We start from the raw sequence: 144,179 nt of genomic DNA on the forward strand, positions 1-144,179 counted from the left end.
ATGAAAATCTTCTATACTGGCCCTGATGTAGTTTTTTAACTGCTTGAAATATTTGCATGTTAATACCATCGCTGAGATTCCGGCCTCCATGTGTGTTATGGTGCAGTAGATGGAAGTAGTTGTATGAAGAAGGCGGACTCTGATGTCACTATGACGGTGACATGCAAACAAGATATAATGATAACTCTCAGTGAGGCCACATTGACAAAGAGGTGATGGATAAATGTTTTTGTTCTAAACTAATGCTGTTTTAGAGAGTTGTATTCAGTACGGAGACGAGCAGGATGGACTTGCCATTTCCTGTCGACTACATGGAAATATTTACGACAACTCGGGATGTTACTTTTTAGCTGCGTTTTGAAGGAGGGCAAGGACGGCGGGTACAACAGATGGTAGGACTACGGACGAAAGATAATCAGGAGTTAGGCCGCTCTTAATTTTATAGAGTACAGTAGATTGTGGTTTTGTCTTCGACTCATCCAGATTCCCAAGGAACTTCTCTATATAGTTCATTGAGAGACATAAGTTTAGTTGCCCCAGAAATGAAGAGGTCTGATGAAAGATAAGCAAATCACTTCTAAAGATCTTCTATATATTTGAAACTTAAGTTTACGTATTGAATGTATTCTTTTCCAGGCCCGCTCTTTATTGGAGTTGGTATGAGAATGCAAGGAACAGTCATCAGAAAAATAGACGCCAAGATGTATGTGTACAGCTACTGAGGAAATTGGTTGATTCTGCTTAACATGTGGTCGATGTAAAAGTTTGAATAATTTACCTGAGAATGTCATAGTTTCTGATTTGGAAGGATAAAAGGTAACTAACCATGTATCGGCCCAATTTGATATGCTATCAGTGTCGGATTGGGTTATCACCGGGGGCCTCCGTGGCCGAATGGTTAAGTTCGTTGACTTCAAATCAAAAGGTATCATTATCAAAGAGATATGCATGCAAACCCAAGTCATCAACGATATCATTGATAAAAGAATAAAAGAGGGCCGAGAATAGATCCATGGGGAATGATACCAGAGTGACTGGGTACCCGGTAAAACAACAGAATGGCGTCTATAAGAGATATAGTTAGAAAACCATTTCAATAAACGTCCATCCGCTCTAGCATTTTTAACTTGAAGAGGAGATCTTTGTGCCACACTTTGTCAAAGTACTATATAAGAAATACAGTTTGTACTTAAAGCCAATCGTCAAGGGCCTTACCTATGGTATTGTACAAATATGTTACCTGATTCACTGTTGAGTCTCCTGGTGTTAGCCCAGATTGTAAAGAAGAAAGCAAGTTATAGTAAAGAAGAAAGTTGAAAGGATACTTAAAATGGTGCGTTCAAATACCTTTACTGTACAACAATGCAACCATATCGGTCGGTAGTTGTTTGGTAAAGACGGGTACCCTTTTTAAATATATCGCAAACATTAGCATCTTCCCAGGTTTGAGGTACTTTAGTGCATTGTGGTGAATAAATAAACAAAGGGCAAAGAGGAAATTTAAGCACAGGAACAATTTCGCACAGTATCCGGTTACCAGACTGCTTTGTTGATTTTTAGTGATTTCATAGCGTCTTCAACGTCTTGATGGGTAACAGTAATAGAGTCTAGTTTGTTTCTTGGTTCTTTATTAAGGTTGTCAATCGAACTCTGGCTACAAAAGAAGTCATTCAAAACATCAGGTTTAGAATTATAATAGAAGACAAGTGCATGGGTGGTAGGGTTTATAGGCGGAGGGACGGCTTGCTTGTCAGATGGAGAGACAAAATATTTTATAAGTTTCCACTGGAGGTTTATGCGAGTTTGTGACATGCAAACCTCACACTTGACCTAATTTGAACTTAATAGACGTAACAGTGTAAGTAAATAATTCCCCGCTGCGATAAGCTCTAACATAAGTGACAAAATACCCAGGTGTAGTAGATAACATAAAGAAGTAGGACCAAATCCGAGGTATAAGTACACCAATGTACTCAATAAATCATCTTAAGTCAAAACACCGAGTATTACTTTCAACGGCACGATTAGTCAAGTGGCATGACGAAAATCAACACACTTCGTCCGTTATGTATAGAATTTTGAACAAAAACACCACGGAGTCTGCACTTAAATAGTCATCGCATGGTGACTAAAACAACAGTACTGTAATCTACAAAAAGATAATTTGCACTCAAAATCTTATCATGTACACAATAAAAAACACAAACTTATTCCTTAAGAAACATAGAAACATTCCTTAGACTATTAACTGTATTACAATTACCGAAATCAACAACATATCAACAGAAAATAGATTTTACACCCATTGATTACAAATATCAGTGAAAAATAGTATGATGGACAATATCGAATCCCATTCAGCAATTTTAACGTTTTACGCCTATATAAAATTATTTCTGTATTCTGTTTAAAACATGTATTATGTTTATCATTCCTTTACATTATTTTGTAGTTGATATTTTATCAGTTTGATAGAAAACTAAGATAAATTCTTTCTATCCTGCATGAAAGGTTTTTTTTATATATACATTTGTATATCGTACTTGCTACATCCATAATTATGTTTGTTTACACGAGTACGCTTTTTATGACACTTTACAAAATGGCAGCGAAAACGTGCCATGTAACAAGTATATGATCTAGAATTTCAACCCATTAATATGGAACGCCACAGCTGTCTTATGTTGGGACATTCATCTTATCATGTCAGAGAGTGATGTAAACTTGTCAAAACAGGGTCTTATTATATTTAAAAGTTCTGTTATTATGTAAAAGTGTGGCGTTAACTTGTCGAAACTGTGTCTAATTATATTAACAAGCCATGTTATCGTGTCGATGCGTGGTGTTAACTTGTCGAAGCAGCGTTTTATTATGTTAAAAAGCTATGTTATCATGTCAAGTTGTGATGTTAACTTGTCCAGATAGTGTCTTATGTTAACTAGCCATGTTATCATGTCAAAGTATGATCTTCTGGAGGTTTTGCAAGTGTTATTATGTTAAAAAGTTATGTTATCATGTCAAAGTACCGTGTGATCTTGTCAACCGAGCGTTCTATTATGTTAGAAAGCTATGTTGTCAAAATGTTTTATTATGTTAACATGCTATGTTATCATGTCAAAAAGTGATGTTACCTTGTCCAAATAGTATCTTGTTATGTTAACTAGGTATGCTATCATGTCTAAGTGTGGTGTTAACTTGTCAAAACAGTGTCTTAATATGTCACAAAGCTATGTTATCTTGTTAAAGTATCACGTGATCTTGTCTAGCCTTTTTTAACATAATAACACGCTCTATAAACAAGAGCATACGGTACTTTGACATATTAATATAGCTTTTTGATATAATAAAACACTATTTGGACAAGTTAACATTTCACTTTGACATGATAACATAGCTTTTTATCATAATAAGACACTGTTTTGACAGGTTATAACCACACTTTGAGAAGATGACTTATCTAGTTAAGATAATAAGACACTGTTTTGACAAGCTTACACCATACTTTGACATGATAACATCACATTTCCCAATATAAAACAGCTGCGGCGTTCCATACATTTACTTCTGTAGTGTCCTGTAGTACCCGTATCTATTTGACAGTAGATATATATTAGATATACGATGTACTCAATAGATAAAACAGATACAGTTTATTACAATAAATTGCTATGTAACCGGGTAAGGACGCTGTTTTAAGCCATGTCGTGAGTAGATTTATTTACATGCCTGTAGTCACCCATTTCACGATGTTTCTTTATTATTATTAATGCACCATTGTGATACAATTTTATTTATCAATAGTGTAGTGTAAACTTATTGGATAGATTGCAGATAAGTTTGACTATTTACCAAGAAGCCATTCAGTAAGTGTTTTATTACATAAGGCCTACATTTTCATGTCTTTTCTTCAAGTTCTGATTTAGCGAGTTGAACAGTTACTGTAGACCGGTCCAATTATGGACTGGTGATTTATATGAGGAGTTGTGTAGTGATACGGACTATTTACATGGTTCAGTTTTATTGTTAAAGTAAAATTCTAATTTCTTTGATACTAACATAATATAAAAGGCTAATTCAGTACTGCGTCAAAAGAATTTGAATTCATTTACCGCAGTGACCGTGTTCAACGGATAACGCCCATTTACCGTAATAACGCGTAGTATGCAGTAAAATAAGCGCTAAATAGCAGTAAATCAAATCCGGGTATCTGCACGGAATGAAAGTACCGGAAGAAATCCTTCCGACATCGCAGATATAACCTACGTGCAATGCTTACAAATTCCTTTCTATCTGCAGACAAGTAAATCATACAAAATCTTTCACTCTGAAATAGTTTTAAACAGTAACAAATTTCCATTGTTTACATCTTTGGTAAGATGTGACAAAGCAAAACCTTTACTATTTATTATATACTTATCCATATTAACTAACCTACACCAACTTGAAAACCACTGTTTATGCCCAAGCAGTTACTCTTTCATTACGCAAGGTAATGGTAATACCACGATACGGCAACAGGTCCCTATGGTAACAAGTGGAATTTTTAGGAATAGTTTTAATCATGGTTTTATTCCAAATTAGGTGACTGTTGACAGACTAGCGTGCGATGCAACATCGACATATAAGCCGAAATTCTCAGTCTCATTGGTGTGAATATAATTATACTCTAGGTAGGCAAGAAAAGTGCATAAAAGAGGAAAGTCAAAATAACGATTCATAGCGATCACTTTAAAATTTGGTTAGAGCCGCTTATTTTGAACCATTAGCTTGACACTTTATCTTGTAATGATATATTATCAACAGATAATTTCCATGTAAATACATGTGTGTTAAGTAACGTTAAGTAACGTTATCTTTGACTAACTATTTGTATGTACAAAACTCGGTTTATTTGATAAACAAAATAAATAAGGACAAAATTATTAAATAACCAACCTATATAACTATTGCTTTCATTTACTGAATCATTTACTGAATCAGGCCATTCTTCAACTATAGGCTGAAATTGTTTTCTGTATATGGATGAAGTAAACCTTGTTCTTCTTAGGTATTTGTTCATAAAATATAATCCCAGCTTTATCAAAGTCATGCAACGTCTTTCAATATTGACATTTTGCTTTCCATATCTCTCAGAGTTATGTCTATGGGAACAGGAAAGTCCCTATACATTTAAGGTTCAAAATTAAGCTGTTCCATCTTTTTTGTCACCATTCATAATGAATTCAGGACATTCAGCCGTTCAGGCGGAATATATTTTTGACAGAAGAACGAACAAAAGAATGTCGTAATACTGTCGGTCTTTGAGTTTCTGTTGAAATGGATCAGAGCCAACCTGTCTAAAGGCTCTATTGGCCACAACAAAACACTAAATACTTCTTCATCGAAGAAATTACTAAATATTTCATTCAAAGTATCAGGATCTACTAAATCTTCCACAAATATTTTGACAAATGTCAAGTTTGTACAATCAAAATAACTGCATTTACCTTTTAATTTGGGATTTGTTTGCTTTATTACTCCCAGCAAGTACATGAACATAAACTACTGCTGCTCCTGGTAGGTTATGGGACAGAGTCAAGGCTTTCATCTCTTATTGGACCTTTCTGAAAGCCCGTTGTCCATGAAGCATATACTAGTAACTGTATTCTGCAATCATAGGTTACAAAACGTTACCTATATAAAAACTTTATAAAACTTCATTCTTCATTATGGGAACAAATTTTACCATTTCAAATGACTTTATTGTAAACATTTTATATCTGAAATGCCCGTCTTACCAGTTATATATCAATGTCATTGTAATCAAAGCTGTTTATGCCTTTCCAAAAATATAACGTTACAAGTTACGTTACTGAGCTACGTAGATTTGCAAACGCACATAAACCCCTCTCGACATTTGTTTATAGTGGGCATTATTTTTTCACCATTCATTTCTTTGTGAAATATTTCCATATACAGGTAATGCACCCAACCTTTGCTAATAAAAATCAAGTCTGAAAAATCGTAAGTAAGGCTCATAAACTACTACTAAATGCTTCCACAAATTTTTACTTCAGATCGTCCGAATTTTTAAAGAAATAAAGCACAAACCTTAAAAAAGCATCTAAAGCTTGGGCATACTATGGGGATGTAGTTTATAAACTTCGGAAAATTAAACATATGATGATTATTTTAATCAAATATTTATCAAGTGTGTAAAAAAGTTTATCAAAAGAGGATACAATGCGAAAATCCTTAAGCACAGTGCATGTTTATTGATTGACCCTTTATAGTTAATCGCTACGCTTTCCTATTGGATGGTGCGATGACTAATAAAGTGTAAGACTCCGTGATGCTTTTCTCCTAAATCCTACCAAAAAAAGACGGAGGGAGTGTAATTTTGCCTTGTAGCTTGCTTAGTCGTGCCCTTAAAAGTTAGGTTTTTGGTGCTCTGACATCAGACAAGTTGTCTCAGCGGGGAGTTATTTAATTTACACTGCCTTGTCTACCTTGTTGAAAATAGGGTAAGTGCGAGGCTGGCTTTCCCTGAACGCCTTTAAACCCTCAGTTACCTTTATATACTAGTAGGTTACTGACCTTCCGAGCGGTTCCCCTATTTTCAACTATTTGTCCGTTTCATATTTCATGTTACGTATATTGTCTTCTTTCTTTTTTCTTTTCTCTCCTCTCCACCCACTCCTACCCCATCGCCCCTTGCATTTACGCCCCTTTCTTTTACTATGAGTGGGGTCAGGTACCCATCATAATTTTAGCCACCGACCGTCCATGGGCTGTGCTCCACTGTGTTGTTTTTCCTGCTTGTCTGCTTGTCTGTTTGTTTGCCGTGTGCGTGCGTGTGTGAGTGCTGTTGTTTGCAGTGTAGCGAAACCGCGGTTTTGGAGCATGACTTTCTATGTTGAATATTTATCTTTGCTTTTTTCCACTTTCCCCAACACCCCCACCCTTTCATCTTCCCCTTACCCTTGTTTGTATTTTGCATATAATTAAAATGTACTTGTTGTTAGATTTTTGAGGCAACCCGGATGCTATATTTTTCCGTTACAGTTTCTTTTTGTTGTGGGCCTACTATGTGATGCATGCTTCTCTTGATGCGTTAGGGGTGCTCTGTGCTTCCGGGAAATCTACCCTGACCTTTTACTTTTTTTCGGCGAACGCCGTCTAAGAACGAATTCGTTACCTATGCCACGTGACTTCAGTTTGCAAATCAAACTACTTGATAACGCATTATAGATAATTTATCAAAATGGAAGATTTATGCAACACTCTGCCTGATTGGACGAGAGTGTCAATTTCTTTCACTCTGTTGATTGTGCTACGCTGAGTGAAATGTAGACAAAGCGTTTATCCTAAACGACGCTGTTCATAGTTTTAAAGCTAACTTTGGCTCAGTATATTTAGCAAGAATATTGATATATCTCAAAATGATAAGTAAGTTTAATAAATATGATAAAAACCTGTTCAAATACCAACATATATCAAATTAAAGAAAGTGCTGAATACGGTCTGCGTATCACATGAATAAGGGTGTGATAAGAGTCTTTTATGTAGAGAAGTGCCTTTTAAAAGATTTTCCTTGTTACAATTGTCGTCTGTATATGAAAAGGTGTCTTGCTTTTGTGACTTATTCAGATTGCATATTAAAATGAGTACTTGTTTGCTTTGATATATTTGTTATAAATTATTTAACTGATTTATTATATATGAATATTTTTCTTTTTTCTTTAGTATGGTATGCAAATATTGAACTCAGTTGAAATCTGTCTTATTATGTATATATGCTATATAAAGACTGAATATCATTACACTGAAATGAAGGTACGCTGCATACAGTTTATCTATGTGATATGACTACGGTCAAACTTTGCTTATGAAACAGACATATTGAAATAATTACAATTGTACGTTTTGCTTGACCTTCACTTTTTTATAGGTGTGACGTCATTGTCCAAAGATTCATGAATAGCGAATATGCATTTGTTAAAGCGGGATCAGTTGGCCTATTTTAGAAATAAATAAAAAAAAATCCTTTAATTGATTTTTTCTCATGTATTCTAATCAGACTTGATTTGTAGCATCTTTATTAGGCCCGCAGCCAACTTTGTTCAGCTGGGACATTTGACCCCTTTTAGGGGCTGCTAGAGCTAAAACTAGAAATGCCTTTATACAGCGTCTCATGAACAGCTTGGTGGATCTTTGTCATACTTGGTCTGGAGCATCATTATAAGGTCCTCTTCCAAATTTATTTATAGCTAAAAGTAGATATGCCTTTCTTCGCATTAACCACTAAAATGTAATGGATTTTTATCAAACTCGATGTGTAACAATATCGTAAGGTCTCCTGCTATTTTGTTACAGATGGGGATAGGGACCAATTTAGCTAAAAATATAAACACGTTTAATGACCTCTTCTCATGAACCGCTTCATGAATCTTCATCAAACTACTGCTGTAATTATTCGTCTAAGGATAAACGAAACAAAATTGCAACCCTACGAAACCTTTGCGAAAAATTAAAAGAGAACCATTTAAATTGTTAAAGTGCGGTGTTTAGTTTTGCAATTTGAAAAATGTTAGATGGAAGATGAATGTTAGATGAAAAATTCATAAACTTCTTTCCTTATTACAATTCGCCGACCATCATTTTTAAAGATATTTCTTGTTATTCTGTTAATCCGTATTAACGGACTCGGATAAACCGGGACTGCTATTGTGGCCGTGCTTGTAAAGGATCTTATTATAAATTTCATGATTATTCTGTAAAATTTTCAGCTTCAAGAAATATTTTGCAGCAGCAACAACATCAGCATTGTTGCATTTTCAAACTTTGATCAGTTTAATTCAGTCCTTGCTTTCAAGTTGCGTTGTCTAATTAGTCAAATATACATCAGTCGTTTATAAGCTTTGCTTTGTGTTGCATGACGGACATTTAAATGAACTTCTGTATAGCAACAGCAACATCAACTTATGCTATTTAACCTTTAGCTTGTTGGTGGCAAGTGATTCTGCCTTTGCGACCAGTGCAGACCAGGATCAACCTGGGCAGATTGATCATGGTCTGCACTGTTCGCTATTCGGTCAGTAAATCAGTGAACACCCCTTCGCCCAAATTGAATGATGGACCAATCCATAGGGTAAAGGTTAAGGGCATCGTAACTGAGAAACTTTCTGTATTATTTAAAAATTATTGATTACCTTCCCTGTGGGTGTTCTAAGTCTCTTACTAAACCCTTAACTTTGACAACGAAAGGGCTTGACTTTGTTGCTAATTGCTGCTAATAAGGTGATCAAAAGTTCAAAACTAAATAATAGAGAGTTTGAGATTTCAAACTTCGCCTTCCCCTTCAACGTCTCTCATATATATTTTGGGTAAAACGTCACCGATATGCGTGTATTTTATTTATATCACACGTTGCTACTAAAGTTTTCCATGTAATATCACGTAAGCCTAAGACTTCTCTTTATTACTATGTGAAATAAAAAGCTTAGTTTCAGGATTTCTGCTTATTAAGTTATTAGATTATCCATATACAGTCGAACTTCGATGGCTCGAACTCGGATCTTTCGAACACCCGGGATCGCTCGAACTCTTAGCCCGGTCCCGAATTTATTCCTTCTTTATTCTATATAGTTCTACCTCGGATCGCTTGAACTTCGAAAATTCGAACTCTCGAACTCATTTGGTGGTCCACTCGGCTTAATTACAGTGATAATTACACCTATTCAGTCGAACAGACAATTTGTCGCCGGAATGGATTGTGTTTACAAAGTTGTTCACACCTCTGCCTGACATTTGCCAAGCTTCCCCTTTAACCGGCGCGTACGTAATTTTCACACGCTTATGTAATTAGCGTCGGTATACGACAAACAAATTAAATAAAGTGACTTTCGTTCACTGCAATGCTTCAATTGGCTTTGATTTATACGAATAGAATTATTTAAAATAATTGAGCAATGACTGTCTTTATTTTTTCTGCATAAGAACGGGAGATCCGATGTCAACTTTCATACTGCTTTAGCATGGCTGAACAATTTAGTAAAGGACCCGGAAACGGGGGAATATCTAAGTCGGCTACTTGAAAGCAATATATTTGATAATATTTGTACTGGACTATGATTCATAAAGGTTTGCTATTCATTTGATGTTGTCTTCACCAAATTCTTATAATCATATCAGTGTTTTATCTGTGTGTTTTTTTTTCGTATCTATGTCATGTTTGAAGATAAATAATTAAATCATATTTCAGCGTTCGTTTTTTATTTATCATCGTATCATACACACATTTAGGTACAATATGACAATATATTACGATGTAAGGTTTGTAACACATCATGCCCTCGAATTCCCAAATTCAAAATGGCCGCCATTTGGATGGCTCGAACAACGGAAAACTCGAACTTATTTCCACGGGACCCTCGAGTTCGAGCCATCGAAGTTCGACTGTATATAATTAGACTAAATTTGATGCGAAACACTATCAATAGGTTTAAGAATAATGAAGTTTTGTATGGCTAATGATTTTAACTAAATACATTGAATTAAACCTGGAAGTATGAAGTTATCAACTGATTTTGAGAAACTTTGAGATTTTGTTCAAACTTTAACTTCTACGGCATATTTGTGTCCCCAGGCGGTATCGATTATACCAGATAGGCCTTTTTGTCGTATAAAGTGAAGTTTTGAACGTCCGAAGGTGTGATATCACGAAAGTCGAAACTTCATTCTTTTTACATCTACTCTGTCCACATACTCGGCATCAAAGACTGAAATCTGGATGGAGGCACATGGCATGACAGTCATTTTACTTGAAAAATAAATAATTACGCGCGATTATCATTTGGTGGAACATTTTATTTTCACATCCAAATAAAATCTGTTTCTGTCGGACACTTAATACGACAATTGCGTTTTAATCATAAACATAAAATGGTCCTAGTAAGACGGAAATTCTTTTAATGTATCGGACAATTTCAGATCTATGATATTATGATGCGAGAAGTTTCCTGTAAGCCATATGGGATAACTCCATTCTTTAAATGCACGAAACCATAGCCTGGCAGAGGGACATTGTGGGTTAATTCCACCTTTGTTTCTTACATTTTACAAAGAAAGTCGGTCTTGAAACTCGGTGTGACTCTACCCTACCCTAATCCCCCCCCCCCCCCCCATTAAATTGGGTGACCCCCTCTTTAATGTTGGTTCCCTCTAACCAAAATTCCTGGATCCGCAGATGCTTTACTTATAAAATAGTATATTAAAATCATATTGTGCTGTCTGAGAGTTTGGCATTATACAGAGTCATACAAAGTGTCATTATCACTTAGATACGATCATTATAGGTTATTAACTTTGTATGTGGATCGATCATTATAGGTTATTAACTTTGTATGTGGATATATGCACGAGTTCTGCAGCGGTAATATTGCGCGACTTTAGGAGCGCAATATTGTCTGCGAAAGAACGAGTGCATATATCCACATACAAAGTTGATAACCTTTTTATTACATATCCACTATCAAATGATTAATTTATATTTAAATTATCGTTCTGTCACGAAAGACAGGAAAAAATACGGAAAAAATTCTCCGAAAACGCAATTAACAAATCAAACTGACGCGCATTAATATTTTCCGCGAAAATGACGTCAACTTGTTGTCGCAACGTGCGCGTGGACGCCATGGACATCACACGATTCTTTTCATTACAACGTTAAGAAACCATTCCACGTCCTATATTAGTCCAACTCATGACGTAATTATAACTTTCATTTCATTTCAGTCTGATAAATTACTACATGCTAGTATCTAATAGGTCAGATTAATCAAAGTGTAAAAGTAAACAAAATGTTGCATAAATTACAAATTAAACAAACACACAATAGCAACAAAAAATCTAAAGAAACGAGATCCGCAATGGACGCACGGGTTGGGACTAGTCCGATATGAAAGCGTTCAACGTCATGATATGGAAAAATATTGCACGATCGCGGTCCATTGAAACCCAATGGAAAATAATTTTAGGTATGTAATAATCATTTTTATTTCCTCTCATGTATGATTTACAATCGTGCATTGTATACTGACTATACTAACATAATTTTATATAAAACCTAAATGTTTGGAGCAACACTAACGATTTTGTACATTGTTCACATTGTTTTATCGTCTGATTTTTTTTTTTTTTTTTGGTAATCGCTTTAATATCCATGATTATATTAATTGAAATGTTTTTTATTTAATTTTCATTTTTTCATTTCTAAAGCCGCTTGTAAAATTCCTGCCCTTTCGGATAATTGGTATCAAAATGCACGAAAAAAACGATCATAATTACGGACAAATTGAATGGGCGGATTAAAAGAAGTAAGGTTCATTCTAATGCTTGAAATCTCAAGGAATTTTAATCGAACTTCAACTTTATACGTTAACTTCGCAAGAGACGTTGAAGGGGAAGGCGAAGGTTGAAATCTCAAACTCTCTAATTTCTAAGCTACAACGTAACTCCTACTTCAAAGAAACTATATTGTATATTCTGTAGTAACATATAAAATGGCTGGTACGACCAAAATTGGCAGAAAATAAGAATATGCTTCACGGACAATGGGCCTCGGTGGGGGTGAGGCGGGGAGGAGGTGTTAGTGGTGTCCTATAAGCTAGGGATAGTTAAGTATATGTTAGTTAAGAAGTTGTTCAATGCACTGAAACAAATATACTCGTGATGGCCCCGAAAGGTGAACCCACCGAGACAGGTGAGGAGATAATTTTTATCAGATATTAGATAATTGAGCTAATACGTGATATACTTCTTGTCTTGTTTACATCGGTGAAGATACCTGATTGATAACTGAATATAGTTAACTAAATCTTAATCCCAGATATTTGAAAGCATAGAATGTACCAAGCAAAACAACAGCAGATTCCGTTTATGAGATTTGATGAAAAGTGTAACATGCTTCACGCTCCCAGCTTTATTTGTATAACAGAACATACAATGGACTCATTGATCCGAAATAATAATTTCACTGAGTATATTAAAAGCTTTAGCCATAAGGGCATACCTATATTCTTCTTTGTTTCTGGTGTGAATAATTTTATATTTACACGTTTCGTACTGGTAGCATATCTCTACTGTATTCAGACAGAACACTGACTTGTTGTTTTTTAACTTTCGTAATGTCAAATTTTGTGTAATGAGCCCATTTTATGTAAAATAAACTCCATTAATACAACTGATCGACCAGTGCATCGATAGTACAAAACACAGATATTTCAAGAAGATTTGTTGTAAAATACGGATCCCAGCTGTGTAAATAGACAAAAGAATCGAACTCAGTTGGTGTTTTAATAGCCTAGCATATATCATATCTAGAAGTTTTTAAAGAAATATTTCAATAACTTGGCTCATTCCACAAGGGTCCATTCTATCTAAAGTAACTAAAAGCAGACATGTCTGACTGGCCAACGATTTGTATTGTATGTATAACTATTGTATAGATAATCCAAATTTTAGGATGTACTATTCGTCATACAGTTATCACTCTTTGGAAATGGCCGTAGCGTGTGATTTATTTTCAGATGTTACATGGGTATGATAATAACAAATTACAGGGGTAATATAATACATTATAGGATATTGCTCCGTCAGCTTGCGTCTTCAGATAACACAGATACGAGTTATAAGGGTATAGTTTATAGACAGCATTATGATGCATATTATGATTTACTTGACCCTGTCAAAATGCATGCATGATTCTGCAATTGCTTAAAATAACATATATAAATGTTTGATCATTATGAAACATAAAATGTTCCTATTTTCCAGTGACCGTCAAGACTTCCTTAGAAAATATTGTGTCTGTTTTCTGTGACCGTCAAGACATTCCGAGAAAATTATGTTCCTATTTCAGTGACCGTCAAGACATCTCGAGAAAATTATGTTCCTATCTCTAGTGACGGTCAAGACATTCCAACAAAATAATGTTGCTATTTCAAGTGACCGTCAAGACATATCGATAAAATAATGTTCCTATTTTAAGTGACCATCAAGACATCCCGCGAAAATAATGTTCCTATTTCTAGTGACCGTCAAGACATTCCGAGAAAATAATGTTCCTATTTTCAGTGACTATCAAGACATTCCGAGAAAATAAAATGTTTCTATATTCAGTGACATATAAAACTACTTGGGGATATGATGTTTCTATTTTCAGTGACCGTGAAAGACTGCTCGGGGGTAGTATCTCTCAGGAGTCTTTGGGGAAGGACGCGGAGGAAAAACAGTGTAGTGGTGTAAACAAATATGTGGACGAGAAAACTCCTCTAACAGAAGGTAAATCATTCAGTTTACAACATGATATATAATGTTATGGTCCTTAATAGCTTCATTGTATGTCGTATTAACCCGTGCAGGGATCTGTTACAAGGCAAATGTGAAACTTTAATGTTTATTCATCATTCATTTCTTTAATATAATAGTCATTTCAAATGTATTCATTATTATCTACACATTTTCTTTCTTTCTTTTCTAATCATGATGTTAGAAGACTCGCTGTAGTCAATATGTTAAACGCGTTAAATAAAGTAATTATTATTATCATTATCATTTATTATTATTAGTAGTAGTAGTAGTACTGATGTGTCTGGCGGCGTCGTAAGAAAGTATTAGACCGGGCAATACCAGTGAAATTAGGGTTATTCTCGTATTGCCCAGTCATTGCAAAGCTGTCAAATCATATACATGCTGATAAAATAATGAATGGACTGGAATGACCGAATTATAGTGTATCTACTGTAATTGTATAATAATCAGCACTTATCTGGCCAGCCTGATAAATTATTGAACAAACCAAAACCTTACATGTCTGTCTGTAATAGGGGTACAGCTATTAAGCTTGCACTTTGCGCAGTTATGCAGCTACTTCACCAACGATCTGCCGCATGTCCGATATTTGTAGTTTTTTTCCCGAATCCCAAACATCATGTAATAAATAGCATTTTTTCCCAAATCTCCGATTTATCATGTAATAAAGTGTGGTTTTGTTTTCAGAAATACAGATGTATTATGTAAAAAAATGAGAAAATCCAAAATATCATGTAATAAAACTAGTTTGTATATGTATTTATTGGTTACAGGAAAATCACAGACATTTGTGTGCTGGTACGTCTACGTCAGTCACTTTTTATCAGCATGGGTGAGTACACTAAGCAGTTCCACACCTTTCTGACAATCACACCTTTCCATAAAATAACTACATGTAGAAAGAATCTTTTTATTGTTCCACATTTCTATTGTTTATATATTTGCCTTTATAAACGTTGTTTATATCTTTAAAGTTTTAAGTTTTAACACAATTATTTATGAAGACTGAAAACCTTTAATATGGTAAGTCTGACTTCGTGCGCGTTTTGGGGTGGAGCTATGCATTTTGAATTACACTTATATTTCAGGGAGACCGGATGTGGCAGTTTGGTGTAGGCTTGTTCCTCGTCATCATCAGCCCAGATTCCCTCTTCCTGACAGCTGTGTACGGGTTCGCTATGGGAGCGGCCATATTGTTCTTTGGTCCACTGGTAGGAGACTGGGTAGACAGAACTCCGAGGCTCTCAGGTACCATTTTCCGTGCATGAAACTGTTGATAAAACGACATGATTGTGAAATCAGTCACCCCACTGCTTCATTACGATGTTTAGGCTACAGTTAACCTGAAGTGAAGCGTTGTTTTAAAAGCATCAAAGAAAAATGCCAAATATTGTTCTAAGGGGTTATCAACACCATATTACTTCTGAAATTTTGAGCGATCTTGTTAAGCTTAAAACAAAAATGTATTTTAGAATAAAAGAAGATCCTAAGCTTCAGTATCGTCTTTACGCCTGCTTGTAAGCAAAAGACGAAAGTGGAAGTGAAAGAACGAGAACTATACTGAATGAAAGAGATAACCCGTCATTTGCTGTTTTGCAAATAATTTAGAAATCACTGAAAGTACATTTCTTAAATTAAGGGGACAGTCAGACCGATTTATTAAGAGTAACATATCAAAATTTCAATATTATTGACTTATGCAAAAATGTAATTTTAGCCCGTTTTTAAAGTCTCAAAAATACAAATGAAAGATACGTTTTTAAAAAATGAATATATACAGTTTATTGAAATACGGAAGTGTAGATTCTGATTTTTTTACCAGGAAATTTTTACATTTCACACACATATTAAATGCTCTTAAACGACAGCATAACAACGTCATTATTCTGTTTTTGTTGTAATTTTCTTTCATCATAAGGTTTTTCGCTAGTTTGTAAATTATTGGTTGTTTCAGTGTATTTTTGTGACTTTTCAAACATAGGTTGAAGTCGTAAAATGCGCGAATTTATATGACAACATAATTTGAATTTGCTGAAATTGTAAAAACTTATCAACAACATACTGAATTTCAAAATTGTATGTTCAGTAATTTTAAATTACTGGCAAAAGAACTTATAGCGAGTTTGCTGTTTTGCTCAGTGTATGTATAAGATATAAACGATAATAAAAGAGGCGTCTTTAACGTTTTATTTCAGCCGCGAGGATATCTTTAATAGTCCAGAATCTGAGTATAGCCATATGTGCTGCAGTTGTGTACTTCGTGATCGTGTACAAGTCGGAGATAGAGACACAATGGCCGGACTACGGACTGCAGACTCTGTGCTATGGTGTTATTATCCTAATTGCAGTAATAGCCCAGCTGGGTAGCACAGGGAATACCATAGCCGTGGAGAAAGACTGGATAGCAGAAATCTGCGGATCCGACACGGATCTACTCGCAAGTATGTTTGTATTTTCCATGCCTTTAGTTTATACTTATTTATTTTGGCTCGATTGCGATCAAAGCTTCGAGCTTGTTGGAACTTCCTCTCGAGACCGCTTCCTGGAAAACTCAGTACTGGTGTCAAATGAGAAGATGTGGTCTCGACATCATTGGGACTCGAACCCACGACCCACGGGTTGAGCAACCGACACCTTAAACTAGACCATCGCTCCCGTCACCTTTTTCTAGCGGTATGAAAAATAAAATGAGAAAATAGGATTAATATAATAATACTTAGCGACAACAGTTTTGTGCGCATTTAGACACAAAAGTATACATGTATGAATTAGATGACGGCGTAACTAGGGAAAGGTAGTGTATCATCTGTTTTTGTAGAAAAACATATCGAAGGCTCAGCGCAAAACTACTGTAACTGGATATGAATAAAGTACAAGATACAATATTTTGGCGTTTAGCCCACGGCATACAATAATTTTGATTGTTTTTGTTGTCAATCAATGAGAGGCGATTACTTTGGAAGAATGATTTCTATGGACTTCTGTAGTGATCGCATGATCATACCCATATGGTATGTTCCCTTTCTGTTTTTATATTTACAGCGACCAGTGCAATTCTGAAAAGCATCGACTTAATTACGAATATTGTGGCGCCAATCGCTACTGGACAGATTATGGCGTATGCCTCTACCGAGATCGGAGCTATTTTTATAGGAGGGTGGAATGTAGTGTCGGTTTTCGTTGAATACTATCTACTTTGGAAAGTCTACAATGTCGTCCCGGCACTCAGAGCAAAGAAGGACAAATGTATCGTTGATAAAGGTATAGTATAGAACGGCAGACAAGGTTAACTTTAAGAATACTAGATTGCGTCTCGCTTTGCTCTTTGTGCGAGATGAAAGTTAGAAATAGAAGCCACATTATTCCTTTCCGCTGTACTAAATACTTTTTTCTTCGTTGTTTCCTTCCGCGCAATTGAACACTTTTTGTTCATTTATGATGGTGGCGGATTATGGAGAAAATCCCTTTGAAAGACGCGTTTCTACTGGTCAATTTTCAAAACGTCAGTGGCCTTTTATGTTTCATTGTGTATGATTGGCAGCTTCATAAGTGTAATGGAAGAAGAAGCCGGAAAGCATGTATACCCTGGTTTTAGAAATGTTTGGAACTTTAGCTTGTTTTCATAGTAAAATCTTATCGTAATAACGTCTCGCCAAGGAGAGCCGGCTTTAATCCTATTGCTGCATCAAATGATGGACCAATCAAAAATGCTCGTTTGGCATGTAGGGGTAAATTTAATATGTTATAGTATTACATGTAGACCTGTAACAAAATAAGCAATCGGTCTTTTATCTTTCGGATTTTGTTTTACTTAGGGAACCGTCTTTCGTGATATACTTAGGGTTTGTTACGATTAATGTATTACTGAACATATTTCTTATTATTTGGTAACAGTTGAACGAGATCCGGAGTCTGGGAAGTGTGTTTCATGTATGGCGGGTTTACTGGGAAGCTTCGTCACACTGGCCCGCGGATGGAAGACATTCATGAAGTATGAGGTAGCATTTGCCGGACTTGGTCTTGCTAGCTTATACATGACAGTGTTGGGCTTTGACAACATTACTGTTGGTAAATTACCATTTTCCCGTTGATTCGGGACATGTTTTACAAATTAAAACTTTAAGTCATTTCTTAATACATCATAATACATTGCACTTAAGGTGTATTTTGTTTTTGTTTTAGGTCTAGTAGCTATGATGTAATCCATTCGAAAAATAATGTGAATATCAAATTGTACAAGTACAAAAATAAATTTAGCTTTCTATCAGGGAATAGTTATTTTTGTAATATTTCTATTTTGATTTAAATTTCAGGTTACGCTTATACGCAAGGAATAAATGAATCCATTATGGGTGCTTTAATGGCAGGTGGTGCACTTGTTGGAATCCTAGGGACCATTATTTATCCACGCATGCGCAAATGCATTGGTCAGCAACGAACCGGTCTCTTTGGCCTTACTTTTCAACTTTCATTTCTAACACTGTGTGTTGCATCAGTTTGGACTCAAGGTTCGCCGTTTGACCTTGATTACGCTAGCAAGCAAAACAATGATGAAGTAATAACTGACGCAAATTCAACAGCATTCCCTCCTCTATTCAACACCACAACCATACCACCGCTCTTTAACACCACAACACCGGAGCCGTCTAATTTTACATCAGATCCAGAAGACAAGACGTGGGAAGATTACATTTCTGTTGGACTTCTTATGACAGGAATTATCGGAGCCAGATGCGGTAAGAGGATTTTCTGCTATAGAGAAAACCATCAAGAGGAGTGCTTATGAATTAATCAAAAGAAGTAGGATTCTTTCTTAAAATATTTAAAACATCATTTACTCAAATGCTGTCATCGGCAGATTTGACTTATTCAGTGATGATTCGAAAATCTTTCGCCGTTATAAGATTTGTTTGTTTGGTTCGCCTTTCCCAGGGTGGTTCTCGCGGCCTCTCTTTCCATCAAGTTGATGTGTGGTCTTACAAATGAACTGACCGGACGAACACTTTTAGAGGAATGGATAAAACTTTCTTTTATACAATACACTTTAATATTTTCTACAATTAAACACGCATTAAATTTGCCGATTTATATATTGCAGGTCTGTGGATGGCAGATTTGACGATCACGCAACTGTTTCTGGAGGTTGTCATTGAACAAGAAAGAGGAATTGTTTTCGGTGTTCAAAATTCATTAAATCAACTAATGGACATGTTGAAATTTATCATGGTGATTGTTGCGCCACAACCGGAAGTGTTCGGATTACTTGTGCTGATATCATTTGGATTTGTATCGATGGGTTATGTTTTGTATGTAAAATATGTCTGTAGTGTCCGTGGAAAGTTGTCCCAGGTGTTTGATAAGTCGGTAATGGTCGCTGATATTGAAAATACTGAAAAACAAGTTTTAATTACAGACGATAGTGTAAAGTATAGTAAAGTATAGTAAAGATGCAAAAAAAACTTTATATAGCAAAACCAGTATATTAGGTAGCCCAATGCTATCACTTTATGGCGTTTCAAAAGAGCTGATACTTTTATTTATACTGTGTCCGTCAGGACCTGCTAGGAAGCCGTTGCGTAAAAATGATTATATAAAAAGATATATTTCAAATGTCCTGACAATTCCAATTACCAGAGCGGAACAAAATGTTATATTTATTTATATCAAAACTTAGAATTAAGCTATCAAAATGCGCTACAAAATCCTTACAGCACGGTTTCTCTATTGTGATATGATTTAAAATTCAGCTCAATATTAACCTAAAACGTAGGGGCTCCGGTTGATAATCAAATACTAACCCGATTAATATGCGTGCGACTTACAAACACAGTGCATGGCAATATTATTTGTTAGCAGCAATTACTCTGAACTTGAGTAATTTACATGTTAATATACTGCAAAAATGAACAAGTTACAGGGAATATTGAACGAATAAACATTTTTGGAAATTATGAACTTTTATATTCACTTTTTGTGTTTTCAATATATGCCACATTAATGCTATATTTTCATCCTCCCCCACGTCCGTCGTTAGTCCCAAACAAATCCCAACTGAAAACCCCACCCAAATATACTGTGAATTTACTTATGTTCTGTTTTCTTATGTTTATGAGTTTAGCCACGTTGATTTGAAGTTTATACGTTATTTTGTGACCTAACCGATTGTGCAACAAGACTACGAACACAAATTTGCCATGTTTACTACACGAGGGAAATATTTTTCTTGGCCATGAAACATGTGAAACCGACCCCTCTACGTTATTGAAAGGAAATGCTATCAGATTTGTTAAAGTTTTCACTTTTTATTTGTATGTAATGGACGAAAAATAACACATGTCTATAAAAATCGTCAATGTCCCATGAAAAATTCAACTTCATGCCATTACTGTGCTTTGCATATCTGGGATCTCCCAACCGGTGTATGTATACAAAAGATAATAGGTAAAACAATGGAAACGTACAAACTTTTCAACAGCTTAAAATAACTATTGAATTCACCTTGTTTACTTTGTTTCGGTAATTTAACAACGCGAAATTCTCTATAACGCAGAAATTCAAACTTGGCAAAAGAATTTGATCATCTTCATAAAGAATGAGAAACAGTTTCATTTTTTGAAAGGTAACAACATGGTTTAGATCTGGGTTGATATTCTGTAATAAGGCATTTATGAAGATGGTACCTACACAACAAGATTTAAGGGGAACAACTCTGAATTGACCGATAGTGAAACCGATCAAAAGGGAAGAAGCCTTTTTCAAACAACAGATCAGTCAGATAAACTACAATTCTTTAAAACTCTTTGTCATCATAAGGAACAAGCACCGCTTTTCTCATGGCTTTCGCCTATATTATTCATTCGTCTGATTTTAGTGAAAAATTTACGAGGTAGTTTCATCCCTCGATTATGTAGGTCCACTTTTTTCTTGAAAACTTTTAAAGCTATTGCATTAAAACTTTCCACACTTGTTTCTCATCATTAGATGGGTAAGTAGGTCAAGAATCACTTGTCAGAATCATGGCCCTTTTTATACTTAGAAAATTTGAATTATTTGGTTGAATTGTTCAAGTCCATTTTTCTTATACTATATATAGGAGCAATAGCTTTTAAACTTTGCAGGCTTATTTATTGTCATTAGTTTAGTAAGGAGGCCAAGAATCATAACGATCAATTCACAGTAAAGAGCATATGATTCTCTTTCACTCAAAATTTTTTATTAGTTTTAGACTCTGTGCTAGTCTCGACTTTTGATAATTTCAATAAAGGTTATTTTAAAGTCTTGAAATCAGACTAAGCTATATTCCACACAATTCATTAACCTGTTGAGGCTTTTCGATATAGACTATAACTGGTAAAATCCCAATATCAATGAACAAGTGTTAATACAGGAGTTATCCATTTTTTCTAAGGATATTTTAGACGGTCAGTTCTAATTATTAAATATTTTGATTAGAGAAGTATACATATTTAGTAAATTGGTGCACAAAGCTATGATTTCACATTAAAAAGAAATCATGAAAAGTCGACTATGATTTTAGGTACTATCTCTATACCCAGTATGCATCGTTGCACAAGCTTGGCCCTGTGCACAGCGTAAATACCTCGCCCTTTTGCGGCTCATTTTTTCACGCATTGTATGGATCCAGGTGGTAGGGCCATGCATACCTAGACTACGGTCGGTATTTTGTGATGCTATATGTATTACTTTGTTTAAGAGTCACACTGACACATCTTTGACGAAGAAGGAACACCAGATACCCTCCGATTGTTTTAGTTAAATAAATATGTGGCCTTTACGCCTTCGGAGATAAGGTGCATCGAGTTATTAAACAGCAAAATCCTAAATCGAGGGAGAAATTATCAATTTTTATTGATTTGAAAACTTACAGCGGAACCTGTCTATCTGTCCAGTTTTCTGTCGAATTACGTAATGTAATAATAGACATAAATTTAGCCAAAGTCCTGTAAATCATTGTATTTTTATGATTTCCGCACATGTTTTTTTTTAAAATAGATGTATGATTTCTTACTTTGACACTTTGATGTTTAGATTACTGAGTGGAAAAAATGTCATATGTTTTCACGACTTCACATGTAGTCATATGGCGACTACAATTCATTTCAATCCAATTTCAATTCAAGAGTTTATCTGGAAAAAAATGCATATAGATTCTACAATGTTTAATGCCAGTACGAAATCTATATGGTAGTATTAAACAATTACAAAGCAATGACATGAATATATATAGAAATAAGTGCAACAGGTATGAATAACGTTACAAGTACACCATTGCAATCAACCTCTTTTAGCAAATGCTTGATAAATATACTTAGCTACTTATTAAAATACTACTGTGAATATTGCTTAGCAAATTTATGTTTGACAGACAGATATTTCGTTAATCTCTGACAAAATGGCCACACTATCAGACAGTTGTATTCATTTTCAACACGTTGTATATAATATAAGGTTCCTGTCTCTACTTCTATGTTTTCTTTCTTCTACAACAGCAAGACTTAATTCGTCAAAACAACATCTGTCTGTTTCATTTAACCAATTTTGTGATACAGAATAAACAAATCAAGTATCTATATCCCGAGTATCCCTTTTAAGGTGAAATATATATAAAGCCGGTGAACAGCTTAGCAGGTATTTGGTGGTATAATTTCAATCACAATCCAATGCTGTAGCTAAGTATATATAAGACTACGCGCGATCAATGCCAAAGTGTGGAACTGAATTTATTTGTGAACGCACGCGATCACTGCGAAATGGTGGAGGTGAGCTCCATGTGTCAAAGTGACCACAAATGATTTTAGTTGACTATATGTTGGAGGCATGATATCACTACCATATACGGAATATGTGACCAATATGTGACCAAGTGAGGTAACTAAATACGTGCGTACGTGCAATATCTCGACAACAGAAGCAGAGCGTGATACCGCATAAAGTATTACTTATTAAAACGGTAATTTAAATATATAAGGTAATGATGTCTTTATTACAAGTATATAAACAGTAGAACATAACAATTTATTTTGTAAATATCAATATTCAAGTAGTATAGGATACTATGTCGTGAGTACATTAACATATTTTGGAGGTTTGTAGACTGCTTTTGTAGAATTTTAGAATCGGTTAAGTAAGTGTAAGGTAGTTAAACGTTCGCGTTATGTAAAGGTCGTCTTAGTTTATAAAACGGATTATTTACATTGAAATGTCTCTTAAACAACAAAGAAAACACTAATATACTCGCGTACACAATATTCTTTCTGACTCAAAATGAGCTGTGTTTTAAGGAATGGCAATTATCTATTTAAGTGCTATACAGTAACAGATCAGCTTTGCTTAGAAGCTTCATATCATATTTCTTATTCAAGTAGAATAAAACCAAGAAAGCTCAGTTTACCGTTTTCATATTTCCTTTTTTTATGTATTTTTCCATAAATTGATTAATATTATTTTTTGTTCTTTTTCTATTTTCAAAACGCATTATTATAGATCATATATATTTTAAAATATTACGTCTTAAAATACAGGCGAAATAGAAAACAGGGATGCTGATTTCAAATACATAAATTCTAAAATGTTCGTGTTCAGAGAAGATACAGATAAAGATGAAGGTAAAGGGCATGATTTGTTTTCTCCGAGAGATGGTAAAGAGGATCAATGTGATGCTGATGGAACAAACCACGATACCACCCCTTTGATCGAAGGTTTAGTATACATCTATCCTTATCGGGAACTTTCTTATGATTCCAACACATACATGTCTTTAAAAAAATCCATTTGTTCACGGATTCATATAAACTTTTAGAGTAAGGGAGTAAGGGTATTTAAAGTAATTTCCACCTAGCAAGTACCATGAAATAAAATCCACACAGGTCATAACATGTTTTCAAAATTAAAAACTTTTGACCTTTCAAGACGATTTGTTTATATTTACTCAAATTTCACATTCAATATACCCTACATGTAGATTTACATTTGCATTGTTGCAGGTAATAAGTTTGTTACTTATTTCACATGGGTTCGACAAAAATTTTGAATAAGATTATCTGATCTGACAAACCTTATATTTCCGTTCTTACATAAAACACATAATTTCTGCGGAAACGCAATCATAATGCTCTAAATATCTTAATTCTTCAGGAAAGTCATCGATGTTTGTTTGCCGGTATGTGTACGTCAGCCATTTTTTGTCGGCATGGGTAAGTTGACTACACACATATCTGTTGTAGCGGTTTAGTATATACATATAATGCAAAGGACAATCTAAATAATTTCTCTTTGAATTTCTTTTTTTTTATCTTGTAATTTTAAAAGCAAAAACAAAAACAACAACCGAGAACCGCAGGTGTAAATTACCTTATGCTGTATCTTTTGTTCAGAATTACACGTATTTATTCGTATGTATCTATCTATATATACTGCATCATGCCTCTTTTCGAGTGTAACGTGCAGCTGCGCGCCTGTACAAGAAATTTAAAAGTAGAATGGACAGGAGAATAAAAGTAATACACGATATGTATTGCAAGCATGAATACAGTTGATAGTGTTAAAAAAACAAAAAGGATTTACAGATAAAAGCAGTTTAAAAACAGGTCTATCATGTTAAGTATTGTGTGCAAGTTTGGTCACACTCTGCTTAAACTGGTTCAAGGTGGGGGCTTGCACAAGTTATGCTGGAAGGGAATTCCAAAGCACTATGGTGGCTGGAAAAAAAGAGTACTTATAGTAATTATATGGAGTGAGGATCTGGGTATAGGAGTGAGGATGCATATGTGAAACAGGCAACATGCTATTAGTTAAATTATACACCTAATTAAACCATCACGTTATTTACCCACTCCGCCTTTTGAAAGGGTGCTCGCATGTGGCAGTTCGGCGCTGGTCTATTTCTTGTCATCATCAACCCTGATTCCCTGCTGTTGACAGCTGTCTATGGATTTGTTATGGGAGCTTCAATGTTGCTATTTGGTCCATTGGTTGGGGACTGGGTAGATAGAACACCAAGACTTTCAGGTACTGTCAAATAATAAAGCAATTATGCCTGTGAATGTTGTATATAAACAAAAATCAGACAGAATGAATCTCTAAAAGGCTAATATATGTCAGTCTGAACCGTGCATCAGCCTACATTTTTGCTATATATTTTGTTAACATCATGATCAAACTTCCTAATGAAAAAAGAGGTTCGTTATCAATTTAATATCTTGTTGAGTGCATACGTGAGATGTTACACAAGAGTTTGAAATATATGAAGGATATTCGTATACGAAGGAGATGACACAGTTCGTAAATATTTCGTCCGAAAATCCCCTATTTTCGGTTATTGAAAACTATAATGATTTAACACATTAGGGAAATATTTCACAATTTTACTTTCTACCAAAAAGAAAAATGTATATTTTTCTCATTTTGAAAATGGGATTTTTTTTCATAAAAAAACTTGATAAAACTCAATTAATTATAAAATTAAAAGAAGCATATCAATTTCGATAAAGTTAACGATGGCGTCCCGAAAAATATTGAACACGCCAGAAATGGGGAATACCCTATTGCCTTTTTAAAAAAAGTCATTTGGCATTATATAACTAATGGATCAGAATTCTATGTATAAAAATAATTCGACAAATTAAATTCATATTCGTTCGAAAAGTGATAAAATGATTAAGTTCACATGCTTTTTAATCATTTAAGATATGTAGAATTCTAATTAACATTAGAAATATAGTGTTTTATCTTTCTTTCCTTTCTTTCAGCTAGCTCTTGTACTTTTGTTTTATTCATTTTTATTTATTTAGCTGCACGATCTTCCCTGGTTATACAGAATCTAAGTATAGCATTGTGCTCGCTTGTTGTATATTTTGTGATTCAATACCGATCCGAAATAGAGACAGAATGGCCAAACAATGCACTCCTAACATTGTGCTATGGCATAATCATTCTCATATCCACTATTGCCCAGTTAGCCAGCTCAGGAAACACAATAGCAGTCGAAAAAGACTGGATCGTGGAGATATGTGGCTCGGACACTGATCTTCTTGCATGTACGTGTTTTTTTTTCTTATTCGAAACGATGACGTTATTTCTTGTTTGTATTTTTAACTTTTGTTTGTTTGTTTTGGGTTTTACGCTGACTTTCAACAGTATTTCATTTATATGTAACGGCGGGCAGTTAACCTAACCAGTGTTCCAGGATTCTGTACCAGTACAAATCTGTTTTCCGCAAGTAACAGCCAACTTCCCTACATTAATAAGGGGTGGACGACTAATGATTTCAGACAGACCCATCAAATCGTCACAGAGAACATATGCCCCACCCGAAGATCGAATTCACGACCCCGAAATTCGTTCTTAACTTGTAGGCATTTATTACTGTCATTGGTTTTTAAAACTGTTAACTAAATGTATCGTTACCTCAATCTTAATGATATATAAATTTACAACTGGTTACAATTATCTATTTGTAGTAAAGCTTTTTGCAAGAAATATATACGTGCTATAACTGATATTTTAATTGCATAAAATAATGATTGATCACAATTTATGTTTCATTAAAAATAATATTAAACATTATTTTAAACTCTCATCAAATTATCCAATTTCTCATAGTATATAGGTTAGACTAGCTCCTAGACTATATCTTTTTACATTATTATGATTGAATGTAGTGAACTGAGCCAGCCTATGTCCTATGTCCAATATCATAAAAATTAATTTAACTTCCGATATTTTATTTTTGCTATAAATTCGTGAATTATATGATCTTTTGACCAGCTACCAGCGCCATTCTAAAGAGTATAGATCTTATCACGAACATTGTTGCACCTATTGTGACCGGACAGATTATGGGTTTTGCTTCCACGGAAGTCGGAGCCCTCTTTATCGGAGGATGGAACATAGTTTCAGTATTCGTTGAATATTACCTACTGTGGAAGGTATACAATGTTGTTCCTGCACTTAGAGCCAAGAAAGAGCAATGCAGAGTTGATAAAGGTATCTGTCTCTAATGTTATCTACCTTCTGAAATTTACATTGTGTAATTTTCAGTAATTCAAGGATAATCCATTTTAAAGATTCAGCTCATGATTTGAAACAGATGTTGTTATATAACCCAACATTTATTTAATGAATGCGTTGAGTGAGTGAAAAGAGTTTTTATTTTCAGGTGATTTTACTCAAAAGATTTAAAATATAGCGAATATGTATGTTTGAAATGAAACTAGCGGTATTTAGAGCCATCTAACGCCTGTTGGTAGTTGAATTTTATTATAGGCTTGACTGTATATTGTCAAAATGTTCTACATTTTTATTGGTAGAAAGATGAATGTTATACAGAATAAAGCATTCAATACCCACTTGTTTATCTATTTTGTTATAATGTTTACTTAGATTTCACTATCAAAATCCATTTCGTTTTCTGTAGAAAGAGACCAGTCATCTGGTTCATGTACTTCCTGTATGAAAGGAATGTTGGGAAGTTTCGTCACACTGGCTCGTGGATGGAAAACTTTTATGAGCTATGACGTAGCCTTTGCTGGGTTAGGCCTTGCCTTCTTGTTCATGACAGTTTTGGGATTCGACAACATCACTGTAGGTATGACGTTAATCAGGTTTTTTTATATGCAACAATGAAAAGGTGAACGAATGTTTGATTTCCATATGTAAGTAAATGAAATTCGCTACTTTCATTAGCACATAGAATTATACAAACTTTTATTTTCCTTCAGTCTAATTTCATTTTCAGTTTATTTAAGTAATTTAATCATTTTTCCAACAGGTTTTGCATACACACAAGGTGTAAATGAATCAGTAATGGGGGCTTTGATGGCAGCTGGAGCTGTAGTGGGAATTCTTGGAACTATAATATATCCACGCATGCGCAAACTTGTTGGTCAACAGCGGACGGGCCTTTACGGTCTTCTCTTTCAAACGCTTTTTCTTACGTTGTGCGTTGCTTCTGTGTGGGCTCCCGGATCACCATTTGATCTTTCTTATGCTGAGAAGGAATCCGGAACACTAGCAGAATTGAATTCAACCGAAGAGCAATTTTCATTCAACATGACGATACATGAAAGCAAAATGTTATCAAATTCTACACTAACTCCAGTAGAGAAGACTTGGAAAGACTATGTCTCCATTGGCCTACTCATGACTGGAATAATTGGAGCTCGATGTGGTAAATAAAATTGATAAATATTTTACTGTCTGTTAGAATACAAAACGATACAATGTTATACATATTTATTTTGAAGGAATTAATTGCATTAATATCTAATGTTAAAATTCCTTCGCAATATCTGATACATTTTTCAGTTCAATAAAATTGAATTGAAGGAAATAAAGCGTTTAGAAATGAAATATACTAAACAGTTGAAATACATGTTTTGAATTCCAGGCTACTCAGTAAATAAAGCACAACACTAGAACATAAGCTCGATCCATGGGCACGTGAAAGTTTGACTTATCTAAAAGCTTCCTTAATCAATCTATTATTATTAAGTATGTTTATTACTCGCGATAAAGAGTTTAGTGCATTCTGTAAGAGGTGGGAATCCCAGAATACTGACTGCCGTAACATAACTGGAAGTACAGTTCGAAATACAAAGTTTGTACCACTTTTTTATTGTTCCAGGTTTATGGATGGCAGATTTGACCATCACTCAACTATTTCTGGAGACTGTCATTGAAAAAGAACGAGGAATTGTTTTCGGTGTTCAAAATTCATTGAATCAACTCATGGACATGTTGAAATTTATTATGGTGATGGTAGCACCACAGCCAGAAGTTTTCGGAGTGCTTGTGTTGATTTCGTTTGCATTTGTCTTAATTGGATGCTTGCTGTACGCCAAATATTCCCACAGTGTCAGGGGTCATTTGTTTCACGCTTTTGACAAGTTAAATGCTTTGAAGCATAATAGATCAAAAATACATTGCTCTCCGACAATTATGTTACGTACCACAAAGGCTATTCAGACTTGGCATAATAAACAATAGTGGCGTGCTTTCTGGAATCAATAGAAAATATAGAAAAATAATTACTGCCTGTATTGTATGAATTGTCTGTTTTCACAATGTCTGCTTGTAGTATAGATGGACAATACATATACCTTTCATCCGGATATGAATACCATTTTCTATGGTACATTTATACACGAACAATGTAGCATTTATCATTATATAAACACAAAGGTAAACAAAACTGGTTGCTAATTCAAATACATAATAATAGGACCGCTTGTTCTGTAATACGAATAACTTAATGTATTCCTTTTCATGTTTATAGAATTTCTTCATTGTTTCACAAATGATGTCATTCTTGTACTGTTTGGAAAACCTTGGCATACTTTGAATTTACTTCATTTTCGTAGAGATTACTGAGACACCTATTTTTCACGAAACGCAAAATGCGAAGATCAAACGCATATTTTAAATTTTCGCAGAACCTGACCACCACAAAAATAGCATTGCCACTTGACAAAATAGTCTATAAAGTTACAAAAGGGAGTACACGTGTTTTAAACTGATGACAAAACAAACCTTTATCTCATTTAGCCGAGGAGGTTCGGCCTGCTTGTATGTCTTGCTGACAGGCTCGTAGTTTATAGACGAAGGCAAAGGTACTAGTCTTCAAAATTACTCATTTTTATGATTAATGAACGGTATATACATTTCAAGATATCGTCCATATATCATTTGCATATCAACATTGACAATTCACACAATACAACAATGAATAAAGAAGTGGGGTAAGTGGGCATTCGAGTCGTGTTACAAGTTTGATTCACGCCGCGGCTTCGCTGAATACTGCTGCATACAGGTTCCAACTCCCGAGAAGGGTCTTCGCGACTGCCGCCCTGAATTTTGTGCATTTTTCACAATGACCTATCTGGTACTTACTTACTTACGCGGTCATCAAAGTAAATTTCCTCAGTAAAAATATCTTGACGTTTTTCGGGAACAGACAGTTATCTTTCAATTTCCTACAACAGTGAAAAAGTTACAGCTGAAACAATTTTTGAAACACCAACGTATATTTTACATGAAAGATTCGACAATCAAATTCTTGACGCATGAAGCGTACTTGTAGATGAGAAATATGCTGTTTTTTTCTTTTTTCTTTTTTTAAACTGACATGTATATTTATACTTGAGTAGCTGTGGCATTTTTTTGTCTGTTAATCATGTGGTCACTGCCCAACAGAAATACTACAAATGGAGGGATGGAACTCTAAAAACCGAACTCCTCGATTTAACTGAAACATACATAGCAAGACTGGCATATTGCTGCTAGATATTTTGAAAGTTCACGTATGTGTAACGTTACAATGCAGCATTTTCTTAATCAAATAACATCATCATTCCATCACAAACGTATTACGCAAAGAATGTAAGGAATCTTGTGGTGAAATTGAATGAGATATTTATTACATTTAAATGCAAAACAGTTATAAAAATATTGTTATCATACTACCGCTAAAGACCATAATAATAGAGATGGTATTGTTTGTTTCGGCGAGAGATGAGATCTATTTGATTGCCGTAGTGTGCAATCTTTTCATGGATACCAGTGTAAATATAATGTGTGGTGCTTGCGAGATTTTCGATAACGGTTTTCTGAGTGAAAGAGTCACTGAGTAGTTTTGAACCTTGTGCGTAATCCCAAATGTAAATAAATTTACTGAAAGGTTGTATGTCTTTTTAATGCAATTATGATTGCCAATTTACGAAATGGATATATTCGTTGTATTCCGGAAAAGGACTGCATGAAGGGGCCACTGTTCCGGACAGTTTAAGAACTCGCCATCTTCAAAAAAACAACAACAAAAAACCTGTAACATTCCCCATTTTGATTCATTTGCAATAATACTCAGTATCCCGATAATTGGGTTTAACATCATTTTCAGATACTTTGAAAATACATTTACTTCTTAACAAAAGGGTTTTCAAAGAACCCGGACAACTTTTTAAATATATTTTAAGTATTCAGCGGTATGGAACAGTACGGTGAAACATGTATTGCGCGGGTATCTTGTTGGCAAAAATGGCGGACTACTAAAAATGAACGAAAAACTTACTTATTATTCAATTTTATGCCTCGGACATTATTGCAAATGCATTAACATGTACACATTTTACAATCCTAAAAATAAACATTAAAAACTTTGAATTATCCTAATTGTGACCCCTTCCTGGAATCATTTCCGGATTCTAAAGCATTTGTTAATAAAACTATAACCGTCAGTTTATTTTTCAAATAAAACAACGCTTTCTTATATGACTTAGTTCTGAACTGAATATAAACCTTAAAGATTGAATAATATTACTGTCTTTACTTCCGCGTGAGAGCACTGCAAGATTTGTATTCTTTCATAAATTTCATGTTAGTGAAAGTACTATGTCAGCTAACATTTGCGGTTCGTACAGAACGTTGTACAAGTAATCTATAATTCATAAGAAAGTCAGTTATACTGAAACGTAACAGTTGGTTTGCCCATTTATCGTTTGTTATATATTTTTCATAGAGATTATGGAATACAGGTTGAACAGCCTGATCTGTCTAACACTAAATATCTTTATATATGCATGAATTAAATATACAACCGGTTTTACTGGTTATACTAAAGGCTAATAAAGCTACGTGTAAGTTAATCAAAATTTCCAATTATGAACTATTTTTGCCTATCCATTCTGTCGCGTGGTTCAATTATTGCGCTTATTAAATTAAGACAGTTCAATGGGTTTTCCCGATACCGCTTATAAAATTGATATATACATTCTATTCTTCATGCCCTTCCATGCTTATTTGAACGCTTAAGGAGTTTATGAATTCGTATTGGTTTTATTAAGATAAATATAATATGTTATATATCTCCGCCATGATGTGGATCTAATATCAATAGATATTTCAAACGTAAAATGCGCTTAATATTGAGGAAAATTTCACATGGATATTTTCTTTCAACATTTATGGAAACTTGATATGAATATTAAAACATCGAGAAAATTGATCTACACTGGCAGCATTCTGCTGGAGTAACCTACTATTGTTGCACGAAGGAAACTATTGTTACATTCAGGATTATAATACAGGTAGGGTTTTATGTTTCTTATTTATTTATGTAAGAGAACTAAAGCTTCTCTGTTATTTAGATGTATTTCTAGCTACAGGATATAATGCACGCCAACATATTTGCCGGTCACAGAGCAATCATTTAAAATCTGACCCCAATTTCACGAAAAAAACTTTAGTAATTGCTTAGATATGTCTTTTATTTCAAATGCTTGTTTTTGCCCTTTATGCGTCTTCGATGTTGACCATTCTTAATTTTGCAGAAAATAAAGTATAGAAATAAGAAATATTCTTAAGCAAATACTTACGCTTAAATAGAAAAACCGTATTTGCTCGACTGAACTAAGTACTGTAGACAAAGATTCAAGATCCAAGGTTTATTTCTTGTAACGTATACATGAAGTGTTTTGTTACAAACAGATGTATTACCAAACACAACGTGACACATTCAAATAACGCGCACACACGCACACACGCATATACACAAGCATACACATAGTTACACTCGCACACAAAAACATAAAAATACATATAAATGTTATTGATTATTGCATAGAGAAACAAAGCCTGTAATATCTTAAATAAAGAGGATGAGCTAACGAACTGCATTGAAATAACTTTTGCACTGGCTCTAAACTGGCATTACTGTACTATTAATGAAGCATACATTGTCATTAATTATATAATCTCATATGATTTGAAACGGCACGAACTGAGTTCAGTGAAATGCAATTAAGAGTTACATTACAGTATTTAAACTCCTTTAAGATGAAAAATAATCGTAGCCTGCAGATACGGGCAAAAGGATGTGGTAAATCTGCATTGAAATACAACGTATAAACTAGTGTACAATATTGCAGTGTCAATAGGGTAAACTACACATATGATAATTTGAACTTGCAATACTCCCTTAAGCATATAGATATGACTTGTGATATGTAGGTATAGTTCTACAGACAAATAATATATCATAGATACAAACAATTAAGCTGCTTATTTCTTTATGCATAACACTATGCATACGGAACTTCGCTACGCGATGCATTAAAGCGTATAACAACACACTAGCCACATCACAAGCCTTACCGTACGTTAAGCAAGGCTTAAGGTACATACATAGACTACTAACTATACTGTAGGCCTCTGTGACAGCAAACCTTGCCGAAGCGAAATACAAGGTTTGCTGGATCACACTGGCCATAGCTTTCGCAGAAGCGGCGGCTCCAACGCGAAAGCTATGACCAGTGTGATACAGCAAACCTTGTGTTTCGTTTCGGCAAGGTTTGCTGTCACAGAGGCCTACAGTATAGTAAGTAGTCTATGTATCTACCTTAAGCCTTGCTTAACGTACGGTAGGGCTTATGACGTGGCTAGTGTGTTGTTATACGCTTTAATGCAAATACTATCAACCATGGTATAATTTAGCTATAAATACATTGTTATAGAAAAAAATCAACATTAAATAACAGTAACCTATGCAAATAACCTTTGCAATAACACGATTTTAAAATAACAGACTTTACTAAGTAATTACTTAAGATTTCTTCGTGAAATTGGGGGCCTGATCTTTTTTGCTGTAACACAATAATTATCAGACCAGTCTGATACGTAGTCGGAAGAGGGTCATTTACCTATTAATACGGTATTTGTAATACAAGAGATAATGGGGGTAAATTACGTTATCATTTTGCTGGTTATCTGCTCAACTAGTTTTTCAATATATTTAATTTGCACACACTAAGTATGTAATAAAACGCCTATCTAATGTTAAAAGTATGTTATAAATGTGTAATTATGCAATTCTCCACGGCAGCTATATCATATTACCCCATATATTTGTCAATATAATTTTAGTTACGAGCAAATAGTAAAATATTAGGTTATTTAATGGCATGTTGGACAAGCCGATAGACGACTAGTCCAGATATATCTTGCAATTATACCAAATAAACCTCTAGGTGCACGAAACGACTTTTAAATAAATTAATAATTTCATACGGATGGTTGCCTTTATAAAAATTTGCGCCATATATTGAACCGTCCATTTATTGTATCCAGTACGGTAATAGATCGTGTAAAAATGAAGAAAAATATAATAAATTAAGATAATTTATGCAGTCACGTTTATGTTTAAGTTTACTCAAACAAAATGTATACATGCCTGCAAAATAAAAATCAGACCCAGATATGAACTACGGTGTAGTAAACAAGCTTGACCAATGGAGAAAATTCAAAACTTTTTAAAGAAAAACGTGCGAATAATATTGGATAAATTTCAACGAACAAAATATTTCTAAACCTAAAAACAAGGATACAGACATAAAACAAATAAGGAAGCGGACATAAAAGAGAAGTATGGTTGATAGGGACAATAATGTCCCAATGACTGATAAGATACAAATAATACCCTTTTTATTTGTATATTGTATTTGTAGAAAAAATCATTTTATTTTGATAATAGGAATATTCTTGGACTTCTTTTCAGAAATATTCACGAGTTCTACTTCTGGAGCGTGATGTAACTCCGAGAAAGGACGCGAATAACATCGGCCATTACTTACTCTTTTTTCATGTTTTGATATCGGATGTGTTACATCATTTTACTGTGCACCATATCTTCTTAGAAACAAATGTATTTCATTCACATAAATAGCATTATCCCTGTATGTCATAGATTATTACGCTTTAAACTATTTTGTTTGTTGCGCAGATTGATATTGTGCCTCTCAAGTTACGCAATATCTCCACTGATATATCGATATAAAGTTACTAGTAATCACCTGTAAATACCTGACAATATTGTTTTGCAGCAAGACCTTTTATACAAGAATTGAACACAAATCAGCATGCCTTTGTATCATAGTATGGCACAGTATGGCGGTTTTATGTCTATATTTTAAAAAATCCTTACGATTGTTTATGCCAGGAAAGAATTATCTGTTGGCAAATTTCAACATCTACCCAGACTAATAAAGTAAACTTTATAGAGATACAGTTACAATCGCTTCCTAGTAACAGTGGTAAAATAAAACATTTAAATAAATGCTTGTTGAAATACAAATGCAGGCCTATACAGATAAGCAGCAAGGAAGTTTATGTTGAATGTGTAGAAATATATTTTATTTCTTGTGTACAGTAACGCTGTCTAGTTAGGCAAAAAGTCAATACGGAATTATCGAAATACATGTGAGTAAATTTGAAAATAGACATAGATATATTTAGGATAGTTAATTAACTGGCAACATGGTCATCAGTACAAGTGACCAAAACGTAGTGTAATGAAATAATGTGGCTAATTTTTGTCAGCGTTAATGATGTTCGCTGAAAAAAAAAACCGAAGGAAGTGGCCCCTTACAGGTGAAGCACTATGGAAAAGCAATGATAATCCCGCTTTTCTACGTCGTCCCTTAGCCGCCGTGATTCTTTTCCGGCAACTATGACTATCAATATTAATTACTTGTATATTTGTTCACACTTGGTAAATGGATATGTTCGGCACAGGATGCTTATTTCGGCCCAGTATGCTATGTTTGGCACAGCAACATGCTATGGTCGACTCATAATGGTATGTTTGGCGCAACAGGATGATTTGTCTGACACAGGATGCTTTGTTCAACACAGGGTGCTATGTTCGGAGCAGAAGGATGCTATATTCGACGCAAGATGCTATGTTCGGTACAGGATGCTATAAAGGAGCACGTTGCTATGTTCGGCAATGCAGAATGGTATGTCCGGCACAAGAAGCCGACGTAGCAGTATGCTATGATCAGCGAAGCAGGATGCTATGGTTTACACAGGATGTTACGTTTAGCGTAACAGGATGCTATATCGGCACTCGATGCTATGTTCGACGACCCAGTATGCTATGTTCGGCGTAGCAGAGAGCTATGTTCGACGAAGCAGAATGCTATGTTCGGCGTAGCAAAATGCTATGTTTGACGAAGCAGTGTGCTATGTTCGGCGAAGCAGTGTGCTATGTTCGACGCAGCAATATGCTATGTTCGGCGTAGCAGTATGCTATGTTCGGCGAACCAGAATGCTATGTTCGGCGTAGCAGAATGCTATGTTCGGCGTAGCAGTATGCTATGTTCGACGAACCAGTATGCTATGTTCGGTGAAGCAGTGTGCTATGTTCGACGAACCAGAAAGCTATGTCCGACGAACCAGTAGGCTATGTTCAGTGTAGCAGCAGGCTATGTTTGGCGTAGCAGGATGCTATGTTTGGTGTAGCAGGATCCTACGTTCGGCGTAGCAGGATGCTATGTTCGGCATAGCAGGATGCTATGTTCGGCACAGGACGCCTTGTTTGGCGTAACAGGATGCTATGTTCGACGTAGCAGGATGCTATGTTAGGCGTAGCAGAATGCTTTATCCAGCAACAAAAGAAACAGACAACAAATAAAGTTTGATGAAATTTATTTTTAGATAGTGGCATATATTGGCCATGGCTGTGAATACATAATTTTGAATAACTTTATGAATAAATGCAATGATGATAATCTATAAGTCTTTGTACCTAAAATTCTGCTCCGGAAACGGTAGCAGAGCGGATTTTTATGCGTTAAAAACGCCAACAAATGTCATAAATCTTGCAGCTAATGTTCTTATGTTAATGCACTAGATTCTATTACACTTTGCTTCTCATTATATTACGTCATCATATTAAAAATCAATTAACTAATAATTCTTTTGTGCTAGATAAACAGTTTAATCTTTAGCGATTAAACTCAATAATGTTCGACGTAACAGGATGCTGTGTTCGGCACAGGACGCTTTGTTTGGCGTAACAGGATGCTATGTTCGGCGTAGCAGGATGCCATGTTCGGCGTAGCAGGATGCCATGTTTGGCGTAGCAGGATGCTATGTTCGACGTAGCAGGATGTTATATTCGACACAGGATCCTATGCTCAGCATAACAGGATGCTATATTCGGTGTAGCAGGATGCTTTGTTCGGCAAAGGATGACACGCTTAGCTTAACAGGATGATATGTTCGGCGTAGCAGTATGCTATGTTCGGCACAGGATGCTATGCTCAGCATAACACGATGTTATATTCGGTGTAGCAGGATGCTTTGTTCGGCAAAGGATGACATGCTTAGCTTAACAGGATGCTATGTTCGGCGTAGCAAGATATTATGTTTGGCGTAGCAGGATGCTATATTTGGCGGAGAATATATATATCAATTTAAGGTTTCTCCTTGGACTGGGTCTGTTCAAGCAAATGAGCAGGTTATTGTAAAAGTCATCAGATAGAGTGCAATTCCCATTTTACACTGTAAAACATTCTTTCTAAATAATTAATAGATGTTGCTGTATGAATTTAAAGCACTAGTTTATCGTTCAATAAAACGAATGTCTGGAAGTTAGAAGTGTATGAATTATATCAAAAGTACGTAGAACGACTGTTAAATGGTAAGCATCTGAACGACAATGATTTTATTCAGCGAAAATGTCACTGTTTATGCATATGCACTTTGAACGCTGGTGAAGGGGAGCGGTGGTCTAGTGGTTATGGTGTTATTGGCTGCTCAACCAGGAGGTCGTTAGTTCGAGCCCGGCTGGGGTCACGACCACGCCTTCTCATATGACACCACTACTGTTTTTTTCAGGGTGCGGACTCACTCGAGAGTGGTTACGTAATTACGTTATCGTGGCCGGGCAACCAGGATAGGAAAAAAAATATAATTTTAAAAATAGTTCCAGTGAAAATTCAGCCTGTATTAAGAACTCAATGAACATACATAAGTGTAAATGATCAGTTGTTTTAAGGTTTGAACAAATCCATTCGTTGACCAAAATCTGATTAACCACCTTTAATGATACAAGTTGTACTGTACTATTAGTTTTTTTATACTGACAGGTTGTCATTTTTGTGTCTTTCGCATAAATTATGTATTATTTCTTTGTACATTTTAGCTGTATGATGAGATGAAAGAGTGCAAGCTTTCTTTTTAATATATAACTACATTTTGTCGTTACCAAAACTGATTTAACGTTGCCGGATCAGAGTATACCTTTTAAACTATAACTTTTCTTTAAAGATGTTAACATTGATTTTGAAACATATTTACAGACAAAGATAAACATTTTCCCTAAATACTTTATGTCTCGCATAAATAAAGAATGAAGATGTATGAAGAAACAGTCGTAAAGTCCTTTACAAAAAATGGTTATTGTACTACTAGTATACATTTTTATCTGACCACGTGTAATGACTTGCTCCCGAAAATCTTTGTCATCATGCGCCAAACAACGCTACTGTTTGTGTACATGATCCATTTTAAACTTTAAAATATCCAATATAGCAGCATCTTAGGTAGATGCGCCAAACATAGCTATATTTTGGTGTCGATATTTTTTTATTTCTGAATCCCATACCCCGAAAGTCGAAATCACGAAACTACGATGATGAGAGTCGAAATCACGATAGTGAAAACTAAAAACTACAATGACGAAAGTCCAAATCACGAAAACATGATGATCAAAACGCGATGTTATTTCGCATTTTCACCATCGTGGTTTCGTGTTTTCATCATCATGCTTTCGACTTTCGTCATCGTAGTTTAGACTTTCAACATCGGTCTCGACTTTTATAATCGTTGTTTCGACTTTCACCATCAAAGTTTCGTGATTTCGACATCCGAGGTATGGGGTTCAGGAATAAAAATCTCGATGGTCCAAACGGAACACCATACTATATCCATTTCAAACTTTAAGATTTACAAATTTAATTTATCTACCCTGCGCCTAACACAGTATCTCGAGGTTATCTGTTGTGATAATTTAAATCCCATTTATCGACAATAAAACGTGCGACTGATACAACTACAACAAATGAATTGTAAATTCGCTACTTTATATGAAAATGATATTCTGTTAAACGACATAAATTCACAGACACGAGTGCATAATTGTACGACAGGTTGTTTCAGAAAGAAATGTGTACTGTATTATATTTAATACTAGTATTCGCGACTGCTATATATATACTAGAATATACGGCAATTTACCCAACACAATATGTCATTCATTTAATGTAATTGTTTCATTTTCTGTTTTAGCTGACTCACGATGACAAGCAAGCTTACAGTTGCTTCATATTTCGCTCTGTCATTCATTCTCCTCGGAATGGGAGCCCATATTCTGGGCTTCGTTACTGACTTTTGGTGTACTGGATCACGTGATAAACCGATACCTGATGCAGTCGACAGAACATGGGATGTTCGCGAAAATATGACAGGTATAATAATAATAATAATGATGATGATAATAATAATTATAATAATAATAATAATAGCAACTATATTTATGGAAGATAGCACATGAAGATATAGATCAGTACAAAGTACAAACAATACATCTTAATTTTAAATGTGACCTTCTGAACAACAACAACAACAACCAAATACAATTTAATTTACACTATCACATAACCTAATTAATATCACATTCATTCTTGGAAAAATATCTTTTAAAAGAGATTACTAGTATACAATTTCCATTTAGGCAATCAATTAGTGACATAATATTTACATGCATAATTATATTATAATGGCATAATTATTATTCAGCTGATATAATCAAAGAGATTCTTTAAGCAGTCAACTGTAAGATATACTTTTTATACTTATTTTTAAAAGATGTTAGAGAACATGTGGAGCAAATTTCATTTGGTATTGAATTCCAAACATGCATATTTTGATTCCGTGTTGTTTAAATGTTCTAGTCCTTTGGGATCCTGGAGTCCATTCTATATATATCTGTATACCAGAGTCCCGCTGAAGCCTGTACTATCGGGTTTGTTTTGTGCTGAACTTTTTATCTCCTGTCGTCAACCCGCGACTGCTTTTATTGTGTTAAGTTTACTTCCAATGTATTGCAGTCTTTAAGTGTAGTGTGGTGACTCGCTACTTTGTTCCATTTGAAATAGATATATATATGTTTAAAAAATCTTGGGAATATACTCCCAGTTTCTGCAAACAGCTTAAAAAGGAGCTTTATACACACAGACTCCGTTATTATTCAAACATGTCTGACACAGTTTTCTATATTTGATGGCTTATATGTGCAGTAAGTAGAATAAAGAAAGCAAAACCACATAAATACCTAGCATATCCTGACGCTGTATTGATTACCACTATGTTTTTACAAGAAAGAAAAACGCCATGATAATTATTTATGTCACATCCATGCTCTCTTAATAATTGTTCTACTGTTAACAGAAACAATACTAAATAAGAACCTTTCCCCGGAGTCTTTAGATATATAGACTCAAAGTAAATTAATTCTGCCTCATATTTCAAAGACTCCAATTTCCAGCCGTTAAAGTTACATTTAGTATTAGGAATAAATTAGAGAAACGATATATACGAGTATATTTATGTGTTGCCATATTAAAGGAGGCCATCTTGATCGAGAGACGTCGTTCCATCTTGTTCAGCGCTGATCTCCGTGTGCATAAATCACGTTTAAAGCTCAGTAACCCGCCCCCAGCTTGAATGTATTTTTTTAACATGTTCAGTTCCACCAAGTTTGGCATAGAATGTAGATCTATATATGACACTGAAAAGAAAATGATAGAGTGGTGAAAAGTTCCATATTGGTGATGTAAATTTTCTGCATTATTTCAGAAGTGTTGCAACGGTTTATTCTTTTCTGCACAATATTTTTTGGTTTGATAATGATTATTATCTTGCAAAAATCTTATGTCAATAAGTTACCACTAGGCACTTCCAGAGTACATGTATTCACTTTTTATGGTATGTTACGATGGAATCATAACACGGCATGTTTTCGTTATGAAGTTTGTTCTTCTCTCACAGATGCTATAATAAAAAGGACGTGTCACTTTTTACCGCTTAATGATGTGACTTCTGTACTATTAAGAGCTTATCAACAGTCTTAAACTTATTTTTGATTCACCTTTTCTGTACTGTTTTCCTCATTTGTAGCATTAGAAAATGTTACTAACTTACTATTATACTAATATGTAACATTATATTGCGGGAAAAAGAATCACCGATATGTGTCCATGCACCAACATGCATAAACATCACGTGAGGGGTGTCATACATTTCATTACTTCTGAACAGACTCAATCAAAGCGAGTCTGTTCTTTTACTGGCTCAAACGTATCTTCTTATAGATTTATTACAATGATTTTTGTTTCAGATTCGAATGTACTGCATGTAAACATGGGACTCTTCAGTCAAAAAGTAGAGTATGAAGACGGAACACTCATTGAAGAAGGTAACAGATATATAATTATACACCGAATCAGATGCAGGTACTTCTTATTTGGTGATAAGTAGCTAAACTTTATTTCAATGATGTACAAAATGTTCCCAGTTAAGCTTATTTATTATGAAGGGATGATATGAGCGATATTTAATATTTAGTTATTTTGCTCCTAATATGGGGGAGGGGTTTGTCTGCCTGTCCGAGAGGCGCAAAATAGTTTCTGGCACTGTCTGCATATATCCTTCTCACTTGCTTATTGCATTTTGGTAGAATTTCACAATATTGATTATGCGCATATCATCGCAATCTTCCAGTTCGATTGCCCGTTATGAACCTAATACTAAACCGCAGGTCGGATTTGATAAAACTTCAAAGTAATGTTATGTATTAAGTGTAACTCTGTGTTTCCTCGTCAATGCCATGTTTGATGATTTCCTATATAATGGAGTTGTTACCATTCAGAAATTGTTTTAGTTAGTACGTCTCCTCCTCAGGCGGATAATTGGTATGGTTTTGGTGAAACTTAATATAGAGATGAAAGTAGGGCACGCTCGTCACTATGCAACATTTCGATAATTTTTCAAAGAATTATTGTTCTTTGGTCATTTTTAAAGATGAAACCTTTCAGCGTATGTTCTCCTAAACTGTTTGTCCGATATGGAGGTAGCATCAAACTGCAGTCGGACTTGTAATAAAACAGTATCTCATTCATATGTTAACCTCCTAAACTCCACTCCCAACCGCCAAACCGCATTCATGAATTTCAGTATGGTTTTCTCTGTATATTATGACATGTGCTTACTAATTCAATTTCATTTAATAGACCTTTTCTGTTCAGATTAAATGCATGCGATCTCTTTTTCTCTCATGAACACATTTTTGTGCATGAAAGACCGCATTCTGCTACACTGAATAAATATTAAACGATTAAGATGATTTCAGTATAATGCATTCCTTAGTCCGTAATCCGTGTTAAGTAAAGGATTTACGTTAACAAGCTTACTTAAGTACCACAAGCTTACAAAAAATAAACACATGTCGGCCACAACCGTAGATCGATATACTATGAAAGGATGAAAGAAATAAACGTATCAATCAACACCTTAATGAAATATTTCTGTAATTCGCACAACACTGATACAAAGTCTACAACTGAATGAAAGGTTATATGCCATTAATATGTCATGTGTATTTCTTACTTATGTTTAATTGTCCATTGCTGGTCTGTCAATTAGCTAGACGTCTATTCACAAAAGATGCTGACATAGGAAGATCGATTCACCCAAAGAACTTTAATCCCTGGTCCGGGGATGACAACTGAAGCAAAAAAAAACAAAACAGTTTAATGTTGGCGTTCAGAGTTACTGTTTAGTTTTGATCTGGTGACCCTTAAATCAACAAGGATGATTTCAACCCATTTTCATGCTAAGAGCACATTGACATTGACCTTTATTAATATACCGTTCCTCAAATAGGGGTCACCTGCTTAGTCAGCAATGCTAAGAAGACTAATAACTGTGTTGATCAGAAATTGTTATCAATGTCAAGGTCATTTTGACATTGTCCTTTGGCGTATTGACCCCCGGAGATCTGCCTTTCATTATAGTCATCATCACACGAGGAGTATACCTTATCTGGTCACATTCAGGAAAACCATTTAGACTAGCGACCGACAGACTAAGCTAAACATACCCTCTTCTGTAGGTCGCAGGCGTATGAATGTAAATTTAATACGTTACAACGCTACAAAAACATATTTATTAGCAGTTTTAACGATTTTCCAATGAAAGTGGCGATGCAGTTAACATCTTTATAATTGTGTTTTAGCATGGTCGACGGTAAACCTGTTTATGCACGTAAACTCCCAAACATCGCCTTTCCGAATTTTGCGACAAGAAGTAACACTAAACGTTTTAAAAGAAAGCATTCATTACTGTTCTAGATAGATTTGTCACGTTTTTTTAATGTCATTTGGGACGTAACAACATTTCACACAAACAAGTTCTGTTTGTCACGGCAATCTGATGTTGCTTGTTTTAAACTATAGTAAAACTCATTCCCTGTAAAAGGAAGCACTTTTGACAGAAATTTGACGGTATTTATGATATCTCTTTTCAGCTTCCTCTTTAAAATTAAGAGAAGAACAGATATTGGTGCTGTCCATTGCGGGAGCTAATACGTTACTATGTCTGATATTGTATATCCGAGCTATACATATTTTTGTTGGTGTAACGTCTTTCATTATCATGTCACTTATGCTTCTGTGTAAGTGTGTTGTATTGTTTTATAATCAACTCCTGTAATGTTAATAATCGTTCGCTGTATTGCAAACAAGGTTTCAAAAGTATTACGAAAGCCTATTAGTAAAAAAGTAAACGTTTTTATTAGATAATCATTATAAACCAGTCTTCAAAACATCTTCACTGCTGGAAATTATATAGTTGAAGTAAGGGTTTTATTATAACCAGCATACTAAGGGCATTCGTCATTGGTGAATGCGCTTTTGCCAACGTTTTTTTCCAGAATGAACGGGTGTGGGCAACATGGCCGAGCTACTCTGAAATAAAAGACACACCTCTCCATCCCACTCCACTGTAAACATGAAACTGAATTGAAATACTCTCGAGTGCACTAACAAGCTTTGAACTTGCTTTGAACGAGAAAACAGTTAAATGTTAACCAGAAGTATATATATTTATAATATGTACACTTAACAGACATTTTTATTGTTTCCATTAATATTTGCTTGTTAATAAATTTCTTTTGATTTTTAGCTGCGTTTTATACGTTCGATCATACAGACAGCAGTCTTCAAAACTTGCAGGAATACCATTCAATGTGGCCAACCATGGTGCTCTCTTGGTCATTTATTTGTGTATTTGCTGGACTTATAGTGAATATTATTTCAACGGCAGCATTTCTCACTATATTGCTCATAAAGGGAGAACGTAAAGCAGCTAACTCTTCTAAAGGGCTGGGTCCCGCACACGTTGTTGACACGGATGACAAAACGCCTATTGTGAGCGTAATTGCCGGGGATCAGTCATACGAAAATGTGGCTTATACAAATGAATATCGGAATAATTCGAATGTTGAGACACCTAGCTCTGCAAATGCAACTTCAAGTTATCCGGCGTCAGAACCCGTTTACACCGTAAAAGATGTTGATATTATCTTAGAAGACAAAAATAAAGACGACAAATCTGTAGAACGTACAAACACAAACTCAGTTGACAAGTCATATACTTTTCTGGGAAAGCGTGTCCCAGATGAACCAACTACAGATTTGGACGCTGTCGAATCCGACATCGAAGAAAGTGATAATACAATGAACCTCGGAGAAAGCATAAATACAATATCAGAGAGCATACGGTTGTGAGATTTTGAGTTATGAGATATATTGTATATGCACTTGAAACTTTAAACCAATTCAGTTTGATCGCTCACCGTCCGGCGTCCGTCCGTCGTCCGGCGTCCGTCATCCGTCATCCGTCCGTCCTCACTTTCCTTTAAACAACATCTCCTCCTAAACCGCCGAGCCAATTTCGATGAAACTTCACAGGAATGTTCCTTAGATAGCCTTCTTTGAACGTTGTTCAAAGAATTGAATTCCATACAGAACTCTGTTTGCCATGGAAAATACATTAAAACTATTCTTGTCCTAAACCACAGGTCATAGGGCTTTGATATTTGGTATGTAGCATCATCTAGTGGACCTTTACCAAGATTGCTCAAATTATCCCCCTAGGGTCAAGACTTATATAGGTAAAAGTTTGAAAATCTTCTTGTCCAAAACCACAGAGCCTAGGGCTTTGATATTGGGTACGTAGTATCATCTGAAAGTCCTCTACCAAGACTGTTCAAATTATCCCCCTCGGGTCAAATATGGCCCCGACCTGGGAGTCACATGGTTTATATAGACTTGTATAGGGAAAATCTTCTTGTCCAAAACCATTTGATATTTTGTATGTAGCATAATCTAGTGGTCCTCTACCAAGATTATTCAAATTATCCCCCTAGGGTCAAATATGGCCCGCCCTTTGGGTCTTCTGATTTATATAGACTTACATACGAAAAAAAAAACACATGGCCTAGAGCTTTAATATTTGGTATGTAGCATTTAGTAGTAGTCCTTTTCCAAGAATGCTCAAATTATCCCCCTAGGGCCAAATATAGCCCGCCCTTGGGGTCACCTGATTTATATAGACTTACATAAGAAAAACTTTGAAAATATTCTTGTACAAAACCACATGGCCTGGGGCTTTGATATTTGGTATGTAGCCTTTTCCAAGATTGCTCAAATTACCCCCGTCTCACCCAGGAGGTGGGGGCATATGTTTTAATTAGCCTTGTTTAGGGAAAAACTTTTTAAAAAGTTCTTGTTTCAAACCATTAGGCCCAGAGCTTAGATATTCAGTATGTGGCATGCTCTAGTGGTTCTCTGCCAAAATTATTCAAATCATAATCATGTGGTCAATATATGCCACGCCCGAGGGGTCCCTAGTTTTACACTGAATTATATAGGAAAAGTTTATTATCAACATGTGAAGTTGTGTACCCACACCCGGTCACCCCCACCGCCCTGGTCAACACCCCCTCCCCCATCCCATATTTTTTTCCCTTTTTTCCTTTTTTAACCGTAAAAACCTTCCATGAATATTTATCAACATGAAATGTATCCCCCCACTCTCACCTCGCTCCAAGCGATTTTGATTTCCATTTTTTATTTTCCTTCGATTTTTATTATCAACATGTGAAGGTTTGTACCCCCCCCCCCCCCCCACACACACACCTCCCAAAAGAAAATCACACACATTACCTGCCTGTATTCATTTAGTAGAAACTTTTAATTGTTCAAGCAAGCAACTAAACTCATGTGAGCGATATTGGACAACATCATCCCTCTTGTTGAAATAGGAGTGGCGTGCACACTTACATATTTCTACATATCAGAGTAGATATATATGTTCAAAATTCAAGGAACAAAGGTGAATGACCTTTTATAGTTGTAACATTATTTCTTGATAGATTGAATATATGATATACTGAAAGGACATCATTTTATATGCAACGTGATATTTTATAAGTTTATATGTGATTTCTATCTTAAACGATAAACATTATAGTATTAGACAAGTTTACAAGCTGAATATTTACACGTACAGAGAAATAGAGAGAGAGAGAGAGAGAGAGAGAGCGGCTACTGTTTCGATATTAAGTTATCAGTCTCGGAAGATTTCGATAAACCTCACAATAATAGGCGTTTGTCTTTTGATATCAGCTTTGTTAGGTCAGCCTAGTGAAATTCAAGTTAAACATCGTTTTCAGCAATCTTGAACATTGTTTCATTTTATTTCTTTATAAATGACATTTCGTTTTAAATGTGAATATTGTAATTATCCAGTAGTACTGAACAATACGAGACAGGTCGGTAAAAAATGTATTGCACGGGTAGATTGTTGCCTACTTGGTTTGCTTCTTAATATCAGTTAAAATGCAAATATTTGAAATGAAAGTCACTGCTTTCATGACGAAACGGCCAAATTCACTGCTAAATCAGCTTGCTTGTTAACACCGTCACGACCACAAATCAAGAATAAATTAGCAAAGTTTAAGTTCTCTGTAAAGTTAAATTCTATCTACATCGCCTACCATTCCCCGATTTTTGATATTTGATACAATGCTTGTAAAAATGCAAAAAATATGATGACAGTCACCTTTGTTGACGCTCTTTTATCGCGACATGCACTACCTCGGAAGTTGCGACAGAGCGATTTAGCGTATACCTCTGAAAGAGGTAGCTCTGTTGTTTACCAGGCGTGTGTTATTAAATCTGAATTCTAAATACAAGCTCACATCAAGATAATCTAAGTCACGAACTAAATGAGAATAAGCATTGATTCAGCTGTGCTAACGCATAATGAAATAAATAGCGACCACTGAAAGATTACTCTACTTGGAATGTGAAAAAAAACATGTTTGAGTTATTTCCCTTGATTCAATTTGACACTATTTTAATGCCAAGAAACATATATAAAATAGAAAAAAAGGAGAAATTTAAAAGACCAAAGAGGACCGGGTGAGAAAAAAAAAGCGCCTTAGATTGAAATACAAATGAAATATTGTACATAAAAGGTGGTGGTTTCTTTGAGAAAGATATCAAGTGAAATTTAAAACGTAACTCAATTTTAGAATCTGTGTTTCTACAGATTGGTGCTGACAAACACTGCAAAATGGCTCCACATTTTATTAAATCTATCTATTCTAAATAATTTTACTGCGTTGAATCTCTCAGTTTGAAACAGTGATGTAATTTCTTTCTTTAGAACAGTCAATCCAGGAACACAAGCATTCAATTTGCAATGATAAATATACAATTTGGTTGTTATAACAACACTATTTAAAATGGTTGATTAGATATGTTACCTAACAAAACGTCGCTTTTAGTAAACAGAACCGTGTTTTCTCCACAGTATCTATTTATCCATGGCTGCACATTCAACCAAAAAAACATGTATAATGTCACAACCCCAAAATAAGTGTACTAATGTTTCTGCTTCTTGAGCACAGAAAGAACATAAATTGCTATTAACCATACCCATTTTTTGGTAATAAATAGTTTGTACCTAAAATTCTGTGATTTATCGTAAACTGAAACCACTGCAGTTTTGAGGCCTTTGTGCACTTAAAAAGCAATTTATAAATATTTTTCCAGATTGGGTTTGTTAGATTTAATTCTTGTGTCCAACTGTGTTGAGAAGAAGGCTGGCTTGTTTTGCTATTTAAAGAGTCATAAATTTTTCTACAGCCTTTAACTCCAAAGTTTATTAATGCTATAGACAGGGGTTGCAGAGGAATTTTTTGGTTAGTGCCCTGATGCGGAATACGAAGGCTATCTAGATATGAGCGGATTGAGAAAATTATTTCATTATAATCCAGAAAATTAGTCCTTGTATTGTATACTTCTTGAAATTCTTCAAAAGAGTATAAGTTTCCATTACTTTCATAAAACCGTTAACCAAGAAGGCCCCTTTGTCCAATATATGCTGCTTTTCAAGAGTTTTACCCCCTAATTTGAATTTTGTATTATTCCATACTGGTTCAGATAAAAACTCATACCATGTATTAATCTGTTTCTTTTCAATAAGTGTTAATACCCCCTTCCATACATCCCTCCAGAACTCATTTTGGTAATCTGCTAAACTTTGAAATTGAGTATGTCATGAACTAACCAGTTTTTGGCCTCCGGGACCACTGCTTTTTCTTCCTCCTGTAACCAAAAATCAGAAAGAAAATAACACTCGTTCTGTTCTTTCGTGGAGTGAAAAATTGGACGATGAAACCTGGCATCATCTTTACTATATACATGTATATTGGTGACCATTTTTATCATGTAAGTACGTATCCGAATAAGCATTCTTACATTATTGATAGAACACTGCTCATTTTTCCAACAATAGAGATAAAAGTCACTGAACTTAGGTTTGTCATCTTGAACAGATGTATCTCTGAACAATACCCGACGTCCCATGTCTTAATGCATATATGCCATAGCAAATAAAGTTATGGGTAATATTCAATTTCTGGCAAACACAGATTTTTGCGCTCTCCACACATGCTTGTAACATATATCTGCGTTTTTGACAGAAGAAGAATGTGATAGTTAGTTACGAATTGAATGAACTGAAATCCTGGCAGCAATTGAACTCCTATTTAAAAGACATCTTTTCATGTGGTTTCCGACAAGTTGTCTGGTACTGGCACCGAACACCTATCCAAGGGCAGCTACGAATTCATTTTTTAAATAATAGTAATAATAATAATAACAACAACAAGCAAATTCAGTGAAATGGGATAAATGTTTCTCCATTGAAAAAAGCTTTCTCTGCCTACAAAAACATTTTTAAAACGGATGCCAGTTTGGTCCCATTGTCTTATTCCTTATTTAGCTGAAACAGTTTACTAAATTTTAGTAAAAATACCCCGTTTCTTACAGAAGTTATAAAGTAAGTCACATTTTATATTATAAGTACATGTGTAACAATAACATATTCCAAGCAAGCAAAATATAACTGAACATTGGTCTCTGTGCTAGATAGATAAGTACCAAGTTTAGTGTAAAGTCTCATTCCTAACTGAAGTTAGTAACTAAAAAAATAGTTCTGTTTTAGTAACACTGTTCTAGACATTGGTCAATGAAGCCCAAAATGCATCTGAATTCTGGTATCCTTGGAAAATAGATATTATATATAGGCGGTAGATGTATCAAATACAAAGACGTAAGATATATCAAATACAATGACGGTAGAGATAGATCAAATATAAACACCATAGAAATATCAAATACAATGCCGGTAGATATACCAAATACAAAAATGGTAGATATATGAAAATACTCTAGATAAATAGATACATTTTATTATTGCAACAGAATATTGTATTAAAACTTTGGTTTTCGTAAATGCAGTAATGTTTATTTCCCAACTATAGCAGAACTCGAATAATCTTGATTTAGAAGAAAACCAGAAAATGTGCTGTAATAAGAACCATGCAGAGACTGATCTGTGTCAACGTTCCTGATGGCGACATCCTCCCCTTGCTTCAGTTGAAGAACTGCTGTCATACTTGAACTTGCGTATGGCGATTCTAAACCACGGACATAAATATTGGCCACAGTTGTGCCGTTTTGAACAAGATTGTAATGTGTGGTATGTGTTGAATAGGCCATTAGCGTGACGGAAAACACGTAAGTTCCGGCAACAGGTGCTCTGAAGTCCCCTGCGTGGTTGTTGTAAGCATTGCCCAAGTTGGTTATGACACGGTCGAATACGACATTTTGACTGGCACCGAGATGATGTAGATGGTTACCCAGAGCAGAGAAGAAAGCAACATTCAATTCATTTTCTCGTCGGTATATGTGCCTCACACTTTGCCTAGAACTACGTTCTGAAACAGAGAACAAGAAAGGGACCGTATAGTGTCTATATCTCCGCGAGGCAACTGGTTAGATTCTGAGGAAGAAGACTTTAATTGCAAAGGACGAGATACGATAAGATATGAGAAAGGCCCCCTAAATAATAATTGTCTATAACCAGTGTCCATAAAAGTGAGGCTATGTTCAATAATCTTAAGGTTAGGATGATAAACTGAGTAGTTTGCGAGTTAGATACTGATGATAACTTTCCGCAGAATATCCGTACCAGCAAAATATCTCTGTGTGGAAGATACATGTATGTACTATTACATTATTTGCAATTAACATTTAATGGATAGGCAATAGGTGCAGCAGACTATTTGAATAAACAAAAAAAAATTTTATGTACAAGTTTCAAACAACATTATGAACCTGTAATCTGTTTTTCCAGTTGTTTGATGTCATCTTTGTTATCATCCTTTTGAATCGCAGGTCCATCTTTCCTTGTAAGCTGTGTGGTATAAGTGAGGAGTTCTTTTATTTCGTTACTGCGTTCCTGGTCACGTGCAACCAATACTTTCACTTGCTTTTGGAGATCGTCTATTTCGTTCTCATGTGCTTGGTCGCGTGCCTGAAGAACATTGATCTGGTTTTTAAGTTGTTGGTTCTCCTCTTGAACGTCTGTCACAGTCTTTCGTAGATCGGCATTATTGTATGCTTGCTGCCGGAGCTTTGATTCTAGGTTGTCCAAGCGTTTGGAAATACTCTGTAGAAGGTCTGCGCTTGTTCCATAATCACTGGCGACGAGAAAACGAAAAGAAAGAATGATACAAAACGTTTTTAGCATATTTCCAGTAGAAATTATGACACAATACAACGTGTCTTCAAAACTACTATTAGATGGTGATTATTAATAGAGAGATAAGAACGCATTCATTAAATAGTCTTATCGTATAAGGCTATGTCTTATCGTATAAGGTCAATTGGAAACACTGCAGGCAAACGACATTATTTATTACATTTACCACATCGTGCAGAACCACTGCGCCCGCCTTTCTCCACACCTCTCTCTCCTCCTGCCCCATGTTTATAGATTAGAATCATAAATCATGTTTAATTATACGAACTTATACATGTCAGCTCATATTTTGACGCAACTTATTCCCTCTGCATTTTTGAGATTTGACTTCAGGAAGATAGATCGACTGTGTGTCTGTAGCGAGAAAACTAAATGCTAGAGATCCTTCAGCAAATCTATGGAAAACAAAAATAAAGGCATTAATAATGAATTTTGGGACAGATGACTTAGCATTTCATTGAAAAGCTATCTAAGATCATATATAACGTAAGATCAAATAGTACGCATGCTTTATTCAGCGTTTCCTCAATGAGTAAAATCGCCATCAGTGGCAGTCATGCGGGTTTCGGGTAACCATATCACGTTGACAAACAAGAGGGCCATGAAGGCCCTGTATCGCTCAACTGAACTATTGACATAAAGATCACCAAGATTAACATTCTGACCAAGTTTCATAAAGATATGGTCATAAATGTGATCTCTAAAGTGTTAACTAGCTTTTCCTTTGATTTGACCCGGTGCCCTAGTTTTTGACCCCACATGACCCAGATTCGAAACTGACCTAAAGATCATCAAAATGAACAGTCTGACCAAGTTTCATGAAGGTACAGTCATAAATGTGGCCTCTAGAGTGTTAACAAGCTTTTCCTTTGATTTGATCTTGTGGCCTAGTTTTTGATCCCACCTGACCCAGATTTGAACTTGACCTATAGATTAACAAGATCAACATTCTGACCAAGTTTCATTAAGATATGGTCATAAATGTGGCCTCTACAGTGTTAACTAGCTTTTCTTTGATTTGACCTGGTGACCTAGTTTTAGATGCTACATGACCCAGATTCAACCTGGACCTTGAGACCATCAAGATTAACATTCAGACCAAAATTCATGAAGATACAGTAATAAATGTGGCCTCTACAGTGTTAAAAATGTTTCCTTGATTTAACCAGGTGACCTAGTTTTTGATCCCAGATAACCCAAAATATAGGTCGTCCAAGATTTTATTGAAAGTAATATTCTGACCAAGTTTCATTAAGATTGGGCCGAAATTATGACCTCTAGAGTGTTAAAAAGCTTTTCCTTTGATCTGACCTGGTGACCTAGTTTTTGACCCCAGATGACCCAATATCAATCTCGTCCAAGATTTTATTGAGGGTAACATTCTGACCAAGTGTCATTAAGATTGAACCAAAATTGGGACCTCTAGCGTGTTAACAAGCTTTTCCTTTGATTTGACCTGGTGACCTAGTTTTTGAGCCTAGATGACCCAATATCGAACTCGTCCAAGATTTTATTGAGGGTAACATTCTGACCAAGTTTTATTAAGATTGGGCCAAAATTGTGACCTCTAGAGTGTTAACAGTCAAATTGTTGACGACGGACGGACGGACGGACGGACGACGGACGGACGACGGACACAGGGCGATCACAAAGGCTCACCTTTGAGCACTTCGTGCTCGGGTGAGCTAAAAATTCACTTCACACCTGATTAATGTTAGGCATTAACTGTTTTGAATTCTAATATAATCTTGAATGATGTACTTAACAGTCTTTATCAAAAAGCATTTGTAAACTTGTTCGGATAGTTATATCTTTTTCATCAAGAGGAAATATAAGTTCACCTCCCCGTTATCCAAGGCAGACTGAAGATAAATTAATTCTGAAGCTTCAAATCCTGTGATCAGTTTGTTGATCAGCCCAAGGAGAGTCAATACATGTTCTCATTTATTCCATATCAATAAATGTGTACACGAAAATATTTTGTTGTGGTAAGGAAAAATGTAAACAAAATCTCAATTAAAAAAAAAATCAGTTTCATTCGCGTATTGCTCAACGTTAAGTTATTTACAGCACGGGACTTTCTTTTCGGTATTCTGCTAATTTTTCAGTTATGTTAATTGGTTAAAGTGTTTAGCCTGGAATGTATTTCTCCTCAACAGTCAAGAAATGAACAGTTGGTATCTTTTAATCAGTTTTGCCCTCATAGTTATATTTAGTTATTATATTTCATCAATTCAAGGGGAAATAGCTGTTGAATACGTATCAGTATACCTTTGAAATATAAACACATATACTACATTTTAATACTTTCATCTTATAGGGAGTTAATTACAAATTTCATAAAAATCTTTTTTAGACTCTTTTAACATGGATGTTTTACATGTATTTATGCCCCCGCCCCCTCGTGGGCGGTATATAGTAATTGCAGCATCCGTCCTAAGTTATTTCGATTCGATTCCGGTTTGTAACTTTGTCATCCGTCAAGGTCACATTCAAAGGTTAAACGGCAATAGATTTTTCCTGTCCAGCTCATAATTCTTTCATACATCAAAGGATTTTAATATTACTAGACACAAATGTTCCCAATAATGAGATGATGTTTCATACCCAACACCAAAACCTCTAACTCAAATGTCAGTAGTTTTTTCCCTGTGCAGTCCATAACTCAGCCATCCATTAAGGGACTTTATTATTTTTGTTTTCATTAAAAAATTTCAGAATGAGACCACTTGTCTTGCAAAAGACCCAGACCTCTATCTGAAAGATCAAGGTCAGACTCTGAGGTCAAAGGTCAATAGGGATTTTCCCTGTCCGGTCCATTACATATAGGTTATAAAAATTGACTAAATATTTACCTAGATATTACATATCAGTTGCCACTTCCATTCAAATGGAGCAGTGAAGTGGGCATGCCTTTTTTTCAATAGTAGTTTCTTTTTTTTATTGAAGCAATAATGAGAGTATAAACGAAACCCACAAAATGACAGAAATGGTTCTTGGTCACCTTTTAGCAATTTATTCTAATACAACTAAAATGAGGAACTGTTTGCTGCTCACATATTTTTATCCAAAAGCATGCGAAAAATATGTTATTATATTGGTCCTTCATGTAAGATTATTGTCACGCTTTTCCGATCATATTACTCTTTTGAACTGTAGGTACTACGTTATATGATGCAGAAATGCATAGATGTTTAAAGTGGAATTATGCGCATTTTTTCAAGAAAAAATCTAGCTGAAATAGATGTGTATGTAATAAGAATCGTGGAAATTATAGCTTTTAACCCAAAATACCAAACTCTTCCTTTTACCAGTACGAAATAATAACTTTCAAAATATGACTTTTCTTATTTTGACTGGGGCAGTATTTTTAAGAAAAGTCAAACTGCACGCAGGAGTTGCTTCCCTCCAACTTCAGAAATCTCTACATATAGGTAAGGGAGATCACTTCGTATAAGATTGGAGAAAAGAACTATTATTGTATTAGTCCGGTTTCTTTATTTCTAAAGCATCAATTTCAAATACTTATACGGCATTATCGTTAATTTAACACATTTAAATACACAGCAACCGAAAATTGCTTTTATATAACATTCACCAAAAACACACTATGTGCAGTAAGTGAGCATAATGCCACTTTGATTAGTTTATACCCACCAAACAGCGTTTCGGTTGCTATATACTATAGGAATAACTTTGTCCGTCCGTTCGCTTCCGTCCGTCCCGAATAGATTCTTTGAATATCTGTGAAATTAATGCAGATATTATTTTTGAAATTCAAAAGATCAAAAAACAAGTTAACATACAAGATCCCATAACTCTGGATTTAGTTTTGACCATGTCTTAGAATGAAACTTCACATAGAATCTACGCTTTGTATGTTTGGGTTTGTAATCATGTTTGTATTTGCTTAGGTTGGCGTGGCCATTATAGACAGGGACCCTAACCCTGTATTAATGAATTTTGTAACATCAAGCCGTAATAATGAAATGAATGAACTGGCACGCAGAAAAGTGTAAATGTAAACACATAGTCACCGCATCCGAATGTTCAAATGAAGTAAGCATAATATATGAGCACTACAACTAATGCATCAAGCACCACCACAATCCGATAATATTATAATACAAAATTAATTCAGAATTAACAGTTCTATCAATTCAGTATTCACTATAATATTCAAGAATTTTAAAGGTGTCAGTTTACAGACAGCGATCTGAATACATTTTAAGGCATTGATATTAATATTTAAAGTAGCAGTCCTAAGGTAGTGAGTTTTATATATTTTAAGGTATTAATTTAATAGGAAAATGAAAATAAAGTAAAATAAGGTGTCATGCATCCTTAGCCAGCACTACAGACACTATCTTTCGGTTCAGCATGTGCTGGAAAAAAACCCCAAAGAATATATGACATTATACATTCCTTGTGAAAATGTAGTGGTGCCTTAAACATGTTTTACTCAGCTGAAACACTCGGCACTCTAATGCCACACATTCAAAATGCAATCAGCACACCAGACATCACTGACTAAGGAGAAGACACAAACAAAGGATAATGGAATATTTTAATAAAATAAAAATTATATCAATATTGTTTAGTTTCTTTTAGTGAAGACTGTGCTATTCTTTAATTTAAGTTCCCAGTTGTATGGGCAATAACAGTTGAAATTACTATCTATATTTTTTAGTTGCTCTCGAAAATAAAACAGCGGGGAGTGTTGGTCTATAAAATTTAGTTTCTTTTAAGTGCAGACTGTGCTATTCTTTGATTCAAGTTCCCAGTTGTATGGGCAATAACAGTTGAAATTACTATCTATATTTTTTAGTTGCTCTTGAAAATAAAACAGCGGGGAGTGTTGGTCTATAAAATTTAGTTTCTTTTAAGTGAAGACTGTGCTATTCTTTAATTCAAGTTCCCAGTTGTATGGGCAATAACAGTTGAAATTACTATCTATATTTTTTAGTTGCTCTTGAAAATAAAACAGGGGGGAGTATTGGTCTATAAAATTTAGTTTCTTTTAAGTGCAGTTCTTTAATTTTAGTTTCTACTTGAATGGGTAGTAACAGTTGAAATTATTATACATATATTTTTGTTAGTTTTTCTTGAAAATAAACAAGTCGGTGGGGTGGGGTGGGGGGGGGGGGGGTGAGTGTTGTTGATTAAACTGTATAAACAAATGATAGTCCATCCATCTGTCGGCTACCAGTTTCTCTATTTCAGGTGCAAGGTTTGCTAATACCACCTTACAAAAATATTTTAGCCTTGTTTCAGACACTAGAAAACTTAATACCATCTGCTGTATTGACACTATCCAAGAAACGAATGTAACCATGTAGCCTGTTGATATTCTTATTTCACAATATTTACATTAACATTCATCCAGTCCAATTAATAGCATATCAATGCATGTTGGCACCAAATTTAGCCTACTATGCTTCGCTTTTGGAATCAGAAAACGTATAGGCCTAGGCTATAGATCTATCTTTACGTTTCATTTTAGCATACAATTCATACATTTACAATAGATTCTATAATGAAACATATAATCATATGCAAAACCATTCTATTAAAGAATTATAGGAAACTGAAACAACTAGATTCTACTAGCTCTATAGACTCTACATATCACAGTATTCTATTAAATTACTATTAGATCTACTATATAGATCTAGATCTGTTAAGATATTTTTTGGATCTTTCGTAAAATGGCATTCTCTGCAGCACATTTTACATGTAATGAGTTTCATAATTGTAGACAGATGTAAGATAGAATGAACTTAAAAGTGGACACAATTATGAATGAATACTATCGAGGGCAGCTGGTATAAACCAAGGACACAGCGATAGTAAAAAAGAAAAACGTGACGTCATATTTATTACATCATAATTCATACACATGTATGTTTCCGCTTGGCCAAGACTGTAAGTTATTTTTGTTTATTAGATCTATTTATAATTTAGATCTAGGTTTGAAATGTTCAGTTTGGATAGCCCAACTGGATGTACTGTCTTATCCTATTAGTGTAGCTTGGGGAGTTTCTCTGATTTTATTATTTATTTATAAATGATATGAACACAATTGATAAAAGAAATATAGATCTAGAGATCTACTCAGTATTATGTCTATAGGCTATATATGATAGGAAAGAAGGGCCAGATTCAATGTACACATAGGTACACAGTGTATAGACTCCGTACGCCCAAACGGAAGTCGCCAAAAACTAGGCGTTCACTTTCGTGTTTTTTTTTTCAATTTTTTGGAAGCTGTCGGTAGTAGATCTATGTATTTTTATGTTTTTCTTTGGCTATTTGAAATAAATAGTCTTGTTGTATATATTTTTCAATGTATGATAAATGTCTCTGCAACACATAATAAATTAAACAGACATTAACGCTTGAAATTAAAACGTATTTTCACCAAAAACACAGCTGGTCAAAGCAAAAGACAAAGCATTCAGTCTAAATATGCCCATTATTTTGGAATTGCGATGGAAATTCGTGTCAGAACCGCTTCTAAATGTTTCATTATCAGTCTATGCACACGAGTTTATACCTACAAATATGCATTTACAATCCTGAATAGTTGAAATATTGTTTAATCCAACATGCATCTGAATTATGTACTGGCCGCCTAGTCGCAAAACTTGATATAAAAGTGTTCCACTATTCACCAAAACACTACTTTACGCCTATTCAATAAAGGAATGACAGTATTTATTCGCGTCTGTTTCACCAACGATGTCCTTGTTTTGGACAATAAATAGAACCTGTATGCGTGTTTCCGCTAACATACGAGAAAAATATATATTATGCTATTTGGAAGCATTTGTCTTGCAGTCTGTATTTCAATTCCGGATTTTTCATCACGCGACTACATCAGCGAGTACCTGCACACTTAACACAAAGAAATTTCATACATGCATTTACGATTCGAAAAACAAATCGGGAAGGGTAAAAAAGTACGCAAAAGAAAGCACCTGCCAATCTGAAACGTTAGAAACTAAAAAGTCACGTGACCAGGGACAATTTCATTACGTAAATTTTTTTGGCGGCAGTCTATTTTTAGATGATGCATATTCATTTCATTAATCTCGATTCTTTACTTTGATATATTCATTTGAGGAGTTACATGATTTAAACTTTATTATTGTGTCTTCTTGTTCTGTTGATTATGCGTAAACACATATTGGGCTAGAGGTATGACGGGAGTAATGCGCCTGTATTCCTCCGTGGTCCACTCGAATGTAGTTCCTGACACTATATAGTTCATTTTTTTTCAGGGGTAAAAAAGGCATTATGGTCGACATATTGTTTTTTTTTTCTGTGTTTTCAATAGCATTTGGATTATATGGTCTGGCAACAAGTGAAAGAATTGAAAAGTAAAATAAAACACAGTAGACTTTGACAATTTAATATGACTCAAAGAAGAAATGGTTTTAATACCGTCAAACCTAGAGGCTATTAGTTTAAAGATATTTTATTTCAAACAAATTGATATGATTACAACAGAGATATTAACATTAACAACGATACAATCAATTTGAAAAGGGATACGACCGAAAGCCTAGCTTATAGAGGTCTTCTCCCAAGAGGCTATTGGCTATATACCAATAAAAGAAATTGTTCTTTGTTTCATATAAAATTCAGCTACTTCAGAACAATTTTGTCACAGTTTCTAGATTTTCACTCCGTCGTAGACCTATTTTCCACAAGATATCCATACATTTGCTTCAAGAAAACGAAAAGAAAAAGGGGTGTTGAATAGTATGCAGTGAAATGCAAGTCAACTGAAGTCAGGTACCCTCATATTGCCGAATTTCAGAAAGCGGTCCGCAGAATAAACACCCTACTTTCGTTTTCAAGTAAACAACTCAAAAACATGCGAATATTAGCATGAAAAGTGTCCTATTTTATGTAAAATTCATTCCACGGGTGAAATAATGTCCATTTGGCCCCCGATTTACGCGCAAATGCGCGAAAAATGGAAAAATTAGGATCTATTTATTAGGGACTTCTTTCGACTACACCACGGAAGCACATTTTTGACCGAATTACTGCATTATGCTGGCTCGTCTCGACGAGTCAGTATTACGATAGGATTTTACTATTAAATCTACCTAAAAGGCAGAACGTCTCCTAAACCTGGCTCTCAGCTTTTTACTTTCATTACAAATGCAAGCCAGCAACCAAGAAAACAAAATAGCGTTTCCTTTACGAGAAGTGTCCAATCGAAAGCAGGCTTACAAAAAGTGACCAATCGAAAGCTGGTTTACGAAAAAGTCATGTAATCCACATAGGCCGCAACTATCTTATATTAATGAACACAAAGAAGCTCAATGACACGCAAAGGACCAATCTATGCAAGTAGAAAATGCATCGATTGCCTGTCCCTTATTGTAGTTGTTGAAATTATGCAGAAAGATTCAGATTGCTCCTTTTCTGGAAAAAATGAATGAATATACGCCTCAGAAATATGTAGACAAGATCTGAAATAGTAATAAGGCAAAATTTAAAGGCGTTATCAACATAGAAAACAGTACCCTTCGTTCCTTTTCGGTTCTTCTTGTTTAATTTTTCGTTTTTTCCCTTCCTTCCTTTTCGGCTCTTCTCGTTAAATTTTTCGGTTTTTGCAACTCTCTACACTGGAGGTTCCCGCAAAAACGCAAGAAAAACAGAAAAAAAAAACGTACTTATATTACGCTATATGATATCCATCGAAGGAAGTTGGTTTTCTTTTTAATGCTAAGCAAAAAGCAAGGGAATTTCTGGTAAAATGCTCACGTTCAGGCATTGAACACATAACCTGTGTACCCCAAAAAAAACGTTCTACCACTGACCTATCCAGGCATCACAGATCCTATAATTTTCACTGGCATATCACTGTGCTTCATAACTGCCCTGTTAGAACAAGAGCTAAGCGAGCCACTTTCTAGCTTTTTTAAAAGCTAAACTTGTAACCTATTTGTAATGAATATGCCTGAGTCCAAGATGGCGGCGCCCTACGGGAATTCGGATTCCTTTGACGTTACCCTTGTATCCATTACATGCTCAGTCAAGTGTGACATGTTCACCATAAGTGTTCCTTCCCTTGAGAAGGAACAATAATAGTTAATATGAACTTAGGTGCTACCTAGAAGGCAGAGCTCCATTGAAAAAGTCACCAGTGCCCCTTGAAAATTAAAGGAGTGCTGCTGAAATTATCTGGAATCCGTTTTAGGAAGTTTATGTTCATTAAGGTCTAGATTCTATTAAAATTTTAAGAATTGATGATAATTCATGGTTTCTGAATGAATGTCTTAGAATGCATTAAGATTAAATCTTGACATGCGAAAACTACAAATATGCTATATACGAACTAAAGAAAGTTACGGTTCTTTTTAGAAGGAAGAATGTGTCCAACTTTAATTACGGCAAAAATACTGCTATGATAGACGTCTGTTATGGGAGAATAAAAATCATTTACATGTACAAAGCTTGTTTAAAATCCAAAAGACTAGCCATCTTTAAAAGTTAGTGATGAGAATTTTACCCAGAGAAAATCACTGTTTGCCGAAATTCTCGAAAACTTCTGTTTTATTTACTGAACTACTAAGTTAACAGTCTATGACATTTTCATGGTTAATCTTTTAGCACTACTGGCATAGAATATATCTGAAGAAGCTTTCGTGTGTACGAGCCCTCCGTAAGGATTTTAATTTACCCAACATACAAATTTTTTCGGCGACGCCGTCTAAATTCGTTTTCGTTACCTATGCCACGTGACTTCAGTTAGCAAATCAAACTTCTTGATAACGCATTATAGATAATTTATGAAAATGGAAGATTTATGCAACACTCTGCCTGATTGGACGAGAGTGTCAATTTCTTTCACTCTGTTGACTGTGCTACGCTGAGTGAAATGTAGACAAAGCGTTTATCCTAAATGACGCTGTTCACAGTTTTAAAGCTAACTTTGGCTCAGTATATTTAGCAAGAATATTGATATATCTCAAAATGATAAGTAAGTTTAATAAACATGATAAAAACCTGTTCAAATACCAACATATATCAAGTTAAAGAAAGAGCTGAATACGGTCTGCGTATCACATGAATAAGGGTGTGATAAGAGTCTTTTATGTAGAGAAGTGCTTTTTAAAAGATTTTTCTTGTTACAATTGTCGTCTGTATATGAAAAGGTTTCTTGCTTTTGTGACTAATTCAGATTGCATATGAAAATGAGTAATTGTTTGCTTTGATATATTTGTTATAAATTATTTAACTGATTAATTATATATGAATATCTTTCTTTAGTATGGTATGCAAATATTGAACTCAGTTGAAATCTATTTTATTATATACTAATAAACTTTGATAATGTGGCAGTTGAGTCCAATAAGTCCAGGGGTGTTCAAAGATAATCCGTCATAGATCTATTGCAAAGCAATTATTGGATTTACCTGTATTGGACAATAAACAGTGTCGATTGCATTCAGGTCAACTGCCACATTATTAAAGTTTATTAGTATATGCTATATAATGACTGAATCTCATTTCACTGAAATGAAGGTACGCTGCATACAGTTTATCTGTGTGATATGACTACGGTCAAACTTTGCTTGTGAAACAGAAATATTGAAATAATTACAATTGTATGTTTTGCTTGACCTTCACTTTTTTATAGGTGTGACGTCATTGTCCAAAGATTCATGAATAGCGAATATGCATTTGTTAAAGCGGGATCAGTTGGCCTATTTTAGAAATAAATAAAAATGATAAATAAAAAAATCCTTTAATTGATTTTTTCTCATGTATTCTAATCAAACTTGATTTGTAGCATCTTTATTAGGCCCGCAGCCAACTTTGTTCAGCTGGGACATTTAACCCCTTTTAAGGGCTGCTAGAGCTAAAACTAGAAATGCCTTTATACAGCGTCTCATGAACAGCTTGGTGGATCTTTGTCATACTTGGTCTGGAGCATCATTATAAGGTCCATTTCCAAATTTATTTATATAGGAACTTGGGCCCTATTAGGGACCACTATAGCTAAAAGTAGATATGCCTTTCTTCGCATTAACCACTAAAATGTAATGGATTTTTTATCAAACTCGATGTGTAACAATATCGTAAAGTCTCCTGCTATTTTGTTACAAATGGGGATAGGGACCAATTTAGCTAAAAATATAAACACGTTTAATGACCTCTTCTCATGAACCGCTTCATGAATCTTCATCAAACTACTGCTGTAATTATTCGTCTAAGGATAAACGAAACAAAATTGCAACCCTACGAAACCTTTGCGAAAAATTAAAAGAGAACCATTTAAATTGTTAAAGTGCGGTGTTTAGTTTTGCAAAATGTTAGATGAAAGATGAATGTTAGATGAAAAATTCATAAACTTCTTTCCTTATTACAATTCGCCGACTATCATTTTTAAAGATATTTCTTGTTTCACCTATATAAGAATACAGTTCGGCAACAAATAGAGGTTTTGAATGAGGTCGTAGAAATTTAGCGATGTGCCGTAACCATGGAAACGGCTACAGAAGCTGGTAATCGTGGAAACGCGAAAACTTTCTTTTGTCATATTTGAAAAAGTAATGGTATTAGAAACTTGTTTTTTTTTCATATTTTTATTAAGTTATGAATACCTATTGTTTGCAGTGATTTTATTCTAAATATCTTACTAAATTTCTTTATTGTCGTCAGCACGTGCAATTTTAGGTACTAGCACGTGCATTCAGTTGTGAACCAACAATGTGCCTCTTTTAATCAGAAAATGTTTCCTGGACTTAATTACAACTATTGCTGATTTTTGGCTTGAAATTTTTTATAATACGCATGCAATTAAAATTCTAAACGTTTTGATACGTCCGTTTGACACCATTTCATATATTATGCGAATAAAATCTTTGGTATATATATTAATGCAGCGGACTGCATGCCATATAAGCTATTCATTCGCTTTCTTTTTCAATATACATGGACAATGAAGTTAGGGAATAACTCGTTGAATCTCGGCTTGGAATATTTAACATATATGATATTAAAAAAAGTTTATCAAAATAATTGTTGGAAAACATGTGAATAAATTATGTTGTTTTTTTTTTGTGACATCGTTACCTGTCAGTATTGTATAGATACGCTTAACATATAAACTCATGCATAAAATTGTTCTCATTTTCGTTGATATCTTTACTATTACTGTTACGAATTCAAGTATTTTAGATTTCATACTTCTATCACTTTAATAATTAATCATATTACCGGACTTCTCTCCATAGTTTAGCAGTACAGTAATGGAAACTATGCCTAAAGACTTCCAGTGTGTGTAGAACGGTTCTACCAAAGTGATGATAATGAACATGTTTATATGGAAACCTGGGGAAACCTGGTGCACCATGTGTCAATTGCTAAATATCAGATAACAATACTAAATGCCAAACACCTTATGCAAAATGTTTTGAAAACGAAATGACATTTGTTAAGTACTATGGAAGGCTAAGGAAAGCCAGTGTGCCATGCTAATTGCCAAATGCTAAATGAAAGTTATTGCAAAGTGCTATTTGCTGTATGCTTAATGTCAAATATTGCCTGTGAAATGGTAATTGTCAAACAATAAATGATAATTGTTAATTGCAAATACGAAACAATAAATGCCAAATGCGTATTGCTAAGTACTTATTCAGGTAAAGAGCTGAATATCAGTGTATAAATGCATCCTGTAAATAGTCATTGACCTTTGTAACATAACTTTGTCACTATTAAAAATATTTCTTAACATTTTAGAGTGAAAAGTTTCGATCATATCATTTTTAACCCTCAGAACATGTTATTGCTTCAAATCAGGCTGATAGAACTTCATATGTTTTCACATGATTAAAAGTAACAGTCATTAGTGTAAGGGATACAGATCATTTACTCACAAAGTTAAAGCATTTGACGAGTAGCATTTGTCATTTGGCAATCATTATAGGCATTTAGCACAAAGGATATGGCATTTGGCATTTGATATGTATTGAAGGCCGGTGCACCATGAATATAGCCGAATGTTAAATGACAATTATTTAATGCAAAATGCCAATAACTTAATGATATACACCAAATACTTAATGCTAAATGCCAATCACTTAATGCAAAATGCCAAATACTTTATATAAAATGCAACAAACCAAATGCGATATGCCTATTGAAGATCAATGCGCAATGGTAACTGCAAAAATGTTAATGCAAAATAAAAATGCTATTTACGACTGATGAATATCAAATATTGGCTTTCGAACGGTAATTGTCAATGATAAATGCTTTTATTTTTGTTAAAACAATAAATGTCAAAATGCTCATTGCTAAGTTTCCATTGAAATAAAGAGCTGAATATATCAGTTACAAAATCATTGCCTTCGTTACATAACTTTGTATCTGTAACATATCTTAGTCTATTATATAAGAAACATTTTACAGCAACATGTTTCGGTTCCACGTCCCTGTAACATCTTCAACGTTATTGCTTTAAATTAGACAGGCAGGACATCTAGTTTTTTCCAAATGAGTGAAAGTTACATTCATTAATTGAAGATATAAAGATCACAAAGACTGATAATTTGAGAATTACCATTTATAATTTGACAAAAAGAATTTGTTTTTGTCTTCTTCTTCTCGTTCGCAACTACATTGTCAGACCAGTAGCCTTGATGAAACTTGTGGTTTGCCGCAGATCCTCAATGCCTCCATACAGTTTCTGGTGCATTGTTGTATCTATCGGCCAAGTCGCAGCTCGCCCATGGTCATGCCTTTTTACATCTCCGAAGTATATGTTCCGCAGTCTGATCTTCCTTACCATATAAACAAGTTGGCGATGGTGCCAGTCTGTATTTCTTGTACATGTGAGCATTGAGCTTGTTGTGCCCCGAGCGAAGCCTGACCAACATCACTTGTTCAAACCGATCAAGGAGATGAAAAGCATCTTCCTCTATCCTTGGTCTCGTTAGTGCCTTGATGATGGTGACTTTTTTCTTGTAACTCACAGGTTTTGTTGGTTGTTCTGACTGAGCTGTCTAGCTTAGCCAGTTTGTCTGCCTCTTCATTGCCTGCAAGTCCACTATGGATGTAATCCACTGAAGTGCTACTTTGCAGGTTATACTCAGGCTCTGTATTCTCCTGGCTAGTGCGGAGCTTTATTGTTGATCAGAACTTCCATAAAAGACAGTGCATATGTGAGAAAGACGACTGAGGAGCTTTCTTCTGCCGAGTCTTCAACCATTGAGAAGGCCTTCATGAGTGCTTCAGTCTCTGCCTTGTAATTGCTGCAATGTTTTCCTGTGCCTGCATGTAGAGTTTTTATGACATTTAGCATTTTGTATACGGCATATAGTATTTTGTACGTAGAATTTAGCATAAAGTATGTGACATTAACATTAAGCTTTTGACATTTAGCATCAACAACTTCTTATTTAGCATTTGGCAGTTAGTATAGCGCATCGGTCCCCACTAATTGCGCAGGGACAATATGAGTCAGATAAGGATGTGACAGTTATATAGCTTTTGCTTAGCTGTATTGCTTATTGTATTGAGAAAAGATCTAGATCACTTTCACTGTGAATTTCCATGTCTACATGTATACGGATTATCGCTAAATGACAAATTTCATGGAAGTATTTTCAGATGGTGATGTTTTTCAGACATATAATGTTTCTTTAATATATATAACCTAGCATCTCAATATATATATTTTTTCATTTTTGGTGAGAAGATATGTTATATTTAATGGCTATATATGTGTTTTTATATCATTGAAATGCTTTAAAGCACTGAAAATGTCTGAAAAAGTTTCAAGATTTAATTGTTTATATGAAACAAATGAAGAATGTGACCTTGTACCATTTCGGTATTTTCACTCAAAGCAAATTGATTCTAATATAGTGTGCACATTGATAAGTACCGGAACAGTCGTAACAAGAAATATCTTTAAAAATGATGGTCGGCGAATTGTAATAAGGAAAGAAGTTTATGAATTTTTCATCTGACATTCATCTTTCATCTAACATTTTGCAAAACTAAACACCGCACTTTAACAATTTAAATGGTTCTCTTTTAATGTTTCGCAAAGGTTTCGTAGGGTTGCAATTTTGTTTGGTTTATCATTAGACGAATAATTACAGCAGTAGTTTGATGAAGATTCATGAAGCGGTTCATGAGAATAGGTCATTAAACGTGTTTATATTTTTAGCTAAATTGGTCCCTACCCCCATTTGTAACAAAATAGCAGGAGACCTTACGATATTGTTACACATTGAGTTTGATAAAAATCCATTACATTTTAGTGGTTAATGCGAAGAAAGGCATATCTACTTTTAGCTATAGTGGTCCCTAATAGGTCCCAAGTTCCTATATAAATTAATTTGGAAGAGGACCTTATAATGATGCTCCAGACCAAGTATGACAAAGATCCACCAAGCTGTTCATGAGACGCTGTATAAAGGCATATCTAGTTTTAGCTCTAGCAGCCCCTAAAAGGGGTTAAATGTCCCAGCTGAACAAAGTTGGTTGCGGGCCTAATAAAGATGCTACAAATCAAGTTTGATTAGAATACATGAGAAAAAATTAATTAAAGGATTTTTTTATTTATTATTTTTTATTTATTTCTAAAATAGGCCAACTGATCCCGCTTTAACAAATGCATATTCGCTATTCATGAATCTTTGGACAATGACGTCACACCTATAAAAAAGTGAAGGTCAAGCAAAACATACAATTGTAATTATTTCCATATTTCTGTTTCATAAGCAAAGTTTGACCGTAGTCATATCACATAGATAAACTGTATGCAGCGTACCTTCATTTCAGTATAATGAGATTCAGTCATTATAAAGCATATATATAATAAAACAGATTTCAACTGAGTTCAATATTTGCATACCATACTAAAGAAAGATATTCATCTATAATAAATCAGTTAAATAATTTATAACAAATATATCAAAACAAACAAGTACTCATTTTAATATGCAAATTGAATAAGTCACAAAAGCAAGAAACTTTTTCATATACAGACGACAATTGTAACAAGGAAAATCTTTTAAAAAGCACTTCTCTACATAAAAGGCTCTTATCACACCCTTATTCATGTGATACGCAGACCGTATTCAGCTCTTTCTTTAATTTGATATATGTTGGTATTTGAACAGGTTTATATCATATTTATTAAACTTACTTATCATTTTGAGATATATCAATATTCTTGCTAAATATACTGAGCCAAAGTTATCTTTAAAACTGTGAACAGCGTCGTTTAGGATAAACGCTTTGTCTACATTTCACTCAGCGTAGCACAATCAACAGAGTGAAAGAAATTGACACTCTCGTCCAATCAGGCAGAGTGTTGCATAAATCTTCCATTTTGATAAGTTATCTATAATGCGTTATCAAGTAGTTTGATTTGCTAACTGAAGTCACGTGGCATAGGTAACGAAAACGAATTTAGACGGCGTCGCCGAAAAAGTTGCAATTAAGAAATAATGAGTTCCCAAACGTGGTTTATCGTAGAATAACCCGAGTTCTGAGTTCTTATGCGTAAGAATATATCAAGAAGGCCGTAGGCCTGAGTGGTATATTGTTTTGCATAAGAACGAAAAACTCGGGTTATTCTACGATAAATCACACTTGGGAACTTATTATTTCGATTCTAACACGACATTCTAGTATCAACAATGTTAGAAAATATGGTAACCACTTTTTACGACCGTGCTACGCACCTGAATCGGATGACGTCATTGCACGCGAGTGGTTTATTGCAGATAACCCGAGATAGATTTTGCTCTACATGTATGTAGGTTATTTGCTGGTCGTGTTAGAATGAAGAATAAATCCTAGCACTGAGACGTCTAGGATTTATTCAAATTGCTCAATTTGAGTAAGTGGTATTGCGTGGGGTGGCGGGATCCGGGGTTTGGCCATCCGCAGTTACTAATTAACACTTGAAATTCGTCCTTACACATAGTCCTACTTACGTTCTGTTTGCTTTTTAAAACGAGATGATGGTATATCGTATGTTTTTTTAATGTTTAGAATGTAAGTCATCATCGTAAAACGATCATTTGGATTTCAGTTTGTTTTTCAATTTGTCAATAAACTGTAAAGTGTTTTGTATATAACATATCTAGAAATATGCGACTTATTGAAGCAATGGAGTCGGAATGAAAATGTATAAAGATAACATTTACTGATCATCCTTTTGCAAACTGTCACTTTAACATATGTATTTACTTCGTAACCGCATGCAGAGGATGTATATTGCTACTACAAATGTGCATGAAAGAAATACAGACATACTCTTTCAAAAACATCGTATTTTCCTTTTATTTTTCCATCCGGTCTCTATACAAAATATATAGGACTTGATAACATACCAGTGCTGATGATATCTCCGGAAAGTGTATTGCATAATACGAGATTTCAAGAGAGTAACAATAAGTGACCCACCCCGAAAATAAGAAATACGCAAAACATTATTATTATTTCGCAAATTTCATCGTACATTCTTTCTACATGTACATTAGCATCACTTTGGTAGAACCGCTCTACACACACTGGAAGCCATTACTCTAGAAGACCTCGTTTACTCCCATAATGGTTCAGCTGAATTATAAAGAAAAGTCCGGTAATATGGTTAATAATTAAAACAATTGAAGTATCAAATCTAAAATATTTGATTTCGTAACAGTAATAGTAAACATATCAACGAAAAAGGGAACAATTTTATGCATGCATTATAATATGTTAAGCGTATCTATATAATACTGACAGCTAACAAAAGGCAATGTCACAAAAACAATTTATCCACACGTTTCCAACAATTGTTGTTTTTCATATAATATCTATTAAATATTCCCAGCCGATATTTAACGCATTATTAATTAACTTCATTGTCCATATGTATTGAATAAGGAAGCGAATTAATAGCTTATATGGCATGCAATCCGCTGCATTAATATATAAAATGATGTTAGACTCAAGTCAAGTCAAAATATTTATTGGCATAAACATATATACATGTTTTTCGCCAAAAACTATCATTTGGCGGTTTGCTTAACAAAAGTAGATTGAAAAGCATGACAATTTTTACAAACGTGGCAATACTAGTCATAGCATGAAAATAAGAAATATACAAATGTATGTACCGTATTAAACACATTAACTTAAATTCATTAAAAACAATTAAACTGCATCATATAATACAGTAAAATAACTTTACAGTATATAATATATATATAAATTAAGTACATCAAACATTATCATTTCTAGCCCTCATTGCAAGGTAAACAAACTTCGCGAGCTTCACTAGAACAGACTTTTTTGATGTAGACATCAGTTTTCTAAATTTCATCATATTTGGCCATGTATAATAATATCTGTTCAAAAGACGTGATCTCAGATCTCTGTATAAAGGACAAACTAACAGAAAATGAAACTCTGATTCAACTTGATTCAAATTACATCGACTACATACTCTTTCAGATCTAACAACATTTCTATAACGACCTTCTTCTATCTCTAAATTATGAGACGAACATCTTAATCTTGCTAAAGCGTTTCTATGAGCATCATTATTTATTATGCTTAAATATTTTTCTTGAACAAAATTTAACTTAAATTGTTTATAATAATCCAGGTTAGTAGATGAATCAAGTTCAGCCAACCATTGCTGTAAATACTGGTCATAGATCCTCTGAACTACTGTATTAATATTTGATTCAGATATTCTATCATAATTCCACAAAAAGGAAAATCCAAGTTCATTTAATAAGTTTCTCACATTAACTGACCAGCTATTTAACAATGTATTATTATGTCCTTGTGCCATCATTAATTTGTGCATTAATGTATTAGGCATATTCATAATTTTGTACCAGTACTTTATAATTCTAATTTTACGTATTACATACATAGGAAATACACCAAATTCTCCATACACTGCACTGCTACATGTTTGCTGCTTAACACCAAGAATTTGTTTAAGAAACTTTAGGTATATACGTTCTATGTCTGGAGACTTATGGAAACCCCATATCTCAGATCCGTAACACAATATCGGTAACATAATAGAATTGAAAAGTTTTATCTTATCAGAAACATTTAAACTAACGTTATCAAAAAGTGAGTTTAGAGAAAAAAGAGCTTTTAATGCCTGCGTAGATAATGCCTTTTGAGCCTGATAGAAACTACCATTACATGACAAAGTAACACCAAGATATGTAAAAGTTTTAACTTGTTTCAAAAATTTATTATTATATTTCAACGATACATTAGTTGGCCTATTACCCTGTCTAAAAACCATAACAACTGTTTTATCTGCATTTACTTCTATACCCCATTTACTGCAGTAATTATATAATCTATCTAACAATATTTGTAAGCCTTCCTCAGAATACGAAAATAAAGCAGTATCATCAGCAAATAATAACAAATATATTTGTATTTCGTCTATACTAAATGCATCAATGTTGTCATCAGCTAAGTATTCTTGCATATCATTGACAAACATTATGAATAGAAAGGGAGATAATGGCTCTCCCTGCTTTAAGCCCATATAGCTATCAAAAAATTCCGTTAAGGAACCATTGACCTTTACACATAATTTTACACTTTCATACATACTTCTAAGAATTTTAAGAATTTTACAAGACACACCCATATCTACTAACTTAAACCAAATACCATTTCTATATGTTAAATCAAAGGCCTTACGGAAATCTACGAATGCGGTGTACAACTTCTTTTTTTCTCTCTTAACAACCCTATCAATAATAGAGTTAAGTACAAAAATACAGTCAACGGTGCTTTTACCTTTTCTAAACCCAAATTGGTTATCTGTTAGTGTATCATTCATATCAGACCACTGACGTAATCTATTATCAAGGATTATCGAAAATATTTTTGAGAAAATACTTGTCAGAGATATTCCTCTATAATTATTTGCATCTCTAGGATCTCCCTTCTTAGGAACTGGGACTATAATTGCTTTAGTCCATGAAATCGGATAAATACCACTAGTAAAAATATGATTAAAAAGTCTACACAAAGTTGGTGATAATAAATTATTGCTTTCAATAAATATCTCAGGTAAAAGTAGATCATAGCCTCCACTTTTGTTTCTATTTAGAGAAGAAATAGCTTTAGACACCTCAGCTGTTGTAATTTCTGAGTCAAGCATTTCAACTTGATTATAAACTAAGTCATCTCTGTTTATAAATTGCTCAACATCATCGTCAACAAATACATCTTCATCATTAAATAAGTTCTTAAAATGGCTGAAAAGTGCATCTTTAGGGATTTTACATTTAGAGTCCTTATTCTTAAATTTTCTTATTTCATTCCAAAATAATTTTGGAGAATGTTTTGATAAATTATGCATTTTGTTTTTCTGGGCTAGATGAAATTTTGTCTTAGCCCGCCTTTTGGCTAGTCTATATAAACGTCTATTTGTAACTAAATTTTCTCTATTTAACATAGATCTACTATTTGCATATAATCTATTTGCATTTACAAAGTTATTTCTTGCTTGCTCGCAATTCTGGTCAAACCATTCACTTTTATATTTTCTTCTATATTTATAAGTTCTAATAACTTTCGTAACACCATAAGTATCATATGCATTTTTGTGCAATATGTTAGATATAGAATCAATACCACTATCTATGCTTAAATTATTTTCAATAACATTATTTACAATCATTTCAATATTTGGCAAATCAGAAGTTATATATTCTCTAAAAGTGTCATTAAGACTATTCTCCCACTTTAATTTTTTTACAGTCACAGACTCAATACTGTTTTCATGCTTTTTGCGATAACAGTACAAATCAATTTGTATAGGTGCATGTGAAGAAAATGAAAACATATCATGTACTACAAAATTACTTATAATGGGAAATAATCGATACGGCATCAATGCGTAATCTATAACACTGTTACCGGTAGTTGACATATAGGCTTTGTACACTTTGTGAATCCGGGTCCATTGAAACAGAGACACATTTCTTATTAGAGTGCAGCTTATATAATTCTATTAGACATGAACTATTTGAAAATTTACTGACAGACAATTCTCTCGCTAACTTAACGAATGAGCAAAGACTCGCACACTTGATTGTAAAATTTCCACGAAAAGTGTCCAAATATATTGTTAAGGCATATCTTTGCAGAAGGAACCACATATATTCTTAACACTGATCGCTAGAGCTGATATAATTACGTAAACAAGAAAGATATCAATGTTGTATATGCTATACAATTGATGTATATATTTATCCTATCTATGTTTATTTTATTGAATCGTAGTCCATCCACTAGATTTTCACATGAACCAGAATCCTTTCATTCCGTACTTACTTAAACCATGATTATTATGTTTCATGTTTTGATATGGCTTTTTGTACATACTGATTATTTGATTTGGTGACTTATAGGTCCATTGGGCCGGGTGCTATCATGTTGTATATATAATTATGTGTTATGATGAAATTGTTTATGCACATGTCACAATAATAAACAATTTACTTACTTACTTACTTACTTATAGGTAAAATTACCAACTCCGTAATCCTGACCAAGTCTACCGTTAACAATTTTTAGATCAGAGCACAAGCATAGATCTATTAGCTTAATACCTGATGAATTAACAGTTTTATCGAGAGAACTTCTCACGGGTAACATATCAAGGTCATAAGCGGGTAATTCATTATCAACGGTGTGTATATAGCGTTCATAAATGTCCGGAGACTCTAAAATGTCACATTTATCTCCGCATCGCGAGTTCAAGTCTCCCATTATGCCAACGGAACCCATACAAGAGTATTTTCTGACATTTGTTTCAAGAAGTTCAAAAAATCCTACATCATGAGAATAAAAATATACAGAGTTACTTGGAGGAATGTACATAAAGCAAAGATAAATATCGTCATCATTTCCAAAAAAAGTTTTTAAAAGTTTTATCCAAATTACTCCATAGCTGTCTATATCCATAACCTGAATTCCATCTTTCAAAGAATCATTGAATAAAAGACAAACTCCCCCGTGCCCTCTTTTACTAGTACCACGTAAAGATTCAGGCCTAGGAACCGAAATAGATTCGTATCCTTCGAGTTTAAAGCTTTCGTGTGTGCGCTGCCACGTTTCACTCAAAAAATGAAATCAAATTCGTATACAAAGTTTAAAAAGTCTTCGTCATCTAAACATGTTAAACCTTCAATGTTCCATGATAAGAAGCTGAGTTCATACTTTTCACAGTCATCCTAACTAGAGTTTATACGGATATCACGGGCGGCGTCATGGGGGTATTTTGCGGGACATTTTGCGATGGGACATACAGTTTATTGTTAATAAATAGCTTATCACGAACAAGGACTGCTTTTTTGTTCTGTTTCCTGGCTTCGATCATCACCGGGATTAAGTCGCGTCTCCGCTGCTGTACTTCCTGTGGATATTGTTCGCCTACGTTGAAGCTAGTACCCTTTAGGTTAACATTTTTCAGTGCATTTTTAACAACCATTTTTGATGCTGTATCCTTGAATTTTACAACTATGGGTCTAACTTTGCCGGAAACTGGATTTCCAACCCTATGAGCGCGATCAATAAGCACTTTGTTTTCAACATCAGGAATTTTTAATACTTTTGCACAAAAGTAATGCACTTTTTCTTCACAATTATCATATTCAAATACTGGCTCCCTCCTACAAACATCTGAATACAATACCCTGTGTGCACTTTGTAAAGCTTCACTCATTGACTGGCTTTCTTGCATTGATTGAATGTTGTCTGACTGTTGGATATCACCCGTATCGCCAGCACTATTCACGGACCACTCACCGCCGGAAGTGCCTGAATTTCCATCTTGATTAAACTTTGACGGTAAGCGAAGATTAGAACCCTCCGAAATTCCGTAAAACATCAGGTTGTCACGCATTGAACGGCATTTTAAGTCAATGACATCTTCCCTGATATGCTCCTTTTCTGTCCTTAATGCTGAATTCTCCGCACCCAATGCTTCAACCTTCGACTGTAACGTTTCGATTACAGATTTTTTCGTGACAGTAGCCTTCGAAATATCATCGTACTGTGCACTGATAAATTTATGACTGGCCTCTATTTCGCTGATTTTTGTATCCATTGAGTTCAGTCTACTAGTTAGTTCCTGCACAGACAATTGAATTAGATCCAGTTTTCCTAGTTTGGATTCAATAGTTTGTAACTTGGACATCATATTGCTCAAATTTTGTAAGACGTCAGCGTTTATAGGCGTTCCAATGTTCTGATTCTGTGACTGGTTCATAACTGGTGACCCAGGACTCATCATATAAGGCGGTACTTGAAAAAGTGAAGGCATGATATAGCTACCATTACCATTACCCTGCGTCTGAAGCATCTGCTGACCCTGGCCTTGACTATTTTGACCACTTTGTGTATTCATTTTATCAGTATTACTATTTGTATTTGAATTACTGGCCATACCTGAGCGATTTTGTAGACTGACGTATCAAAATTTTTAGAATTTTAATTGCATGCGTATTATATAACATTTTCAAGCCAAAAATCAGCAATAGTTGTAATTAAGTCCAGAAAACATTTTCTGATTAAAAAAATGCACTTTGTTAGTTCACAACTGAATGCACGTGTTTTTTACTGAAATTGCACGTGGTGACGACATTAAAGAAATTTAATAAGATATTTAGAATATAATCACTGCAAACAATAGGTATTTATAACTTAATGAAAATACGAAAAAATAAAGTTTCTAATACCATTACTTTTTGAAATATGACAAAAGAAAATTTTCGAGTTTCCTCGATTACCAGCTTCAGTAGCCGTTTCCATGGTTACAGCACACCGCTTAATTTCTACGATCGATCTTAAAAGTCAATTCTTACTTTACGTAATTGATTTATCATAGTAAAAAAGTTTTGTATGATGGGTAAATTAAGTGTGGCATATATTTGGAAAGATTCCTCGTATAATAGGAATGGTAGTAGGAGCCTTTTTGATGTTTGATAATTCATAGGCAATAGGTTTTTTTTCCTAGTAATAAACTCTGGTCAGTGATTTTTAAGCTTGTGGATGAAATATATGTGAACGGGGAGAAGAGCATTATGTGCTTTTCACAGTTTAATGCCTGTATATTTTGATCCCAAAACTTTTTTAAAAGTAAGTTTTATCTACAGACAGTACTTTGGAACCTGACATCACTAACAAAACCTTGTTAAATTTCCCATGAATGACTTCATTTTTTACAATGCTTTTAAAACTCATTATAAATAAATAAAAATAAAATAAAAAACAATAAATAAATGCATCTGCTGAGGATCGATCTCCCGACCTTTGGTTTTCAAGGCGAATTCACTAACCACTGCACCAATGTGGAAGAATGACATCTTCAACTCAAATATAAGTATATATAATAAATTTCAGTTATGGAAGCGTGATGAAAATCGTTTCGCATTGAAAATATTGTATCTATCTGTTTTTTTCTTCGTAGAAAATGCATTTAGCACTAAATTCTTATTATCAAACGCTCATTTACATTTTTATTCAACGTTCAAAGCAGTAAGCGAAACGCTTTTGTCAACCGTAAACATCAAGCGTCTACTGACGTCTTACTGATTAATTACTAGAACATTGTTAGTCTGCCTGTACGAAAAAAGGACCTGTTTTACAGCTGTAAAACGTCTGTAAAAGACCTGTATTTTGAAATTACAACTGTAAAAGACCTTTAAGTGGAAAAATGATCAGAAATACAGCTGAAATTTTCAGGTGTAAAATATGAAGGTCTCAATTTACAGCTGTAGAAATTTTACTGATGAAAGTTACAGCTGTAAAATGGTCATGTCTCAAAATTACAGCTGTAACATTTTTGGAGGGAAACATGAGTATAATGTCAGCCATCTTTAATGCATTTTGGCCGGATATAACTGAAATTCATACAGACATCACATCTTGGAATTTTGGAATTTAAAGCGGTATAGAATAAGTACAGATGTTAAATTATCTATTATAGTTGTAAAAGGACATGTATAAGTACATACATTAACTATTTACTCTATACTGGAAGCTGATAAGTTTAAAATGTTTAAAATGTTTTCATGACTGACAAAGAAAGTTTAATAAATAAGATCTGCATATGTTCTACTTTGTAGAGCTGTCCTATTTTTGAATTTTGCTGTTGCTATACTGTAATCATACCACATATACTTTTTGTACAAGATCATTTATTTTGCCATTTTCATAGTAATTGCTACCTTATCTAGAGAATTGCAATTCATCCTAAAACTTTTTGCACCTCTACTTTCGTCCCTTAAAATAATGCCCTCTTTTTCAACACCTATAATATTTCTACAGCTGTAACTTTTGGACATTTTTACAGCTGTAACTTTTTTTCATTTTTACAGCTGTAACTTTTTTTACAGGTGTAGCTCATTTGCATATTTCGAACTGTTTTACAGTCGTTTGACAGCTGTAAATTGAAATCTACAGCTGTAAAATCAATGTTGTTATATAAAATCTACAGGTGTAAATTTGGAATAAGCGTGACTGTTATTTTGAACAAAAATACAGGTCTTTTACAGCTGTAAAATTTCGTACAGGTGGTTCCGTCGTACAGCTACGCAAAGTGCCGTAGGGCAGATAACCAGACTAGAACATTGTGTGCTGGATGAAACCCGAACAACACCGATTCCAAAAAGTACCACGAATTTTCAACTCGATAGTAATTCTTTACACAGTTTTATTCATTTTTTTTCACACGTTTAACCGTTATGCGACGCTGTAGCTCTGCTATAATTTTTTCGTGTCCAGAACACGTCATGGACCAGTTTATATGTTAATATGAAAAAGGCAAAGCCTCTGAGCGAGCGTAGCTTAAACGGCAAAGAAACTATTCACTGCTTAAAACAATTCCGAGAACCTATTCACTTGATGAAAAGAAACAAAAAATTAGTGTCATTATACCTGTAACAGCGAATATCATACGTTGCAAAATTTATGGAAAGCCGGTGTCACGGTGACGTCATTACCAGTTTGTTGCGTTCTTATGGCTTTATGCTTATTTATGATATTTTATCCCATTTTCTGGCCAATGCTTGATCTTTTAAAAGAAAATCATATTTTTTTCTACCAACTGGAAATCTTTCTTGCATTATTTTTGAGTGATGGATAATATTCAGCAATCAAATGAAGTTCTGTATTCACTGCCAACAAAGCATTTCCTGTGAGCACCTGTCCTCTAGGGACACGCACTTTGTAAAATAAAAGCAAAATTAAAATTATTTCCATAACATAACTTTTTTAAAAATAAAGACACCTAATGATCATAGAGATTGTAACTCAAATATGAAATTAAAAAAAAAAAAAACAAACAATTTTCCCGACTTTGACGGAAGTAGAACAAAATGGCGGCACCCGAAATGGCGGCGCCCAGACGAGAGGAAAATTTTTCAGCTACATCACTTTGGCTCATTCGGCACATCTTTGTTATATTCGCCTACACATTGCCGTAAGGCGAGCTACGCGCTCGCTATTACTGCAGTTTCGATTCCACTTTTCGTATAGGTTCCCGCGCGACCAATTTGATTTGACAAATGCGTACTAATAAACTCTAACCTGCATAGTGTTTGAAATTATTTTGTGTAATAATGACTAGATTCTTTACACATTAATCACTAACGCAAATCATTCATGTAATCCTTACATAGTGTGCAACCTACTTTTTTGACCAATAAGAGCGAGTTATTTTTCAAAAAAATGCGGTTTCTTATTCCTTAAGACCAATGTGACTGTAGCAATAATTTTCGAAGAACAGCTCTACACACTGAAGAGCGTCGACTGAATGCGCATGCGTACCAATGACCGCCCCTTTTATCTTATTTCAAAGGAAGCCGACACATTTTTGTTAGTCAAAGGTAGGCGGAGAATCCGACACGACTGACTCTGCAATTCTGATTGGTCAAACGTAGATTTCACACTATGTCAGATAGAGTCCATGAAGAGAACTCTTCGAGAAAAAGAAACCTCGGTCGGTCACTCCGCTACGCTCCGTTTCCCTCCCTATCGGTTTCTTTTTCACGAAGAATTCACTTCATAAACTCTATCTATAACGTGGCACAACTCAGTGTTTGATCCATTTCCAGCATCTCAGAGACTTGTTCGGACATTACGACGGGGACTTTATCATCATTCACATAAGAAACAGTTGCTGTCGGCGCGGTAACTGGTAATTTCTGTTTATCTTAATATTCGGCTCCAAAGCACCGCTTATTATTATAAAAAATCAAGCAGATCGAAGCTAACATCCAGGTCTTTCTCGTTTCAATCCATAATTATTGCAGTATTGGCTCTTAGTGATTACATCAGCTGTTCTACATGTATAACTAATTTGGATAAATCTACCATCGCATTGGAAGGTAGGTGAGCGGGACTCGTTTTAACTGGACACTTTAACTCAACCAAGTAATCAGGTAGACAGCGCGTGTATAGGCGGAGCTTAGATTAAAAAAATAATTCCAAACACTAAGTGTAACACCTTGGGTGACCTTGACCTTGGGTATAATGGACACAGTCCCTGCATAAAAAAGGCTTTGTTGGTATGGTGCACAATGTTTATGTGAAGTTACAGTAAGATATAAGCAAAAGTAGAAAAGTTGTGACAGAAAAAAAAGGGTTGCCGAAAAAATTTAACCAAAAAAGCCAACGCCGAAGGCCGGGGCGAGTAGAATAGCACCCATATTCTCCAAATAGTGGAGCTAAAAATACAAAGAAACAAAAGAAAAACAAAGAGTCCTGTCAAACTGAGCGGAATAAATATAATATGTACTGCACTTCCTTATATTAAAAAAAACAACAACAACTTTGGATTATGATAAAACTGTTAATACTTAGATTAGTTCTTAAAAAGTTAAGTCTGCACCAAAAATGACAAAACATATTTTTCTCATTGCATTATTAAACATTTGTAACATTATGCTAAAACAATATCCCTTAAAAAGAATATTTTATATGCACTAGAAGGAACCCTTTGGTAAGCTAAATCTTGTTTTTTAACTGTTGCTTATCATAAAAAAGTCAAAGTTTTTCGACTTAGCGTTCAGTCCGGATTTTAAAAATTGCGATTAGTGGGCCAGTAATGTATCGAATAGTGGGACAGTGTAATCGGCATACATGTCTCAGAAAAACACATTTTCCTGAAAACGTATTCGTTACCATAGAGCCATTCTAGTATCTACCGATGCGTAAGATATTTATCTGCGAAGTAGCAAAGGTTTCAATTCTTTGCAAAAGCTCAAGATACATGTATTTCAAAGAATTGATAGTTTCATTACAAAATCGATCAAATACCAACACGTGAATTGACTTGAAATTAAGTATATTATGAGTTTTATCAGGCGTGTTTGGTATCTACGTAAACAGTAGCTCTTAAACAACATGTAAATGAAAAAATACACTTACTTAATGCGATATTAACGAAGTAAACAATGAAAATCCAAGCCATCCGCGACAGCAAAAATTTGTGTTTTGATTTTTGAACGCCTAGTTCTTGGCGACTTCAGTTTGGACGTACAGAAAGTCTATACACTGTGAGGCAGGGTCCAAAGACATGCCATGATTCTATATCACCTCAGCTGCAATCTAGGTGCATGTTGAGGCATAATTTGACGAATAATAATTTAAATAATTTCATTGTTTTTGCCAAACAAAAATATGTTCTATACAGGTAGGCCTACATCTAATAACAATACGTACTAGATCCCTTTACATGTATAGAGAAACTATGCAGAACACTGTTACAGCACTGAGAACTGCAAGAAAATTCAGTTATTGTCGGAAAGGTTTAAACAATTTTAACATAAGCTATTGGACAGAACATTTGTTGCAGCAACGTATTTGAAAAATCCTTACAACAATTTCTTTGTTTTAAAGGTTTACCTTTCTTTATCATGGGAACCAACATTTTGTATAGAAAGAATATTCCAAGAGATTGAACAAAAATACGTACGGAAGAACAGTGACAGTGCGGGATCGCAAAAAGCACACGGCGGCCATTAGTTATTCAAGATACAAATGTTTAAAAGCCTAGATTCACTACTTAATAAGTGTCCCCCCCCCCAATCCAATATACAACTCCCATCTTATCTGCTGCTTATCAGCGATTATGTAACAGTAACTGATAAGAGGGCAATTAGCACAGCAGGGACCCCAACTAGACCATGAAGATGTGTGCAGTGAAGTTGAAAGACATTAATTTTTCTTCAGTGAATGTGGAATGATAATAATAATTATTATTATTTTGATATCATATAGATTATAATAACTATTACTTTAATGTTATAATAATCATAATAATAATAATATAAGAATAATAATAATAATAATAATAATTATTATTATTATTATTATATTACATATAGGATGATAAAAGATACAGTAATAATATTGAAAATAATAATGATAATACAACACAAGTATAGTGAAAACTTCATGAGTTCTTTGTGCTGACAAAAAATTAATATAAAATTATTGTGTTCCATCTATACTCAATTTTCATTTTCAGTTCGTTGTCAAAAGTGACTTTTTTCATGCTTTGCTTTGTAACTTTAAAATGCACATACTGTTTTCAATTTCAGACAAATGATATCTACAGTATTCTGCCAGCTTTAGATGAGTGAAAGTCACATTTTTCTGAAAAATCACAATTCTCCAGACAGAATTTGAAAAAAAATAAAAACTTGCATATTTCTTTAAGAAAGTTTCTGATTATTTTATTATTGTGTTTGATCAACAATATTTTTCTTTACATAGAAATGCCCCCAAAAAACCCTAGTATAACATTAAATGTTATTAATTATTCATTAATTTAAAATAAATTACTTTGTTTCCCCTTCTCACTAATTGATACACTTAAAAGGTAGACTGACTCCAATAAACAATGACCCTTGTTTATTGGAACCGTACTGTAACGGTCATTAGCCCCCCAACTGTGCTGGTGAAGACAGAAATCCCTTGGCCCACTGCCAAAATCTAGGCCTTTAAACAATTCTGTTTTTATAAGCGTCAGCTTATCAGTAAAACCGTTTTACGTAATGTATTAACGCATTTTGACAATGCAGAACGCGTTTCGGTATTGACTAGGACAACTTAGTTGGGTTTTGGTACTCTGTACCACAACTCGGTTGAATTTCGACACTGATTTTCCCGATCTGTAAAGTTGTGGAGCCCCTGACATTCACTGGTATAAGAAATATATCTGCATTCCAATGTAAAGTATCACCCGCTCTACGGTTTAACGAGGGTTATTTAAACAACACATTCATCTGACAGACAGCAACCGTTTCATTATTCAAGATAAAAGCAAAGACACATCTTCGGAGCATAATTTCAAAGAGAAGATGTTGACGCCAGCTAGTCTTTTTATGGGGGTTGAATAATATTGGCCTAAAACCTCTGGTCATGTGGCCATTGAATATGATATTTTCTAGAAAATGCTTTTATGAGACTAAATGAGTTAGTTTTTTTCTCAGGTCAGATTCTCTGTCGTCATGGGAACGAAACAGATTAAAGCATTCAACTGGGTAGCAAAGAAGGGGCCGTACTATCCGCTGTGTTTGATAGTTATAGGCCTTGTGCTACACATTGTCGGCGTCTCCACATCTCATTGGCTCGAGGGAGCCAGGCTCCCAGGACCGCAGAATAACGCAGGTGGTTGGAACTTAATATACTGAATACATGTTTAAATATTTCATTCATTTAACACGTAGTCGATTGAAATGGCTTAACATCGATTCGCGCCTGAAAGGGTTCGATCATTGATTAAGTGAAAACATGATTCCACTGGCACGTGGAAGATATGTTCTTCTATTTAGCGGACGATGAAATATTGCCTAGATTTTGACATGCATTGAAAAGAATATTGGCTTATTTTAAAATTTCCACATGCGAATACTAGATTGCATTTCTGTTTTAAATGTTTCATACGGTGCTCACTCGATTAAAGATAAATAATTAACATCCTTTATATTTTTGCAGATATAGTGAAGGTAACTGTTGGACTTTCTTGTCAAAGAATTGAGTACAAAAACTGGACAGTAGAAAATACAGGTATTTTTTTTAAGTTATCTGTTTACATTAGGAACCGTGGTTGTTGGAATTGGATATGTCGTCCGTGCAGGAAGCCGGACGACTGATATGGACGCCTTCAAAGTTTCAGTTTCGTGATATAAAACTTAGGAGGAGAAAAAAAACAGGAATGCTTTTGGGGATGCAGGAGTCATTGTCAAAGTCAGTCATACTAAAAACAGAAAGTCCGGTTTGTATAGTCAATAACTTTATTTCTAATTGACTTATTGTCACCAAACTTAGTGTATAAGTCCTAGCTTGGCCTTGGATTTTGGCAGTCAAAGTAAAGGTAGAACAGAACTGCCCCTTAATACTTATCAGTATTTATATAAAACACATTGTCTACTCTACCCTGGCTATTGATCAGTATTAAAATTTTTGTTTGGTCTTTTCTGTATATTGATAGGTATAGATAAATAGAGGATATTACATGAGTGTCTTTTCATATTGAATTTATTAAACGAGTTGAATAAATTCAATGTGGAATGTCACAAATGTAATATTTTTTTTTATCATATGTTAGCCATTCTTGTCGAAACATTAAAAATTCTACTTTCCTTTACTATATAAACAAGTCAATTTGACCAACGTCTCCTATACTATAAACGACGTCGTCGTCAAAGTTTTATTATACTAGTGTATTATCATTTTTATTTAATGGCTTTGTTACACTGCCGCGACGTCAAACATGTGATAAATAATAATATTAATCCAGTACGGTATGTTTCTTTTGCATTATCATCCCATTTGACGAACTCGTAGTTAAAGGATGTGAATCAATCAAGCTGGCTCCAATACAATCACGCTGGCTCCCGGTGATGTATTCGAAGGGAGGTAGACGTGCACATATTTATTAGTCTGTTACCATAAGAGTTACTTCCCTTGTCCATTGAGGTTATAACACACTAAATATTTGTTGTGGTTCTTTATTTTATATAAAATTGACCTATTTCCAATGGCCGCAGCACACATCAGGACCAATTTTAAATGTCTGTAACCTACATTTCCTTGAAGAATATTGTCAGTGCTAAATCAAAATCAAAAGAAAGGTGGGGGTCATGTTTGATGCAAGAAAAATAATTTCAGTCAAAAATACAAACTGCAAAATCAGCTAAAAAATGAGACCCCAAATTATACTGGTGGTGTATGATTTAAGTTTCCATGAAAAATTTTGTCATATTGTTATTTCATTATGAAAATGCTACCTACATGTCAAGCATAGATCTGTCATGTGATTTTAGCAACAAAAAAAAAGGAAAATAGCTCTACAAAGCAAAAAAAAAAAACGGACTATTTGTATCCGCCATTATGCGACTACCATTTTTTTTTTCGGGCCATTTTTCTATTTAGTGTCTGTATGCCTTGATCACCGGAAACCAGTACTAGTATATCAAATAATCATAAATATGTTCACGGAATGCTGGGTTTAATATTATTCCACTCAAACCATTTCTGATAATTTTGGCAGAAGAAGTACAAGTTCTACAGGGAAAATTTAAACATGCTATTTTTAATGTTCAATATGGGCTATATACTATATAAAAACTAGTCATCATCTCTGAAAAAATCAGCGGCTCAACGTTATATTCTATAATATTATTTCAGAATATTTACATGATTTTAATTCAGTGATGTTTCTTGACTGAAACAATTTCTGAATATAGCAAATAAAGGGTACTCTATTGTAATATTCATTGATTTTCATACTTTATAAGAGTCCATTTCGTTTACATTATTTAACGTATCTTAGTGCATCTAATTTCAGTATATCATTAGGCCCTAATAATAATAACAACAATATTATCATTATTATTATCATAATAATTATTATTATCAATCATCATCATCATCATCTTCATCATCATTATTATTGTTATTATTATTATTATTTACCACATTTATAAAGCACTATATACACGTTGAAAAGTGCTTAAAAGAATTCATTCCAAAATACAAACTATTACAAATTAAAAAGAACTACTTGATTTCAGATTAATAAAAAATGAATATAAACAAGACAAACACATATAAATACTAGTATAACAAGTAAATGACTTTTAGGATGAATTGAATTTGTATATGTTCGTTAGAAGCGAGGAATCGGTGAGTTTGCGAAATGTTGTAAAGAGAAATGGGTTTTATAATACTTTTAAAAGCAGCCAGAGTATCTTAAAGCAGTCAGAGTATCTGTGGACGAAAAGCTCCAATTGACAAATGTACAGTACGTTTCTAGTCCTGACTCACTAAAAGTGATCTGTTTCTTACCGGTCTCTACACTTACACGTATCTCTAGTTTCATCTTTAAAGTTGTCAGTACACAGTCCAGTCGTTTTTCTTTGTTAATTTTGGCATGTTGTGTCTTTACCTTAAGATTTTTGGATAAAATGTGAAGGGCAAGTCTCATGGCAGTTCTCCTAGGTAATTGATTTGTGAGAAGGATTTTCTTTCCTCTGACATGAAATGACACAGAATATAAAGTAAATGTGCTCTCGGACAGCCTTGTATAATACACCATGATATAAAGAAATACATGTAGTCTGATAAACCTACTTGTTTTATAGCTGACATAAAAGAAGAATTATTTTATACATATAGTTAAAAAGCCACGTTGTTTTCAGACAAAATCTTAAATCAGTCCAGTTAGACTCTATCAGTGGCTTTCATTGATCCTGAAAATGATCATACTGTCTTTATTTTTAGATAAGAAAGGTGTATTGCATCTGTGATCAATTTATTTTCTCAAATTTTCTACCTTCTAAAACACATTTCTAATCAGTATAATATATTTTGTGAGAAGTATAGCCATGGTGACTTGCTGCTGAGATAAATACTTTTGCGGCAAAATGTATTTTTCCCGATTTGAACTATTATTTCTGATAGATATTAAACATAAGAGGACATACATTACTTCATAAAGATGAATGCGTTTATTTGTTCTTTCGTGCATACAATTTATGAGTTCTGTACTTCAGATTCATCACTGACAATTCAAGCTCCTCAATACGTCATTCTGGCCATTGCATGTGTGAGCACCGGACTGTGCGCGTTCACCGTTGTTAGGTCCCTGCCTATCATTGTTGGCACCAGTGGATTTATTGCTATGCCTCTACAATTAGTTTGTAAGTATGTTATGTCTCAGTTTTCTGACTGAATGAAAGAAACGGGTATGTTAAGACTCCGGAAGTTAATTAAGCGACCGAATTTGTCACCTATTTTATACTGAAGTGATAAAATGATATTCCTTCAAATTGTTGCTGACAGTTTTGTATGAATTAAAGTAAAACCTGTGCTAAAAACCACTTCCGAATAAAGACCACTTTCAAATAAAGACCACTTCTGAATAAAGACCACTTTGAAATAAAGACCACTTCCTAATAAAGACCACTTCCAAATAAAGATCACTTCCGAATAAAGACCACTTTCAAATAAAGACCACTTTCAAATAAAGACCACTTCTGAATAAAGACCACTTCTGAATAAAGACCACTCTCGAATAAAGACCACTTTCAAATAAAGACCACTTCCAAATAAAAACCACTTTCAAGTAAAGACCACTTCTGAATAAAGACCACTTTCAAATAAAGACCACTTTCAAGTAAAGACCACTTCCGAATAAAGACCACTTCCAACTAAAAACCACTTCAAAAAAAGACCACTTCTGAATAAAGACCACTTCCAACTAAAGACCACTTCCAAATAAAGACCACTTCCGACTAAAGACCACTTCCGACTAAAGACCACTTCCAAATAAAGACCACTTCCGAATAAAGACCACTTTCAAATAACGACCACCTTCGAATAAAGACCACTTCCGAATAAAGACCACTTTCGAATAAGGACCACTTTCAAATAAAGACCACTTTCAAATAAAGACCACTTCCGAATAAAGACCACTTTCAAATAAAGACCACTTCTAAATAAAGACAACTTCCTAATAAAGACCACTTCCGATTAAAGACCACTTCCGAATAAAGACCACTTCTGAATAAAGACCACTTTCAAATAAAGACCACTTCCGAATAAAGACCACTTCCGAATAAAGACCACTTCCGAATAAAGACCACTTTCAAATAAAGACCACTTCCGAATAAAGACCACTTTCAAATAAAGACCACTTCCGAATAAAGACCACTTTCAAATAAAGACCACTTCCGAATAAAGACCACTTCCAAATAAAGACCACTTCTGAATAAAGACCAAGACCTCTTCTGAATAAAGACCACTTCTGAATAAAGACCACTTCCAAATAAAGACCACTTCTGAATAAAGACCACTTCTTAATAAAACAACTTCCAAATAAAAACCACTTTCGAATAAAGACCACTTCTTAATAAAGACAACTTCCAAATAAAGACAACTTCCAAATAAAGACCACCACTACAAATCCTGCTTATAAAGACAATATCGTATAACTATATATGTTGAGAAACCGCCTGTCAACATTGATCACATTTTCATTTTCCAAGAGAGGTAACTATATTCTTGCATCAAAGCGAATCCATTTAACCATAGCGGCTTTGAAAACTAATATTAGGGATTTTGTAATGACCAGATGTTTTTATATTTGCCAGCTGTTTACATGAAGACTGACATTTATCATTTATTTGCTTGCTTCGCACCGGACACTGGGTCATTTTTCGTCATATCAACAAAGATATTGCCAAATTTGATAGGCAATAATTAACTGAACATTTGCGTATATTTTGCAGCTCTGGTGTTAATCAGCGATGACATGGACGTAAACAGAATGAAGGTACAGACAGGCCAGCCCACATGGCCTCCTCTGTCCATATCTTGGTCATTCAATCTTGTGTTTGTGGGTCTACTGATCAACACGCTTTCCACGGCTCTCTTTCTTACTCTGCAACTCATAAAGAACGAACTGGAAGCTGAAAACGCCCGCCAGAAACATCACGATCTTTCAAATATCAAACTGTCCAACACTGGTTTCTAGATGAGATCCTGCTTTCTATAATGTTTGTACACACAAACAAAACAGGGTAGCACAAGTTTATCTGAAAATGACATACAGACTAAGATGATAAGTCACATGTTTAAGTTTATTCTTGATGTCTTTATGTCCGCTTGGTCCTAAGGCATACAGTTCTGTTTTAAGTTAACCAGAACCGACCTAGATAAAGATATCTCCCTGTTGTAGCAAAAATCAGCAAGTGTTAGTTTTAAATGAGAAAGAAAGTACAAATAAAATCTTAATTTATCAATACAAGCTCTTAGATATTTTCACTTATTAAGTGTAACACTGTAGCCGATGAAACATTGACACTTATAATGTCCAATCAAAATAGATCTACCGACCTTCTCTAATTACAGATTTTGGAGATTTAACCATGAACAGCCGATTTTATGTCCTTATGAAACTTTGAGACTTTTCCTGGACCTGCAACGTTGTCTGATCCGTTCCATATGTAATTAATTAAGGAGAATTGTTCAAGAAAAAATATGACTGAATAGACAATCCCTTCTGATAAACGTATTTATTGGACTTTTGGTACGACCAGTTTTGTATCTAGCAATTCAATTATAATTACATATTTAAAAAACGTACCGAAAACAAACCGACATCTGGTGTTCTTAATATTTCTAGTCTTTTATTATCATGTCACCGATTAAGTGCCGTATGACGGCTGTAAAACGTGGCATCGTACTTGCGTAGCACCGTACTTGCACTCGGTTTTTGTATAATTTCTAGTCCTTTAAGAAAGTAAAAGACGCCATTTAAGCTGGTCCTTTTAATCAGATCTTGTCTGCTATTATTTTACTCGGTTGTGTCTATACTTATGATTTGAAGCTATTATTTTGATGTGCAACACACTCAACACACAACAGCAGTCTTTAAGTGTCGTGTGGCAGCTGGCAATATTCTCCCCTTATTTGGACTATGTACTGTTATATTTTCTGATACTTTTGAATCATGGAAAATATTCAGTTTTGCTATTAAGCCGGTGTAAGGGAGCGTGATGGATGTCACATACTGGACATATTATTATCTGTCATGAACAGACCCTGTCAAACCGAGTATGCAACCATTTTGTGTGGTAGCGTTCTTTGCTTCCAAAGGATGTACTCACAGATTGTATTTTATACATAACCTATAACACTTTTGCTCAGTTATCAATTATAATCAACCTCGTATTCATTTATGCAAGCAACTTGTTTTGTACCTATTAATTTTTAAATGCATACGACTAGAACTTTACTTTCAAATGATTTTAAAAACAAAATAAATGCTAAATAAACTTTTTTCATTTACTACTTAATTATACTATTGCACTCAAAAACCCCATTCTCAGCATAGTTTGTGAAGTAGTCAATAGTTTATTCATAACAGATGTAACTATCCTATACATATTAACTACACGTACTTCACTATATTAAGACTGGTTATTGCTAGTTTTAGAAAGTGTGCTTGACATAATTTCCCACACCTTTAGTAACAAAAAAACCCTTGAAGGAAACAGATATTAAAACATACAAGTCAGTGCAATGCCTTTCCTCCGTATTCCGTACTACCGTTTATACAATAATGAAGCTATTTTTGTGTACGTATTAACACTCATTTTGAACTGTTTCTTTGCCGTCTGAGTATCATTAGATGATTTACTATACTGTATTAGAAAAAAACATCATCAACTATCATATGCGCCACTGAAATTATAAGGCATTTCCCCTGTACAAAAGGTCATAAAACGTTAACGAAAATACAGGTCAATAATTGATTTTCTTTGTTATAATTTTCAGTATTGTTGCTTTAAGATTAGGTATAAAAAAAGATGTTCATTATATTTTAACACAATTGTATATACAGCATCAAATAATTTCCTATACTTTATTCAAAACCGAGATTTTTTTCAGTTAAAATTCAAAGTTTGATTCCTTTGCATTCTGAAATACCGTTACAATCTTAACTTGCCCATGGATTATATTTCAATATACCATGTTTTCAATTTTAAGCTGTCTTTGGAATTTTCCTTGAATACCATTACACTTTCAAGTTGTCCTTTGCTTCCATTCTAAAATGTTATTTCTAGTTCAAATTGTCCATAGCTTCCATTCTAAATTACCATTACAACTTTAAGAATGTCTGAAGATTACATTCTAAAATATTGTTTCAACAAGTTATCTTTATATTGCGTTCTTAAATACCATTACATCTTAAGTTGAATATGGATTATATTTCTTGATATTGTCCGTCATTTTTAAATACTCTTACAATTGATAAAAAAAGTTTATTTGTTGAGTCATACAGGTCCTAAATATTTACAATGACCAGCGTAGTTAGAAAACTTGTTCTATATTTTTGATATTTCTATGGATTATAATGTACACATATGAGACACAAATAAACAATTAGGCTGTACTTTTTGCGCACTTCCCCGTCTATTTTTGGAACAATAGATGCAACAACAAACAATTTAGCAGAATCGCTCAAGTCAACAATTCGATATTTCGTGAATGCTGTTAAGATATTATATTCACATCACAATAAACACAGTTCTATATTTATTTGGGAAATGATTCAGTATTTTTTATTATTATATAGATTATATTGATAATGCAATAAAACGCAATAGCCTATATATATTGCGATTGTTTCAGGTTAAGAATACCACATGCCTAATCAGGCGGCAGAAAAAATAGAACACAGAGGATAAACAATAAATATAGAATCATTAACAGGTCACATGAAAAACGTGACATAGGATTTCGTAAAAATTATCTATTGTTATATGTTATGTTTTTGAATTATCAGCCCCAGTGTCACGGAAAAATGTTAAGAAAAAACTGGTATATATAAACCTCATATACGCATGACATATACGTAAAGTCGATTTTAGTGACCTTATCATCACACTAGTATCAATTTTTAATTAAATCTTACGTAAAGTTAGGTTATTACGTTTCTAAAGATGTCTAAAGATGTTTTAGGACGAACTTGATAATGACTTTGAGAAACGTACAATGTCCCGTCAACATTTAGAAAGTATTTCTGGAGGAAAAGTGCTGAAGCTAAGTATAGAAACGATACTTCGGTTAGGTATCATACCAGTATTTCAAATTAACTGTTTCAATAACAACCTCGGGAAACCATGTACTAAAAGCTGTTTTCTATACTTCAAGATAAAGCTATCCCCAAATAGAGTAAATCGTTGCGATGTAAGATTAAAATCTAAATATTATTAGTGTGTTGCTATAACCATAGAGAAAGAATGGTATAATTTTGCTCGGAAGTATGAAAACGTACATTTATTGCTCCTTTTCTAAGATATTTTTCTAGATATAATTGAGAGCATTTCTTCCGAGAAATCGGTTTCAATGCCGCGGGGGTTGCTGTTTTAACTTTACAGCAACTGAAACTGCAATTTCGTAGAAATTCACCGTGGAAAAGTCCCTACATTTTCTACTAGTTGCATAATGATAATTTTTCTTATTGATGACACGAACGTGTCCTAATAACAACTTCTTTATAATTACAAATATATATTTATACTCATAAAAGTGTTTTAAGCACTTGAGGAAATAATTTAGATTGTACTTAAGATATCGTGATTAATAGAAACTCGCGTCATACTTTAAGGCTCTCCACCACCCCTTAAGATATTTTAGGTTGTCAACCAGCTTCAGCGAAGTTAATTTTGAAGCTCCTTACATTGTTACATTTTTATTAATTTATTTTTTAAGATGTACAGAGAGAATTTATGTACGCGAAATGAAATGGTGAATTATTTGTTACAGAGAACAGCAGAAATTATGGTGATTATGTAGAAACTCATTGTAAATTAAAATACTGACCATATGTGCCATTTTGCGGGCGGGTGTGGAGGAGTATTAATTTTCTACTCTTGAAGACAGAGGGTATTAAAATGATCTAATATGACAGGGGTTTCCAAATCGGAATGAAAATCCGAGGTTTTATTATCTTATTTGAAATACAATTGTCTGACACATGTAGGATTATTTTTCTTTAACATAGACGTTATAAATAATAAAACGGTGCATTCACTTTATCATTGACGTTATGATAATGACGTCACAATGCGTGCTTGTAGCTTATCTTTTCTGTAGGGAAAATAAAAGGTGACCTGCAAACTGGATACCGTGCGCCGCTAGGTAAGCAAAAATATAACAATCTTACATGATGACAGGAAGTTACTTTAAAACTCCAGCAAAACAGGCTGACATATTAGATCATTTTCCTTGACTGCCGTTAATATTATTGCAATATTTTCAAAGATATTGTAATTTAAAAATCCCTTATATATCAACAATATAACGTCATAATATTCCAGTGATCGAACAATGTATATATGTCTTGTACCATGAAATAGCTAAATAGCTATTGCGATTTAGAAAATATTATTTGTTACTTTTATGCTTTCAGAAAATGCACATATTTCCTGGAAAACTATAACCTTTCCAGGAAATATGTGCATTTTTTCTGAAAGCATAACAGCAATAAATGATATTTTCTAGATATTTCTTTTTATTTTGTACTGCCAACTGCCACGAGATAGCTATGTAGCTATAACGATAATTTTTTCAACTTTCCTGCAAAATTGTGCTTTTTTCTACAAACATTATCGCAATAAATTATTATTCCAGGAAATTTTAGGTTACTGAAATATCTTTTTTCAGAAATGTTTGATATTTCAAGATTTTAAATAAGGTATCGGGATAAATATCTAGTTTATGAATGGCATTTGTTGGCACTTAAGGAAAAAGAATTGAGATAATAATGTAATATCACAATATTTTTTCCAGGAAACATTCGACTATTGAGATTTTTTCAGAAAATATTGCTTTACCGAGACAGTTCTTTTTAGAATATCGCGATAGCTACTTATCTATCTCGTGGCAGAAATATGCCACCACAATATTGTTTTCAACCAAAAAGCTACAGACTGTTTATCCAGACACTGCTAAAATAAAAAAAAAACAAACAAACATAATACTGTGCGGAACACTTACACTGCTCATATGTCAGTTTGCGGAGATCAAGTGAGGTGCGTTCTGATTGGTTGGCTTGGGGTTGAAGTAAGCCACTTTCGTTATTAAATAAAATTATAATAATTTACATTGTTAGAGTCTTTACTATTATGACAAACATACAAACACAATACAGGGTTAAACAGAAGTTATCGATTTTTTATTGAAGAACTGTATTCCCACAAGATCTATACATATTAAGACAATTAAAAATAAAATTCGATTGTTTAACGAAAAAAGTGTCCGTTATGAACCTAACTTCACTCATACTTACTTGAATGTAAAAATTTAGAAACGGTCAATAACAGATCACCATAAAAGGAACTTGTAATTGAACAGACTTTATTACGATATTACTCTGTGAATTTTATAGGAAGTATCGGTCATAATAGTGTAAGGATAAACGCATTTTTAGTACGTGATTATCAAACATCTCAGACCGAATTTTGTACCAACGAAGCCTTCAGAGCGAGGGATACATACATCCGAGAGATTCTGGAGTTAATTTACACGAAAATAACATTGCCGCTAAGCATATCTTGATAGCAAGAGATATGTGATATCAAAAAAAAAAACAATAAATTTTATATTTCCCTCAACGTAAATTGTAAATTTGGTTAAAGGGTGCTAAAAGAATTACGTTGTCTGTGTTAAACGTAGAGTCTATCTATTTGTGAATTATCACGATCATTCCGTAAATTAAAAAAAGTTGTTAAGAGTTCCAGCTTTGAACGGTACTATGTCAACATATAATATAGATGTATAAAATGTAAACGCGAATCCAACAATTTTCCCGTTAAAACAGACCATGAAAAGATGACAACTAACAGAGCTTTTATGCTAGGAATATTGTGTTAAATTAAATGAAAACTGTCGGTATTCAGAGAAATACTAGAACGAAATTTAAGACGTCCAAATAGATGATGTTTGAATCTATTATGAACATCAACAAAAACACTTTGATAAATATAGACACTTTTGTATGTCTGTTAAGGAAATTATTATGAAATTTAATAACAGGTAATGTTTAGGAACTATTTGTATTATGCAAGGTTTGAATTTGTTTCGATGCACTACCTGGTTTTATTGATTCGTCTCTGTTAGAAACGCCACCTTTTATCTAGCTGGCCAATTCTATTTGACATTTCTAAGTAAACGTGATATCACTGTCGCTTATGAATCAATTCAGGACCAGTGACAGATCAATAAAACTAAGCAATTTATGTTGATAAGTTAAATTGTATGTTGACTACTATTATAAACGTCTCTCCCTCCTGTGACGAGACACGTTCATGTTTATATATGCCTCATATATTTCAATATGCTCATGCATGAATTGAGTATTGAATAAACTTGAAACTTGAAAAACTCAAAATAAAATTTACATTGTGTTTAAAGTATCCAAAGTATACTCAAAACAATTCATTTTTTTAATTTTCGAATATTTTTGTTGTATTTAAAAACAAATGTTGTCGCTTTGAGCAGTAATGGTTTATATTTTATATTTATATCAAGATTGAATACGAATAATACGTAACAGACTTCAACACCGCAAAATGTTTCGAACTTAAGTGTTTCAATTTATTCAAAAATCAGTCGCCGAGATAATTCTATCAAGCAACACAACCTATGGCAAATCAAATTTCTCTTTGCCGGGTTTCTTTTTGATTATCTTGTTTCTATAATAATTTGTTTGCCAAATATTAGGCAACATCACAGTGATATTTCTCTACTAAACATCCCCTCAAAGATACTTAAACGACACTTAGTATTTGTTTGTTGTTACTGTGTATTGTGGTTTCTGTCAGCCTTAATCTATGTTTAGCTCTTAACTGTGGCAAATATTTTTGTGAAATTCCTTAAATCGTTTTCTGATGTCACCAATAAAATCAGCCAACAGTTTCGAATCATCTCTAGTTCAATTGCATTGTATATAAATCACAAGAAGATAAAAGGGCTGTTTGCACATTTAGAACTTCAGTTTGGAAGTATATACAGGACAGTTATCATTGTTTAGAAATAAAATATCCTTTGATAACTGATTGCGGGATAAGTTGTCGGCATTTCAATCAAAACATCTGGATTTTCTTAAAGTATATTGAGGTATGCTATATAATTATTTATTAATTTATTTGTGTTTCATTTTATTTTTCTGTTTAATTTGATGTTAATTGATACACCTTCAAGTGTTAATTTGATTAATTAATTGAATTTAACAGGGTTTCTTGTGTGAATATTCTTTATAATTTTGCGAGATCGAATTGTGGATTATACATCAGTGCTGGTAGTTGAAGCTTATTGAATTATGAAGGTTGAAAGGCAAACGTATGATATCAATTATCTGTTTTAGTCCCTTAAAATTAAACATAGAATAGAACAGAACAGAACAGAACAAAAGTTTAGTCAGTAATTTGTACATATAGAACCTCATTACATAATATACATTGACATATAAGATATGATCCATTAAAATTAAACATACAGAACGCAGGTTAAGCAGGTGCTAGAGGACATAAGGGTTATTGCATATTTCATTACCGCTCTAGGACTGACTCAGTCAAACCGAGTCTGCTATTATTGTGCTGTGCTTGGTTTGGTTCTATGCTTTTAAAGGGCCGCCTTAAAGTTTTATTATAAACAAAAAACAACGAAAAAATATAAATTAAATAAATAAGAAAACTCACACACTACTGGATAAGATTTAAGTGGATCCAGTAAACTATTGAGTAACATTTTGACTTTAAGATTTCATATATTATTCAAAATAGCTGAAATTTATATTGGTAAATACCATATTTTATTGTTTTAAATAATACACTCAAAATAATATACATTTGTATCCAAATTAAAGAAAAGTATTGCCACCTTAAGAGCTCTTTACCTAAAGTATGATATCTATGGTATATTTTGAAACAGAACGTTTGGGTCATACAGTAACTACTTTTAATTATAGACATTTGTCTTTTTGTTAGATTTGCACAAACATGCACTATAAGTTCATTCTCTTCTAAAATATTGTTTTGTCCTTGTCTTTTTCTTTAGTTTTTGTAAAAAGATTAATGTAACTTGCAGTATTAATAATGGTACCAAAATTGCACGATGTTTTGAATTCAATATTCTCAAGTTATGCCTGAATCTTTGCTGCACTATAACCTCTAATAATTTTGATGCTGGTGATAAATGCTTATTTTATGAATGTTTTGTTTGTTGTGCAGGTGTCAGTACTCAATTTTTCTCTCTTGTATTTCAGAATGACGAAAATATCACTGATTCCATTGCTTGCGATTTTCTTCTTACCAGTCATTGCAGCGGGTGGTCAGTGTCCGGTTGGATGTTTCTGTTTGGCGGGTTATGTCACATGCTCTGGCCTAAAATCTATTCCTCCCGGTTTTCCGGACGACACACGTTCTGTTAGTATCACGAAAATCGACGCAGACGAAATTCCAGCGGGAATTTTCGACAAGCTTCCTGCGTTGGAATCGATTGAAATTTACAGCGGAAGTGTCGGTAAAATCTCATCCGGTGCATTTAGTTCCCTTTCTTTATTAGATCTCATCAGTTTGAGCGAAATGACAATTGGAACAATAGAATCATATGCTTTTAGTAACATTACAGACATTGGAGCCATTTCTCTGTACATGTCAACAGTTGGTACAATTGAGCCATATGCTTTCACCGACATATTTGCCCTGGACGATATAAAACTATTCATGACTGAGGTGACAAACATTGAGTCATTTGCTCTCAGCAATATCGACGAGCTTCTGCACTTCAGTTTTTATACCAACGATGTTGAAACCATGCAACCGTATGCCTTCTTAAATTTCTCAAATGTGCATGAGTTTTCAATGTACCTGAATAATATTGGCTACCTTGGCTGTGGTAGTGCTGAGGCATTGCTAGATCAGACATATAAACATTCGTTTTATTCGAACAGCGTGAATTGCAGTTGTGATCTCACTTGGATATCACATGATCTCAGCCTGAAAAAGTACCTCTTCTCAAATTGGTGCAAGGTGCCAAACTCGGAGGAGAAAGTCTTTTGGGAAGATGTTTCGTTAGAAACTCTGCAGTGTAGTGCCAATGAAAATTATGAGTGTCCATCAGCAGCATCCGTACAAGCGACACTTGCGACCATCGGCACGACTTCACCAACTTCTTTAGTATCGTCAACATCATCATCTGTTTCATCGTCACCTGCAACAGGGTCTCCGTCTCGTTTAACTGAGTCCACTTCAACAGAAACGTCTTCCGGAGCATCGAGACAAACATTTATACCCCAAAGAGCCACTGGAACTGAATCATCTTCAGCGGCATCACGAACATTTCTACCTCGTGAGTCTATCTCAGCTTATGCGTCTTCACAAGTACCTCAAACAACATACCTACCTCCTAAGTTCATTTCAAATGTAGTTTCTTCAGAAAAACCAACAGAAGCACGCCTACTTCCCGGACAATCGTCACCAGAAAGTGTGACAAAACAAATTAAGACACATTCTGAGTTCTCCACGTCACCAGAGGCAACAACAACAGCCACAAAAGCCGCACAATTTTCCACGATTGATGTTAAATTAGACTCGACGAAATACGTACCAAAACATACGAATCCAAATGTTGTGATTCCCAACAAAACTGAAGAAATAAAAGCTGAAACTAGGACTAAACCATCAAAAAACGTGCAAGAGCCACAAAACGTTTCATTTAAAACAGACAGATCTAGTTATAATGTAAATGGGTCTGAAGCAAACCATTTGTGTTTGTTTCTAATAGTTCTAACACTTGCGATCGCTTTGATTTAGCATTTGATAGAGTAGTGATATTTATCTAACTTTATGATATAGATGTTATACATTGGAAATACAGAATTCTTTAGCGACCACTTTCAATTCTTAAGTATATTTTGTTGAAAAGAATTTTATACATATAATTATCATCAGTTTGTATTGTATTTAATCGAATGCTAAATAAGCAATTTCAGGCTGTGGCCAGTTTACTTACCGATCACTGAAAGTCACACTCCTGTTCAATACTATTACAATCTGTGCTGACTTATATAGAGAATGAGTCATCGTATAGAAAAAAACTACAAAATTACTAGGATAATTTTATTTTAATACTTTTGAATTACAACATTTTCTAACCTTGGTTTGAACATTTAGTTAAGGCGCAGAAAAATGTCTGTTAATACAAACTATTGTTAATCAAAGGGTTAATATTTGCGGTAGCATATTAGCATGATAACCCGGATATTTTGAAACACATGAGACATTTGTAGTCAAATTTGCCTTTTTCATGATGATAATTTGTGTTTTTTGTTGTTGTTGTTGTTTAAATCGTGATACACTCAAAAATCTTACATCTGCAATACTATTCTATTAATATCAAGCATTATACAATTATCGTTTCAGGACATGCTGTCACCATTTGTGTGTTACATAATTCTTTCATTTAAGCTTGATATCTTGAAACAATTTTGGTAAAAAATAAGTGTGAAGTTGACTGGTTGGAAATTTTACTCGTTGTAGTGAAAAAAGATGAACGACTGGTACATTTTACACATTGTCATATTATTGTACACATTCTAAATATGATTCTAATTAACTTATATTTGCAAGGAAAGTTATAAAGCTAAGTGCACACTTATTATTTATTTATTTGAAAAAAAATGTTTATGCTATTAGACCTTAATAAATTTAAAATCCTGAAGTGTCGTATTCTCTTTTCAAGGTACATATATGTGCCTATTTCTATTACGTATTGTAAATAAATACCATGATTATTTTTCAGAAATGACCTTTATTTTAGTGTTAAAACTTGCATAATTATGTTACAATAATACACAAACTTGAGGTTTATTAAGATGAATTTTGCTGTTCGCAGTCACACACAAGTTTTACGGCCTGTCTGTGGTGAAGGCCGTTGTCGAACGGCCAAATGAGCAATATTCACCTAATGAATATTAACGTTACCAAAATAAAGTGTGATAAGCTGAATAGACAACATGCACATCCTTAACATTCTATAAACAAGAAGTAAACATATCGTAAGATATTTAACATATATTAAAAAGTTGTTATTAAAGAAGTTCTCAAGCTTTGTAAAGTAAGTTATTTACGTAACTCCTTCTTGGCGTTTTGTTAATTCTGAAATAAAACAAGGTTACTTTTTAGCTCACCTGAGCCAAAGGCTCATGGTGAGCTTTTGTGACCGCTCAATGTCCGTCGTGCGTCGTGCGTCTTGTGTCCGTCAACATTTTTCTAAAAATATCTTCTTCTTGAAAACCACTGGGCAGAATTACAACAAACTTCACAGGAATGATCCTTGGGTGGCCCCTTTCATAATTGTTCAAAGAATTGAATTTCATGTAGAACTCTGGTTGCCAAAGGAAAAAAAAAACTTTAAAAATCTTCTTGTCCAAAACCACAGGGCCTAGGGCTTTGATATCTTGTATGTAGCATTATCTAGTGGTCCTCTACCAAAATTATTCAAATTACCCCCCTAGGGTCAAATATGACCCCGCCCCGGGGGTCACATGGTTTATAAAGACTTATATAAGAAAAAAATGAAAATCTTCTTGTCCAAAACCACAGGGCCTAGGGCTTTGATATCTGGTGTGTAGCATCATCTAGTGTCCTCCACCAAAATTGTTCAAATTATCCCCCTAGGGTCAAATATGGCCCCGTCCCGGGGGTCACATGGTTTATATAGACTTACATAGGGAAAACTTTGAAAATCTTCTTGTACAAAACCACACAGTCTAGGGTTTTGATATTTGATATGTAGCATCATCAAGTAGTCTTGTACCAAGATTGTTCAAATTATTCCCCAAGGGTCAAATATGGCCCTGCCCCAGGGTCCCAGATTTTACATAGACTTAAATAGGAAAAAAAGTTTAAAAATCTTCTTCTCTGAAACCACAATACTTAGACCTTTGATATTTGGTTTGTAGCATTTTCTTATAGTCCTCAACCAAAATTATTCAAATTGTACCCCCGGGGTGAAAAGAGGCCCTGTCCTGGAGGTCCAAAGTTTTATATAGACTAATATAGGAAAAAAGTTCTAAAATCTTCTTGTCTGAAACTATATGACCTAGGCTTTTGATATTTGGTATGATGCATTGTCTAGTAGTCGTCTACCAAAATTGTTCAAAATATGCCCCTCTGGTTAAAAGAGGCCCCGGCCTGGGGTCACTTAGCTATTATGTGCGTTATATAGGAAACAATACTTAAAAAATCATCTGATCCTATTTCCAAGACTGTTTAATTATAATTACCTGATGACCCCAAGTAATATGACGTCACTTGACTGTGACCGTGAAACCAAAATTTGTAGTCCTGTTTGGCGCCATATAACCTTTACTGTGTTGGTGCGCCGTAAAACCCAAATAAATAAATAAATATGACCTACTGACCTACTGTCCTGTTTTTTAAGATACAGCCTTGAAATTTTGATGACTTACACAGTTTTGCACACCAGTCGTAAAACTGAATTTCGTTGACCATGAATATGACCTACGGACTTTCTTAATATTTTATCATCAGTTTAATGTTTGAAACATGTAGCTCATATTACTCAGGTGAGCGATCCAGGGTCATAATGGCCCTCTTGTTTCTATAAGCTGGTAAGCGCCCCATTTATAATGATTTACCAACATACCCACACTGAAAGATTTGTGAAGACCGTTGACTAGTTACGCAGTAAGAAACAACGTTCTTATAGTTTCTCTTTAGGTTTATGTATTGCAATAGCATGTCCTCAGCTTCACAACTCATTTGCAAGTGCTCACACAGAAAGGAAGGTAAAGACGCTTCTATGGGATTCAAAAGCTATGGTCAAAATTTTTATCGTGATACCTGTATAAATGCTAACTGCAAAAATATTTAAGAAATAATATATCTCATCAAGTGATTTGTCGTTGAATAAATCATTGTTTAGAGTTCAGATGCGAAGGAATTATATCACGAGGGCGCAGCCCGAGTGATATAATAATACGCATCTGAAAGACAAACAACGGTTTATTCAAGAGCAAATCACGTAATGAGATATATTATTTCGATTCTAACACCTTACCAAGGATTTTAAGTACATCCTTGATGACATTCATTAAATATCAATCGGTTTCTTTTCCAGCGCGCCGTTATGCCGTTTGACGCCATGGCTTAATAATTATGACGTCAGAACAGTGATTTGTTGTATAATAATTCACCGTTTTCTGCCTTCTTTGTTTAACAGGAAAATGAATCGGATCGTGTTAGAATAAGTTATTAGATACAACGGCTACTAAACCATAGCGCCACCAGCAAAAAGTGGTGATAAGGAAAAGAGCTATCGGCATTTCCGTAGTTCAGCTATCATCATTTTCAAACTCTAAATGTTAACATTCTGTCTTATATTTTAATTGATGAAATTTATTTTAAAAATCGTAGAATGTAGCTGCATGTGAGAACACTTTTACTACATGATGACTGTAATTTTATTAAAATATTATAAAAATTGTGATGTCAAGAGTTTTTCTCCTGATTCTCGAAATTGTAATTTTTGATATCTGTCTGTACATGTATATTGGAATTTAGCATAGAACCACTATGACAAATGTTTGATAACACTCGCTTGATTTTTTTTTTTCGTTACCGCGTAAAAAAACACGATTAATAAAATAGGTCCGTGCATAAGAATGGACGTTTTAGCACCTGTTCCATTCCGAAATGATTCATTTTTCTGCTTCAGATTAATGTTGTCCGACATCATTTTATTTTCTAAATATTTTAATTGAAACACCTACTTCCACGGTTAAAATAAATATTTAGATATATTCAATACAATTTCTAAAGTGTAAGTGACCTTGTCGCTTGTCACTATTTTTTTCTAATTTATAAGCATTTCCTCTTTTGCAGGGTCTCTCATAAATAAAAATTTAGCTTCTGATTTGCTTGATGTAATTATATGGTCCAAAGCGAATTTCAGATCGGGCCATCGCACCTTTTCATATTGGAGATAAAATATACGCGGTATATCAAGAAATGTTCCAGCATTTTTCCGTCAGTGTCAAGTCATGTCTTAGTTGTATATTACGACTATGTAGAAGTTGATTATAACGCATCATTGTTTTTGGTCTCTGGTGTAACATGTAAATGTTTTGAACCCCCCCCCCCCCCCCCCCCATTATTGAGTTGTTTCATATGTGGTATAAGGGAGAACATTAAGTTTTTCTTCTATAGTTTCAAGTCGATTAATAGGCAGTATTTGGGGGAATATACTCTGTCATTATTTCTGTATTAGTAGTTTTTGAGTTGTCTTCCTTTCATCTTCGGGTCATTTAAGTGTATTGTTCAGATCTGACATGTTTAGTTTTGTACAACATTTTGCACAATATTATTACATGCCATGGATAAATCTGAAAATCTGAAAGCATTAGTGATCGTTAGTAATAGTAATTTGGGACCAAGACACGATAAAAGTACAAATTAAGACTTTAGGTGAAGGTTTGTCGTAGCTTCATGGATAACTATTCCTGACAAATAACAACGAGACTAAATAGTTTGTCTTAGTCTCGCCATCGGTTTTGACCCGGGGACTTGAGAAAATCGCGTTGTATGTTCCTCTGCCTGACTGTACGTAATATACAGATGTGTCAACTCAACAAATTTTGTGCGCATTATCTGGATATTGAGATACTTGAAAAATAACGGTCATATTGAAACAATGAAAGATTAGCTGTCGAGATGCTCTAAGTAACAGTCCCGTTCAGGTTCCAACAATTACCCGGCCTGTCCAGATATCACAGTTTCTGTGTATAAAACAGCAAGTCTAACTTAAATTTAGAGCTGCTCAGCACGCCCTTTACTGCAATATACACTTCACTGTCAATGGTTTGAACCCTATATTGGAAAAATAATGTCCGTAATATATAAGCGGTCGGCACCTATCGTATGAAGAATTGTGAAATCAGGCCTAAGGAAGATGAGTTAGTTATCAAAAGTAGTGATGGTAAAGCTGTTAACAGATGTGGCCAAAGCATTGATCGTATAGACTGCAAATATAGCTCTGTTGATATGTTTCATGTTTCTGAGTGGAAGATTGGGCCTTTTTTTGCCAAATTATTCATCCTGCAGTTTGCACCATGCCTGCATTGTCATGTATGTAAGGTTCTATTTTGTTTAAACATTATATACTTGAGAATATTTCAACATCATTCCTCTGTGAAAATCTCTAAAATAGACTGGCTTTTGTCTATATGAAATTGAATTGGTCAAAAAAGGGAAAAATGTAGAAATATATTTATTATCAGTCTAGTGGCTAGTCTAGAAATAAGTATAAGTAACATAGTTATCTCATATTGTGTGAAAACATCATTTCGTTTTAACAAATTTAACAAAGGCAACAAAAAAAATTTCATTACAAGACCACTGCATGAATGAAATGAGTAATATTACCGCCAGTTCCGAGACCACGTGCGAAATAAAACAATGCATAGCTCTGTAAGATTTCAAAATATCATGTTTGTATATCATTTCTGTGCTAAGCTGACGGTCGGATGTACCAACGTTTCATAATATCTATATAAGTGAACAATTCACACAAGAGGTACTTGAAATACAAAGTGGTCTGGCTAGAAAAGACAACAAGCATAATTGTTCGAAATAACTGTAAAGCTGCCATAACCGCCCTTTCAGTTTGAATTTTTTGAAGTTTTTAAAACAAAAATGACCAAAAAAAAAAAACTGTTACGAAAAATATGGATAATAAGTATTTGTATAATATATTATACAAAATGGCCATTATCTTATTTGTACAGCAAAACGTTAGAGGCCATTTAAACTGCAACTTTCTTAAACTGAGTGCAACGTAAAAATATAAATTCATGTTTTTTTCAAAGAGCTGTGTTGTATCCTATTTTAAGGTTCCGGCAATCCTCTGTTGGAAATCTATGGTAAGGTGAATGTTATCAAGTCCTCTAAGTGTGCGAAGATAGTCGAAACTGTTCTTGTGCTCTGTTTTGTTGATCCCCAGACTAGTGTACAACTGTCTAAGACCAGCTCCTCTTGCTTTCTCCACGGTGCTAGTGTAGTCTGCTCCAGATACAACTTTAACCTTCTGTGACTCGGCCGTCGCAGTTTCTCTTATTTCCTTCGCTTGATTTTTTATTTCTGCAACCTAAAGTGAGGAAAAAGTTAAGTCTAATAATATGTCTGTCTTACATTCTATCTACAAAAATAGTAAATAGACCGCTGACTTGTTTCAATATAAGTAACCCCATTCCTTAAAGATATCGAGTTACTTTTTTACACTAAATGTTTCAGTAATAACCACATGAAGAGCCCACAACTAGTCAAATGTCTTAAATTCTTAGGAGATATATTGTATAATGCCTGTAAGACGGCTTGTAAAGGTTTTGTTCAAACTTTCCTTGACTAAAATATTCACTTTTAAAGCCCTTAAGGTAATAGACCCGTAATGAAACTCGACATTTTCCGTGTGACTACGTTAACTCGTTCTGGCAATTCGACATAACATAGCTTTCCGTAAAAACCGAAGAATGTCGAAATCGCATACGAAACATGTGTAATTTGCCGACTGTCATTACGGCACCAGAACCTTAACATCAAACATGAATCATTACTAATACCGTACCATTCCGGCTGTTTGTCTCCGAATGACGGTCGCACTCTGGATATGTTTCTCCCTGAGGTTTTTCTCGATCTGAAGAAGCTTTTCCATTAGTCTTTCCATGACGTCATTTGTTATGACGATGTTGGTCAGTTGGAAGTATTTTACATCAACGTTGAGTCCTTTGTCAGAGTCCTTGCATGTGGTGCGTGCTTTGCACCCTGCTGGACACGCTGTTATGGAAGAAAATATCATTAATCCAATGCCGGTTTATTTTGATATGGTTGCATTTAACTACACTTCGACGAATAGGCTGTTATTTGATTTAACTGACAGCTTTTACTATTTACTTTTTGTTTACGGAATGATATCAAATAAACACGGTATTTGTCAAGACCTGTAATGATTTCAAGGTGCTGAAGTTTAAAGTTTGAATTGTTCATTGTGGTATGGGCAAAGTTAATATATGTAATAATCAGATTATATAAGATAAACACATCAATGACCCCAGCATCAGGACCAACTCGAGCAATTCGTATAGGCTTCAGCCTTTTCCTTATATGTTCTAAATTTGAATTTATGGAAACCCTATAGATAACTATCATTTTCCTCAAACCCTTGCGACTTTGATAGGAGCGTTAATAAAGTTCCGAGACCATTGATGTTTAATAAAACAGTGGTTTCTGTGGATTATTTTACTGTGTTTGGAAAATGTAAGTCCGAGATTTTGCAAAAGATGTTGTCTTTGCGAATGAAAGACAAGAAAACTTATATTATGTCACTTATTCTGTACAATACAGATATGGTATGGACGTGCAACCAGCTGCGAGTGGACGATTGGATCGCTGGTAAGAAGTTAGATAAAGGTATAGAATGATACAAAATAAAAAAGCCTTGTTTACCGTCTTTATACGCTCTACAATTTGGTCTGCAGCATTTCCCACCAAGCCTCTGTCTTACTGCATCGTATATCACCCTCTCGATCTCGGGTCGTTTGGTAATTAATTCCGTAGTCACATAAATAGGTATTGCGCCCTAGAAAGAATGTATACTTGCTCAAATCATGTACAGGATACATACTTACTTACTCTGCAGGAAAATATAGTTCCTGTCAATGATTGAACTTATATTAGTAAATATAACTTCTATCAAAAATAAACTTCTGTGAGGAAAAATGGTTTCAAGTTTGTAGAACTTATAAAAATCATATACTTTACATATTCCCCGAATACAGTTAAAGCGTTTTATGGTAAACGAGTCCGCAACCTTATAAAGTCAACTCCTATAGTGCTGAATTTCAGAAAGAAGAAATTCAAGTATTTATACAAAAACAAAACTAGTTTTAGAGCCATCAGACTGTAATGTTCTATATTTCAATTACAATTAAACAAGGTAACTTACTTTGAGAGCGTCGACTGCACTCGTTTTCATGACATCCTCGTAGTAAATATCATATGCATCATGAAGAAGAGGAAGTTCATCCTGACGCAAGAAATACTGTGCATGCGCAGTAATTGATACCTTGCAAAATAGACAAGTTCGTAATCAATAATTATATGCAAAAAAGCTAGAAATGTGTCCATGGGACACAGATGCCCCCACTACATGACATTAGTCAGGGGCCAGAACTCCTACAATACTGAATGAATCCGGATGCGAAACCCCAGGTGCACAACTACACATGCTGACCAACATTCCTGTAAACTTTGGTGATTCTAGGTCAAATACTTTTGGGGCTATGCGCGACACAACATTAAAATGACCAATTTTTTACTAAGTCAGGGGCCATAACTCTTACATGACTAGATGAATCCGGAAGCGAAACCCCAGGTGCACAACTACACATGCTGACCAACATGCCTGTAAAGTTTTGTGACTCTAGGTCATATACTTTTGGATCTAGGCACGACACAACATTAAAATGACCAATTTTTACAAAGTCAGGGGCCATAACTTCTACATGAATGCATGAATCCGGACGTGAAACCCCAGGTGCACAACTACACATGCTGACCAACATTCCTGTAAACTTTGGTGATTCTAGGTCAAATACTTTTGGAGCTATGCGCGACACAACATTAAAATAACCAATATTTTACTAAGTCAGGGGCCATAACTCCTACATGTCTGGATGAATCCGGACGCGAAACCCCAGGTGCACAACTACACATGCTGACCAACATTCCTGTAAAGTTTTGTGACTCTAGGTCATATACTTTTGGAGCTAGGCACGACACAACATTAAAATGACCAATTTTTACAAAGTCAGGGGCCATAACTTCTACATGACTGAATGAATCCGGACGCGAAACCCCAGGTGCACAACTACACATGCTGACCAACATTCTTGTAAAGTTTTGTGACTCTACGTCAAATACTTTCAGAGCTACGCGCGACACAACATTTTCGGAAGGACGGACGGACGGACAGACGGACGGACGGAAGGACGGACGGACAAGAGCAAATCTATATGCCCCCCCCCCCCCCTAAGTGGGGGCATAAAAAAATAAATATCCAAGTCTATTCTATAGTGACTTCACTGTGCTCTCCTATAATACCACTGGCATCAGTATTTCTAAAGCTGGACTTAACAACTATTGTGAAGCAAGTTCAACAACTTATATTAAACACTCTCGACACCTCAAGTTCCTGATGGAATCCATCGCCACGAGGGTATGAGAGAAGAGAAGCCAGTTTCCCTTTTAATGCTGAGCGCCAAGCAAGGGAGCTTCTAGTACCATTTTTCACGTCTTTGGTATGACGCGGCCGGGGATCGAACCCACGACCTCCCGCACTCGAAGCGGACGCTCTACCACTAGGCTATCGTACTGTCGGAACTAAATTTCTCATCCACAAGTGGCCCGACAAAGTCCCTGGACGTTCATCCGGGGATCATGGTTGATCGCTGGATGCAAGAATGCTAAATTTTGAAAGTCACATACTATATTTCAAAAAGTTACTTTATCATTTGCACACAACTTTATACGAGGACCTTTATGATATTCATAGTAAAGGCCATTTATGGCCAAAATGCCAAATAAAGGAAAAAAACTCGCAAAGAATTGATTTTTTGTGTAAGTATTATACAAGATGTATGCAACAACATATAAAAAGTATAGAAAAGTATCATGATGCAAAATGTCTATTTTTGGGGTTAAAATGTTTAAAATATTAATGGAACTGCGGATTTCTGGAATCGGCTTTTAAAAACTGATTTATGCATCTTACGAGGTCCAACTTTGGCACTACATTAGATTACTATATTGTGCAAAATGTAAACTAATTAGAAATTTAGAAGAAAACAAAATGGCGTCCTAAATCCAATATGGCCGCCATAAAAACGACATTTAAACCAGAACTGTCGTCGATTTTATGTCAAATTGTCTCATATCATTGCTTTTACATATAATAAGCTGGTTATTGTTAGTAACAGTATGTAGTTTACCTAAGATGGAAAACATACTGCCAGCAGATTCAATACGAGGCAATAGTGAAGTATACAGATAAAATTGCCGAGTCATTCGGCAGTAGAAATTGTTGTAAAGCAGCGATAACTTCCTTATTTATTAACAAAATATATGAGTATGGGTACTTTTCTTTCTCAGTAATATCATTTCCCATATGATAATCATAGTTTTGAGGCAAAATTACATTAAAAGGTGTTTTCAGATAATTTTCTTTTTCATTAAATAGGAAAATGGCACGAAAAATATGGTAGATTCAAATAGTCCTCAGCCTTTTTCTTCCTTTTTTTGTTCTGTAGAGCTATTTTCCTTATATTTTTAACTATTTTTCTGAAATGACATAAATTACTATGCTTGACATGTAGGTAGCGTTTTCACAATGAAATAATAACATGACAGAATTTGTCATGGAAACATATCATACTCCACCACTACAACCTGGGGTCTCATTTTCAGCTGATTTTGCAATTTGTGTGTTTGACTGAAAATATTTTTCTTGCATCAAACATAACCCCTGCTTTTCTTTTGATTTTTATTCAGCACTGATAATATTCTTCAAGAAAATGTAAGTTATAGACATTCTAAATTGGTCCTGATGTGTGCTACAGCCATTGGAAATATGTCAATTGTATATAGTATAAAGATGAACAGCTATTTAATGTGTTATAACCTTATGAACGACTTGGGTTAATAACAGTCATAGCTGGATCTCAGCATCACACAATATTTTAAATACAATCGTATAGTAAAAGAGAACCAACTATTTGTTAGATCAAGTACTCGTGTATTTAATGTAAAATATGTTCGAATTTGGACCAATCAGAAACAAGTTCCATTAATAGCACCAGTCAAAGCACACCTCTGCTAGGGTATAGATAAGTAGATGAATTACAATGTCATTGAAGTCATTCTGTATCCACACATCAAGGATTTAACTTATAATTTATCCTAGTACCTTGAAAAAAGAGCTGTTGCAGCTATACTGTTAGGGCAGATAAATTATATAAAAAAGACGTTTGAGACTAAAGAAGAGTTGAAGTATTGTAACTAGGTTTCGAGTGTAAAGACCAACGCATAGAAATTAAACCTTTACGGGATAGACAATAGCAAATACAGGCTGATCATCAGAAATCTGAGACAGAGATGTTTGGTTTGGTATCTTCTAAATCAGTAAGAGAACGAGGTTCAACGTTATCGGCGGAGTACAGCCAAGGCATTAGGGTCATTTTAATGCTGTATTTTATAGCATATAAGCGCTGAGCATCCAGGAGTTAGGGCAATCATATTGAGTTGCAGCTTCATGTAAGAGAACACCGGTAATCTTCTGAATCAGGAAGCCTATAGGCGTTTGAGCTGATTATCATTAGTTGAAGGTTGTTAGTTTGAAACATTGAGTGATTCGCCTGATCCCTGAAATCATTACAGTCATGAATCATTTAGGCGAGGTAGCCAGAGAAAAAAATATTTATAAGGTACTGTATATGGTCTCACCAGCTCTACGTTTTAACATAGGACAGTCACCGTAGCGTTTGGACCCATTACATTGTTCTAGATACTAAAGGCGTAAGCATTTTCCTGTGTCATATAACTCGTATCCTGATATTTACATATGCTCTGTGGAAGTGTTGTTATGACATAGATTTCTATGCTATTGCGAATCGTACTTTAGTAAAATGTATTCAATTAATGTTTTTGTTAAAGGTTATGACACACTTAATAGCTGTTCTTTTTTTTATTCTTTATAAAATTCACATATTCCCAATGACTGCAGCGCACATCAGGACCTATTTTAAATGTCTGTAACTTATATTTTCTTGCAATTATATTGTCAATACTGAATAAAATGAAAAAGGAAAGCAGGGGTCATGCTTGATGCAGAAAAAATATTTTCAGTCAAACACACAAACTGCAAAATTAGCTAAACAATGAGATCCCTCTAGTGGTAGTGTATGATGTACGTCAACATGACACATTCTGTAGTGTTATTATTTTATTATGAAAATGCCACCTACATGTCAGGCATAGATCAGCAAATATTGCAAAGAAAATAAGGAAAATAGCTCTAAAGAGCAAAAAATGAGGACTTTGTGAATCCCCCATTACGCAACAATGATTTTTGACCATTTTCCTATTAAGTGCCTGTATGCCTATAAGAAAAACTTTTTTCTCTAAGATTGTTGTCATTTTCTACTGTGATCTGCTACACTGTCAGGGCAAATTACACATTTAAACTGTAAAATATGTTCAACTGTACCTCTGACTACTAGAAATTAGCAATCGTTTTAGGATACCAAAATGCAGTTTTGAGAAGAAGTACTGTGCATACACACAAATACATTTAAAATGTGGTCTTTTTGTGTTTATCAATATTTAAAGCAAAATTGCAATAAATTTACCATCTTCTATCAAATTCTAGTCAAAGTAGACCTTTTCCATCCTCATCTGGCCAGATTTCAATTTTTACCAATGTACCCTTGTATGTTACAGCACACTAAATAGCTGTTCTTAGTTATTCTATATAAAATTGTCATATTTCCAATGGCTGTAGCACACATCAGGACCTACTTTAAATGTCTGTATCTTACATTCTGTTGATGAATATTGTCAGTGCTGAATAAAAATCAGAAAAAATGGGGGTCATGTTTGATGCAAGAAAAATATTTTCAGTCGAACCATTTTTAGGGGCATTTTCTTATTCGGGGTCTGTATTGTCTAAATGACCCCGTGGCGGCCATCTTGGAATTGAGAAGCCATCTTGAATTTGTTTAAGACTGAAGTTTGTGTGTTTTGAAATAAAATGTGTGTATCTTCTATGATGCTGGTCATTTCATACACTACTTGAACTTATGTTGTGACATACTTAAACGGTTTTCCTGTGAAATGAGAATTTAATGGCGACCATCTTGGATTTTGGCGGCCATATTGGATTTTTTTAAAAATAATCATGAGCTTAATTTTTTTGTGTTATAATTGTCTACTACCATGCAAAATTTCGCTTTCTTAATAAAAATATTGACATCATTATGGGCCGATTCCAGAAATTCACAATTTCAATTATATTTTTAAACTTTTTACCCCAAAAAATGCATTTTGCACCATGATAACATTCTATACTTTTAGTATGCTGTTACATACATATTGTTTAATGCTTTCACCAAAAATCAATTCTTTGCAAGTTTTTTCCCCTTTTTTCATAAATGGCCTTTACTATCAAGCGTCAAAATAAGACGTCAAAAATAGCCTTCTCCGAAAATGTATTTATGTTACAAAAGATTTCACAGATTATAATAGTTTTATATATATAACATTAAAAACAATTCTTACTGCTCTTTTGGTGCTAAATTCCAGACTAGTACAAAGATTATCTATTTTCCAAAAAACCGAAAATGCGATTTCTTACTATAGTACTGTTGTAGAATTTCGAAACATTACCAAGATTATTTATTTATCATATATATGTACCAAAATGTAAGCACAAACATACCTCGAGTTTATCAGCAGTAAAAACTCGAATTTCTTTCAGATCCAGGTAATGCGCATCTGCCTTGAACTTCTTGAACTCGTAGTTAGGGCCAAGAAAATGTTTACCCCCAGAGTAGACTGTACTTGTGTCCACTGTTCCCGTACTCCGCGCCTTTGCAAACCCATACTGGAATTACAAATTGTTTAGACTTTGGAATGATTTCAGTAATATTTTAAAGTTGTATCAAAACATCATTAGAAGTATAGGGGCCGGTTTGGCATCACGACTGCGCATGCGTGAGAATGACGTCATACGCAGCGGCCATTTTGAATTCTATTTTTAGAATGACATCATCTTTCTATCTTAAGAATGACTTCACAATGTTAAAAAAAAAAAAAAAAAAAAAAATGTTATAAATAGAAGCGATCATTATAAATCTATTTTAAGACTGTCATACTGAAAAGGACTTTATGTTCTATAAATAGAAAATGTCTCCCAGAAGTATACGGAGCTGACTCGTATACCTATCTAGGGCATGGTCGCGCACATTGAGGGTCAGGTGCTCAGCCCTAGACGGGGAGATAACATGAAAACAAACTATTACAAGAAAATCAAACAGAATATTAATTATATTTAACCATACAAATTCATCTCGATCAGACCTAAATGAACAGACGCATGTTTTTAATTAAAACATATTATATTAAAAAGCAAAGAACATTACTAATCTAAATCGAAATATTTATCACATTAAAACTAAAACATTAAACATTGTTTAAGATAAATACATGTTTAAAAAAGAAAGATTTACTGAAGATTACTATTTTGTCCACGATGTGTACCTTTCGGCGTCCACTAAGTAAATGACCATGTATCTGTTTTAACAAGAGGTCGTTCAAATGAACTCATAGTCTAATTTTAGAATGAACTTCCGACGTCGGTGCAACTATTTTTAGGTACTGTATGCTCATAGCGCTGGTCATTAATCAAACAAGTCTTTTATGGTTGAGCTTTGGTATTCATGCGTAAATTTGTACCGGATGAAAAAGTCATTAAATTCTCTATTTGGCACTCAGGCATGAAAGTGCACTTCCTGCATCTCTGAGTCAATGTGGCAAACTCATTATCTTTTCCGGAATAGCGCTGAAGCGTGATAGTGAACTCTCTGCCTCTCTGAATACATGTGGAAAACTCATTAAGTTTCCTGACACATGTGGAAAACGCATTAAGTTTCCGTGGGATCGATCCTGACTTGGAATTCACGCGTGACAATGCACTCGATGCCTATCTATGTGCATGTCTCATTTTGTGAAGTTCATAATGATGATTTTCATATGTCATCTGTATATAGTTGTTTTCTTATAATGTATATCATACTGATGTCTGTATATATGTTATGCTCATCATTATTGGTGGGAATAAAAGTATTACTATTAGTATCAAAAGCTTGTGTGGATTTCGTAAACTTAATTGAAACGTAGAAAGCTAGAGACCTTAATTATTCTAAAATCGACCCATTAACATAAAACTGAATGCCTTTAAACTTATTGCAATATTTTTTCAAAGTTCAAGTACCTCTGTAATATACAAAGTCAATATTTCGAAAGAATTTAGGACATTTTGTAAACGATATATTGTTATGTAATTGTAAAGATCGCTTTTCTTCCTAACATTTTGAAAGTTTCTTAAATTTACTCATATGTCACAAAATTATATTACTGCTGTTAGTACCTTTGTGATCGAGTGGTAACGGTCATTGGCTTTAAATCATCTGTCTTTCATCGCTGTGGGTTCGGAACATCACGTGGGATGTAGCATTCGTTTGAGTGTGGAAGCCATCTAGCTGACTTAGGAAGGTCACTGGTTCTACCCAGGGCGGCCCGCCGTGGTGAAAAAAAAAAGGCTCAGACTGGCACCTGAGGTCTTCCTCCACAATGAAAACTTAAAAGTCGCCATATGACATACAGCTGCCAATGTGACGTTAAACCTAACAAAACAAAAAATTGTTTTACGGTCAGGTATGTACGGGAAAACGAATTTTTAAAAATATTTCCAGCCATGATTTACACGAGATAATAGCCTTGTATTTTTTAATTTATGTATTTTTCCATCATAAGAGGATATATCAATACGCGGATATGTCCAACTCTTCCTAAATGGCTAATTGCGTACATCGCGTCCTGTTTGAAGGTCAAGTGAAACTTTAACGTAAACAATCCGAATGAATGTTAGCATTTATTTATTTTTCATACTTCTAGTTAGTTAGTCTGGACAAAAAGCATGTATACATTGATCTTTATATGTAGGCCTACTAGATTATTGTCAAGATGATTTAAAGTGATATAACTTGTAAACTTTGGGTACAGGGAGAGTCTCCAGCGATATTTATTGAAAAATATGTAAATAAAATTGATAAAAAGTAAAAGTATAATGCAATGAGATAGAGTTTTTGCTTTGCTTATTTAAGTTATATTCATTTTAATAATTCCACATATGGTTTTAAACGCTTCTCTTGCGAAAAATCATTGCATTTAATCAAAATTATAGCATATTATTACTAAGTGCAAAAAAGCGGGTTTTTATTAGTGTTTAATGGATACTTTTTGTATCAAACTTTGACAGTGGTGCAGTTTTACACTGCCAGCAATCCGAGATCGGTTCACGACTGTCAGTTAGTGATAATTTTCTCAAACTGGTGCCATCTCCAGCAGTATCAACATGACACCTGTAATGGGCTCGGCTGGAAAAAAGTTGTTTCATCGACTCTAGTAGCCGGCTATTAGTATATACCCACGCTAAATAAGAAACTTAATTACCGGTAAACTAGACAATTACTGCACATGAGTACGTACGTGTATATGTCAACGTAAAAAGAAATTTTGAAAATGTAGAGTTCTGATGTGGCTGACGTCTATCACTTTGTTCTGGCATGACGTTTTTGAAAAGCTTCATCGTATCAACATACTAGAACGACAAACGAACGCACACATACGACAAATAAGGTATGTGTCGTATTGGCGCGCTAAGTTTTCGTTCTGTCGTGTAGGCGCTCTCTAACACGTCAGAACGAAGTGACCAAAATCAGCCAATATAGAGTTTTTCTTTTAAATAATGACTGTGAAAGTTCCTACCTCATAGTACTCTAAAGTTACGAAGCTAAGCGGAAGAATGATGACGAGTAAAATAACTCCAATCACTACCAGCGTCCCGATCACACAGTACAGACATTTGTTATTGTTTTCTCCCATCTTTACTTCCGGTACCCTGATATAATCCGAAACCTCACTATCTGCCTTACGAGAATTTACATCGTACTATGATTTTGGTCATGTACAGATCGATTTATCAAAGTGTCCGATTATAATTTCAAGATATCATTTCCGTTGAGGAAATAAATCTAAGCTGTTAATTGGACTAACTCACACATTTTAGACGAAAAATAATTTCTCTCAAAAAATCATAACAAGAGGGCCATGATGGCCCTATATCGCTCACCTGGTTAAATGGTTGCTGTGAAGATTTGCATTTAAGCTTGACCCCGGGGTCATGATTTGAACAAACTTGGTAGAGATCTACTAGGCAATGCTACACACCAAATAACTAAGCTCTAGGCCTTCTAGTTTATTTATAGACATTTTTGGAAGATTTTCCTATGTACAATCAAGTAACCCCTGGGGCGGGGCCAATTTGACGCCGGGGGTCATGATTTGAACAAATTTTGTAGAGGTCCACTAGGCAATGCTCTATGTCAAATATCTAAGCTCTAGGCCTTCTGGTTTATTTTTAGAAAATTTTGAGGATTTTTCTATGTACAATCAAGTAACCCCATGGGGCGGGGTCAATTTGACCCCGGGGGTCATGATTTGAACAAATTTTGTAGAAGTCTACTAGGCAATACTCCATGTCAAATATCTAAGATCTAGACCTTCTGGTTTATTTTTAGAACTTTTTTGAAGATTTTCCTATGTAAAATCAAGTGACCCCTGGGGCGGGGTCAATTTTAATCCCGGGGTCATGATTTGAACAAATTTTGTAGAGGTCCACTAGACAATGCTACATGTCAAATATCTAAGCTCTAGGCCTTCTTGTTTATTTTTTTTTTAAATTTGGAGATTTTCCTATAGAAATCTATGTAAAATCAAGTGACCCCTGGGGCGAAGTCAATTTTGACCCCGGGGTCATGATTTGAACCAGTATCTAACGTTTATTCTAACATGACTCGATTTGATTTCCAGTTAAACAAAGAAGGAATTCAAGCTCTGTATATTCTGTGATAAACAACGGTTGACGCGCGCGGACCGGTAAGAGAGCATTATGACGTCAATTATGACGTCAAATTGCCGCATGACGTCCGATACATTACTCCTCGGGTAAATGAAGTCCAGCATAATATTTATTAAAATATGTCAATGAGCATGTCAGAATGAAAACAATCAAGGCCTTGTTGTGATTTATCGTCTGATTTACCACGGTTCATCGTTCAGATGCTTCAGTATTTAATCACTCGGGCTAACGCCCTCGTGGTTCAATTCTACGCATCTGAACTCTGAACAGTGGTAAACTAGACGATAAACCACTCGAAGGCCTTGATTATTTGTTATTTTCACCCACTTGATCATTGTTCAGTGTCATATGTACATTCTATGCCAAACTTGGTGAAAATGAACATGTTGAAAAATTTCATCCAAACTGTGGGCGAGTAGCTTTAATTAAGAAATAATAAATCTGTTCCTACATTTTATCAGTTAATAAAATATGGACAGGAGTTTGGATGCGTAATAATTAAATCACGAGTGCTTATATTTTATCAACTGATAAAATTATTGGAACATATTTATTATTTCGATTCTAACAACGCAAATAATTCGTATTTTACGTGTTTGCTCTCCTCAACCGCGCCAACAGGCAAAAAATCAGCTACAATATGACACCGGACAAGGATAATTGGCGAGATTATGTTCGTCCTTAGTGACGTAACAATTAAGTTAACTAGACACGGAAACTACCAATTCATCTAAACACTAATTGCAGTAATCTTTTTCCAAGGAGAGAATTGCCTGAAAAAAAGGAAAACAGAAAAAAGTCAAAATTGGCTTGAGTATATGTATTTATTTAAAACAATAAAACGTACATTTATTAATAGTTTTTCTAAGATTGGTGGTAAAAACGGAGTATTACATTTATACATTGTAAAAGATAAAATCAAAGTCTCAAATCAAATAAAACAGGAAACTCAGCCGGACTGTTATATCATACCTATTATGCAAATTTCAAACAATAACAAACATAAACTTTTTAAACATTGATTCGCTTGTCTTTCTTCATTTGTTTTCAGTTTATATAGCAATATGCTTCATATTCTATGTGTTCGCTTAAGGATCACATGCTTTTGACATTCCAAGTACCAACCATGTACAAATCGTTTAGGATATCCTGTCAAATGAGCGGATCAATACAAACACGTTGTGGAGCATTTCCGAGTAGAAGAAGTTATCCGGCCGAATGATTCGACAATATTTTTGCATCATAAAACTAAACTAAATGTCAAAAGATAGTGTGTTTTATCTAAAATGGTTTAAATCGAAATTACTAGGAACAGCGTTTGAAAAACACTATCATTAAACTTCGAGCTCATTGTTAATAGACAAGCATAATTAATAAAATTGTACGACGAATCATGCCCTTTCGAAATATAAATAACATATGGGTTTATTTGATCGCTCAAGGAGGCCAGTCTCGGTGTACTTTCAAAATCAATTTGTGCATACCAAAGACTTCAAACTAACATCCTTTTCGTTCCGTTGGGTTTAACATCATACCGACATACATAATTGTAGTTCATATGGCGACTTTTCAGCTTTTTAATAGTTGGGAAAGATCCAAAGTGACCCTCCAGGCATTATTTCACCATGAGTGGGCACCAGGGTTGAACCGTCGACCTTCCCTAAGCCAGCTGGATGATTTCCCCGCATGAAAAAAAACACTCTAATTATAGCGATGTTACGAACCCATAACGGTAAGGGACAAGTGATTCGCAGCCAGTGACCGTAACCACCTGGCCACGGAGGCCCCTTCATTTTCGTTTGTACTGCAGTAAACTAAGCTTACGGTTATATTTAAGCCTAAAGTAAATACTTTTACAAGTGCTAAAACGTAAAAATTTAATTAAAAGATCAACGGGATGGGAGTGGTTAGGATTTCAAAACGTTTGCCAAAACGAGTCTAGAATATAGAACTAAAATACGTTTAGAACTCAAAATGCTGTTTTACCAATTTCAAACATAATTTAGGAGTCTTGGTACTAAAAGAGTGAACATCATCAGAACTAGCCATAGTGGTATGGGGGAAGTAGTAGCCATAGTGGTATGGGGGAAGTAGTAGCCATAGTGGTATGGGGGAAGTAGTAGCCATAGGGGTATGGGGGAAGTAGTAGCCATAGTGGTATGGGGGAAGTAGTAGCCATAGTGGTATGGGGGAAGTTGTATCCATAGTGGTATGGGGGAAGTAGTATCCATAGTGGTATGGGGGAAGTAGTAGCCATAGTGGTATGGGGGAAGTAGTAGCCATAGTGGTATGGGGGAAGTAGTAGCCATAGTGGTATGGGGGAAGTAGTAGCCATAGTGGTATGGGGGAAGTAGTAGCCATAGTGGTATGGGGGAAGTAGTATCCATAGTGGTATAGGGGAAGTAGTATCCATAGTGGTATAGGGGAAGTAGTATCCATAGTGGAATAGGGGAAGTAGTATCCATAGTGGTATAGGGGAAGTAGTAGCCATAGTGGTATGGGGGAAGTAGTATCCATAGTGGTATGGGGGAAGTAGTATCCATACTGGTATGGGGGAAGTAGTATCCAAAGTTATAACTTTTTTCCGTAAATATGATAAGGGCTATATATTTACTTTTTTAATCTCTACCAGCAGGGGAAACTTTCCATTCGGGAAGCCAGTAACTGATGGTTTTTCCCTACATCCAGAGTGGGAACGTTGTAACTAATTATAGTAGCTTGTTAGACAATTTATCTAAATTTCTAGAGTTCAGTTTTTGTTTCAAGATTTGTATATCTGAAACTCAAAGCTTCTCGAATAGGAACGTCAACAACACCGCTACATATTTACACTGAATTGCATTTAAAATTATCGATCAACTTACTTATCCTCACAGTATGCAAATCTGGTAAAACACGCTCAAAAACAAAATCTCCCGTTTATGTTTATCATTAAACATACATACTGAGACGTTAGAAATAAATTTGGAAATACGTGAAGGAAACGAATTGTAATTCTGCTATCTCCGTTTAAATAAATACATAAAATGCATGTACTAACATTTTAATCCAGATCTGATGAAACTATTTTGTTCTTATATCCATCATGCTGGACAATGTTAAAACTGTTTTAATAGATATATATGTGTGTGTTAAATACTATTTGAAGGGCATACAATTTAATATACTAGTATCTCACTTTATATAGTTTCCCAGATTCCAATTCAGGAAACTATGAAACGCGGTAATTTTTCTTAGAAATGAACGGTAGAAATTTAGATATATTTTCAGGTTTACAATGGTGTATTTTATTTAATAATGCAATGTATATTCTTATACATCGGACCTTTTGAATGAAGCAAGTCAGAAAGGGCGATTTTTCTTCCCAGTTGGGAAGGCGTGACTGCATATAGTATCAATTTTCCCGAAAGGAAGTATGGAACAATCCAGTGGTTGACTTCCGAACTGAAATGACCACGTGACCTGATGAATAATAACGGTGGAATCACCTTACTATATGTACACATTCATATGCGTCATTGTTACATAACTCGTTCTAAAATTCGCTGGTCTATCATTTGTACTACTGACAAGTCTTTACACAGATTCGATGGGCTAGTAAAATTCGAGAATTGAAATCTTTTAATGATCGTTTATGATGTCGTATGATAAAACACACTAAATGACTATGAAAAGTGAAAAGTACATGCTCGCAGTCCAGACGATCTCGGTCAATAGTTTTGACTGTTAGCCAACGAGTCATTCAATAAGTGTAGACTGTAAAACCAGTGGAAAAATGAATTAAAGAGAATACGAATTTTACAAAAATAAGTAAAACAATACAAACACAGTTATTAATTAATATGTCGTAAATATATATTTCATAGGTGTTTGAATATTTTATCGTAAAATGAGAATAACTTTGTATTACAATGAATAGTGTATAATTGAGACAGCCATTATAGTTGAAGAAATAACAAGTATTTAATATGCATACACAATACTGAGTATAAAGATTGAATAGTCCACTAACTCAATTGCACAACTGCTAAATAGCTGTCAATCTCAGCTTTTCTAGAAATACAAATAAACAAAAAATGATTTAAATGTTACACTATAAAACTATTTATAAAGAAAATACTATAAAGATAAAAAATACTTTTCTTACAATGGAGATACCAAATAAGTCTGTTCTGAATGCACAGAAATTTCACCCGATAAAAACAAAATTTTATCAAAAACAAATCTTTTCTACAGTAAAAATGTAAATAAACTTTACAATAAAAATACGTTTTTTTTTTCAGCAGCATTTACCTATTGCTTATGAATTAAAAGCACATATTTCCTGAAAAACTATAACCTTTCCAGGAAATGTGTGCATTTTTCTGAAAGCATAACAGCAATAAATGATATATTTTGAAACAATGAAATTCTTTGTCAGCTAAAAAAAAAATTTTTTTTTAAAAACTGGATCTAACCCATATGAGATTTCCTGCGATTACAAAGGTAGATTCTAAGTTCTTGAAACGGTAGTCATTTCTTAACAAAGAACTAAAACACAGCCTATCCAATATTTCCAGCAATACGCTGTTGGAAGTCAACAGTCATATGGACGTTATCAAGCCCTCTAAGTGTGCGTAGATAGTCGAAACTGTTCTTTTGCTCTTGCGTATTGATGCCAAGGCTGTTGTAGAGTTTTTTCAGACCTGTTCCTCGAGCCACCTCGATGGCGCCCGTGTATTCTGCTTCGGACACAACTTTTATTTTCTGTGACTCGGCGGTGGCCGACTCTCTTATTTCCTTTGCTTGGTTTTTAATGTCTGCTACCTGAATTTAAAAACAGTTGTTTCTTTAGAAAAACATATGAACATGTAGATCAATAGATCACTACCATGAAAATCCGTGTCATTACTGAAATGAGCCGCGCCATGAGAAAACCAACATAGTGGCTTTGCGACCAGTATGGATTCAGACGTGCAGTCTGGTCAGGATCCAAGCTGTTCGCCCTCAAAGCCTATCGGAATTAGAGAAACTGTTAGCGAACAGCATGGATCCTGACCAGACTGCGCGGATGCGCAGCTGGTCTGGATCCATGCTGGTCGCAAAGCCACTATGTTGGTTTTCTCATGGCGCGGCTCAAATGTTTTGACGTTTTTACTTTCACGAGTAAGTATTGATTAGGAGATAACTGTCGTCATAAATGTTGGTTAAATTGACACTTCCAGATGGTACTGAATAATTATATTGAGAAACTGCGTACAAATGACTTTCGAAAACATAATAAAATACAACACGCCATAACAAAAACGTTCATATAATATATTGGCGAACTTTTGGGTCAGCGCTAAAATTCCAAACGAACCCGCAATATGTAATGTTCTTTTGTACAAACTACCATCTATACGTCCTGACAAACACAGTCTAATACAACGGTCATACATTTCACCATTTCATTAGATCAGGTGTTGGTCCGCTATCATTTTCACACTTACCATTCCATCTTTTCTTGGTCCACTATCATTTTCACACTTACCATTCTATTATTTTTGCAAAGTTATCCTAACTTGAGCGCATTCATACAGCACTGACTTCAAGCAAATATACACGAACAAAAGTGCTTTACAGAATATTTTTCAAAAATACAATTAAGAAATAAGAAACTGTCGTTTTACTTTAATAAATCATGAACATAAAAATTCAGATACAACCCCAAAACTACAAATATGTACGCGTAAAACTTAACTGATTTTAGGACAAATTACTGTTCTACACTTCGATATGAAAAATGTATTGTTCCGTTTGCGGAATGTTGTAGAAAGAAGTGGGATTTTAGCAGGCAGCGTGTCAACTCTGATTTCTATACATTGCAGCAACCAATGACAACATGCCTTTTGATGATAGTTTCCTTCTGGTCTATACACTTCCGTCATACCTGAATGAGGCAGAGAACGTATCATGTAGAGCCTTAAAGGTGTTGATTAGAACCTTGTACTGTACTCTGTAATGCACTGATAAGCAACGGAGCTCCTTCCGTACGAGTGATGATGATTGTGACGGGACGTCCTAGTGATAACGTATTTGTCATGTTCTAGACATGCTGCAATTTTTCCTGTTTGGTGTTTGAAATACCACTCAACAATGCGTTACAGTTACAGTAGTCTAATCGTGAGTTAACTAGGCAATTGATATTGGACTTTGTGGCATCACTGGTAAGATACCATCTGATACGACCTATTGTGTGTAATTGCGTATATGAAGCCCGGCGCACAACAGTTGATTTGCTGTTACATTTATCCTTATTGTGCCCTTATACTGCACCAATATCCTGACACATGTTCCTGGTTTTATCAAAGAGTCACCGACTTTGACCGAGACGTCATGCTTGGAGTTATGATTTGACGTGAACATCATTACTTCTGTTCTATCTGCAATGACTTTCAGCACGTTGCAATATATCCATGAGCCAATTTTAGCCAAACAACCCTCAATACGCCGCAAATCTTCACTTCTAGCCACAGCTTCTATGGTATAACTAAGAGTCGTCGGCGTAGAAAAAATGAGGCAGATCATTGCAGATCATATGGCACCCATGAGTTAAGTGTACATGATGCAGTTCCTTTGACCCAGTACTGATTCCTTGGGCACATCGTATTTAATCAACACTGGCGTCGGCAACTCACCATCAACGCACATAATTTGACAGCGATCATTTAGATATGACAGCATCCATGCATGTGTTTTGCCTGACTCCGAAATGATGTTCGAGACGATGTACCAGTGCTTTGTGGTCAATAGTGTCGAAGGCTGCAGACAGAACGTGTAAGACGAGGACTGCTACAGATTTTCTTCACACTTACTACATTCATCCGTTTCATGATGTAGGTCCAATCTTCTTTTCACATTTACCATTCACCTGTTTGGTGGTGTGGGTCCACTATTAATTTAACGCTTACAATTCACCTGTTTGGCAGTATGGGTCCTCTATCATTTACACTTACTATGCAAACGTTTCATGGTGTATGTCCACTATTATTTTAACGCTTACCAGTCACCTATTCCATGATGTGGGCCCACTTTTATTCTAACATTTACCATTCACCTGTTTCATGGTGTGGGTCCACTAGTATTTTAATACTTACCATTCACATGTTTCATGGTGTGGGTCCACTACCATTTTAACACTCACATTCACCTGTTTCATGGTGTTGGTCCACTATTATTTCAATACTTACCATTCACCTGTTTCATGGTGTGGGTCCACTATTATTTCAATGCTTACAATTCACCTGTTTCATGGTGCGGGTCCACTATTATTTCAATACTTACCATTCACCTGTTTCATGGTGTAGGTCCACTATTATTTTAATACTTACCATTCACCTGTTTTATGGTAAAGTTCCTCTGTCATTTTAACACTTACTATTCACCCGTTTCATGGTGCGGATCCACTACTATTATAACATTTACCATTCACCTGTTTCATGATGTATGTCCGCTATTACTTTAACAATTACCAGTTACCTGTTTCATAGTCTGGGTCTACAATTATTTTAACTCTTACCAGGCACCTGTTTCATGGTGTTGGTCCACTATTACTTTAACACTAACCAGTCACCTATTTTATGATGTGGGTCCACTATTGTTTTAACATTTACCATTCACCTGTTTCATGGTGTGTGTCCACTATTTTTCAACACTTACCATTCACCTGCTTCATGTTGTGTGTCCACTATTATTTTAACACTTACCATTCACCTGTTTCATGATGTATGTCCACTATTACTTTAACAATTACCAGTCACCTGTTTCATGGTGTATGTCCACTATTACTTTAACAATTACCAGTCACCTGTTTCATGGTGTGGGTCCAGAATTATTTTAACACTTACCAGTCACCTGTTTCATGGTATGGGTCCACTACTACTTTAACACTTACCAGTCACCTGTATCATGGTGTGGGTCCACTATTATTTTAACACTTACAATCCACCTGTTTTATGGTGTGGGTCCACCATTACTTTAACACTTACCAATCACCTATTTCATGGTGTGGATCCACTTGTCCACTATTATTTTAACGCTTACATTCACCTGTTTCATGGTCTATGTCAAATATTATATTAACAATTACCAGTCACCTGTTTCATGGTGTGGGTCCACTATTATTTTAACACTTACTCTTCACCTGTTTCATGGCGTGGGTCAACGATTATTTTAACACTCACATTCACCTGTTTTATGGTGTGGGTCCACTGTTATTTTAACACTTACCATTCACCTGTTTCATGGTGTATGTCCAATATTACATTAACACTTACCAGTCACCTGTTTCATGGTGTATGTGCACTATCATGTTCACATTTACCAGTCACCTGTTTCATGGTTTATGTGCACTTTTATGTTCACACTTACCTGTCACCTGTTTCATGGTGTATGTGCACTATTATGTTCACACTTACCAGTCACCTGTTTCATGGTGTGGGTCCACTATCATGTTCACACTTACCAGTCACCTGTTTCATGGTGTAGGTCCACTATTATTTTAAAACTTACTCTTCACCTGTTTCATGTCGTGGGTCCACTATTATTTTAACACTCACATTCACCTGTTTCATGGTGTATGTCCACTATTATGTTCACACTTACCAGTCACCTGTTCATGGTGTATGTCCACTATTATGTTCACACTAAACAGTCACCCGTTTCATGGTGTATGTCCACTATTATGTACACACTTACCAGTCACCTGTTTCATGGTGTATGACCACTATTATGTTCACACTTACCATTCCATCAGTTTTTGTCCTTACGACAGTTGCATTCTGAATGTGCTGTTCTCTAAGATTTTTCTCAATAAGGAGAAGATTTTCCATAAGTCTTTCTATGACGTCATTAGGTATGATGATATTGGTCAGCTGGAAGAACTTCACATCCACGTTAAGACCTTTGTCACTGTCTTTGCAAGACGACCGCGAGATACACCTTTCCGGACAAGCTAGTTAAAATAAATATGAAATGAATTATAACTTTAACTCTGATTATTTATACGTGTGTGTTTTATTTAACAAACTGAACAAGATGGCCATTAAGGCTCTGTATCGCACACCACACCTTACTTACCTCTTCAAACTTGAAACTAGCTTTCAAGAAGACAAATCTCATTGAGATAGAATAGAAAATGTGGCATCATGCCTGTAAACATGGTTCATTTGACATTGTGACCTAGTGTTAGTTTGAACAATATTTTATTTTTTGAAGCAACATACACATAAGTATAGGATAGACAATGAGTGCCGTTGTCTACGGGATATATACAACGAGCAAAGCGAGTTGTATATATCCCGTAGACAACGGCACGAGTTGTCTATCCGACTTAGACCACGTGACATAAAAACTGCAATTATTGAAAACTCTCCCACGCGTTCTATAGAAATTAGGATTAACGTGTTTTTATAAGAGTAATATCATCTTTGTACCGTTAACGCTTAATTGTCAGTAGGGCATATGAAAGAATGCAGGTTATTTGTATAAATTCAGTTTTACTCAAATACCGGATTTACTAAGATTTAACGTTCATTAACACATTGAGTCATTTGCAATCACAAAATTAATGCTAAACAGTTAAATATGGATTTCTCAAAAATACTCAAAATTGGACTGCATGCTGAACAATTAGTTTTTGTGAGGAGTTTGCATGTTGGCGAAACACGAGACAGATACGTTAAATTCGTTGATTCAAGAAGATAGCCAGGTTATTTATTTATTTAGTTAGTTATTTTTTTATTTGTTTACTTTGTTTATCAGGATATAGTTAGTGCGTAGATGCTCGTAGGACTACGAATACCTTTTACTATATCGTGCCCTTCTTGTAAGTATGATGTAGTTTGTTTACTTTCTAACTGGGCCAAGTTGTTCGAAACTTTAAGGGACTGTAATTTAGTTTAGTTTAGTTTATACTAATTGTTTTAGCCGATTGTGATGAAAGCTTTAACTGTTTAAGCTTATTGTAACCACTCTCGAGTCCGTTTCCTATGAAAACTAGTACTGGGGTCATATGAGAAGTCATGGTCGTGACCCCAATGATGCTCGAACCCACGACCACTGCATTAAGCTGTTAAACTAACCGCCTGTTAAATTTCTATTTATGATACTAGTCTTGGTGGGTGGGAAACACTAGTATGATGTTTTAATTTTACTGTAAAGATGGTTTAGTGTTTATAATCATTAACAAGTGCATTTGATTTTCTAAGTTTTCTAAACTGTCGAAATCTACTGATAAAGTCAATCGACCGTTAACTCAATCGCCTGTTAAAGTTTCGAACAACTGGATCCAGTTGATTGCAAATGTAAGGATCGTGCTGACATGTCTTTTTTATAACAAGTGAACATAAAAAGTTACAACTGTTGGAAACGTTTCAGTGAATGTGTAAATTACGTTTTTACCCAGTTGGTTCTACACTACAAATATGTAGTTTTATTGTAATTCATTTTTATTGATATCTAATAACATGGGGTCACTTTTACAATATTAATATTTAGACGTTGTCAACTGAATTTACCTCCAAGTCAGTCTTATTTTTTATCCCATTGATAACTGGTGAGAATATTGCAAGGTCATTTAACTCCGGCGTTAGCCTCTATTGTTAGATGGTAAATTGGCACGAAATTCACGCGTTTTTTGCCCAAGTTTCCCCCCGATATATATACAACGCTACTGTTGTATATGAAATATAGACGGGTACAAGTCTGCTTTGCGATTGGCTATTTACGGATTATCGTGGTCTAACATGTATAACAAATTTTTACATGTCAAATACATGGATTGGAAAACAAGCTGATAGTGTTTTCGCCTTAGATGACCCAATTTTGAACTCGACCTAGATTTCATAAAGGCAAAACATTGTGATAAAGCTCATGACGATTAAGTAAAAATATGGTTTCTAGAGTATTATCAAGACTTTGCTATGATTTAATATTATGATATAGTTTTGACCTCAAATAACTCAGCATTGAATATGACTTAGAGCTCATAAAGTCACTCATTCTAAGATCATTTCTGGTATGGCCTCTGCAGGGTTTGACAAGGCTTTACTATGATAGCACCTGGTGACCTAGATTTTAACCCTACATGACTCAGTTTCAAATCTGATCTTTTGATAAAGAAAATCACTCTGACCAGGTTTCATATAGTACATATATTGAATATTGTCTCTACAGTGTTAACGAGTCATCGTTTGCCCTAGTGAGTTTATTTTTGACATAATATGTAACATGACTATTCCTTGCATTGTAACAGGGTTTCTTTAGATCTGGAAAAATACCACCTCTAGAGAGTTAACAAGGTGTATCTATGATTTACCGTAGTGAGCTTGACCTTTGACCTCAGACGTAACTTGACCCTTGCTTTATGAAACGTCTAACATTTTCTGTTAACATTTTGTATTTCACTAACTACCTACAGAAACACGTTCTTATAGGAAAATGCAATGCCCGCCAAAATGTAGTACATAGCACTGATCAGTATGTAGAAAATTTATGTTATTCAGTCTTAAGAAATTTAATTCAATATATAGGTAATACCTTGTTTATATTCGTTACAATTAGGTCTGCAACATTCGCCGCCCAATCTCTCTCTAACCGCTTTGTAAACTACTGCTTCAATTTCCTGCCTTTTTGTCCTCAGTTCTGTTGTATTGTAAACAGGGATAGCGCCCTAGAACAAAAAGTGTTAGTACAAAACTATACACTAATAGCAAACTTGAAAATTTACATAACCTTTCAGTTTGTATTTTGTATAACTAACAACGCCTTTATCCGAATGCAAAAGATTCGAACCCAAGTAGCACGTAACCTTATATCCTTTACCATTACGTACTTGGGATGAACGTTTACCTATTTATTTTAGAGGACCATAATGTTAGGCTGGTTATAGCCAAATATGTTATCCTCTTTGAATAAAGTTATTATTATTATTATTATTTACATCATTCTAGCTTGTAGCAAATCTGAAATTTTGCAAAATTAAATTTCTATTTTAAAATTCCCAATAGTACATTTTTGAAGTTTTGCATATTTTTAAAATTAACTGTAGTCAGTAGCATGCCGCAAGTTCAATAATATCTAACGACGACACATAGATTTATTCAATTAAAGACCTAATCCCGTTTTTTTTAAAGTCACAAAATATACATAGACATCATAGATTAATTAAAAACGAGTGTTATATGAATGAAAGAAAGTTTAGCAAATACTAAAGAACGCCTTTGTGCTGCCATATCTCAAAACAAAATTCAACGAACTTTCCATTTAACGAAAGCATGTGGTTTTAAAAATAATAACATGGCAACGACTTGCGTTACTTTAACTCAACAAAGATAATGAGACAAAACCATGTGCACGGTTGAAAATATTACATGCACATGGTAGGAAAGGTCAAATGATATATCCTGGTCAAGACAAAAGTGAAAAGAATGAATACTTTGACTGCATCCACTGCGCTAGAACGCATCACATCTTCGTAGTAGATGTCATAGGCAGCATGAAGTAGCGGTAATTCGTCCTTGCGTATGAAATACTGCGCATGTGCAGTAACAGATACCTGGTAAAATTTAGAATAGAAATATAACAATGACATTTTATAAATAAAATCATAATTTGTCACCTCCCTAGGTGCGCAAATGTATGATTAAACACGGATAATAAGACGAATATAACTGGATCCTAAAACGTAACAAGAGAGTGACGATGACCCTGGATCGCTCACCTGAGTAATATGAGCTACATGTTTCAAATGTCAAACTGATGAATTTTAGAAATTTTTCGGAAGGTTTTCCGATGTACAATCAAGTAACCCCTGGGGCGGTGCCAATTTTACACTGGGGGTCATGATTTGAACAAAGTTTGTAGAAGTCTATTAGGCAATGTTACATATCAAATATCTAAGATCTAGGCCTTCTGGTTTATTTTTAGCAAATTTATGAAGATTTCCCTATGTACAATCAAGTAACCCATGGGGCGGGGTCAATTTGACCCTGTGGGTCAAGATTTGAACAAATTTTGTAGAGGTCCACTAGGCAATGCTACATGTCAAATATCTAAGCTCTAGACCTTCTGGTTTATTTTTAGAAAATTTTGAAGATTTTTCTTTGTACAATCAAGTAACCTCATGGGGCGGGGTCAATTTGACCCCGGGGGTCATGATTTGAACAAATTTTGTAGAAGTCTACTAGGCAATGCTACACGTCAAATATCTAAGATCTAGGCCTTCTGGTTTATTTTTAGAAAATGTTTGAAGATTTTCCTATGTAAAATCAAGTGACCCCTGGGGCGGGGTCAATTTTGACCCCGAGGGTCATAATTTTAACAAATTTTGTAGAGGTCTACTAAGCAACGCTACATGTCAAATATCTAAGCTCTAGGCCTTCTGGTTTATTTTTTTTTTTAAATTGAAGATTTTCCTATAGAAATCTATGTAAAATCAAGTGACCACGGGGTCATGATTTGAACAACTTTAGTAGAGGTCGACTAGGCAATACTAAATGTCAAATATCTAAGCTGTAGGGCTTCTGGTTTTTGAGAAGAAGATGTTTTAAGATTTCCCTATGTAAAATCATATGACCCCTCGGGCGGGATCAATTTTGACCCCGGGGTCATGATTTGAACAAATTTGGTAGAGGTCCACTAGGCAATGCTTCACATCAAATATCTAATCTCTAGGTCTTCTGGTTTTTGAGAAGAATATTTTTAAAGTTTTTCCTTTCGGTTGCCATGGCAACCAGAGTTCTGCATGGAATTCAATTCTTTGAACAATTTTGTAGAGCTTCACCCAAAGAACATTCCTGCGAAGTTTGGATGAAATTGGCCCAGCGGTTTATGAGGAGATGTCGTGTAAAGTAAAAGTGTACGGACGGACGCCGGACGGTGAGTGATCACAATAGCTCGCCCTGAGCCTTTGGCTCAGGTGAGCTAATAAACTTCACTAATGTAATAAACAAAAGCTGTCCGTAAGACAGCCAAGCTCGACTATTCGAAATATTGTCACAGAAGCAGGAAATTATTACCCAAAATGTTAAATATCAAAAGAGTTTAAGTTCGAAAGGGGACATAATTTGACCAAAATACATATCAGAGTTATGGGACTTGATGCTATCAACTAGTTTCATAACCCCGAAGAAACATGTTAGGTTTAAATTCAATATCTGCATTAGTTTTGGAGATAGTAACTTGCATGTAAACTTTAACCAGAATTTTCTAAGTCCAAAAGGGGGCATAATTTGTTCAAAATACATGTTAAGAGTTATGGAACTTGACCTAGTGAGGCTGGTAATTGACCTAGAAAAGGAATAAATAAGATTCAAAGCTATATGCCTTTTGGTAATAGCTGTATGTACTTGCACGCAAAACTTTAACCAGAATTTTCTAAGTCCAAAAGGGGCATAATTTTGCCCAAAATACATGTCAGAGTTATGGGACTTGATTCTATCAACTAGTTTTATAACCCCGAAGACACATGTGAAGTTTCAATTTAATATCTATATTAGTTTTGGAGATAGTAACTTGCATGTAAAACTTTAACCAGGATTTTCTAAGTCCAAAAGGGGGCATAATTTGCCCAAAATACATGTCAGAGTTATGGGACTTGTCCCAGTGAGGTAGGTAATTGATCTAGAAAAAGAAAAAATAAGTTTCAAATCTATATGCCTTTTAGTAATAGCTGTATGTACTTGCACGCAAAACTTTAACCAGGATTTTCTAAGTCCAAAAGGGGGCATAATTTGCCCAAAATACATGTCAGAGTTATGGGACTTGTCCCAGTGAGGTAGGTAATTGATCTAGAAAAAGAAAAAATAAGTTTCAAATCTACATGCTTTTTAGTAATAGCTGTATGTACTTGCACGCAAAACTTTAACCAGAATTTTCTAAGTCCAAAAGGGGGCATAATTTGCCCAAAATGAAGGTCAGAGTTATGGGACTTGGTGCTATCAACTAGTTTTATAACCCCGAAGACACATGTAAAGTTTCAATTCAATATCTGCATTAGTTTTGGAGATAGTAACTTGCATGTAAAACTTTAACCAGGATTTTCTAAGTCCAAAAGGGGGCATAATTTGCTCAAAATACATGTCAGAGTTATGGGACTTGACCCAGTGAGGTAGGTAATTGATCTAGAAAAAGAAAAAATAAGTTTCAAATCTATATGCCTTTTAGTAATAGCTGTATGTACTTGCACGCAAAACTTTAACCAGAATTTTCTAAGTCCAAAAGGGGGCATAATTTGGCCAAAATGAAGGTCAGAGTTATGGGACTTGGTGCTATCAACTAGTTTTATAACCCCAAAGACACATGTGAAGTTTCAATTCAATATCTGCATTAGTTTTAGAGATAGTAACTTGCATGTAAAACTTTAACCAAAATTTTCTAAGTCCAAAAGGGGGCATAATTTGCTCAAATTCATGTTAGAGGTATGGAACTTGACCCAGTGAGGTTGATAATTGACCTAGAAAAAGAATAAATAAGTTTCAAAGCTATATGCCTTTAAATGATAGCTGTATGTACTTGCATGCAAAAACTTAACCAAGGTGTGACGCCGACGCCGACGCCGACGCCGACGCCAGGGTGAGTAGAATAGCTAGACTATTCTTCGAATAGTCGAGCTAAAAATGTAAAAGAGTAGCGTATTGTTATATTTAAACGTTCGTTACTTCATCTGAGTAATATGTAGTGGACGGCATTTTCCGTCGGTGTCTTCTTCATCGAAAGCCTCGGGCTTATCGCCGGTAAGTACCCAGTGTTGTAAAGATTTAGTTACATTACAAACCTCGTATTTATCGCGGGTAAACATTTAAATGTAAAGATTTAGGTACAATACAGACCCTGAGCTAATCGCGAGTAAATGCTCTAATATTGTACAGATATGTTTACAACACAAACCTCGAGCTTACCGCGGGTAAATGCTCTAATATTGTACAGATATATTTACAACACAAACCTCGAGCTTATCGCGGGTAAATGCTCTAATATTGTACAGATATATTTACAACACAAACCTCGAGCTTATCGCGGGTAAACAGTCTAATATTGTACAGATATATTTACAACACAAACCTCGAGGTTATCGCGGGTAAATCCTCTAATATTGTACAGATATATTTACAACACAAACCTCGAGCTTACTGCGGGTAAATGCTCTAATACACGGCTACTAAACGCTAGCGCCACCACCAAATTGTGGTGATAAGGAAAAGAGCTATCGGCATTTCCGTGGTGCAGCTATCGCCCGTTTCTGCTTGTAAACACGTGAGTAAAATTTATATTTTATCTTATATTTTTATTGATAGAACTTTTTTCGAAAATCAGAGAATGTAGTTCCGTGTAACAACACTTTTACTTCAGGTTGGCTGTAATTTCATTAAGGTAATATGCAAATTGTGGTGTCAGGAGCTTTTCTCCCGAATCTGACAGTGGAACATTTTCCTATCGGCCAGTATTCGAACATCATTCCGATGAATAAACACGCTGTAAGAACATACTTTCGCATGCAAATGGTGTAGAAATGATAAATAATTATATACGCACACACCATGAATAATATAATCTCGGGTTAGAAGAAATATACAAGGATTTTTAATAGTGGTGGCGCTATAACTCTAGTGATGGCGCTATACAGTAGTGGTGGCGCTGTTACGGCATTCACTAATACGAACTGCGAGGGACATAAATAGATAGGGAATCCCTGTAATACATTATTCCTGGAATTGCTGACGCATCCGGAACAAAAGAAACACCAATATTCTCTAACTGATAATTTCCCTGCAAGGCATTATGTTATTACAGAAAGAAAAGCACGATCATAGTTTATTTACCTTTATGAAACATTCTCTATACAAGAAAAAACAGCAAAATACTCACAGATCCTTGGGACTCTTGTAGTCAAAGTAAATATTTTCCTTTGTTTAAAATGTTAATGTAGAATTATTTCTAACCTTTTAATATTGTACTTAAATACAAACGTAAGTGTATTTTAAATTCAGGTTAAAAAAATAGTAGCAATACATTTATTTCAAACAAAGATTTGTGTCCAGGAAATAGTCTGAAGATATTGTAGAATTTATTTTTTAAAGTTAAGATTCTGAACGTTACTTCCCCTTGTTTTTATACGTCGTTTGCATGTCATTGTAAACAAAAGACTTTACTTTCACAATTCTTTCTGAAAAGTGAGTACAGTGCATTTTCAGTTCCAATCGATTAAATATGATTTATCAATACAGCTTAGATGTACAATCTGAATCCAAATGCATGCAGATTATTTTGCGATCATGTAGAGGTTACATGTATTTTGTTGAGTAACGTAATTTGGGTAAAGTGCGGGATAGGTTGGTAACATCGATTATTGTAGAAATTTCCATGGCTTGCAGACAGACATTTTCATAATTATATAAATTGAATATATTACCCACTAATCATATACAACAGCGCCACCACTATTGTATAACGCCACCACTAGAGTTATAGCGCCACCACTTTCAAAAATAGTCGTGTTTTAACTTTTTACTGTGTTTTCTTAATTCTTTGGTGTATGGGAATACGTGCAATTCATTTCTACACCATTTCCATGCAAAGGTATGTTCTTACAATGTGTCTATTCATCGGAATGGTGTTTGAATACTGGCCGATAGGAAAATATGCCACTGTCAGATTCGGGAGAAAAGCTCCTGGCACCACAATTTGCATAATATTTTAATGAAATTACAGCCAAACTGTAGAAAAAGTGTTCTTACACGGAACTACATTCTCCGATTTTCGAAAAAAGTTCTATCAATAAAAATATAAGATAAAATATAAATTTTACTCACGTGTTTACAAGTAGAAACGGGCGATAGCTGCACCACGGAAATGTCAATAGCTCTTTTCCTTATCACCACAATTTGGTGGTGGCGCTAGCGTTTAGTAGCCGTGTAATATTGAACAGATATATTTACAACACTAACCTCGAGCTTATCGCGGGTAAACAGTCTAATATTGTACAGATATATTTACAACACAAACCTCGAGCTTATCGCGGGTAAATCCTCTAATATTGTACAAATATATTTACAACACAAACCTCGAGCTTATCGCGGGTAAATCCTCTAATATTGTACAGGTAATTTAAAACACAAATCTCCAGCTTATCGCGGGTAAATGCTCTTATATTGTACAGGTAATTTAAAACACAAACCTCGAGCTTATCGCGGGTAAATGCTCTAATATTGTACAGGTAATTTAAAACACAAACCTCGAGCTTATCGCGGGTAAATGCTCTAATATTGTACAGGTAATTTAAAACACAAACCTCGAGCTTATCGCAGGTAAATGCTCTAATATTGTACAAATATATTTACAATACTAACCTCGAGCTTATCGCGGGTAAACACTCTAATATTGTGAAGATTTAGATACTGTGCGTCAGCTTTAAACGTCTTAAACTCGTAGTCTGGACCCAGGAAATGCTTGCCGCCAGAGTAGACCTTGCTGGTATCCACCCACCCAGTACTCTTCTGCCGCCGGAAACCATACTATAATATAAAAAGACTCAATATAAGGTTACAAAGTTTTAAAACGATACAATTAATCAACTATATATGAAGAAAAAGAATGCCGTTTATTTGACCCAAATAAGGTTAAAAACATCAATGTAACAAACTCATAATTAACGTTGCAACACATAATGATATGGCGGAGTACAGTGTGATATGGCGGAGTAGAGTGCGTTTGTGCAAAATTCCGCTGTATATGAATTATGATTTATATTATTATTTCAACTGTTTGTTGTTATTACAGTTTCTCTAGATTTGTTTTAGCCTCACTCACTACAAATCACCTTAATATTGCTAATGGAATCAACGTCGCCATGTCATCCGGTCACCCTTCTATTTAATAGTTAAGCACTAGCTTCCCATGTGGTTTTAACTCAACTTCAAAGTTAAGTTACAGTATAAAAAAAGCTTAAATACCTAACAGGAAGTTTTGTAACTTTAATTTGTTAAGTACTCTAGTATTATTAATGCACCTGTCAATATTTTGCCCGCCCGGGGGAGCGGCGGGCATATACGGGACTTTAGACAGAAGACCATTCCCGACAGGTGGGAATTTGACAAACATTTGATGTACCAACCAGGCTCTAGGGTGGGATTTAGACAAAGAAGGTTGTCTCTGGGGTGGGGATTTAGACAACAAAATTTTTGAAATGTCAAATTCCCCTGGGTCAGCCCCCCCCCCCCCCCCCCCCCCCCCCGGACGGCAAAATATTGACAGGTGCATAACCCTTACCCTCTAAATTTCTATAAGGAACTTGTCCATTTTTCAATTTGGACAGTACCATTAACTGTTAAAAGGGGTGCTTACCAAAAAGATACTGACTGAATGTCGAACAGTGCAGATCATGTTCAGACTGCACGGATGTGCAGGCTGATCCTGATCTACACTTGTCGCAAAGGCAGAATCGATTGTGTCCAGCATGAGAAGAGTTAGGATTCATGTCAATGATTACGTTCCAAAGTAAACATGCTTACTTAATGATTTTAGAGCTACGAAGCTTCTTTGTAGAATAATTTCTCAGAGATGAGCAATAATGCATACCTCCTCATATTCCAGAGTTACAAAGCCTGACAAATAATAATCTCACCGAAAGAACAATGACTAAGTACCTACCTCTTGATATTCCAGAGTTACAAAGCTCGCCCGAAGAACAACTACCATGACGTAGGCGATATATTCACTTCTCATGATATTCTAGAGCTACGAGACGAGGGCGACACATGAGTTACAAAAATCACTATATGGGGGGGGGGGGGGGGGGGGGGGGGGGGGGCGAAACATGTCTAACTTATGATATTTTAGGGTTTCCGAATTCGGAGCTCAACGCTAGAATAATGACTAAGAAAAGGGCAATATGCCTATTACCTGATATTCCAGTGTTACAAACTCTCATTACAGTCAATGGAGATAATGCCTACCTGATGATATGGCCACAGATGTCTAAATTAAAACTGGTTTCTGTTTAAATTTCATTGTGGATGTATTTTTGACATTTTGGTAGGAAAAATGGGAGAGGAGGTTGTATTTGGTAAAGTGAAACTCAATTATAGTATGGGTAGTACTTCCAGGTCACAGCAGTGTGATTTTGATGTGATTTTACAGTAAGCAAATGTGACAAGAGAAATCTCTCTTAAGATGATACATGACCCCTACTATTCTCTTCATTTTTTTATATCAGTCATAACATTATCATAACTCTTTAAAATGAGGTAAGGATGTGTTCTCTGAAATGGGTCTAGCTATGTTTGATAGCTCTTTAAAAAATGTCAGTTTTATATAGAATATATAGGGAATACTATTTACTGGTGTGTGACTTTAAGGCGGGCGAAAAATTACTAAGAAGAAAGTGATAGATTCTTACCTGATATTCCGGAACTACGAACCTCACTGCTAGAAGTATCATTAAGACAAAAGCAATAATACCTACTCCATGATATTACACTGAGAATTACTAATAATCTTCAAAACTAGGACGGCGATAAATGCCTACCTCGTAAAATTCTAGAGTTACAAATCATCTTAAAGACGTGCGCAAACTGTATTCCTCGTGATATTTCAGAGGTACAATTCATCTTAAAGACGTGGGCAATTATTGCCAGCCTCGTAATATTCCAGAATTACAAATCATCTAAACACGTGGGCAACTACTGCCACCCTCGTAATATTCAAGAAATGCAAATCATCTTAAAGACATGGGCAACTACTGCCAGCCTCGTAATATTCCAGAGTTACAAATCATCTTAAAGATGTGGGCGATAACTTGCCTACCTCGTGATATTCCAGAGAGTTATCTTCAAGACGTGGGCAATTAATGCCTACCTCACGATATTCCAGAGATACAAATCATCTTAAAGACCTGGGCAATAACTGCCTATAACTCGTGATATTCCAGAGTACAAACTCATCTTTAAGGCGAGGGCGATAACTGCTAGCCTCGTGATATTTCGTGATATTTCAGAGTTACAAATAAATTTAAAGACGTGGGCGATTACCACCTACCTCATGATATTCCAGGATTACAAATTATCTTAAAGATGTGAACGATAACTGCCTACCTCGTGATATTGCAGAGTTACAAATCATCTTAAAGATGTGAACGATAACTGCCTACCTCGTGATATTCCAGGGTTACGAAGCTCATCGGCAGAACTATTACTAAAACGAGGGCAACAGCTCCCACGATTCCACCAATGATGATAAATAAACACTGATTATCGCCCAAATTGCCCATTTTCAAACGTTGCTATCCTAAAGAATAAAAGATAAAAGCTACTGCTTTAAATAGGCTACATGACACAGTTCAATATTATGGCAAAACTGGTACCACATTTTTCTTATCAAAAAACTTTTGTAATTCATGTTATACATCATTTAAAAAAGTACATGGGTGGTAACATTAACGCTTTAAACTTTCAAAATACATCGATTGGTTTAAATGTATAGTCAAAAGCGCTTTTGAAAGTATATTTCTACTTGTATTCAAAATTCAAAAAGCTCCTACTATACAATCAGCATAATATGTTTAACTTAATGCCTGGATCTTGTGTCATAAGCTGAAATTATGATTGAATCAAACAGTAATTTTATTACCCTGTAGCTTAATTCAGCTCTTACCTGGTGTAAAAGAACCACATTGTTTACTCTTGTTATTTAATGTCCTAAATACCAGGCAGCAATCCAGTCGTTAAGCGATAGATAATGTCCTTGTATGTATATAAAGGAAAAGCAAACATTTTTGTATGTTTTCCGTCTTAATTTTAGAAATAAAGACCCACCACAACCTGTTGACTTACTTCTTCCCCAACCTACATGAACTTCATGAAAAGTAGCTATATTTCAAAATGTGCATAGAAGATTTAAGGCCCTTCCTCCTTATTTGTTGTATTTTTAGAACCTTATCTGCTGATGCGTTTAAGCTTTTTTATTCAGTCAATCTTTTTATTCGATACATTTTATTTTTAAAACACGGATAAATGAATATCTTGCAATATAGAAACAAAGTGAGATCTAAATTTAACTAAATTCATCCATGTGGTATTAATTTAGAGAAAGTCTCGGCCTCCTAAATGTCCGATATTTGTATTTCACATTTTCCATGCAAATCATGTTTAATTAACATCATGGAAACACAGCAGACTACAGTTATTCTGTTGTGGGTCTTTAAGTTAACGATACGTATATAATAAACAATAACAGATTACATGTATTATATAATAATATTTGAATAAACATAAACACAGTTTGATATGAAAAATCTGCATGTATACTTAGATACTGGTAGCCTGTTGTCAGTACGTTAAGACCGAAAACAGAATGACAGGGGTTTAGGTAACACGAACGGTCTTAAATTTAAGTTTAAAAGGGAAATTAATAGTTAAGTAAAAATGCAACCACAATTAAACATTATTTAGACAACACAAGGGGAATTATGCATTTTAATATATAAAATCCTTCTATCCATATTCCTTTTTTATCTATTAAAAATGCAACTGAACGCTTCTTTAAATAATTTCTAATAAAATCCAGCAATTATCTTTTTCTGGTTTTATTTTGTTACTTTTGATAAAAAGATCATACTTATTGAATAAACAAACTTGTAACTTCTCTTTAAATAAATATTAAGTTTTAAATAATTATTTTATTGTTGAGGTCAGTGAGAATTGCTTTGCTATAAGAGTTATAATTTAATTGGCCGGGAAATTATTTAACATGACTGAGCAATCAAAATTATATTATCAGTTAAAATGATTTTGTTTACATTCTGAAAAAAAAAAAAAAAAAAAAAAAAAAAAAAAAAAAAAAAAAAAACAGCACTCCAATCAATCAATAAAATGCACAGGAAATAACCAATTTATCTGTAGGCAATAAAATTTATGATTCTCTGACAAATATTAGGCTACATGTCACGTCTACAGGGGTTTTATGGACCCTTATCAGAGTGGACCAGACAGGATCTTGTATATTGGGGATTAAAAAGTCTGGTATGGGGGGGGGGGGGGGGGGGTCACTTATATAGGAGATTTTCTTTGCCTTTAACCGTTTTTCCACAAGAACCTGAAATTTTTGTTTCTGAAAGACTTTAATACTAAAAAAGCTACTACGCGGGAAAAAAACGAGTTCTAGCTGTAGTTAGGATTAAATATAAGTTTACGTGCTATACATGATACACGTATGATAAGAGAATAATTATTTTCAGTGTAAACTATAAATACACACTGTCTTAAAAACAACAAGGTAACTTTTGGCTGTCACTCTTCCATCACTATAATGGTAAAAAGTCTATTAGGTTATCGATTTTTGCCAATATGCATGATACCAGTGATAAGCGGAATTTCTTATAAACAGATAAACAGACTATAATATTCAAAAAGATAAAAAAAACTTACCGGTTTCGGAGGAATGGTAATAAAATGTCCACCACCTTTCTATATCTGTATATTTCTCAATGAAGACACATTTTGAAATCAAGCATGTAATTTCGCAAGGATATATAAATAGTTGTATTTGCTTCAATATTCGCTTACTCGGTCAAATATACTTCATATGTCGATAGTTATACTGTTTACATTGTGTACACACAACCACGGATTATATTGATAGATGATCACTGACCCGTTAAAGTTCATATTGGTCGCATGTATACTAGTATTTACTCTAGGGTTAATTTATAAAGTGGCGGGAAATTTTGAAAACTGTCGTTATTGACATTTTCAATGAGTATTTATGAATTAATAATACATTAGTAAAACGGTTCGCTAGGAAAAAAAGAGTTTAAGAGGAAATGAAAGCTTACAGAAAAGTAATTCATTCTACACTCGTACTGGACAGTAAAATGTAGGAAGTGTCTAGCCGTCCATTAACCGGACGCCTACCCGCGTTCTAGCCGTCCGGTAATAGATTTCCTAATGAATAAGTAATGATACCGGTTAATTATTTACTAAATATCGACACTTAGGCCATACCAAATTGACTTGTCGTTCGTCGGAACTACCGCATCAATGATTTCATTCCCGAGAAAAAGAAAAAAAAAATCACCCGCCCGCACGTACGTAAAAATCTCCGGAAAAAAAATTCTGATTACGCGGTCCGGAATGATAACGGCAAAACAGGTTTTATCGCTGTTTTAATGCATCAAAGTGATATTGATCGGAATTCATGCGTTCGTAATACATCACGGGGGAGGAAGTGTCACACGAAGGAAGGAGTTCTTCTGATAACCTGTCATGTTTTCTTCTGATAACTGTTACGGAGTTCCTGGAAATAGTTACAGAGTTCTTCTGATGTCTGAATGACGAACCAAGGAATCGGTGGATAAAATGGTAATTATTTATCTTTAAATAGAGAGAATGGGGTGTAAAACTAAAGTTTGATGATCAAGGTTGCCTGATGTATTGTGCTATGCGTCAGAAAAAAAAACTGTTTAGTCTAATAATCAGTGCCACTTCTTTGAAATGAAGACATTTTGAGTAAAATATCGAAATCGTTTCTTTTTCATAACATTATTTCTTCTTATTCACGTTCTTCATCCTCACCACATGCAATAGAATAATTTTAGCGCAAAGTTGCAAACATAAACCATTTTCTAACAATTTTATGCCCGATTTTTCAAATGTTACGGAATTCAGGTGATAACTCTGAAGATGTCACAAAGTTCTTATGATAACTTTTATTACTGCGAGGGTGTTTCTTGAGCTATGTTAAGATACTTTTTAGCTAATTTAATTATTTACAAAGGGTGTTAATGATGTTCTAACGTAATATATTTATCCAATGCACAGTATTGTGGTTATATAATGTACGGTATGAGTCTTTTGTAAAGTTTAAAACTATGTACAGTATAATGACATATATAGTAAAATACGAATAGACAACAAATGTAGTAAATTGTATATTTTCGTTCTATCAATGGATATACCAATGTTCGTGAACAACGGTGTATTGGTTTCCGTTTTGATTGATCACTGAATTGAAATCAAATCCGTTCATCTATTTGCTGCATTTGCAGAGGCTGTCTTTTTCTGAAGTGGTTTATCGGATTAATATGTATGACTGCTGTTGTCATCGCATGCAATTCAATTGCTTGTCTAGTTATGCATATTCATATTATGGCCTTTACGTTGAGTTAATATATATGTGGTAGGTTGAAAAGGCCAATATGCTAGGTAAAGCTTTAGATAATTGTCCTTTGTTTCAGGATGCGACAGTCAGATATAAATACTGTCACAAAAGATTCCTGACGTCTGAAGCAGTTGCTCATGTTGTAAATATTCATCCTGAAAGGAAAGTCGCAATTACAACATTGAGGCCATGTAGCAAATTTAAAACAACTGTTTATGCACATTCTTTGTTGGTGTATTTATTCTTTTTAATTTGTGTACAGGACTTTATGTAGTATCTTTCGTCAACACGTGTATCAAACCATCTTTTTGATTCCACACCTCATGTTTTTTTTATTTCGATGTAAATGAGATGTGAAACCAAAATTTGTAGTCCTGTTTGGCGCCATATAACCTATACTGTGTTGGTGCGCCGTAAAAGCAAAATAAATAAATAAATAAATAAATAAATAAACATTTTTCATCATAGGATATTTTTTATTCGTCCTGTCCAATTTTTTCCCCCAAGTAAATCAAACGTCTGTGTTTTAAGTTTGCCACAGTCATACATATTAATCCGATAAACCGCTTCAGAAAAAGACAGCCTCTGCAAATGCAGCAAATAGATGAACGGATTTGATTTCAGTTCAGTGATCAGTCAAAACGGAAACCAATAAACCGTTGTTCACGAACATTGGCACATCCATTGATAGAACGGAAAAATACAATTTACTACATTTGTTGTCTATTCATATTTTACTATATATGTCATTATACTGCACATAGTTTTAAACTTTACAAAAGACTCATACCGTACATTATATAACCACAATACTGTGCATTGGATAAATATATTACGTTAGAACATCATTAACACCCTTTGTAAATAATTAAATTAGCTAAAAAGTATCTTAACATAGCTCATGAAACACCCTGGCAGTAATAAAAGTTATCATAAGAACTTTGTGACATCTTCAGAGTTATCACCTGAATTCCGTAACATTTGAAAAGTCGGGCATAAAATTGTTAGAAAGTGGGTTGTGTTTGCAACTTTGCACTAAAATTATTCTATTGCTTGTGGTGAGGATGAAGAACGTGAATAAGAAGAATAATATGTATGAATAAGCAACGATTTCGATATTTTACTCAAAATTTCCTCATTTCAAAGAAGTGGCACTGATTATTAGACTAAACAGTTTTTTTTTTACGCATAGCACAAGACATCAGGCAACCTTGATCATCAAACTTTAGTTTTACACCTCATTCTCTCTATTTAAAGATAAATAATTACCATTTTATCCACCGATTCCTTGGCTCGTCATTCAGACATCAGAAGAACTCTGTAACGTTTTCCAGGAACTCCGTAACAGTTATCAGAAGAAAACATGACAGGTTATCAGAAGAACTCCATCCTTCGTGTGACACTTCCTCCCCCGTGATACATGTAGCTGATGACTCAAACTTAAAAAGTCAGGAATTATGATGTTGTTCATCATTTGTTTTAAATCTGGAGTGTCTGTGCTAATGCCACACTTGGCCGTGATGAAGTAGGCACGTTCTACGATTGTTCAAATTATACAAAATACAGTGAAAAGAACAGAGCCCGACTTGTAAGACGTGCTAGGGGTTTCAATTAAAATTTTTTGTATTAAACATAGAAATATTGTTCAGATAAAGTTTTCAAACTATTTGTTATCAGTTGTTTAGTTCAATATGTTAGATCTAGAGCCAAAGCAAAGTGCTTTCTTTAAAAAAAAAGTTTGTTTACAGATCCTGACTAATCCATCACATTAGATTTAGTTGTCTCGGGGCCCAAATCATTTTGAACGTAACTTCTTTAGTACGACAGTCAGATATCTATCAAAATGCATATATTCATTTTAAAAAAAATGTTTAGCTTTCAAATAAGTAGTGTAGATATAAAGATAACTTCTGTTGTATTGTAACCCCAATTTTTCCTGTTTGTATGTTAATTGGCTGTGAATTGATTGAAAGAAAGAAACTGAAAAAACATACCTTCCCAACTCAGAATTTCTCGGCCAATCAAAGCACAACAAATAACACTTTTAAGAGTGGCCATATTGGGATCATTGTTTGTCCGTCTGTTATCATTTTTGACTGAAATGAACCTCTACCACAAATACTTAGGCTAGCCTGATCTGTTAAGAAATTATTCCAATGGGATTCGAACAATGTCGAAGCATTTGTGTGTCCAACTCCGTTTGGTCTCATTGGTCAAGTGATTCATTACTTTCCCCTCACCTCTACCGTTTGGAGTTTCACTAGAGGCACAAAGTTGCTCATGTGTGGAAGCCATCTAACTGGGTTTCAGAAGATATGTTATTCTATTGGGTGCCCGTTTTGTCTTAAATATTCCTCATCCTCTGCCGTTAAATGGGCATGCCTTCAGATTAATGTAGAACAATCAAAATTAAAAATAAGACACACATCCCTTAGTAATTATAAATACAAAATAAAAACAAACTGATTCAGTGAGTTTTGGCAAGAATTTATTTGCAAAACCATTCATGTAGTCTTTAAAACATATAGAAAAGTTATCTACTGTGTTAGTCACACTGTAAATGTTTGATTTCTGTGTTATTCTTAAAGAAATGTTAACTTCATGTATAATCATAACTGGTTAAAAAACTGCCTCACTCAATTTAGAAAGAGACAGCTCTGGAAACTTACACGGCAACTGAATGATGAAGGCGGATGCGAAAGAGGCACTACATTTGTAGAAGACAATGGTTCTCTGCTGACTGGAAAACAGGCTGCAAATACGTTTGCTGAAAACTACGAGAAAGTAAGCAACATCACAGTCAACAGAGGACGGCAAAAAGAAGTTAGAAGGGAGGAAAGAGAGAGAAGATCCAAAAAGGCCAAGGAAGAAGTGATGGAAGCAAGCCTCACACTATCAGAAGAAAACATGAGCTACTTATAGCACTGAAGAAGCTCAAGGCCACGAAATCACCGGGACCAGATCACATCACCAATGAGATGAGTAGTTATATAAATACCGCTTCTGGCGCAGTTTAATCTAATTTAACATTTAACCCTTGACCTAAACCGGCCAATGCTGACCAATTTCAACAAATTTAAAACAAATTTTAACAAATTATTGTTAAAACCTATAGTAAAATATGATTAAACACTTCCACCAAATATTTGCCAAAATCCTGCCAAGTGGCAGCAATGTGACAATGTCTGCCAACTTGGCAAACTTTTGGCAGAACGTTGACAAACACAAATTCAACCAATCAAAAGTCTGCCATTTTTCTGCCAAGTGGCAGCAATGTGACAATGTCTGCCAACTTGGCAAACTTTTGGCAAACTTTTGGCAGATTATTTTTATTGATAAAATGTAAAGGTATTTAAACTTATTTTGAATTAATAACTACATTATTAGTCTTTAAATAATTTTAAATACATTTGATATAGATGAGTTTACAAAATAAAATATATTGTTTGAAAGAAAGAAGATTTACTGATAATATAAACCCCCATTATATTATAACAAAAAATGGGAGAAAAATGATAAGGGCTACTTGTTCATCCTGTGGGAAAATGAAATCAAAGTTTGTTAAAAGTACAGGGGGTAATTTAGATATTCACAAAGCAATGTTA

At 34.6% G+C, this 144,179-nt stretch overlaps 8 protein-coding genes across 13 annotated transcripts; 5 read left to right on the forward strand and 3 right to left on the reverse strand.

The window, feature by feature from the left end:
• The first annotated feature begins 3,582 nt into the window (after nucleotides 1-3,582).
• LOC123532365 (solute carrier family 40 member 1-like) lies at nucleotides 3,583-20,303 on the forward strand. The gene is made up of 9 exons (XM_045313789.2): nucleotides 3,583-3,704; nucleotides 14,204-14,322; nucleotides 15,126-15,184; nucleotides 15,441-15,600; nucleotides 16,548-16,793; nucleotides 17,395-17,613; nucleotides 18,247-18,420; nucleotides 18,666-19,088; nucleotides 19,451-20,303. Exons 1-9 carry the CDS (start codon nucleotides 3,700-3,702, stop codon nucleotides 19,792-19,794), a joined length of 1,749 nt encoding a protein of 582 aa, XP_045169724.2. The 5' UTR covers nucleotides 3,583-3,699; the 3' UTR covers nucleotides 19,795-20,303.
• Nucleotides 20,304-23,351: 3,048 nt separating this feature from the next.
• LOC123532490 (solute carrier family 40 member 1-like) lies at nucleotides 23,352-31,638 on the forward strand. 3 transcript variants are annotated; one of them, XM_045313942.2, is made up of 9 exons: nucleotides 23,352-23,458; nucleotides 23,895-24,071; nucleotides 24,508-24,566; nucleotides 25,221-25,380; nucleotides 26,163-26,408; nucleotides 27,139-27,357; nucleotides 27,788-27,958; nucleotides 28,142-28,540; nucleotides 28,997-31,638. In XM_045313942.2, the coding sequence occupies exons 2-9, from the start codon at nucleotides 23,942-23,944 to the stop codon at nucleotides 29,356-29,358; spliced, it is 1,746 nt and encodes a 581-aa protein (XP_045169877.2). In that variant the 5' UTR covers nucleotides 23,352-23,458; nucleotides 23,895-23,941; the 3' UTR covers nucleotides 29,359-31,638. The 3 variants fall into 3 exon arrangements, with proteins under 3 accessions (XP_045169877.2, XP_045169876.2, XP_045169878.2); XM_045313941.2 differs by having other exon boundaries at nucleotides 23,358-23,433; XM_045313943.2 differs by having other exon boundaries at nucleotides 23,374-23,433; nucleotides 23,956-24,071.
• A 500-nt stretch (nucleotides 31,639-32,138) lies between these two features.
• On the forward strand, nucleotides 32,139-48,985 carry LOC123531796 (uncharacterized). Of its 3 annotated transcripts, none has more exons than XM_045313047.2 (5): nucleotides 32,139-32,453; nucleotides 39,496-39,674; nucleotides 41,606-41,683; nucleotides 43,793-43,939; nucleotides 44,449-48,984. In XM_045313047.2, exons 2-5 carry the CDS (start codon nucleotides 39,506-39,508, stop codon nucleotides 45,051-45,053), a joined length of 999 nt encoding a protein of 332 aa, XP_045168982.2. In that variant the 5' UTR covers nucleotides 32,139-32,453; nucleotides 39,496-39,505; the 3' UTR covers nucleotides 45,054-48,984. The 3 variants fall into 3 exon arrangements, with proteins under 3 accessions (XP_045168982.2, XP_053374489.1, XP_045168983.2); XM_053518514.1 differs by lacking the exon at nucleotides 32,139-32,453 and adding an exon at nucleotides 34,608-34,786 and having other exon boundaries at nucleotides 44,449-48,985; XM_045313048.2 differs by lacking the exon at nucleotides 32,139-32,453 and adding an exon at nucleotides 35,443-35,619 and having other exon boundaries at nucleotides 44,449-48,985.
• A 1,091-nt stretch (nucleotides 48,986-50,076) lies between these two features.
• On the reverse strand, nucleotides 50,077-51,509 carry LOC123532568 (uncharacterized). The gene is made up of 2 exons (XM_045314024.2): nucleotides 51,021-51,509; nucleotides 50,077-50,620 (listed from the first exon to the last, which is right to left on the reverse strand). Exons 1-2 carry the CDS (start codon nucleotides 51,433-51,435, stop codon nucleotides 50,148-50,150), a joined length of 888 nt encoding a protein of 295 aa, XP_045169959.2. The 5' UTR covers nucleotides 51,436-51,509; the 3' UTR covers nucleotides 50,077-50,147.
• A 5,794-nt stretch (nucleotides 51,510-57,303) lies between these two features.
• Nucleotides 57,304-88,744, forward strand: LOC123532300 (uncharacterized). Its single transcript, XM_045313704.2, has 5 exons — nucleotides 57,304-57,372; nucleotides 81,984-82,161; nucleotides 82,489-82,560; nucleotides 85,551-85,697; nucleotides 87,288-88,744. The coding sequence occupies exons 2-5, from the start codon at nucleotides 82,002-82,004 to the stop codon at nucleotides 87,530-87,532; spliced, it is 624 nt and encodes a 207-aa protein (XP_045169639.2). The 5' UTR covers nucleotides 57,304-57,372; nucleotides 81,984-82,001; the 3' UTR covers nucleotides 87,533-88,744.
• Nucleotides 88,745-94,479: 5,735 nt separating this feature from the next.
• LOC123531808 (leucine-rich repeat-containing protein 4-like) lies at nucleotides 94,480-98,289 on the forward strand. Its single transcript, XM_045313067.2, has 2 exons — nucleotides 94,480-94,686; nucleotides 95,834-98,289. Exon 2 carries the CDS (start codon nucleotides 95,835-95,837, stop codon nucleotides 97,380-97,382), a length of 1,548 nt encoding a protein of 515 aa, XP_045169002.2. The 5' UTR covers nucleotides 94,480-94,686; nucleotide 95,834; the 3' UTR covers nucleotides 97,383-98,289.
• Nucleotides 98,290-102,845: 4,556 nt separating this feature from the next.
• Nucleotides 102,846-114,465, reverse strand: LOC123531754 (uncharacterized). Its single transcript, XM_045312992.2, has 6 exons — nucleotides 114,249-114,465; nucleotides 111,139-111,303; nucleotides 105,592-105,711; nucleotides 105,093-105,225; nucleotides 104,215-104,423; nucleotides 102,846-103,737 (listed from the first exon to the last, which is right to left on the reverse strand). Exons 1-6 carry the CDS (start codon nucleotides 114,363-114,365, stop codon nucleotides 103,474-103,476), a joined length of 1,008 nt encoding a protein of 335 aa, XP_045168927.2. The 5' UTR covers nucleotides 114,366-114,465; the 3' UTR covers nucleotides 102,846-103,473.
• Nucleotides 114,466-116,367: 1,902 nt separating this feature from the next.
• On the reverse strand, nucleotides 116,368-139,014 carry LOC123530708 (uncharacterized). Of its 2 annotated transcripts, XM_053518515.1 has the most exons (8): nucleotides 138,843-139,014; nucleotides 137,071-137,159; nucleotides 136,568-136,704; nucleotides 133,770-133,934; nucleotides 127,859-127,978; nucleotides 126,961-127,093; nucleotides 124,167-124,375; nucleotides 116,368-120,207 (listed from the first exon to the last, which is right to left on the reverse strand). In XM_053518515.1, the coding sequence occupies exons 3-8, from the start codon at nucleotides 136,685-136,687 to the stop codon at nucleotides 119,944-119,946; spliced, it is 1,011 nt and encodes a 336-aa protein (XP_053374490.1). In that variant the 5' UTR covers nucleotides 136,688-136,704; nucleotides 137,071-137,159; nucleotides 138,843-139,014; the 3' UTR covers nucleotides 116,368-119,943. The 2 variants fall into 2 exon arrangements, with proteins under 2 accessions (XP_053374490.1, XP_045167398.2); XM_045311463.2 differs by lacking the exon at nucleotides 137,071-137,159.
• Between the last annotated feature and the right edge of the window lie 5,165 nt (nucleotides 139,015-144,179).

The sequence above is a fragment of the Mercenaria mercenaria genome, chromosome 11, assembly GCF_021730395.1.
Source record: "Mercenaria mercenaria strain notata chromosome 11, MADL_Memer_1, whole genome shotgun sequence".
NCBI classification, from domain to species: domain Eukaryota; kingdom Metazoa; phylum Mollusca; class Bivalvia; order Venerida; family Veneridae; genus Mercenaria; species Mercenaria mercenaria.

Excerpts from the sequence above, each read along its gene's own strand:
- LOC123531808 (XM_045313067.2), top strand. The coding sequence starts at position 95,835 with ATGACGAAAATATCACTGATTCCATTGCTTGCGATTTTCTTCTTACCA.
- LOC123532490 (XM_045313942.2), top strand. The coding sequence starts at position 23,942 with ATGTTCGTGTTCAGAGAAGATACAGATAAAGATGAAGGTAAAGGGCAT. Across the intron at positions 26,409-27,138 it reads GGACACTGATCTTCTTGCAT|CTACCAGCGCCATTCTAAAG; the intron begins GTACGTGTTTTT and ends TCTTTTGACCAG. Across the intron at positions 27,358-27,787 it reads GCAATGCAGAGTTGATAAAG|AAAGAGACCAGTCATCTGGT; the intron begins GTATCTGTCTCT and ends CGTTTTCTGTAG.
- LOC123531796 (XM_045313047.2), top strand. The coding sequence starts at position 39,506 with ATGACAAGCAAGCTTACAGTTGCTTCATATTTCGCTCTGTCATTCATT. Across the intron at positions 39,675-41,605 it reads TGTTCGCGAAAATATGACAG|ATTCGAATGTACTGCATGTA; the intron begins GTATAATAATAA and ends TTTTTGTTTCAG. Across the intron at positions 43,940-44,448 it reads CATGTCACTTATGCTTCTGT|CTGCGTTTTATACGTTCGAT; the intron begins GTAAGTGTGTTG and ends TTTGATTTTTAG.
- LOC123531754 (XM_045312992.2), bottom strand. The coding sequence starts at position 114,365 with ATGGGAGAAAACAATAACAAATGTCTGTACTGTGTGATCGGGACGCTG. Across the intron at positions 105,226-105,591 it reads GTGCAGTCGACGCTCTCAAA|GGCGCAATACCTATTTATGT; the intron begins GTAAGTTACCTT and ends CATTCTTTCTAG. Across the intron at positions 103,738-104,214 it reads GGAGACAAACAGCCGGAATG|GTTGCAGAAATAAAAAATCA; the intron begins GTACGGTATTAG and ends TCCTCACTTTAG.
- LOC123532300 (XM_045313704.2), top strand. The coding sequence starts at position 82,002 with ATGGGAACGAAACAGATTAAAGCATTCAACTGGGTAGCAAAGAAGGGG. Across the intron at positions 82,162-82,488 it reads AGGACCGCAGAATAACGCAG|ATATAGTGAAGGTAACTGTT; the intron begins GTGGTTGGAACT and ends ATATTTTTGCAG. Across the intron at positions 82,561-85,550 it reads CTGGACAGTAGAAAATACAG|ATTCATCACTGACAATTCAA; the intron begins GTATTTTTTTTA and ends TCTGTACTTCAG.
- LOC123532365 (XM_045313789.2), top strand. Across the intron at positions 15,601-16,547 it reads CAGAACTCCGAGGCTCTCAG|CCGCGAGGATATCTTTAATA; the intron begins GTACCATTTTCC and ends GTTTTATTTCAG. Across the intron at positions 17,614-18,246 it reads CAAATGTATCGTTGATAAAG|TTGAACGAGATCCGGAGTCT; the intron begins GTATAGTATAGA and ends ATTTGGTAACAG.
- LOC123532568 (XM_045314024.2), bottom strand. The coding sequence starts at position 51,435 with ATGCTAAAAACGTTTTGTATCATTCTTTCTTTTCGTTTTCTCGTCGCC. Across the intron at positions 50,621-51,020 it reads ACTGGAAAAACAGATTACAG|AACGTAGTTCTAGGCAAAGT; the intron begins GTTCATAATGTT and ends TCTCTGTTTCAG.
- LOC123530708 (XM_045311463.2), bottom strand. The coding sequence starts at position 136,687 with ATGGGCAATTTGGGCGATAATCAGTGTTTATTTATCATCATTGGTGGA. Across the intron at positions 133,935-136,567 it reads TAACCCTGGAATATCACGAG|TATGGTTTCCGGCGGCAGAA; the intron begins GTAGGCAGTTAT and ends TTTATATTATAG. Across the intron at positions 124,376-126,960 it reads TTGTAACGAATATAAACAAG|CTTGTCCGGAAAGGTGTATC; the intron begins GTATTACCTATA and ends TATTTTAACTAG.